Here is a 120,779-nt window from a genome sequence, read left to right as displayed (position 1 = left end):
TTCCTTTCGAGAGGCTCCATTTTCCATACTAGGCCTGAGTATGGAAAGCGGATTTAGAAAGAAATAGAATATCCCATTTAGTGAACTTCGAACCTTGTTGCTGAGAAATAAGGTTCGTTTTTCTTTTTTACACAGGTCTATTTTTGATATTCGGAATTTGAATATTGAAATCATAAAGTCGGTGTCATAAATTGGATTATCGTACTGGCAACTATGATTGAATTGATAATGAAACTTCGTTAACTGTAATTGAAATGACGTCTTGAAGGTAATACAGACGTAATGGATATTATACTCAGTAGATTAATTTTCTATTTTAAGACATCTTTTAGTAGCAAATCTTATTGCTCCATTATTTGATTTTTATGACAAGAATATTGAGAGGCCTTTTACTCTCGTCCAATTTAATCAGAAACATTAAAAACGTAATACTAGATTTTGAGTAACTGGTCTTCCTCGAATTTTAATATAAATTTTATAAATAGAAGCTTAATTCTTTGCTTTACATAAACAAAGGTTGTGACGAGCATGAGTTTTATAGAAATAAATATTCAACTTCTACTTCTTCTTTTATCAGGTTTTTTTATTATTACAATTTCAGGAGGTCTTGTTTAGACTTGTTATTATAATATTTTTTAAACATATACAAAGAGTTATATACCGTTATCTAGAACATTCCGCTCGTTAGATCTTGTACAACCATTAATTCAAATGAATTCCTGGAATCGCGAACGCTTCATTGAACGCTTACGCTTAGCCAGTTTTCTATAAAGTAATACAGAAATATATTACTTGGAGTATTGCCATGTGCCAATAATCCCGATAATAGCTTCTTATCTTCGTAAAATATTACTGACTTGTTATATTTCCTCACATTTCATGAAAAGCTGTGTCACTGCCGATGTAGACTGATCGTGTAAATGTGTTATATGCTCATAAACTTGTATTGATTTTTGTATGTCATGTTTCTTTATATGGTGCCCGTAAAATCGATTGATCTGTACTATTTTGTTAATTTATTTATTTTACTGATGAATATATGAAATGATCAAAGGTATTTTTGAATTGAACGGTGATGAAATAAAATAAATTGCTTCTACAAAGATCGCTTACAAAACCAGTCAGTCATAAAAACAAATTACCGACCAAAACAGCAAAAAAGAGTCCAATCCGTACATATAGTAAAATTGGACTAAACAGTCCCGAGTGTAACATGTTTTGCGCAAACAAAGTTACGTAGAACCCTGTGAAATAACTCGCATACATTACTGGAATGTTAAATGTAAACTCAGATTAATTATCGTGACAAATACGACGTGGAAGTTTTAGAAGTTGAGTGACGGTCAACCGGCAAGCCGTCTAGACGGTCAAATTACTACAATTCATCACAAAACACGTGCCAGCTGTACTAGACAACAATAAATCATAAATTAATATTCATGGTACAAGATGCTCATATATCACTTTTATTACAGAATAAAATATGGACCTATATTCTATCAATAATGTAATAAGTGCTTTTTTGTGTGGACCTTGTGTATCAGTTTTTAAAACCTTTTTCAATAGATTGAAAGCACTCAAAACAATTTGTTTGGAAATGTGCTCAGTGTGACTTGTTTTAGAATTAGTAAAAAAAAAACAATTGTAGTGTTATGCTTACTCAATTTATTCACAAAATATCTCCTAACTTTAGAAGCCACTTGCTTCAAAGAACATTTCTAACTCTAACTCTTAAATATCTCGAAGCTACTCCTTTAAGAGTTATTTTTACCATCTGTTTCCCTGAAGTTAATTCCCAAAGCGACGCGGAATGATGACATAGTTAGAAAAGTGCAAGTAACGGCACCTCATCAAGTATAAACGCCATTTATGTGCCCGTCTTTCGGCTTTCTTTTATCAGTAGTCAGACAATATTACGTTGGTTCGTACTCAGACAGAATATAACAAGTTCTAGGAAAAATAACGCCGAGTTTTCGTAATTGTATTCATGTAGTTTATTGTGATAGGTTCTTATATCTCAAACTCATACTTACAAATAAGGTAAGTCAGAGTAAAGAGTAATAAGAATAAAAATGTACTATTAAAAGAGAATATGATAGCAATAGCCATTGTATTAGCTCCACAGGAACTAAGTCGCGATTATAAATGACAAGTAGCGTATAGAAGCCTTCCTCGATAAAGTGCAATCTAACACTGAAATATTTTTTCATATCGGTTGAGTAGTTCCTGCGATTAGCGCGTTCAAACAAACTCTTTTGCTTTATAACATTAGTATGCATATTGCCATAATTAAAAAGGTTTTGAAACTATATCAAAACCTTGCTTTGATATAGTTAATCAAAGCATGATTTTTGTATAGTGTTTCCAGCCCTTTGAACGTATCATAAAATTTCATGGAATCGCCACTCGGATAATAAAAATATTTTGAATAATTTGAAAGCTCTCTATTTGAATAATTAATTTTTGGAAAAAAGTATTAAATGCGTCAACGATATCAAATTTTTCAAAGGGATGGAGACATCAAAGTGTATTTGAATAAAAATTTTTTAACATTTCGTCACCCTAAATAATCTGACGGGAATCGATCATGTGGGTGAGACAGGGTGGAATCATGAGAGTATGCGCACACTACAAACTTTTAGTTGACCGATAGTTGATTTGGTTTGGGTTCATAACTCAGTATGAAGATGAATGGAAGTACACACGTAACAACGAGCAGGTATTTGTCCGATAGCAAACCGACAAAACTTTGATTGAATTCATGATTTTCTAATATCATACTTTCTACTCATAATAGAAATGTGAAAGTCTGGAAAATGTATGGATGTATATTTGTTATTTTTTGGTCGAAATTCGGTATAATAGGTAGATAGGTAGATAGATGATATCCTAGAATAACTAGAATAAGCTAGTAATAACATATTATTTTCCAACGACAGGGCCAACAGTCGGCCGACTGTTTAATCTGCAGTATATGCGTATTGTGAAGGGTTAAGAATTAGTATAAGTAAGGATCCGGATTAACTACGACACAATAGAAGGAACTACTTTTATATCTAAAGAAAATGTTAATAAGAAGTATTATGTAGATGTTAGGGCCTGATCGTAACCAGGGAGTCCATCATCCCTTGGCCTCTATTGTTGGAGTTTTTATTTAGCTTTTTCATATGGCTTATGGTTGCCAGATTGAAAAAATATGGGATATAAGAGACCCCAGGGCACTTGATCGCTGTTAGTTGGAATAAGTTTTGGTTTGATAACATTAAAATCATGATTCATTATTTACAACTAGCTTTTGCCCGCGACTTCGCGTGGAATAGTGGCATCCGGCAGATTTTTGGTTTGAACAATAGATGGCGCTATATGTCCGGAATTAATTGTATTTTTTTTTGTAATAAAATCTATCCTATGTCCTTCTTCTGGCTCTAAACTACCTCCCTGCCAATTTTTAGCTAAATCGGTTCAGCCGTTCTTGAGTTATAAGTGGTATAACTAACACGACTTTCTTTTATATACATATATAGATGTAGTGTGATTTGATAATTCGAGAAATAATTGTAGTTTTTTTCTTTTTTTTTATCTTTTATTTTTAGAGTCTTAAACGCTGCTGCGTTATGCCAGCGTCGTAAGGTTTAACACAAATTAAATAAAAAATCTATAAACAAAAATTTGTAAATAAAAATCCCACTAAAAACATTAAATGTAAAAAAAAGCCAATCCTCTACGCAATTCCTCCACCGTAAAAAGTTTTGAGATCGCATAGAAGCCAAGTCCTGTTCTACTTTATTTGTAATAATAAATCAATATTTTGTGACTATATCAATAGTTTTGTTCCAACGCAATCTCAGAAAATACTGGTCGTATTTGCAAAATTATTTCAATAGACTATCTAAGCCCATTTTATTGTGAAATAGGATATTATGTGTATGTATAGATTAGATATTTTGTTGGAGTCTGCGGAGTAGTTCACAAGGAAGCTGTAGATAAATCATAATTAGCGTTGAGACCAATATATTTTTTCTGATTTATTCTGGACCTAATCTGAAATAGTTATAAGTCAATGTCGATAAAACCAAATGGATATTCCTTTTCCTATCATTCGATATTTGTCATAACAAGTTTCATGAATACTCTCAATTTAATACCAGAAGTGGATTTTGCTAAAACCTCTATTTCAAACGGATTAGTGATTGTAACACACTCTGATGGATCGACTTGTTTTCAGTTTGTCTGTTTTTAGTGCCATATTTTGATCTGAAATGTGGTTGGTTCAAATTGGTACTGAGAAAAATAAAAAGTTGATATATGTACGTTTTTATAATAGCTGTTGAAACTTGCTGTTATTTATTGTAATAGAGAATGCACAAATAGAATTAAAACAGCGTTTACAGGATTTTTTTGTAACTAAAAAATACCATAAAATACCTGTAATGTAATAAAAAATATGGTAGATTTTTTTTATCTGTATTGGAAAAATAAAACCTATAACAACGTTTTCTATAGAGCTGCATTAAAACGTAACATTACATTGCTACGGGCTACGGCGTAGCTATCGCTACAATATACCGTAGCAGTTCCGACGTAGCGTTAATTTTGTGCGTTTTGTCAGTGCCAGTTTTATTTCACACTTCCAACGAGTGGTTTTAATCAGCAATATTTCCTTCCTGAAACGTAAATGTGTTGAATAAAATCCTCCAGTCCAGTATGTTTTGTATGAAGATACGTTTTGCATGAAAACTTATGGTCGTCTATTTAATGTACTCTTAAATTAAGTTTCATATTTTGTTAATCGAAGTAGAAGAAAAAGTTTTTGTTAATCGAAAGAAAACCGTTATTTTTGTTTTGCATAGATAGTTTCTGTGGTGCATTCATACCAGAGTACAATAACGCATTCATCATACCACGTGGCGCCTATATAGACAACATACGCATAACAATAATGCGATGATAATGGTGACCGCTCCAGACCATTTTCAGCCATGGCTAACGCTTCAACTCTGCACTTATAATAATGTACCTAAGTATAGTAAAAACGTCTTTTTTGCTGACTCAGGAACTCGGCATCGACTTGGTGGCGATCTCCGACATTCCACACACTCCTGACACTGCAGAAAAACAAAACGAACGATCGCCGCTATTAAAAAAGATCGCAACACCTTGTAGAATATGACGTCATAAAGCTGAATGTTTATAATGCCTGTGCCAATAATGTTCGCCATCAATCTAATGGAAACGGATTTATAACGAGAGAGGCGTTTAATTTTAAAAATGCATTGGTACGGAGGCGTCGTTTGCGATCGCTCCTTCGACGTCGACTCACATGGGCTGGGTGCATTTGTTTGTTTTTATATTGGAAGAAATCTTTCTAAGTGTTGCCTTCGTTTGTTACAAGAGATTTTGTGAATTTAGTATCGAAGAAATAATTTGTTAAAGACTCCGAAACCACTGAACTGATTTCAAGAATTCTTTCACTGTTCTATGTCTGAGTGACTTAGACAACCGACCAACAGCTTATCTCTTATGTTTTATGATAGATAGAGTAGCCCTGTATATTGTTGTTTCAAGGTTGATAAATAAGTCAGTAATTTATGAGTATCGGCATGAAATATTTATCTTGCCTGCAAACTTGTATATGCTTTAAATAATTATTATAATGCGAGTAAGTTTTGAGAGTAATTTATGTTTTTTTCTTAAGCCTAAGATGAGAATAAAATCTATCCACATTTGTTTTTTTAATCATGAGTCATAAGATTGATGAAAGTATTGTTAATGATTTCTGAGTGCTTGATATTAAAATAAATATATTTTCTGAGGTTTTAGAGAATTTGTCTTTCATGAAAAATTATAGATAATAAATTATGTTCTAGTTGTTATGGTTAGTTAAAAAGAATAGAAAGGTATATTGGTTTGTGTGGGGTCATACTAAATGGCTTGGGTGCACGTTCGCCAATAGAAGGCGAATAAATGACCTTTCGATAAAATGAGGAAAGAATTTATAGGTGCCTAGGAAAATGCATGTTCACTAAGCTTCCTATCGAATAGAATGCTTGCATTGGATGCTTCTTAGTTTGTTAAAACTGTTTATGAACAAGGATTTCTTATAATGTTCAATGATACAGACAGCAAAATAAAACGATTAAAATGACACACTAAAACACACAATGCCACAGATGCAAAGGCTGTTTTCAGAAACATTTGTAATTCTATTTTATTGTATTCTGCCGAACCTGAGGTCTCGGGTTTGATTCCCGGTTCGATCGACATTTGTGTGATGAATGTTTGGTGGCCGTGGTCTGGGTGTTATAATATGTATTTATAAATATATATATATATGTAGTTTATCAGTTGTGTTAGCACCCATAACACAAGTTAATTAATAACTTAGCATGGGGCTAGCCGAACGTGTGTGAAAACGTGTCCCGACATTAGGTATCTATATTCAAGTTATTTTCTTCTGTAATGGTCACAGATTATTTTGGCAAAGATTAGTGTACTTCTTGGCTAAATATCGGTTATCTTAACATGTCATTCGAGACTAATCATTGAGATATAAATGACGAAAACATTAGGTTCAAAGTATAACAGCCATTTTACTGTTTGTTATTTTCCAAGTACACTTTATTAAAAAAAAAAAAAAAAAAAAAAACACGAACGACCAATCAATTTGTAGCACAAAAGAAACAATATATTGTTCCGCGAAACTACAGTTATTTTCGGTGAACCCACTACAGTTGAAAGTACACTTGATCCTAGTTTTTCCGCGTTACAGTACAAAAATAGTGTAAACATACCATGACACACATTCCATGGAATCCTTTTTAGAGAGAGCAGTAAAATGCAAAAAGATATAATGTCGTAAAAGTGATGTTTTAAGATGAAAAAGGTTGCTGGTGTTTTTGATTTGTTGATGTCCGTTTCCAATAGTGCAATGTCATCTTTATACGCAGTATTAGATGACAATAGTCTTTCTTTTTGAGGTGAGAAATCAGAGTGTCAGACTTTTACGTACCAAAACCCACCTTTGTTCTTTATGTAGCACTTTATGTACCAAGCCCGCGGTAGCTCTCTCGAACAATACTGAGCCATTACAGTCCTTACTTTCATTTGTTTCTCTTATGATATACCTACTTGGTAACGTTTTTGTGAGTACACTAAATAGTAGGTAATCAAGTTCACCAATTATTCGGTTTAAATTTTATCGAATTCGCTGTTTGTACGTTGCATAAAGTTCAATAGTTGTTTGCATTACATATCTGCATAAAATATCATATGTATGTATATTTAATATTCATGAAAACCAGTATACTTGACATTTGCAAACATATTGGTAAACATTTATTTATTTATTTACACTAAACAAGTTCTCAATCCATCTGCAATTATTTTATTAGATAAATATATTTATTGCTGAAAATTTTCTTTGAAGCATTTAGCAAATACTATGAAATAATATTGCTTCTTATAAAAATATAACACAGCTTCATTTAAACTAGAAAAGAAAACTCCTACAAACGTTATATTTTAAATATTTCACAAGTAAAAACATAGTACCAACACAAAGCTTTACCCAAGATAAGATAGGCAACTTTTCTCAATGTCCCAACTTTATACACACACAGATTAATAGAGAGATGGGCGGCATTCAATTGACAGATGGCCACATCTATCTGTCCGGGTCGTGTGACCCTTCAGTGAAATATCCCCGCTTTCCGATAGATTAACTGCCACCGACAACATTGTCGTGGTTTGGCAGACGGCTCACCTTGATAGTTCCTACATTTCACTCCGACAAAGTTTTATACCTTCACAAATGTATCGCCGTAATTGAGTAAGTTAAATTAAAATTTGATTCAGTAGCTACATATATACCTACATCGTAGTTCGTCTCATGTATTCGATGATTAAAAAATGTAAATAAATACTGAATAAATAAATCTCCATAACAATAGCGAACGAGTCCATACAAAAACTTGATTTATAGCTCTCAAACTTCGAGATAAATCTAAAAGTGTTTAGTTTACAAAATAACAAACTAAAACTAAAGATTTATTGAGTTAACACGTATTGTGTTTCGTTGTAGTCTAACTTAATTAGAAATATAAAAGGTTTTTATTTTCTTGAACACATTTATACCACGGGACCGAGATTAGTTGCACAGACGTGATTTGTTTGAGGGCGTGGTCTCACTATTTAGTTGCAATGGAGAATTGTATTGGAAAATATCTTTATTTTCTTATTTACGAGAGCAAATATTGGTGAAATATCTTTGACTTTGTGTACGTATGCTGAAAGAGATCTTACATTAAATATGTATTTAAGGAATTACACGTAATTTGATGTCAAAATAATAATTAAGTACCTATTGTTAATTAATACACATACATTGCCTTATCTTGCTGCCGTTCTATTTATATTGGGAATTCTAAATTCTAAAGCATGATATTGTTTTGATCAATTTACTAACAACTGCGACGAATACCAGCCCAAGTATGTACAATGTACATATTTCTATTTGATTGTCGATGAGAATGCATTAAATTTTCTCTATAGCCAATTGGATTAGCATCAGCTCGCTATTACAAAGGCACTTGACTGCTTCACGGTAAAATATAACCAATTTCAGGACACAGATTAAAAATGCCATTTACATATTTACCTCATTTATTTTAATCTGTTACGTGGATCGTGTTTAGATATGGTTAGATTTTCATTTTGATGTTTTCTCCGAAAAGTGAAAGAGCAAAAGTTGGTCTATGAATACTGATATTGAATTAAATAACTTTTAGACTGATAGTAGAGTAATAACTGTGAATTCAAAATAAATATTCCGAAAACATACACATAAAAACAGTGAAGTTTATCGGACTAAATGATAAACAAATTCAAAACTAAATGATTATGTATGAATGCAGTAAAAAAATAGGGTAAAAATATGTGGCCAACTGTATGTACTTCATACGTATAACTAGAAGTAAGGTAGGAAATATCTTACGTGCCTGTAATTCAAACAATGTGCAATAAATAAGAAGGTTTTATTTCCCCGGATGGTGCCATTTAGAAGGCACACTATTTCCACCATGTTTTAAAGTTGAATTAGAACAAGTAAAAAGCGCAGTTTTGTTATTTACGGTCACCTACTGTACGGTTTCAGCAGTCTTTCCGCTAGAACTATTTAGAATTACCTCATTATGTAGTACACATATAGTACGAACCTTACTGTAAATTGTTGGTAGTACCTAAGTATATCAATTGGTTATATCAATGCGTTGGGTCGTCAGCTGGATTTGGTTTTGAGTACGGGTCTTAGCGGGGAGGTGTGTGTGGCGGCGGCGGACGACGCGCTCGTGCCCGTCGACGCGCACCACCCGCCGCTCGCGGCCAGCGTGTGCCCCGCGCCCGCGCACCCCGCGCCGCTCGCCTCCTCGCCCGCCGCCGCCGGTGCCGCCGCGCGCAGTATTAGACCGCAGTGGAATTTTTATAAAGCTGATTATCAGTTGCTATATACAATGTTAATTTCTATTGACTGGAGTACATTGTATGAGACACATGACTTGGATGAGATTTTAGATGTCTTTTACGACAAACTTAGTCATACTTTAGACCTGTGTGTACCCAGGAAGGCGTCTACCCGGGGAAACTCGCGGTACGTTTATCCCGAATGGTACACAGGGGAAATAATTCGAGATATTAAAATTAAAGCATATTTACACAAAAAATTTAAAGAATCAAAACTTGATTGCGATTATAAAGAATACGCTAAGATTAGAGCACAAATTAAAAAATCAATAGAAATAGCATACAGAGATCACAAACTTAAAATTCAAAATCAATTCGCGAAAGATCCAAAAGCGTTCTGGCAATATATTAGGTCCAAAAAAAGCCGAGTTAATCGCCAAAATATAATGAAAAATGGTGAAGATTTGACAGATGACCAGTGTGCTGGAGAATTTGCCGACTTTTTTAAGTCAGTTTATAACCAGGTACCACCGACACTAGATGCACAGGCGGCGGCGGCGGAAGCCGGTGTTACCAGTGCACGGGTACATTTAAATAACTTAACCCTTAATGATGTTCAAATAGCGCTGCAGAATCTCAAGCCAAAACGCTCATCTGGTCCCGACGGTCTACCACCTTTTCTATTCAGGGACTGTGCCAGGGTTTTAGCGGGTCCCTTGCATTACATTTACAATACCTGTTTACAACAGTCAACATTCCCAGAACGATGGAAGCTCTCACGCGTCGTTCCAGTACCTAAGGGTAAGTCAGGTCCAGATGTCAGCGGTTACAGACCAGTGGCAGTGCTGTCGACACCGGCTAAAGTTTTTGAGTCCGCCATTCAAAGTTCCATACAGGGGCAGGTCCGAGCACAACTATCGGATGCACAGCATGGCTTTCGGCAGGGGCGCAGCACTGCCACCAACTTGCTTAACTTCATGGCGCAGGTTATACCGGCGGTCGACGCGGGGGTGCAGGTAGATGCGGCGTATTTTGACTTCAAAAAGGCTTTCGACACCGTGGACAATGATGTTTTATTGAGGAAGCTGGCTGATATTGGCTGTACACCACATCTGTTGCAGTTCTTTGTCAGCTACATGAAAGATCGATAATAAAAATTTGTCACGTGGCTTGCCTATGTTTTTAGAAAGAATAGCAGAATAGCCGACTGAATGGACGACAATCGGTCTGGACACCAACCATTATTAATATTTTCACCTCTTAATTTCTGACACTATAATATTATTTTATATCTGGCATAACAGTAAGTAGGTACCTATTATTGTCTAGCTATTTTTGTACAGACAATAGTAAAAATAATGAATAATTCTAAAGATTACGTACCTAATAATTATTTTAATTGGTTCTAACACTTTTATTCCCAAAATTAAATAAATGCGATTGGTAATGCTTTGTAAGTTTTTGAGTTACACAAAATAATTGTAAGCTATGTTCGCTAGGTTTATCAATATAAATAGGGTTTAAAAATGTACTTTTTGGATCGCATATGAATAAATCATAAAACTCTTAAGAACTTATCTCCTCAAGTTATTCATGGATTGTAATAAATTCAAAACTATGATTAAAATATTCAAACTAACCAGCCTTTAGAAATTGATAGAATGAGTTTTTTAATAAAACGAATTTGCGCAGATAATTCAATTATATTGTTAGTGTTACTGAAAATAATTTGTTCCAGCCAGTATTTTAATTAGATTAGTTCTAAGCGAAAGTTTTTAACTCCTGCAAAGAACACTGCAGTACTATCTGCGTATTTTGAGGTTAGCTTTGTGTTTCACTCGTTTCATGGAAACAAAAGGAACAGTGCATCTACCTGTGAATATCAAAGGCTTTAGATATATCCTTCTCATTAAATATTTGAGTAAATAATATTCAGTGAGCTCTACGAAACGTAACATGTATTTCAATGTACAGTCTTTTTGATTGTATTTATATGTCAGGTTTGACAAAGTCGCATGTAATGTATTTTTACATAATACAAAAGTAATAAAAGTCACAAAAATATCACTATAAACATCATAGTACAGATTAATTAATAAAGCGAACTGTACAAGAGCGGGTCTATTAATTCGATTAAATCTTTTGATATAATAAAAAGCCTGTACATGAAATATTCAGATTGTACACTAAGCTAAACCGATCAAATTTTACTTTGTGTAATGGATTTCAATTCAGGAATTCATAGATAAACCTAGTAGAGTACGAAGCTATAAGCGGAATGAGTTTAAGCCTTTGGGAACAACGCTGAGCGGTCAGGGAAATATTTTTAATTTAATACTTCAGTGAATTGTAAGGATCTCGTGGCTAAGTAGTAGCCACGCGGTTTGATTGATCATAAGGTTAAGCAACGGTTCGGGTGGTTGATGCATGGATTGGTGACCTTTGTCATGACGAGTTTCTCCGTGTTCGGAAGGCACGTTAAATTGATGGGTCCCGACTGTCATTTGAAAATCTTTGACAGTCATAACTGGTACCGGCTGGTCAGAAGCCAGAATGTTAGACAGTCAGTTGTCAATTTGTCAACCAAGGGTACCAAGTTGCCCGAAAAACTGGGTTGAGGAGTGAGCCTGGCTGAAAATAAGCTGTTTAAAATACTGTTACTCTGTTTCCTCCGTTTAGACTGGAAGCCGACCCCGACATACACTATGTATTGGGAAAGGCTAGGCAGATAATGACTTCAGCGAATTGTTACACAGTTTATATAAAAGAGATGACAGCTGGAATAACTTTCTCAGCTCTTTTATTACAGAGAAAAACTCTAGAATAAAGGCAAATGCAATAACTTAATGTCAATTGGTACAGTGACTGCGGTTCGTTTTTCTTTCTTTGTTCTTGGTAATTGTTGTGCTACTTTCAAGAATAAACTCACAGGAATTGTAGTATTTGGAGCTGTTTTTTTTTTTAATTTTTATGTGTACTCCGAGTAACACATTTCCGTATAATTTCTGAGCCTAACCTGCTACCCTCCCTTGTACCTAATCCTGCTACATTCTAAAATTCTTGTGAGAAATTCTTGGACTGAACTTATGAGACTTTCCACTTATGCACAGTAATGGTTTTTACTATTGTAGATTGGGGAGTAACCAGCTTCGAAAATGCAAAGCTTATCGATGATTTCTGTATAAACAAATGCGAAAGAAATCAAATGGCTAATTTCAGAATTTTAAAGTTATTTGTTGCTAACTCTGCGTTAGTAGGTACCTATGTCGGATGGAACGTAGGAGGTATCAAAATAAGGCTTCCTCAGCTAAGATTATACATTCACATCCCACACAATAATGTAAACAATATTTATGAAACAAAAAAGCCATTTACTTTCGTAATATAACATTTTCTTGTTAAAATAAGTATACATAAAAAAATCTTACAATATTAAGCGCCTTAGAAATCTTCATGTAGGAGTTACTTCTTCAAAGTGAAACGATATCAAATAAAACGCTCCTTTAAACATTTCTTATATAAATTATTCTTTTTTATGGCGTACAAATAATTTGGAAAACGGCCGCGGGAGGATTTTATTAAAGATTACTTTTCTACAGATTTATTATATGTATAGATTAGATAAAACTTAGTATAACAGTAGTTAAGTAAACTTCTAAAAATACATACATTAAAATGTGTCTAATTTCTATTTCGGCTCAAATAAGTCCGAATATTAGGTCATTTTCTTTTAATCTTGCGACCGATTCAAACTTTCGTATAATGAATGAATGTGTGTGAATAAATAAATAAATCTGAATTTTCTAGATATGAATGAAGAAAGGCGTCATTCTTCAATTCTTCATAATGTGTTACTACTAAATACAATGATGGTTTGCATTCATGACCAGAGTTTGAAGAACAATTGGCCGGTCACGTTTTCAATGTCTTCAATAAGGTCATTGTTTGAATAAACCCATTCATGAATTGGGTGATATCATTTTATTGTGGGTTTTGTCTTAATGTTAGGTAGGTCAGTGCCGAGAGTAAAATTTTACGTCATTTAAGTGGTGTTTTTTGGTATCTTTGACCAACTACGTTCTAACATATTAACATGGTATCTAAGATCAAAGTAACAGCAAAAAAATCAAAGACCCAAAAAAACGAAACAAATAGAGTACAAAATGGCGAAACCAAAACATTTCAAAGTACTTTCTTTTTTATCGTCATCATCAGTTCTGAACCTTTCGTGTAGTCTCTTGAAAACAATCAGAGGCACCTATTTACGATACCGTAAACCTCGATGCCGAAATAACATAAACAAATCGCACGATAGAATCAGAACAGTAAAACGCCTTATCTTAACATTCTCACGGAACATACGAACAAATCTGGGATATTTGTAGCATACAAATAACCTGAAAGTCCGTTTGCGTCATAAAAGTCACATCTTTGTGAATAACGAGATAAGTTACAAAAAAGTTGTTTGCCCCCAGTTTTATGCTCGGCTACACTTTACCATAATATTTTATGGTAATTTTATTTGAATCTAACTGAACATGAACGTTTGGCATAAATGCCTCAAAATGTTTGTGGTTCATTTTTTGTGATTTCAGATTTTTAGTGCTCAATTTTTCAATCAAAAAAAGATTGTCATAATTTTGTATAAACATAGTTGGCTACACAACAAAGAAATTAAGATGCCTACAATTTTCTTACTTTAAATACGTGAAAAAATACATAAAACTAAACAGAAAAAAAATGTACGTCGAGCACAATAATTATTGTACATCGGCTAGAAATAATAATTACGTACACTACAACAATTCTGAAGTCGCAACTCTTAGAAACAAAAGCTGCAAACCCACTGTAACGCAGCGACAGCAAATTGCAGCCCGTAATACTTTCGAGAAAACTCCGTGCTCTGAAACTACACACCAGTGTCGATTTGACAGCCGAGAAGGAAGCGCCCATCTGCCTTGATCCTTAGTGCAGTGGTTTTGAACTCGAGTTTCTAAATTACTGGATTTTTACGTCAACATAATGTTAAGTCCCAATATGATCTACTAAACATTTTGATGTTTGAAAAGCAACAACTGTTGTGAAAAATCTCCCAAAATAATAACAGTTTTGGTTGAAAGGTTTGCAACACTGAGAGCAGGTCAACAATGAATTTGACTTAGCAACATAGGATTGAATGTAATCAACCGCACGGATGTGAGTGTCCGGTTATTGGAGCAACATAAACATATCGACGCGATCACAATGGCTTAGATCAAGCCTACAGAGCAAACATTCAATTGTCGAATGTCGCTAGTTCGGCCGTGTGTAAACAGAGAGTAAACAATGGACCACGTAATGCGTAACAGATACGTGTCGCCCAAACAGATGGATATAAGTTAGATTTTTCACTTCAGAACCGCACTATTATATCAGTTTCCCGGAATCCCACACGTAGTGCAGTTGAAAAATAAATCTTTCGCGCCTTGTTTATTCGGACGGCTTATTTGAGTTGAGTGAAGTGTGTGAAAAAAATTCCACTAGACGTTAACGTAAATGTATTTTCGGTAAGCAAAAAAAATACTCAAAATCTAAACAAATGATACTGAAGAGTAAAATTAAACAGAAATAGAATTTACTTTTAACTTTAGTTACGTTTAATTATTACGAACCATGTACACTTGAAAACATTTTAGCTGGAAGACCGAGGAGCGCGCGCCTGTGAACAACACTGCGCGTTTTGTAAAACTCGGCGCAGTAACGAAGCTTGTTAGTGCACTTTAGTAAGAAGATTGTCTGCAGGAGCGAAGACACCTTCACAACGAGAGCACAAATGGAACTAATGAGTTCCCTGTTGTTCTGCGCGCTAGTCGCACACTTGCCGCAAGCGTTAGGTGAGCTGCCATGCGATTTATGCAAATTGCTTATCGTATTTGTAAATTGTAATTTAACTTTCTTGCAATATCATTCGATTTTTTGTCGCTCATTTAAATAATTATATGATTGAAAAAATCGATGCTGCGGCGATGTTTTTATTTTGATAGTAATTGAGTCGTGTGTTTTAATTGAGGTGTAAAATGAGTTAGATTACATAGATTTGTCTTCATCTAAAGTAATGAAACTTATTACCTACTCACAGCGATATAATATACGTATTTTTTTGTAATGGAATTATTAATGAAGTCTGGATAGTGATAGTAACTTATCTTTATAATTGGGATACTTCAGTGCGATAATTTGTCTAATTATAATGTTTATTAAAGGTATGATCCCTGACACAAGAGTTCGAAATACAGATTTGGATATAAAATTCAACAACTCAATGATGATTCATCAAAAGCCGATGCAAAAGAAGATACTACTAAACATCAACGGACCACCGCTAGTGAACATGGTGACCGACCTGCAAATAGTGTTCATGGACGTCAACTGTAGAAAATGTATCGACTGCATGGAACGAGCCATCAAAGCGTACACATCACACTATCACATCGTGAAAACCCGACCACAATACGACGAACTACACGAAGAAGTATTAAAAAAACGAATATTGCAGGCTGACCGAAAGAAAAGAGAAACACAGTCTACAACAGAAAAATATAGCACTAAAATAAAAAGGAGTAAAACCAAAAAGACGAAGGCAGTGTCAGTAACTAAATTCAACGTGGACGGAGAAGTGTATGCCCTAAAAATAAAAGAAACGAATACACAAGTAAGCCCAGATCAACAAAACGACACTCAAGTGTCTTGCCAAGTCTACATCGTTAAGAAATCTTTCCCTTGCGATGCGCCAGACGCCGAAACATTTTTGATGGTTGCAAAGAGGAAGGTAAATAAGAAAAACAAGAGAGACAAGGAAAGAAATAAGGCTGCAGCAAGTACTACAGAAAGCCCACATTTCATGGCACCGGCCTTTAGAAAAAGACAAGTGGACAATTCACAAGTGCCAGAGAATTTCATGCCCTCTATAGAGGAATTTTATTAATTTTATTGCCTTAGATTAAGGTTTTGTTACTGATATTTTTGTTTATAATTTTTGTAATTAAATGTATAAGACAATCAATGAATATTTTGTGTCACTTATGTCATATTTCGATTTTCAGCTTCTCGCATCCAGCTCCTGCCAGCCGTCTTGCGCAAGTCATCACTCGAAAATCGATCTCAGTGGCGTGCACTTGGAGAGGCCTATGTCCAGCAGTGGACTGCGATAGGCTGATGATGATGATGATGATGTCATATTTTCTTAGCTCAATAAGTATTGTTATTAAAATCTAGTCACTATAATATTTTTTCATTTTATCAGGGTTTGTTTTTTTTTTTGGATAATGGAACAAAACGAAGACACATAAAATGAAGTAGTAATTTGCACGTAATATTATTGAAAATATTTAAGAACATAATTTCAGAATAGAAAGCCTACATAACAGAATTATGTATTATTATTCCATTTTCATTTAATAAAGGTCATATTATTTATAAACATAAAATAAGCATTTTACTTTTACAATTATCTTAAAGACCCCAAAAGTTACGAAACTGCCAGTAAAGGTTCACCAAACATTTTAAACAACCGAAGAGGAAGAAATATTTTGATAACTCCTCTGTGGTTAATATTTGTGTACCTAATCTAGAATTGAAGATACTAGCCATAGGTGAACCTTTCATTTTATTTGAGGATTGGGTAGGGCAGCTATGTGTTTGTACAACAAAAATCTATTTTCTATTTGTTTTGTCGGAATTGAACCGTCCGAAGTCCGAAGTACCGTACCGACGCGAATTTTGTTTGACCAAGCTCTTTTTTGTACAAACTCCATGTTTTCGGTTTGAAAATTAAACATACAGCTGAAATAGATATTGATCAGTTTGTACATAAATATGTTCAGATACATGAACCGTATAAAATATTTTTTAACTAGCTTTAGCGTTTTCACCAGTGACCCGAGGGAAACTCTACCCATAAAAAGTAGCTCAAGGTACTACTGCCATGTGTCATTAAAATTCTATCGGTAGTTTTTTAGGAAACAAAAACACATAGAGGCAGACAAACTTTATTCTTTATTGACTTTACAAACTTTCGCTAAAATAATTGCAGAATTTCACTTGAAAAGTCCCAGGGTCAACTGTGTATGTAGCAACATAGCTTTCAGTATATGAAGTAAACGTAGGCGTAATCCTAGCATACATACCTGCACATTCCAATTACAAAGGAACTAAATTCTGACCATGATCAGAATTGGTCGAATTTCAGTTACAATTAATATGAGAGAACCCGCAGCGAAAGCTAGGTCAATTATTATTAATTTGGCAAATTGATGAAGCGCACTATTGGATTCAGTCTACCTTTCAATGCTGCAATGTATGGAGGTGTCCATTAACTCGCCAGTACTATAGACCCCATTATATTCGATGGCTTTTGATGTATCGACATGTGTAGCAATTATAATGAGTACGGATTGCAATAATGTTTAATGCTCGTATGTAATCAAGACTTTGTGTTTGAGGATTTGGAATTGCTAATTACCTCGTACATGCATAGTGATATTTGGTAATTTTCGTCTGTTTGAAACATTTTTTCTTTCATCTGTCTAGTAAGTTGGTGTTCAGTATTTTGACAACCTTTAAGAAATTAGTAACTAGCGTAAGGTTTTGCGACGAATACTCTTTAATATTTTATTCAACATTGTATCATTGTACTGAGTAAACGACACAGTAATTTACCAAATCCTCTTTACACGAAGCATCTTATTGAATAAACGCACCGCGACATTCCGCGCCAACAACACACACACATAGAACCCTACATACACTACAACACACACATACACACAGCACATCTGTCATAATATGAAGCGATTGTTATAGTGTGACACCGCAGATACCGGCTGCTCTAGTCTGTGGTTTAATTAATTATTAGTGCGTCTGGCAATCAACGAGATATAACTAATGCCACCTGCATATCTGACTTACGACCGCTGTCTGTGTGCACTTGGTGGCAAGAATGCGATCATAATGATGCCAATTATGTTGTGCATGCCTGAGGGTTATTGAGGTAGGTTAAGTTTGAGGCTGAGGAATTCTCGTTCGCAACAAATCCTACGGCTCCTGCGTACTAAGGGCTCCAAAAAATCATGAGTGAGAGACATACAGGCAGACAGTTTGAAACTTATCACGCTGCATTCACAGTGGGTCATTTGATGAAAATACCCAAAAAATGATGAATGTAAAATTAGTTTTATTTTCTAGATTTTGATCTTTGACTGCATGGGCGTTGTACTTGGTAAAAGGACATTCATACAAATTCGATCAGTCACTCACAATTATACGATAAAAGGAAGGAAGTTTTTGAAAATCTATCAGTACCTAATACATCTGGGCTTAGTATCTTTAAGGCTGTACTAGACTAAGAAAAGAAAACAAAGACCGCCAATCTTCAAGCGGGAAATGTAGACAAATCGCCAACATATATAAAAGTCTACGTATCTACTTACAAAGATACATAGATAAGTAGGTATGCATATGTAAGTGCAGGCGGGCGTGGGCACAATCTTATAGATAGTGCGGACGAATAGGTTGATTTCACGTAGTTAAGAAAGATCAGCGGAGATGCCTTAATGCAGGTAGGTCAGGCGCCTTCTTGTAGGTCAAATTTGTGCGGTAGGCATGATCAAAACGAACTACGAGTGATCTAACAAGGTTCATGTTCTTTGAGAGATCTGTCCACTATTTTTGGTATTGCAGAAAATGGTCGGATCCAAAGAAGGCGTATAAGGGCGAACACAGTAGCGTTCCTCGTCCCCCCCTCGCCCGCAATTAGGCGCACTACTTTCTTAAGCGATTTTGCACTATGGCACCTCCGCTAGTCATTTCATTCTCCATGGTAGATTTCAACCCTATTCACAGAGTATCGGTCTAGACAGACAGACAGACAGTAAATAACCAGAGCTAACACCTGCTGCCATTATTCTGTAAATGTAATAACACGTTCTATTTTATTGGTGAACATAAAATTTTGACGCTACAAGTTGATTTTAAATTGAATTATGTACTGCGAATGTTTTTTTTATTATTATTTATTTAAAAAATATATCTTGAATTTTGGTTTCTGTTTTATGGTTATTGGTATCAGGTGTATAAATTCTTCGAAATAATAAGGTTTTTTAAATTCTGTACCTTCGTAGTGTTCGAAAGTCAAATCATTTACTTCACTCAAGCCAAGGCCTTTACAAGCAATTTTAAAAGTCAAAAATATATGTAAAAATCAGTTAAGTAGTTGCCCATTCCAAAAGTAGCTATCCTATGGAACAGAACGGGCAAGAAACATAATGGTTTTAGAAATAGTATCAACAATTTGTATAGAATAAAGACGAATATTTTAGGCGAAAACCATGTAGAGGCAGATAAGAAAGTATTATTTAAACATTAAAACGCGACGTATGTACAAGCAAAAATTACGAACTTAATTCAGCAAAAAAATAAAACTACGCGAAAAAGTAAATGATATAACGAGATGTGTATTTATATTATGTTGGGGTTATACCCCCGAGCATTACGGGGTTACATCATGCAGATTAGACGTCATGAGATAACGGCTGCATACTTTTTATTACAACGTGTACTTTTGCATTTTTTAAAGGCGCAGAAGTGCGAGTTAATTTTGTATTTTGTGGGGTTTTTATTTGTGTTGGTTATTGAAATATGTTGATAAATAGGTTAATTCGTATGGTTTTGGTGTTGTTTTGTATTAGTTACATATAATTGGATAGGTAGATATAATTTTGGGAAGATGTTCTTAAGGAAATTTGTGCTAAACCAAATGAGAATCAGTTTGTCATTGGTTTCATGTTTTAGAAACTGTGTTGTTTAGGGAATATTCGTAAAATACGCAAAAACAAATTTAAAACACGAAATTACTCGCTCCTTCAATACTATAATACCCTAGTACATCCAACAAAGCTGTTAAGCCCAGGACCCACGTACCACGCAACGCCTAAAAATATGCGGGCGTACCCAAAACTAATCCAATTGGAGGCATCAAAGTCATTAGGAACCGTTAATCCAACGTCTGTAGCATCAGAAAAGCCTTTGGATAAATAAACCGTCTAACTTAACACTAACATTGGGCCAACTCAGAACTCGTTAGTGAGTCTTTATCGAAAATAAAGTTTTTCGCCCGAAGAATGTGGGCAACCAAAGCGTTGATAACGTAAAACTTCTATAGAGCGCGTATACGTAAGAGTATGAGCATACCGCAAACTTTTAGTTGGCCTCATCTCATAGTTTGTTTAGAAAAGAAAGATAAAAACTCATTCAAATTAGGCTAAAAATCAGCACTTTTTGAACTTCAAATTAACTAAAGACAGCCTTCAAAACGCCCGCTCTTTAACACTTCCTATGCGTTTTTGCTGGGAAGAAGATGTTTTTGAACAAACTCCCCAGCAACACAATTCTGGCTGTACGTATTTTCAACCCCTTACAAAAAAAAAAAAACATTTGTTGAATACTTGCTTTAAAAAAAGTGTGTCTGCAAAACTGACGTTTTTTCAAAGTCATAATTAGATTTTTTTAGACAAGTGTTCAACAGACGTTTAAAAGTTTTTATAGTCAGGCTACTAGTGTTTAGACAGTAACAGACTGACTAAAAACTTTGATTGGCATCACGGTTTAAAAAATATATAGGTACTTTTGCTTACCATTTATGGTCAACTATCGGCCGACTGTTTAGTCTACAGTATACGGGTACTCTAAAACTTGTATAGAACGCGTATACGTGATCCTTTTGAAACAAGTTTCGCATTGTGGGTGCGTGAAACGTTTTTCTATTAATTCTTTGAGGCTGTGGGTAGTCTTTGGAAAATTAAATCTGTAATGTAATGGCTTTTAGTTGCGTAAGGCCCGCCGCTGACTGCAACTTTTTGTCAACGTGACTTTTTGTCACTTAGTCAAGTGCAATGAAAACTATACTGAGTGCGCTCATTATGGTGACGTGACAAAAAGTTGCAGCGACAGGCAGCACCGGAGTGACGTGACTGTCACTCGCCCTGTACATTACTATGGGAGTCCGCTCACTGGTGACTTTTTGTCACTCAGCCTGCGCCGCGCGTTCGGAGCAGACGTATTTTTAAAGATGTCGTCTTCTTTGCAAGAGGAAGAAATTGACAATGAATTATTAATAGAGGAGATAGAGAAGAGGCCTGCATTATATACAAAAAATTTAAAACAATATTCTGATCAAATTTTAAAACGAAGATTATGGGATGAAATTGTATTACACTTATTTCCAACAAGAAGTTTATCACAGGAACAAAAAGAAAACGCAGGTAATTTTATTAGCGTTTATTATACTTATTTATAATTATTACATTAAATTAGGGCGATAGGCAATTATAGTTCTTGCATAGGTTAGGTATAGGTATCAGTAGAGCGTTGCGGAATTATTATTTACCCACATTGACATAAGACTGAAAGGAGACGTTTCAAAATGTATGGAGCCCGGCCCAAAAAAAATATTTCAAACAATTTTCAATGATCCAATTAATTTAATTTGGCTTTATTTGGCTCTAAAACACAAAAATATACACATGAGATTGCAATACACATCAAAAAACCATCATAGCTGTAAGGTTAATACCATATACTGGCGGTTCTACCGCCAATGTCCGCTCGACAATGCTGCTACACACCATCAAACTATACAGATTGTACTTAGCTGTATATAGTTCATTTCATCATGGACCCTCCAGTAAACCTTGCAAAATGACTCAAAAGCGGAAAACCGTCCTTTTAGTTTCAAGTGGCGGTTTGACGCTGCATGCGGCGATTGTATAAGGTGATATAAAAATATCTGCCATGGCTGCAATGGGAGACAGTATTGCGTGCATACATCATTAGTAAAGATTATTACTTATTGAGCATAATATGTCTCATATTTTTTTTTACCAGTAGAAATTGCGTACAAGTTTGAGATTATTTATTCGCAAGAGATCATCTCGCAGTCTAAATTTAACTATTCCGGTCTTCACTATTGTTGTCTACATACACAATACTATCTCCCGTTGAAGCCGTGGCAGATATTTTTAAAGCACCTTATATTTCTCCCGCCTGTAAACCGCAGCGGTAAACCGCGCAGTTTAGTATGCAGCAAACAACTTTTATATTAAATAGTATCTCCGGACGGCGGACGAAATGCCCGTACTATAGTATGGGCCTAAGCTACCGTCATGGTGGTTGATTAATGACATTTGACGTGTTTATTTTTCTTAATTGTCAAATCCATGGATTGTTGTCATTTTTTGGTAACAGAGTATATAAAATGGCGAGACGCCATATTGAAAGTCAATAAAACTTATTAATAAATAATAAATTATAACAAGAAAAGTATGCATTTAAGCAAATGATCTCTATTTTTCCCGAATTCCATAGATTTTTCTGGATAAGGGTTGGCCCAAAAGGCGATTCCGTGCTGCCAGATGTGGTCCAACCCTTACTGTACATGTAGTGGGTCGGATTTGAAACATCTCCTTTAAATGAATTATGCGTGTGCACTTGTGACTATTGTTATCATAAGTTACATATTTAGTTATATTTTTTCATATTGCCACGGTACGGATCCTTGTGGTGAAATAAAATAAGAAGTAAAATAATTTCTTATATTGACACAGGACATGTTTCGATGCCACTGATTTGTTGACGTATTGCTTAGCGTACATTCGTACGCGGTATCTGTGAATTGAATTCCATCTTTAACGCGTACATAGTTATGTAATATACAGCAAGCCATTACAATCTTATCACAAAATTCTACGTTAACATCGATAGGTCTGTGTAGAATTCTCCATTTATTACACAGTATTCCAAAAGTGCATTCCACCATTCGACGTGCTCGTGTATGTCTATAGTTAAAGATTCTTTTAGCAACTGTAAGTCCTCTCTTGGAAAACGGTCGTAAGATATTTTTCGACAAACCAAAGGCTTCATCACCTACAATGCAAAAAGGCATTATTTTTCCATTTTCATCATTAGGCAGACTTCGTCCAATCGGAATATTTAATAAATTCCCTTGAAGCCTTCTGCCAGTATTCGATTTTTTTAAAATCGTCGAGTCGCTTGCGCTTCCTTGTGATCCGACGTCAATGTAGATGAATTTATAATCTGCGTCTACCCATGCCATCAAAACCATAGAGAAATATTTTTTATAATTAAAATAATCAGATCCACCGTACTTTGGATTCGTTATTCTAACATGTTTACCATCGACGGCGCCGATAATATTAGGAAAGTTAGTACGCTCGTAAAACTGATCAGCAATTTTATACCAGTCTTCTTCATTTTTTTCTGCCATGTACAGAGGTTGCAATGCTTCCCATATAGATTGGCACGTTGAATTTACAATATTACGAAGTGTTGTGGCTCCAATTAGGTATTCAAAAGATAATGCATTGAAACTTGCACCACTTGCTAAATACCTGTAAATATAAGAATAATATTTTTTACAGTTAAAGTGATACAACGTCGTTGGAAAAATTTAAGAGCTTGTTTTTCGAGGGAGCTTCGTTGCCAAAAAGACGTAAAATCAGGGCAAGCTGCACCTAAACGAAAACGATACGTGTACTTTGATAAGCTACTGTTTTTGGTACCTTCTATGGAGGCAGGGAGAGAAACCTCAAGTAATGTGCCATCGCTTGACGAAGAAACAATTAGTGAGAACGATTCTTCTACACCAGGAATAACACAACCAACACGAGAAAAGAAGAAGAATAAAAGTTACGAAGAATCTTTATTAGAAATATTAAGAGACAAAACAAACCACCAAAACATCCAGACACTACCAGACCCAGATAATTATTTCGCATTATCTTTGGTTCCATTATTAAAGTCTATTCCACCAGGCCAGAAAATTGATGCACAGATTGCGATTTTAAACACCCTGAAATATTATACCCAATCTTCTAATAGCTTTACTAATTACAATTCTACAGCTGCAACATATATTCTTCCTCAACCACAACAACCTCGAATAATTTCGCAACAGCTTATATCCCCAGCCCAACCAGCACCACCTCGTATACTTCTTCAGCCAATAATATCTACAACCCAACCACAATCTCAACCACCACCACCACCACCTAGCGTACTTTCACAACAATGTTTTAATCCCTCTGCACCCTCTACATCTACTCAATCTTTTTATGATATTTCTCCTCCGCGGTCGAACGAAACTGTGCAATCATATGTGTCAAATTACTCTTTAGATGATTGTGATATTGCAAATTTGTATGCCTCCGAATAAAGATTTTTTGTTTAAATAAATAATTGATGTAGTTTTTGTTACTTACCTCAAAGTTACCGTTAACCTTTCTTCTGCTGGAATAGCTTTCCGAAATCTTGTATCTTGATGTGTAATCACAGGACCTACCAAAGCCAGCAACTCATCGAAAGAGTTTATAGACATACGAAAATAATTAAAAAACTTTGGTGGGTATTGACGCAATTCAGAATATATAGTGTAGAATTTTCCTTTGAATAATCTTTCCGTGTATAAAGGGTGCACCCAGTAGCGTTTTTTCCGTTTCATTTTTCTTCTATGTATTTCAAGAGCGCAAATCACGGCAACCTCGTTGAAGTCCATAGCAGAAATGAACGCGATTTGTCACCCAAGAACAGTTTCAGTGAGCGCATCGTGGGTGACAGCAGGTGACAGTAACAATAAGTCACGGTGACAAAAAGTTGCAGTCAGCGGCGGGCCATTAGGCGGAGTTCGTGTAGTGTTTGATTAATGTTATGTATTTGGAATGTCTTTGATTAGTGTGTGCCCTAAAAGCATTGTAGTAGTTACCCAGCTACTATAATGCTTTTCATATCTAGTTTTGGCGGCTACTTTGGTTATTCAATAATTATTTTAACTATCAAACTGATAATGATGATAATGCTAATCTTTACATAGATGATATTGCAATTGGCCAGGTGTCCTTTACAAATTGTGTCCAGCAATAGATTACTCATGCAAAATATTACCTATTTCTGTATTTGTCATGTACCTACTCGGATTGAAAGTAAAAAGTAAACAAATGTTCAATTGGATGGTTATTGAAAAACATAGTTGAATAAAATATTACGGTTATTGTGAATAATAAGGCGCTGTTACTCTGCATAAATTTAAATTAAACTAAAATATTACACAAAACCACAAAGATCCAAAGTCCGTCATCACTTTCAAATCATAGACTAAAACTAGAATCGCACAGCCAATCAGTGACCGGCCAGGCCACGTGACCATACGCTCATAAGTTTGCGTTCGGGAATATTGATACGTTCTGAGATATCACCAGCTATAATCTATTTATTTCAGGATATAATAAACTAATAAAAGTAAAACAATAAATCATATAGATTTTAAACATTCTTTCTGTAAAAAAAAAAAACAAATGCAACCACATTATTCCTGGCCAATCCCATCAAATTTTCATATTGATTCTCCCCTACCGAATCCTTTACGTAATCTTACAGAGCTAAGACAAAACTGTACCGGAATGCATTTTATCTAACCAATAACTTACAAGGCGATTCTACCTGTCGACGTTATTTTTCGTCGAACACGATTTATAGGGAAATTGAAATGCATTCGGAAGGTATAATAAATTTTATTACATGTAAAATGGGCTTTATGCAACTGTGGTATAAGCTGGACTTAAAATATATGTAGGTAGGGAACTTAAGTGGATTGGGGTAAAGCTATTTGTATTAAAATTGACTTGTAAAAATGCTTTTGTTAATTGAATATCGTGTATGAATGACATTATCTATACTAATATTATAAGTTCGGCCATTCAGAGAATGCGTTCCTGACACGTCGCGATTGAACTGACGACGTAACTACATTCATTGATTATTGATATAATAATGTTGTTTTAATGCTCCTCAATTGTTAAAACGGTAAACAACCAGCAAAAATATTTTTATCGTAACTGCAACGCCATTGCAAAGTTACGTCGTCAGTTCAATCGCGACGTGTCAGGAACGCATTCTCTGAATGGCCGAACTATATAAAGCTGAAGAGTTTGTTTGAACGCGCTAATCTCAGGAACTACTGGTCCGATTTGAACATTTCTTTCAGTGTTAGATAGCCCATTTATCGAGGAAGGCTATAGGCTACTTTTTATCCCGGTACGGGAAGTAGTTCCCACGGGATGCGGGTGAAACCGCTGGCAGAAGCTAGTTTAAGATATGGGGTAATAATTTAGTGCCTACATTTATCAGCATCAATGTTTATAGGGTTGGAATAACAACTGTGAAAGTCTTTTGACGAAGCTATGAAAGAGATATGCAAACAAAGGAATTTAATTAGTTTTCTTCTTAACTAAAATGTGTTCTTCTGGAACTACAGTTGATTTGTTTTACTTTCATAAAAAAACCAACTCAAATCAATAATATACCTACTTTTATAACATTTTAAGTTCGACAACATCACGAAAACTTTTCATTCTCAACCTAAAATCTAAAATTATCTTTGTTAAGAATTTTAAAACAACCTTTAAAAACTTCGCCCACTTAGAACTCTTTGTAATTTGTCGCAAAATGTAAGGGTCGTCACAGACTTGTTTAACGAGCGCGCGACAAACTTACGCGTAACATCAATTTGTTTGTACAACAAGACAATTAGAGGCAGTCACGTGGGATGTCGTATACACCTGCTACAAATACTACTAACAGAACGCCAGTAGTCTCATTCGCCGTTATAATATCCGTCCGTAATACGGTGGAGAGTGTGAAACTTCTTTCAGTTTTTATATGAGGTAGTTTCATTATGGATATTCACTGCAAATAAGTTGAACTTGAAATCAAATCGTGACTCCAGCAGTATATCATTGATAATTCTTAACTGATTATTACACATAGATAGGTAGAGAAAATTCATATCATTTTAGACATTCCTCTTCTTTTCTCATTTAAGTTATATGCTGTGATGAATATGTGCTAATAATATCTGCTGTATGAAGTGCTGATATGCTTGATGTTAATTTGTAACCCTTGACCTTATCTTGGCCAATCATTTATTAAGCATTAAATACAGAACACAGGTTCTTAAGACATTCACAATCTGGTTTCATACATTAATACCAAACTAGTAGTATAAATCTTAGATAGCTGGGTACCGGTGCCAAGTCGGGCACAAATCAGCTGCCTGCGTCGAACGTCTATGAAAAAGGGCTGTGACGTCACACCAGACAGTTGATAAAAATGAGGGTAATTCTACCAGCTGTAGTCTTCTTATTTTCGTAAGATGTGAGCAGCGGTGGTTATAAGTAGACTAGTATGATAAATGCACAGGGAATGTGTAAAAAAAGGATTACTATCAAATGAGTTTTTTTATATATATTTACTGACAGAATCACTAATAAAAACAATAGGAAACTTAATCAATAACACATTGATATAGACTACAGAGAATTATATGATAATTAATAAACGTTTTGGTCACAGATTAATTTGTAATTCTATTAAATATTATAACAGCTATTCAACGAACTAAAATTATCAAAATTACGTGAAAATTAATTAATTGTAATAGAATTTAAACATCAATCAATAAAACTGGCGTCTGTCGCTAAATATTCACAGCATTACCACTAACATACCTTCATAATATAAATTATGTATGCTATGTATTTATATTAACACAAAATAAATTTAAATAACTTTAACCTTTTAAATACACATAAACTGTTAAAAGACACTCTGGGCTCTTTGCCTATAAATAAAATGTTATAGTCGAGGGAACTGCAATGCACTGACAGTTGTCAAGTGCTCAAGTAATCAATGATAAGATGGCGCCCAGACAGATGGGATGAGCTGCCAAGACTACTGTGAAATATCTAGAGCTAAATTAACTACGTTAAAGCCATAGGTTCAGCATAGGTGTAATTGTATTAATAATGATTATGTAATCAAATTCTCTTTATTATTTGTGCTATACTGCAAACTATTAAAAACTTCTGTGTTAATGTTAATCCATTTATTACTTACTCGTGATTTCATCCGCGTCCCAAGAGAACTACTGCCCTGCATCCTGTTAAGAATAGTCTGCCTAGTAGTGTTGCATTGATGCAAAAGCTATATTGCAGTAAACTTGCAGTTGTTTTTGCGAGAAAGAGGAATAAACCACATATCCCTTCATCCACATATCAAAACAGTCACGTTTCTACATAATATTAGCTTGATACTTCTGTACCTACATCTTGTAATGTGGTGAACCAGTGACACTTCGGACGGACGACTTAAGTACAGTGACGTCATAACGAAGGACGTAATATGCCGTATATCATCGGCGGTTTAATATGTATTTGTGATAAGGGAATGTGGGACAGCTGGCGATGGAGAAACTATGACATACTTAATAGGTAGCTATTTCTATATGTTCGTAATAGATTGGAAATCGGTCAACTATTTCAGGTGAGTTTATATGAACGCTATTTTTAGCCACCTAAACGATGTATTAATTTCGGCGCCATTTTTCGTTCTGCAGAACAATGGCATGACAAAAAATGGCTTAGGTACATAATGCCTTCTTTAGGCGCCGTCATTTAGATGACTAAAAATAGTCTTCGTCTAAACTCTGTTTTAATACCTATATATTCTAGATAGAATTCCTCGAAACATGACCCTTATAAAATAACACCTCAACATACATGAATATTCCTGTCATCATCACATTAAACAGGCTGTAGAACTTATGTAAATGCTGCCAGCAACCAAACCAAATTCTAGACCCCACTTTGCCCTTTTCAGTACTTAAACCCAAAAAACTCGGACCCAAATCCTAAGCATTTCCCTTGCAAGAGCAAAAAAGGCGTTTTCGCCCGTTCTATACGCATTAGTCCTGTTCAGTTAGGAATTACGTACCTTGTCGCTTCGTCGAAACCTAGAGGTGAAACCTGATGGAGTATTCCGTCTGACAAATGTGTTTAGCCAAAAAAGCTTTCCATTCGAAGCCAATCGACTTACCGACTTCAAAAGGAGTCCGTTTTACATGAATAATTTATTTGAATTAAGAACGATAAAATAGCAGTCCTGACATTAATTATGCAGCAATGCTTTTTGTAGAAATAAGATGATTATGTGTTTCGTAATATCGGTTTTCATATTCTTTTAATAAAGACACCTACCATAACCGACTTTTGGGTGTTTTACTTCACTAATTTATTACAGTTTCCTCTACGTTAATAGCGTCAGAATTTTGTACGAAGTATTGAAAATAACTCTCTATTAGTCACTTTGGAGCCACGATTTGTTTTATCACAGAAATAATCTATCATCAATACATACCAACATAGTTTGATCACAATCAAAACTTAGACCTCCACAATTAACGCATAACTCAAACCGCGAACAAAGCAAGCACAGCAAGACGTTGTTCATTTCTTAAATAAAAGGACACGCAAAGATAACGCGAACAGTCTCCATTCCATACAATTTATAGCCGCACAACGTTATAGGTACATTTGTAAGAGCAATATTTACGAGCTTCTACCTGATGTCTGGTGTTATCTGCGATCAACCTGATTTCCCTTGAGGACCTTAAGTTTTCCCAGCTCGTTATACCGCGTTTAGATCTACACTCTCTTCTGTGATTGATAGTACTGCTCTGGTGGTGTATGCTACATAGTTTTTGAAATTTTTGAGCTGAGTTTTAGAATTATTTGATAATTGTGAGCAACAATGATCTTTCGATTATTTAATCGTACTTATATGCGCAACTACGACTTGGGCTCACTGACCTCAACAAAGAATATTATCAATTGATGATAATAGGTGTTGATGTACCTATGTGTGATTATGATAGCGTAATGTGCCACCTAATTGTATAGATTTAAAAAATATGCTATTATTGTAAAAGTATCTACACATTGAAAATTGCCGACCCATTAAGTATGAAACCCTTAATGATATACCCATAAATACTAGGTACTAGACATAATACCCTAGTATTTAAGCAACTTCTCGGATCCGCAACAGAAAGTAATGGCAATTACACAAAAAGGAATTACTCTGCAAAGAGCACGACACTCGACCGGCAAAAGGGAGCGTAGAAAAACGCTCGTTAGTGAACAACTCGCTAATTTGAAGAACAATTGCGTTCCGGGCTGGCTCACGACCCACGTGGATTGCGAATGTAGGTACGCCGCAAAAATCTGACTTGAACACAACCGAACAAAAATTTCTCTGCCGCTTTTCCGAACTGCAGGACTTTGTTTTGTGAAATATCCTTTTGAAAGTTTTTTTTTGTAAGTATCGGCTTTTTTTTTGAAGTTTCATCCAATTCAGGGGTTTGCTGTAGGCACAAGTTTTTTGTCATTCAGTGGAAAATCTGAACCATGTCAAGTTCGGTGTGACAATTGAAACGATATTTAGGTATTCAATTCACTTGCATAAAAATGCAAAAATCGGGAATGTGTAGGTATTTTTAATTTTTATCCGACTTTTTTTAAACAACATGAAAGATTGCACTTGTAAAATGTATGATTTTTCTATTTCTCCACGCATACATTCAACACATACTTGTCTGAAAAGCATTCAAATCACCGTAACCTTTCAATAACTCCATATCTCACAGAATGTAGGTCACCAGACTAGGACAGTACGGGTTTACTTCGACGTTCATTTGTTTTAATCTGTGCCAATTCGTTAGTTCATGGTATGATGGTCACTGACCAAAATGACATAAAGTTTACTTGATTTTAGTTAGTGTGTGGTCAGACATCAAATGAGTTAGAAAGGTAGACTAGTCGACCGTGAATGACATTAAATAAAAATATTCGGTTGTCTTCGCCCGCGCAGAGTTCGGTTATATCGCGTTTCCAAGGGAATTCTTCAAAAGTCCGGGATAAAAATTATTCTAAGTTCTTTCTCAGGGTCAACTCTATCTCTGTACCATATTAAAATGTTCAGTGGTTTAGACGTGAAAGCGTAACAGACAGATAGACGGACAGACAGACAGTGTTACTTTCGCAATTTATAATATTAGTAGGGACTAGTAGGGATTAATCGCCTACAAAAATTAAAAAAGGATTAATTTAGAACGCTTATCCATGATAACAAAAACAACAACAATACATTGTTAACCTTTGTCCCTCATTAAGTGCAAATCATGAATCACTTAATAAGATTAAAGTCTTAAGATAATTTCATATGGGGTCTAGATTCGATAACGGGATTTTATTTATATGCGCACCAGTGAAAATCTAATCTCTATTGGTATCATATTGCTATCAAGTGATTAAACGTACTCATAAACAATGCTTAAATGCCATTAATATAGCGTAAGCAATTGTTTTTTGTATGATACGATGTAAGGTTAAGTTAAATAATGATGTGTACCTCCTTTCCTTTGTGTATAAGATTATCGTTGAACTACGTATCAGGAAATCGAAAAATACTATTAAGTACTTTGAGAATAGACAGGCGTATGGTAAAATATGGAAGATAAGATAAGTAATTTAATTTTTACAATAGGTATACACAAAGTTGTACTTAGGTACATTATTCTACAGATCCCGTCTGTATAAATAAAGTAGTAGTCAGTAGTAGAAAATAACCCACCTAATCTTAGTGGATGAATTACAGTATTTTTTCCATGTGCAGCATAAAATTTACGATTTCGGCTGTCGCTGAAAATCAGCGCTGGGACTTTGTCTCGCACGGGGTCGCAGCATCATGCTGAGCGAGGGCCGTATTGCGTGGTTGTGACGCATACTACCCCCTCATGTTTGTTTTCTTTCTATTTTAGCCCTTTTTTGTTTTATTTATTATATTGATTGTTTATGTAGGTACTTATGTATGCGTCCTCAATTACGTAATTAAATGTATTTTCTTTCTTTTCTTTCTATTTCCAATATCTCGTCAGTTTTGTGGGAAAAAGTAAAAAAAAAACTGTGTAGGAATTTTCAGCGCACATAAAACGCCACTCCACTCCCTATGGACGTCGTAAATTTGTGCTCGCGTAAGAAATGCACGATGCACTGTGCATCCTTTGTGCAACTGGGTTTACGGGCTCTTTATATTTAAGTGACAAAACTGCTTGGTTATTCTTTGTGTTTGCATGTGACTGTTTTTATCATTGAAAACTAGCTTCCGCCGGCGATTTGCCTGGTGACCCCTGGAAATTACTTTGCATATTGGTAAAAAGCCCACAGCCTTCGTCGATAAATGGGCCATCAATCAATGCAATATTTTTTTAAGTCAGGCCAGGTTATGAGATTCGGTCGAGCAAATAAACTCTTTAGCTTTGTAATATTAGTGTAGTTTGTAATTTTAGGAACAATAATGAAGTTGGAAATAGTGTAGTTGGAGCTTATTTCGATTTATCTAACTTTAAGAGTATTGAGTACGTTCGTGGCGGGCGTTTCATATTCTAGAACGTACGTATCGGGAAACTATAGTCATTATCGATAATGAAAAATCATAGGATCTGAGGCGCGCTACAACGCTCGTACGTACGACTGGCGAACGAGTTTTCACGAAGATTGAACGCGGGGGCCAACAGTTTAGATTAGAAAAGTTCGCGGCGCGGCGAGCAGACCCGGGACAAATTGCTTTACTAATACAACAGATTTCCGGGCTTGTGGCGAGACCAAAATCCGACAAAAACTGTACACATACGAGTTCGGGTTAAACCGGCTGAGGGTAATTTCTGAAATAACTTGCCAGACAGTCGTCCGTTATAGCACTTTTTGTAGCTATTCAATTGGAAAGTTGCTGCTTGTTTGCACAAGTGTTTTTGTAATAGTTCTTTTTTGTATGGACGCAATTTCTACTTGATAGTTTTAACGGGCTTAGATAAAAAGGTATTTGTTATCCAGGGGTGTTTTGTTAAAGCGATTTCTAGACTAGTAGCAATATTTCTATCACAAAGTTACCTTTGCATTTAGTGCACCCAGTATGAGTTTAATTTTAGGAATAGGCAGGCTCGTCGCAATACCATTTTTCCAGAATTAATATTCCCCTATGTTGATACAAAGGGACATATAGCAAAAATTATACAAAGTAAAGAAAATCATATGCATACCTTCCTTATTCTAAAGCTTCCTTTTTGACAAGTAGGTAGGTACATCTAATATTCAATGACAAAGCTTCTTTCCCATTCCATTAATGGTTTATGTGACTTGTTGTTCGTAACTCAGATTATAATATCGTAGGTAGGGAAGTCAGGGGGATGCAGTCACGTTTCTTGTACTCCTGGGAACAGTTGTGCGTGAAGGGGCACGTACTATGAAACTTGTTCCCCTTGATAACAAACAGGCTTTTTTATGCTCCGCTTTTTACGAAAATTATGCCGCTTAATTTATGTAGGCATTTGTATTTTGGCGGAGTATTTTTGTTTTTCTTGATTATGCTAAGTTTCTTTTACCTGTAACAAAAATCCCTTTGATTTTCATTTTCAGACGTGTCCTTTCAGTAACAAAACATTTTGAGACGACCCTTGTTCTTAAGTTATAACTTTATTTGACTGGCTTATGACAAGAGAAAGCAGCGCCAAGAATATATAAGTGCTGTTAAGATTATCCTAAAATAATGCTTCGTTGATTGGCTAGTGGAAACAAAAATAAAACAAAAACTCAAATAAATCAAAGCCTGCATTAAACAGAAAAACTTCTACATAATGTGACAGTAATTTACATCACTGTCATTATATTATTCTTGCAAAAAGGGCAAACAATATCACTCATGTTGTCAAAGCCTTTGTGGAATATTAGACCCTCGTTGAGCTTGTCGGTAATCGAGTGCTGATCGTTTCCTTATTGACCCCAGCGCATTTTGGGGTCCATACCGACCCCGTTCGGTTATTAAGATGCTGGTATAATGGGTCTGATGTAAGATAATGTGTTGTATATAACCTTTGCTTTTACCGAGCTGTGGCTGAAGTGGGTTGCCTTTTGAATATATAGCATGTTGTTTATGAATCATGATGTATACGATAATGGAAAGAAAGAACAATGATTTTATGAGCACAATACAAAACAAATTAAAGTAAAAAAAAGAAAAGACACAGATATAACAAAATAGCAAATAAATTAACACAAAATGAAAATGTTGTGCCAAAGAGGTCACAGTGAGGAGTAGTACAATAGTATTGGCCACCTGATGCTGGTTTAAAAAAAAAGTATGTAACAGAGAGACTTTGTCAATCCAGCATTTGGGCCTGAGCATTACATGTTTGTAAAAAGGTCTAACCGTTTTCAAAATTGGAAGCTCTTTTTAAAGCAACACAAATAATTACTTCTGTACATAATAAAGTTTGTAAGACAAGAGATTAGAATGTGTTTCCTGTTTGCGGTGTTTAACCGTGTAAGATTGCAGCTCTGTGGTTTGCGCCGTAATTAACAACCGGTACATAAAGGGTTTCTTCCTTTGTGCATAAGATATCTAACGTTCTTGTTAGAACTTCTAAGAGAAGGTAACTAAACACTAGCTTTGTTTAGAATTAAAAAGTCTTATTTGTTGAATAGCTCTCTATTTCCTATGTGTGTATGTATTAACCATGTGTTTTCATTATTTCCTTGTGTATATGTGTGTAGGTATATGTATATGTATGTGTTACCCTAGGTATTTTTTTTCTTGTCTTATATTATCATATTTCACACACGCAATGTTTAATTATGGCTGGGCAATAGCTAAACAGTATTTCATCATTTACACTAAGCTTTTATTTGGCCTTTAAATGATTTGTAACGTTAAGAAAAATCCAATATAAAATTCATGCAACATTCGGAGTTCAAACTCTGCACTAATTCTCATTATTGCGAGACAATCAGCAGCCCTTCAATAAAACTAATAGGCCTTATTTAATGAAGCAATACCATGAACAAATTGCATGCAATTAATAAAATAGCAGTACTTTACACGCCTGCCTCGCAATAAAACGTAATGCATTTCATAACAATTTCAATTAATTTAATGTTGCGCCGCAAAGATGCTATATAATTGAACTTTCAATTGTTTTATTTATGGTTTCGCTTCAATGTTTGAGGATTGTTGATTTTAATCGAGTTGATAGAGCATTAACGTGGACGTCTTTGAGTACTGATTAAATTAGTTGATTAGTATATAAAATTAAACTTTTTATTGCGTTGTCAACAAATTATTTTTGTTGAATATAGTGTTGTTATTCGCAGTTATACCTAACTCATCATTATCATCAGCAGGCCCGCCGTAAGCGGGCGTGCAAGGCGTGCACCGCACGCGGGCGGCACGTCCTAGGGGGCGGCAAATCGAGCGACCTATCACGTAATATTAAAAAAATACAATATATTTTTACCAATTATTTGATTTCAATATTTCTGAACACAGCGCTAAGAATATTACTTACACTGCCGGTTTCAGTTACATCTGTTGATCATTTTCAAAATTAAAAATTATTAAAAACGATTTAAGATCAACCATTAGCGTAGCGTGGGGGGAGAGAGCAGGGGGGGCAAATGCCCTGGGCGGCACTATTTAGGGGGCGGCAAAATTAACCCATACGGCAAAATTAAACCATAATTACGTAATAAAAATATTTTTACTAAAAATAGATGAGTAGATTAGCAATTAAATTTCAGAAAAAGCCGCCCTCGCTTTGGTCGTCCCCTATCAATTTTGACGGGTTCATCCTTTGCATCCCCAAAAAAATTCGCGCTCGCTGCGCTCGCGCCTCCATTCATGTCAGTTATCGCAGTCGCAATTTATCTTTGTTTAATTGTTGAAGCATTCAATTCCGAAAAATCATTTTTCGCGCACATCCGTTATAGCTTTTTGTTCACTTTGGCTTTTTATGATATGTTTACTTCATGAAAACTCTAAGGAAAAAATCGCGCTCGCTTCGCTCGCGGCTTCATGTACATTTGCACTTCATTTCTGAGCATATCTTTCTTTTTGACTTTGCTTTGTTAATTTACAGTGGTTTTAATTTGTTTTGTGTCCTTAGACTAAAAAAATTTCGCGCTCGCTTCGCTCGCGCTTCCTTACATATGAAACATGTCTCATGCGTTGACTTTTTCAACGGGAAACCCACAAAAACCATTAATAACATATTTTACTGAAATTAAACATTGCTATAGATATTTAAGTTCGTTAGTTTAAGTTACCCATAATCTGTTCTAAGCACTTTGATATACATTATGTTGGTAAGTACCTACCTATTAATCACAATCTTTCAATACATAGGGGCCACTTGGGTAATGATTGCACTGCATTGATGCCCTAAGCAATTGCTTAGTCTGCTTATGGGCTAACCCAGGACTTTTCTGCAATGAGAGCGGTGCATGTACATATTTTTTTCTGTTGGACAAGTAAAATGGATATGAATGGGCAGTGGGGTCCGGACCCCCTGGACTCCCCCCCCCCCTTATATATTTAAAAAAAAAAACCCAGTATAATATGTAGTCGTAGGGCGGCATAATCGGTTTTGCACGCGGGCGAACAAACAGCTAGCGGCGGGCCTGATCATCAGCAGCCCTTTTTATCGTTCCACTACAAAGAACAGGCCTCCTCCCACACAGAGAAGGATTAATTACGTGTTAATCACTCCGCTTGCTCAATGCAGGTTGATACCTTACTTTTGCCTATTAAATACCGTAAATACATTTGTCGAGAAAGACACAACACTTTTACAAACACGAAAACTTAAAATTTGTAGCCACAGTGTAGGAGCCATGCATCGATAATGACGTAGAATCGATGGCGCGAGTCTCCCGAGCACACTTTGCATTCAACCTCCTTCTTATGCGGTCGCATATAATACTGTACCCAAACTGCACGCCTCTGTTCATGAATATTTACTACACACCCCACAGAATATGGTTTCCGCGGAAAAATCATATTCCAAATTCGTACAATATACAGAGTATTTTTGATTCGGTTTTTCGACGCCAGGTATTCTATTCTATTGTTGATTACTGAACGGGCATTTTGTATTTGTTTCTGATAGTAAATGTTGTTGGTGTTTTGGGTATTTTTATGAAATATTTTTTGATGAATATCGGGTGTCTAAATGGTTATTATGTACCTATAGGCATGTAACTATAATAGACAAAGGTTTATGTTTTTTTTTTGCAAATATAGAGTTTGATAACCATGTTTGGCAAGATGTAATTGTGAATTCTTTATAGTACGCACATTTTGGCCCCAATATTTATAGCCATTTGGAGTAAACAGAAAATGGCGGCAAGTTATGAATGACTACCTCATAAACGTTTCTATTGCAAAGACAAGAAATATTTTCTTCATACACGTAGTAACTACATTTTATGAATATATTGCTACATTTTTCAAATAAAGTTTTCTGAACACGTAGCTGCAATAATTCAAACTTAAATAATAGAGGAGTACTCTCAAGTGTTCTCATGTCACATGAACTTATGAACGATAAAACGATATGAAAGAGCTCGTCAAAATAAAAGGGCTGCTAGATTATACGTCACGAAGTCACTCATTCGGTGTTCAAAGCGAAGACTTCTAAGTATTTTCATTAAATTTTGCCAAACGTTAAATGAGTGTCTCCACACGTGAACCTGAGCATCTCCTATTATTTCTCAAATGTTATCAGAATATCAAACAGCGATTCGGGAAAGTGTAACTCTACTGTATTTATGTGTTTCGTGAGCAAAAATGGTCTTTATTACAAATGTTTTAGGGGTTGTAATTGTATGCGTGGATTTGCGTGTTCGAATCGTTTTGTAGCTGATGGCTTGCGGACTGAGGAGTTGTGAGGAGCGAGTGTTTTTCACAGTCTCATTATGTGACAATTCGTATTCGAGGCCAGAGGAGTTACCAGTGTTCGGGTAAGGTTGAAGGGTAGCACCCACTCGCCGACACGTACCACTAGTCCCTGCTTACGAACTTCGTAAATGTTATTGATTTTATCTCGGGCTCATCCGAGATGGATTTCATTTGTTTATTTGAATCACGTTGTGTCTGCCACATTAGAAAACTCGTTACGCTAGTGTGGAAATGTATTTGTTGGATAGAATTGATAGTAGTTTCCGATTTAATTACTGTGTCGCTTAGGATTGTTTCGATGACAACGCCGTTTTATTGGAAGTTATGCTGATTCCAAATTATTATTCCATGAAATATTTAGCTAATAAATAACAATAATATGACTAGTTGAATATTTGAATAGAAAGGTGATACATAAAAAAGTTTCTCACGTCTTTACCAGTCATAAAATTCACCAAAATAATAACTTCGATTCCAGATTCAGCATTATAAAATTTTAATTAAACTTAGCCTTTCAACAAAAAGATCTCCGAACTGCACTGGACATAATGAAACGTGACAGACGCTGGAAACATAATTTTAAGTTATCTCCACAAAAACTTTCATCTAAGAACTAGTGGTCACAAGTTGCTGATTAAAGAAAACTTTTTTCATTTCTTGTTTTAGTAAGTTCCTCACAATGATAGACGTGATAGAACTGAGAGCAGAAAACTGTTTACTTAGGGATAATCAACACTTTTACTCAGAGACAATCAACACCCCAGCGCTGGTGAGCTTCGGAAAGAAACTATTTTCGTTTGTTTTGCTCCAGTTTGAGTTTAAGGGTCTTTGTGACTCGTCTTGAGTTTTGTTTAGAATTCGCGTATGTTTTTAATCGACTTCCCAAAAAATAGGAGGTTAGTAATACCTATGTAATATTCCTATTGCAAACGGATTGTTCCAGAAATTCTTTCAAAATGCATTTTTATTTATTTAATTAATTAATCATGCTCTTGACGAGTGAGATTAAAATTTAAATACGTGCTATTATGATATAACACGAAATATCTTTATTTATGTGCATTATTATTTACAAATCGAGCGTGTTACAACTTATCAATTTGATAAGAATTCAGTAGAATATTCTGATACAATAAAGTTTAATGCTCTTAATCACTTATAGAGGATTAAAAAGATTAAAATCACAGTTTTTTAATCACGAATTTAATAAGTATAGAAAAGATAGTTTTGTATAGATTAATGTGGAATTAATTTCTATGATAAATATTCCGGTGTGGTGTGCAATTAAATATTTTAAAGATACCTACATATATGTTTTAAATGTTACTTATACAAATATTTAGAATATCATCATCTTTTTTGGGGTCTTAGAATATGCAGCATAGTAAAGGCGTGAATACATCAGCGGTTATAAACTCAAGATAATTCTAGACAATGTTTTTCCAAGTTTGATATAGAATCAGTAAGTAATTTGCACGTGCTGATATAAACTACAAAATATTACGGAAGTTACGAAATACTTCCAGAAGATGCGGTTTTTAAATCAGGATTAAATACGATTAGATTGATTAATCACCACATTGATGATGATAATGAACCAAATATTAGGGCAGATATATAATAGAGGTAAATAACAAGACGTGCACAAGTTGTTTTGACTACATTTGTATTTGTATTGTGGTGTTGCAACAATGAAAACGGTCTTAATTTTAGTTTGTGCCGGTAAATATTATACTTGATTGTTTATCTAATTTTCAAGTCCTAGGTCGTGTTCTTGACATGATCTTGGGCCGTGACGTACCTATAAAATACCAAGGCTTATCCTTGCCGAGGTTACTTGTACATTTTGGACGTTATTGACTTAAATCACTAATATGACTTAATTGACTTATCCTTTTTTTCATTTTTGCAGTTTTGCAGTATAAAGTATATTTTTTTAGTTCTCTAACTCCATTGCTTATTTTTTGTATTATCTACAAACTGTCACCTTTCCTATTTCTAAGTTATTTAAACTCTTTCAGTGTACATCGCATCAGCGGTGCCGCTTGGAGAACAGGAGAATGAACGTAAATACTCCAGGTACATTGAGGTACCTGATGGAGAAGGAGTCATGCACACCGTGGACCTCGAGGCTGAGCCTGACATGGAACTCCTCAACGAGATCGAGAGGAACCCGGCTAACAACTTGTATCTGCTGTATACTAGGTTAGTTCTGTTTACATATTCTCTACGACTATGAACTGATAGTATACATATTACAAGTTAGGTATCTTCTGGTAGGGCATGGACAATAATATAGATTTTTCTTCATATAGGGTTGATGTAAAAAGTCTGCGAAAACAACTAAAAAATTTACGGTTGACCAAAATAATTTTTGTGTTTGAGGACAAACTGCCACGGCAAATTAAAGTATCCGAATTAACCTGGTGCGTTGACCTACAAGAAAAAAACGCTCTGATTTAATATTTAATTTTATTTCTCCTTATATAGTCAAGAGTACAAAGGTTGACCATGAAGCGCACCGCAACCTGTGAATTTTATAAGAGTGAACTGTGTCAAACGGTTTGTGGCTCATAAATCTGAAGGTTTACTACCGTCTTTGTCTCATAAGGGATACGTTGAGGAAGACACCAGTAAGTTTTGACCGGCAAAGGAAATCTACACCCTTCTACCTACAAGTTAATTTATTGGGACAGAAAGTGCGGAAAGTTCGCTATGGGTCATAACCCAAGATCTTCGTAAAATCGCGTAAAAAATGTGAACCTTCCCCTTTTTAGTAGATGGTTAAAATCCATTCAAGTATCAACCGATAAAGTTTATTTTTGTACAGGCCAGGTAAACAAAACAATTTATCATATATAAAATTTGTTTCAGACGGAACCAAATTGTGTCCCAGACTCTTGTGATAAACGATGCAGCCTCCATTACTAGATCCAATTTCAATGCCAACCGGCCAACTGTTGTGATTGCTCACGGCTGGCTCAGTAATCAATACACTTCAACCAACTCCATCATCAGAAATGGTACGGCTGCAAATATTATTATAATAATTCTAGCTTTTGTTTTCCATAGAACTGACTTTTGTAACTAAAATAATCGCTGATTAAATATAGTTCAAAGTAGATCCACATCATCTATTTGTGTCTGATCCTCCCTTACGCTGCAACCACAGTGGGAGGAGTCATTTGATGATTACCCATGAAAAAAAAAGTATGGAACATTTCTTAAAAATTGCTTAATCTACATTTGTCTTCAGCGTATCTCCGCAAAAGCGACGTGAACGTCATTGTCCTGGACTGGAGACGTCTGGCTTCATCAGACTACGTCACAGCCGCAAGAGGTGTTCCCGCTGTTGGACGAGGCCTCGGACAGTTCCTGATCTTCTTGAACAGCGTGACTGGTGCAGCGTTCAGTGACATGCACATCGTTGGCTTCAGTTTGGGTGCTCATCTTGTTGGTAACGCTGGCAGAGAAATAGGTGGACGAGCTGCTCGTATTACTGGTAAGTTGGGATGACCCAAAGGTTCTACATGTGAACTAAATAATACATGAGCCTCCGTATATGATATTTGATGGATAGATAAAATAATATATATTTTTCTTGCAGCCTTAGACCCTGCTGGACCTCTATGGAACTACAACTCCAACCGTGTCAACCCCCGTGATGGTGTCTACGTTGAGGCTATCCACACTGACGGAGGATCCAGTGCAGGAGCTCTCGGTATCGGCTCCAACGTGGCGAACGCTGACTTCTACCCCAACGGTGGTACCTCCCAGCCTGGCTGCCTCACCAACTTCTGCAACCACAACCGTGCCGTAGAATTCTTCGCTGCGTCAGTCACATACAATCACTTCGTAGGAAGACAATGCACCAGTTCTCTCCAAGTCTCAGCTAACACGTGCCGTGGCAGCGAACTACGTATGGGTAACGATGATTTGAGGAAAACTGGGTGAGTATTCATTTTTGTCTTATGTATCTCCTTAATCAATTAGTGATAAAAATCTAACAATATTTCTATCTTGTTCACAGATCTGGTATGTTCCGCGTCAACACTGGAAGATCTTATCCTTACTAAGTATGGAGGTGATATTTCGACATAATTTTGTGAGTTTAATAAAGTTATATACACTATTTTTTTGTTTGCTTTCATCCTTTCATACAGACGTACTGTTACTATACTAAGGTAAACGCGGGTGAAGTCGTCATGCCCCAATAGTCGTCAATTAATCTAAAAACTTTTATTTATTATTTCTACTGAGCTTAAAATGGGCCGGTTTATATGTCAACATATTGTTGATAATATATTGCACAATTGAAATGACAATACGGGGTTTTAACGGTCATGGCGTCCAAGATATGTTATTCGAAACGAGTGTGCCCTAACAAAAAAGTTTTTTCGTGAAGTTCAGCTGTCAAAAGTGAAAATCAGCACTTGGTTTTGTGTTTTGATTTACATAACTCCAGTGGGGTCTGTGGTATGTTTCTTTGTTTAATTAGATAGATAAGTTTATTTGCTAACTATGTAATATGCAATTTGGAATACTTTTAACATAGAAGATATATTTTTTTAATGTGACATCTATTGGTACTTTACAACTCCCATTTGACCCAAAACCCGTCAATTTTAGAATTATTATGACGACTACTGGGACATGCTCAAAAATTGCACCTAAACTCGTCATAATGAGGATATTTTGTGTTTTACAGTACAAAATGCGAATAAATAGCTAATATCGGTACTTTTACAAAATTGTTAACTCTCTAGAACAAACATATTTAAGGTTTATACTACATTTGTTGATAAAACTGCGTTTCTTTAAGCTTTTTCTTAGGGGTACATTTTACTCTGCTGGTTCTAGATGTACGTACACAGTCATGTTATTCGATTCAATTCATATGTTTCTTAATGGCTAAATCCTCTGTTTTCTATAAGATTGCACTTTCTACGAGTGTTTTTTTTTAGGTATATATTGGCCGCTGTAGGCCTCCGCCATTCGATTAAGGACACGCGATACACATCTACCGCTTTGGGTACAACTACCACTAGCCTTTGTTTCTACTACGCTTGGATTACAATTTGTGGCAAGCAAAAATTGACTGTTCTTACACTACGCTTTTCATTCGAAATAACTGCATGTCGTCACGCGTATTGTACCGCGTCTCCCTAACGTGCCTTAATAGCGCCTGTATAAAAATTATGTCATTCAACTAGTTTGGACGCAAAAAATATTAAAATCAGTTTTAAAACTAAGACATAGCTTCCATCTCTGTCACTTCTTTGCTTGTCGTTTTGATTTCGATTCGATATTGATTAGGGTAAAGAGTAATCTTAGGTAAGATTTTTATATTTAAAATTGTATGTACCTATATAGTCATTCCATGATCGTAATTTTAATAGCAGATCATGACTGAAAGAAACTACAAGCAAGAGGGCCTTTCAAAAGTCATAGAAGCCGTAAATCAAAGGGCCACAACATCAGATGCAGCAAGAAAATTTAAAACGCCCTTTTAAGACAACTTTAATGAAATGGTGACACAAAACCGATGATTATCCCTGTATACATATACTATAGAAATAAACCGAAGGACAAGGCTATTGCGTTGAGATGTTATTGGATTAGGATATAGGAAACTATAGGAACTATGGCACCTGCCGATGACAATGTATAAAATATATGTTAAAAGGCAGGTGGAGGCTCGCCAGCTCACTTACTGGGCCCCCGGGAATCAGTCACTTAATAGCAACAAGAGGGTAATACATGAGCGGCTGAAGGGTAAGGATACCTCGGCGGACTTTGAACGCAGATCACGCGCTCCCTGCGTGTCCAGCATCACCGGCCCATTCGTCACTTACCACGAGGCACCTACCCTCCGAGCCGGGCTACTAACCCTGCTCTAGCGACTCCACTCTGGACGGCCAATGAAGGCAAGCTAGAGGCGGAAGACCTATCCCCCGTCATGCTTCACTCCGGCCAGCCGGAGTGAAGCAGGACAGGGACAGTATACTCTCCCTAGAGTACTCGGTATATATAGCCCCGCGGGGTCGCTACTCCCCGTCATCCGCCTCAGATGTCCTGCGGGGCTAATTAAGATTATTATTAGATATCTCTTCCAGACCTCGGGACTACAGAGTTCCGGATTTTTGGAATGCGAACGTGGGGCCGAAGCCAACACGCTGAAGCCCTTTATTGTGATGGGATGCTAATATAATGGACTAGGAATGGGGAAACTACGGGAACTATGGCACCTGCCGATGACAATGTATTAAAAACATGTAAAAATGGCAGGTGGAGACTCGCCACCTCACTTTCTGGGCCTCCTGGAATCAGTCGCTAAATCGCAAGAAGAGGGCAACAGGTACATGAGCGGCTGAAGGGTGAGGATACCGCGGCGGACTTTAAATGCAGATCACGCGCTCCCAGTGGGTCCAGCACCACCGGCCCACTCGTCACTTACCACGAGGCACCTAATCTCCGAGCAGGGCTGCTAACCCTATTCTAGCGACTCCACTCTGGTTGGCCAATGAAGGCAAGCCAAGAGGCGGGAGACCTATCCCCCGTCATGCTTCACTCCGGCCGGCCGGAGGTGGGGGACAGTATAAGTAAACTCTTTGTTAAATATTTTAATAGTAATAATTTTACTCGTGCTACATATGCACATGACTGCATGGTTATATGATTGATTATGAAATATATTTTATTTATAGACTGATTTTGTGATTCCAAGCGTTTGATAGATAGGAATATTAATTAAAATGCAACTATGTATCTGTTTTATTGAATACCTGCTCTTCTAACAGATTCTACCTGCTATTCTAAATAGGGATTTGGTTTTCTATCTATCTACCTAATGTTTCAAAGGCATAAGTATGCTTAACAAATTCAAGCACAAAAAAAAATGAAAATAACTTGAACCTTATGTTCAAGAGCAGAGAGTTTACATTAGCATTAAAAGTTGACGAGTACTGGGAATATTTGACGAGTATCCGTACAAATCAGACGACTATTGGTACAAATCGCCCTTTTTTTACTTTTGCCTTAATAAGTACATAAACCCATGAAAATTATTAAAAAAGCATTAGTTACTTAGAATAACGAATAAATACTCTATCACGTCATGCAAAAAATTTCATTTTCTATTGAATATTTAACACACAGTGGCGCTTCAAAGTCGGTGATTTCCGAAATCCGACGAGTATTGGTACGTTTACCTTAATAGAAAGTGCTGTTTTTTCCTTCCAGAGGGAAATTTACAGAATTACACATAAATATACAAAAAATCGTGATAATTTTAATTGGTAGGTACGAAAAAAAATCTGTTTATGCAAGTTGTGAAAGCACGTCAATTGAAATTATATCAAATCGTATAAGTAGCGGATTATTTGATAATACTTCAGCTGAATAATTGCAAAGTTATTTTGACCTCATATAAAGTCGTTAACCAGATAAGGTGTCACGTATGACAATAAGGAGATAATTAAGTAGTTAGGTACTGAAGCACTGGACTATTCGATTGATTAAGAGCAATTTTTGAAAAAGTTTACACGCTACTTTTTATAGTTCAACAATTGGGACTCGAGTGAAATCGCGGGTAACCACTGGTGTAATGTAAAAAATACGAAGCCTTGTATAATGCATCGTTTCTACTGCATCAAAAGAATTATTTCATTTAGCTCCTAACTTTATATTTTACACAGTGTTCATAGACAGCAATTTTTTACCGGATTTTGTCGTTCAGAAATTCTTAAAGGCCAATCAACTTATCGAATCCATTTATCAATTAAGCTTCTAGCCGATTCGTCGGATTTATCAATTAAATTGTATCGTATCTGGCAGAAACCGGTTTGTAGTAGTTTTCGAAACAATAAAATTACAAACAGATTTTCCTCTTTTTCATTAAAAGGGGGAATTATGTAGTTTGTATCACTCAGGGAAAATTGTGTTTATTTATATTTCAAAACATTGAATAACAGGATCTGTTAAATGTTTGCTAAAATTCCCCCCAACGTGCAAGCAAATACTTGTTGATAATAAATAAAGATAGGATCTTATAGATTATAGTATTGTCACCTGTATCCTGAATGAGTTCTGATTAAACTATCAGGTTTTATTTTATGGTCAAGGTTGATTTGTAACGCTACTGTTCAATTTAATGCAGCCACGTTTTACCCGGCCACATGGTAAACTTAAACAAAAATAATCTTTTTGGAGAGTACTTTTGATACCTACTTAAGAAGGAAAAATAAAACCTGTTGAATTAAAAAATAGATCCTTTAATGCTTTGTCATGGTATTTATTATTAGTAGGGGTATCTCCTTCCGGTGTTGGCACGGAATCGTCCAGATCTGAAAATTAAGAGAGAATAGTTAGTTTTCTTTATCATAAACTCAATTACCGGTCAAGAAAAAAAAATTGCTCAACATTCGTGTAATAAAAAAGGATATTTCTGTGAGTTATTTGATACCAACCAAAATGTTCTATAAACATCGCTTAGGATGTAAATCAATCCGTTTTTAGCTAAGTAAAAAGGTGTTCTAACTCAAATAAAAAATGTTAATACTTACCCAGATTTCCTCAAATCGTCGTTACCCATGTTCAGTCTTGCACCACTGCAGTTATTCCAAGTAATTTGCCACGAGCTCGAGCATTGGTTACCAACAATATGGTTGTAAGTAACTGTAGCAGCAAAATATCTCCAGGCGTTGTTGTGGTTGCAGACGTTGGTTAGGCAACCAGGTTGAGAGATGCCACCGTTGACGTAGAAGTCAGCGTTGGCAACATCAGCTCCGATACCAAGACCTCCGACGGTGTAACCGCCATCAGTATGGATGGCCTCAACGTAGATACCATCGTTGGGGTTGATGCGGTTGGAGTTGAGATTCCATAGAGGACCAGCAGGGTCGAGGCCTTAAACAAAAGATAGATCAGATTTTAATTCGTGATGTTAGGGTAGGTAAATAAGTAGCACCAGAAAGACAAGCCTTGGGAAGAAAAATCTAATAGGTATGGAAAAGAAAATCACCTGTGACACGAGCAACTCTTCCTCCTAATTGTCTTCCAGCGTTACCAACAAGGTGAGCGCCCAAACTAAAGCCGACCAGGTGCATGGAATTGAAAGGTGCGCCAGTCACGGAGTTCAAGAAAGCCAAGAACTGTCCAAGACCACGACCGACAGCAGGAACTCCTCTGACGGCTGTGACATAGTTGGAAATCGCAAGCCTTCTCCAGTCCAAGACAATAACGTTCGCCTCTCCCTTGTTAAGATAAGCTGCAAAGAACAATGAATGGCTAGTTTAAAATCTAGGAGAGAAAAAAAGTATACGAAGAGATGACGAACAGGCAAAAAAACATTAAAAACTTATAACGCCAACAGAAACACCAGTAAAATACTAAGTTTAAAGTGTTTAAAAATTTAATGATGCTCCAATTTGAATGTAACTGTGTAATATGACAATAACAAAATTCTTAGAACAAACGCGGCGTTGCCTGGTAATGTTTGTCGCGTATTTTCCTTATTTATTCATAACACTTCCTTTTTTGTGACAAGATCGTATTGATCTTATCAATAAGACATAATTTCAAAACATAAGTTAGCTATTAATTTATTAGGTCAGAAAATGTGATTCCTTACCGTCTCTGATGGTAGGGTTGATATTGGTCTGCTGGTTGCTGAGCCAGCCGTGAGCAATGACGACTGTTGGATGATTAGGGTTGAAGTTGGAAGAAGTGATCGAACCAACGTTGTTCATTACCAAAGACTGGGATGATCTTGGGTTACGCCTGGAATACAACATGAACAAAGTTAGGAATGTAAGAAATAAGGCGTATCTATGTTGGCCTGCTGACATTCAAACTTCTCTTTGCACTTCACAATTCTGCTATCAAAAGTAGGATTATCCGTCAAGAATCAGGATCAAGGCATTTTTTGTACAGCTATGACCCCGGTATTATATCATCCACATATAAACATAAATTAAGGATTTGTGATAAAATATAGTACATGACCATCTAGAAAGTAACCTACCTGGTGAAAAGCAGATATTGGTTGTTAGCAGGGTTTCTGTTGACTTCATCGAGGAATGATTGCTGGGCTGGAGCTTCAAGGTCTACATCATGCAACACTTCATTGCCATCAGGGAACTTAATGAACCGTGGGTACACGCGGTGCTCTGAGAAGTCTGATCGTGCTGGCCCTGCATATGCAGTGTAGGCTGGAAAGGAAACAAATTAAATATATGGTAAAATGTGGTATGATAGGTTTATTTGGCATAATACCATGACTTTAAATTATTGATTTGGATTTGTAAATACATTTTGTCAATAAAACTGTTCAACATAAGGTTATAGTCATAAAACAAACAAAGCATTGGGATCTATATCTTGGTACGACAGGAACGATAACAGTCTATAATGTAGATATATAAAAAGTTGTAAAATTAGTATTGGTTGACTTACCCGTGTACGCCACAAGGAAACATAATAGAGCGGTCTTCATTATGACGACGAGAAAAAGTAATCGTGTGAAATATTTCGAGCAAGCGCACCTTTTTATTGAAAAGGTTATCAATTAATAAAAGATTTTGATCATTTGTCTTAGATAAATGATTATACACTTTGTGGATTAATTTTGGTTGCCATATTAGTAACTTGATAAGCTTTAGCCATAGGTACAAAATACTGGCCGACCAATAGTGACTATATAAATACCATTTGCATGAAATGATTTTAAAAAATCCATTCTTAATTGATAAGAAACGTTAAGTGTTCATGTAGGACACTTGTATTTGTAGGTTTCCTTTAAAACTAAGTCAATTTGCGTAGTTCATGCGACTCTAATGAGGTTTTCAGATATTTTTTTACTTCGGTGTAGTACAACGGTGAGTATCCAAAGTAACACATACATTTTTTTTTAAGATTGAGATGGCAAGTAATTCAGATTCAGTACATACGAAAAGAGACAGATAACTTTAAATAAAAGCTTTCCTAATCTTTCCGAGTTCAACATTTTAGGTGGTCTTATAAGCATTTCGCTATAGAACCCCAAAATGCCTAGTAACACCCTAGTGCCACTTATCTTTGATATCTGATGGAAAACAATTACTACGGAGACTAATAAAGTGTATGATAAGATTAAGTGAAACACATGGCTAATGAGGATCTTGTTTCCTCAAGATTATAAAATTCCTATTATCCTATGGCAGCGATAAATATCCATGCCAGCAATTTTGGGGTTTTCTTCCAGTCTAATGTCTTGATTGGTTTTTACAACTCGGTTACAATAGCAGTACCCCCTGTGGCAAGATTGGCTGTTACTGCCAAGGATAGTTAACTAGGTCTACATCAAAATTCATGGTCCTATACGTGTTATCTGAAGAACTCCTGTCAGTTTAAACCTCACTTTTTCGGCAATTTTATTGGATAAAGAAAAAAGAAATGAACCCTGTAATATTTAATTCAAGCTTTTATTCAATCAGACAATAAATTTATGTAAAATCACGTCTTACAATAGTGTTGATTAGTACGGGTATCTTCTGCCAGTGTTGGCTCGGTATCTGCCAGATCTGTGACCAAAAAAAAAATATTATCCATTTGATATTTTTTGGTCATTATTTTTGCAACGTTTGAAATACACACAGTACTTACCCGAATTTCGTCAAGTCATCGTTGCCCAGATGCAGCTCTTGGCCACGACATGTGTTCAATGTTATTTGCAATGAGCTCGAGCATTCTTTGCCAATTATATGGTTGTATTTGACGGAAGCATCAAAAAACCTATATGATCTCATGTGACTGCAGACGTGAGTTTGACAGCCCGGCTGATCAACACCACCATTGACGTAAAAGTCAGCATCAGCCACATCAGTTCCAATACCAAGACCTCCGACCAGGTAACCACCATCAGTATGGATAGCCTCCACGTAGATAGCATCATTTGGGCTGATACGATTAGAGTTCAGATTCCAAAGGGGACCAGCGGGGTCCAAACCTGAAAATTTTAACACACAAAAGTTTTGGATAACGTACATACAAAGTCAGCGGTTTAATGCAAAACAGTTTACAATAAGTAATTATTACCTGTGACACGAGCAACTTTTCCACCGAGGTCTCTGCCTGCATTTCCAACAACGTGAGCACCCAAACTCAAGCCGATGAGATGCATTTGGTCTAAAGGTGCACCAGTTACGGAGTTTAAGTAAGCCAAAAACTGTCCAAGAGCTCTGCCAACACCTGGGACTCCCCATACAGCGGTTACGTAATCAGATCTAGCGACTTGACTCCAATCTACCACGATGACGTTTACATCACTTTTTTCAAGAAACGCTGCAAAGAAAAAAGAGAGGTTACACGTAAGTAAGCCCAAGAATAATAGGCCATACATAATTACCAAATTGATATAATAACAAACAAAACTCACTGTCTCTCAGTCTAGGGTTTGGTGGAGTGCTTTGACTGCTAAAATAGCCGTGGGCCAGAACTATGGTTGGAACGTTAGGACTGAAGTAAGAGGATTTAATGGATTCCTCATTATCAAGAAGTAATTGTGCAGATTTCGGGTTGTGTCTGAAAAAAAAGGGCATTTTAAGTGTGTGGTAAGAAAGTTATTATACTACAATTATAACAAAACTTATTAAAATATTTTATGACCTTCTTTTGGTCTCAGAGGCCAGATACTGCATAAAAGTATTGCCTACCTGGTGAACAGCAAATATTGGTTAATCTTTGGGTTTCTACTGATTTCATCCAGAATGTCCTGTTGAGGTTGTGCTTCAAGGTCCACATCGTGCAGGACACCTTCACCATCAGGGAATTTGATGAACCGTGGATACACTCGCTGCTCTGAGAACTCGGGAGTCAGGGGCACTGCAGACGCAGTGACTGCTAGAACTGTGGATTTTGCATTGGTTAAAAAAAATATCTTGAGGGTGGCACTTAGCAAATGTAACTGAAAACAAATTGATTAAAGGTGAATAGTCACGGTATGGTATAATGTTCAATCATATTTAAATAAAGTAATATTAAATAATATTTTAAAGTCACACTTACCCGCAGCAACAAGAAGCAAACTGGCCATCTTCATCATTGCTCGAATGAAGAATATTTCTGCAAAATGTTTTCGCAGAACGGACGTATTTATTGAAAGTTTATCATCAAGATTTTCCATAAAATAATTTTGATATTGATCTCGTTCATGAGATAGATAAATTTTTGGACGATTCAATTCGGATTTATTTATCTCATTATCTTATAAAAAGTATTTGAATGTTGGGGTTTTTGGACATCTATCTGTATCTATCAAAGATATTACCTCTGTCAGATAATGACATTTCGATTAATTACATTTCCTATCCTACAATTATTAATTCAGTAAAATTACTAGTATTAGTTTACCGGCTTTCATACCCCCGGTTCACGGTAGTAAGAAATTAGACAGGAACATTTTTGCTATAACACTGGCTGATTTTGAGGTACCGTATATAGCCGTATATTTTTTTCTTAGCCCGTACTGTCCCACTGCTGGGCAAAGGCCTCCCCTTTACCTCCACATCTCAGTGCTAGTACGAGCATTTTGCCTCCACACCTCTCGATCTTTTGAGACCTCCCACCAATCAGGGTTGTAGGCATCCAGGTCATCCTGCCATCTCTTTCGGGGCCTACCCCGCCTGCCATGACCATCCTGTGGTAACCACAAGGTGACGATGTTGGATGTTGACATCTGTCAGGATGCATTCGGCTGACGTGCCCAGTTCCATTTTAATTGAGCTGCATTTCGGCCCACATCGAAAATTCCGGTTTTGGAGCGTATGACGGTATTGCGTATGCGGTCTGTCCGTTTAATTGGCGACTTTAAAAATATATCATATATGTATACATATTTCTGTTATATTTATCTATTATATATATAAATATATATATATTTATTATATTTTATTTGTTATTGTTTTATGTATTAATATTATATATACATAGTGCACCAAAACTACCTGCGATATGGTTATTTCCTTTTTTACAATCCATCCAAAGGTTGTCTGTAAGAGATCGCTTTTAGCGATAAGACCGCCCATTGTGTCACCGACTTCAAAATTTTTGTTTTTTCTTGTTGTTTTTTTAATTGGTGTGCATAATAAAGAATATATCTATCTATCTCCGTGAGAGACCAAGTTTGTGCACCGTAGGTTAGGACGGGCAAGATACACATGTCGATTAATTTTCGCTTGAGTGAAAGGGGAAGGTCCCCTTGCATGTACTGCTTCATGAACTAGTAGATTTTCCAGGCGTTTTCGATGCGGCGATCGATTTCCCTCTCCTACCTGTTTTCGAAAGAGACTAACTGGCCCAAGTAGATGTACTCGTCGACATAGTGTAGAGCTTGCCCATCTACCTCGACCCTACGTTTCGTGCTGTTGGTCATTGTGTGTGTCTTGGTCATGTTCATTTGAAGTCCAACCTCTCGGCTTGCTGTGCTCAGATCTTGGAGCATCTGTTGGAGCTCTTCTGATGTGGACGCAAAAAGGATGATATCATCAGCAAATCGCAGATTGGTCAGCCTTTTGCTCCCGACGACGATGCCTTTATCTGTCCACGGCACAGTGAGCTTTTTAAAAATTTCCTCCAGCGTAAAGGTGAAGAGGTCACAGTGGATCGCCCTGTTTCACGCCTTTTTCAATGTGAAATGATGGACCTGGGAAAAAAGTTTCGCTGACGCCGTGCTGGATCTGTAGATCAACTCCAAAAGTTTAATGTAGGTCTCATTTAAATTTTGTGAGCGTAAAGATGTAAAAATCGCTGCGTGCTTGAGACTACCAAAAGCCTTGGAGTAATCCACAAAAAGCCAGGTAGAGTGGTTTGTGGTACTCGTTGTACTTTTATATTATTTGATTCAGTGTGAATAGATGATCGTTTGTAGAGAAGGAAGGGCGAAATCCAGCCTGTTCGACTGGCTGATGCTGGTCTAGTTGGCCTCTAATGCGATTGTGTATCACTTTGATGTCAACTTCGCCGCCAGTGATGGGAGAGGTGACAACAATAGTAACCCTCATTATAAGACTGGTTGTCACTGCCAAGGATAATATAATAGGTCCACATCAAAATTCATGGTTCTAGAGGTTCACCTTTTATTTGTTGAAGAACAGTTTCTGCCAGTTTAAGCCCCACTTTTCTGCAATTTTATTGAATAAAGTAAAAAGAAATTAGAGCTTAGATAGTAAGTTTCTTTTTGTGAGGCCAATGAAGGTGGCATGATCATGTCTGATCAAACCTTCTTAAAAAAAGAATGATAAAAAAAAGAAATTAACACTGTCATATTTAATTCATGTTTTTATTTTACCAGACAATATAATTATGCAAAACCACGTCTTACAATCGTCTTGTTAACTAGATCGTGTTGATTAGTACGGATATCTTCTGCCAGTGTTGGCTCGGTATCTGCCAGATCTGTGAACAAAAAAAAAAAATATTATCCATTTGATATTTTTTGGTCATTATTTTTGCAATGTTTGAAATACACACATACCCGAATTTCGTCAAGTCATCGTTGCCCAGATTCAGCTCTTGGCCACGACATGTGTTCAATGTTATTTGCAATGAGTTCGAGCATTCTTTGCCAATTATATGGTTGTATTTGACGGAAGCATCGAAGAACCTATATGATCTCATGTGACTGCAGACATGCGTTTGACAGCCCGGCTGATCGTCGCCGCCATTGACGTAGAAGTCAGCATCAGCCAAGTCAGATCCAATACCAAGGTAACCACCATCGGTAAGGATAGCCTCCACGTAGATAGCATCATTTGGGCTGATACGATTAGAGTTCAGATTCCATAGGGGACCAGCGGGGTCTAAACCTGAAAATTTTAACATACAAAAGTTTTTGATAACGTTCATACCGAGTTAGCGGTTTAATACAAAACAGTTTACAATACGTAATTATTACCTGTGACATGAGCAGCTTTTCCACCAAGCTCTGCCTGCGTTTCCAACAACGTGAGCAAACTCAAGCCGATGAGATGCATAGAGGTAAAAGGTGCACCAGTTACAGAGCTTAAGAAAGCCAAAAACTGTCCAAGAGCTCTGCCAACACCTGGGACACCCCGTACAGCAGTGACGTAATCGGATCTAGCAACATGACCCCAATCTATCACGATGACGTTTACATCACTTTTTCCAAGGAACGCAGCGAAGAAGAAAGAGAGCATTACAAGTAAGCACAAGAATACATATACGCCATATACATCATTATAACATTTATATCAAACAAAAACTCACTGTCTCTCAGTCCGGGGTTCGGTTCAGTGTTTTGATCGCTCAAATATCCGTGGGCCACGACTATGGTTGGAACGTCAGGATTGAAGTAAGAGGATGTAATGGATTCCTCATTATTCAAAAGCAATGATTGTGCAGATTTAGGGTTGCGTCTGAAAAAATGGCATTTTAAGTGTGTGCTAGGAAAATTATGATACTACAATTATTTAAACATTGTATGGCCTTCTTTTGCTCTCAGAAGCCAAATACTGCATTAAAGTATTACCTACCTGGTGAACAGCAAATATTGGTTAATCCTTGGGTTTCTACTGATTTCATCCAGAATGTCCTGTTGAGGTTGTGCTTCAAGGTCTACATCGTGCAGGATACCTTCGCCATCAGGGAACTGGATGAACCGTGGATACACTCGCTGCTCTGAGAACTCAGGAGTGAGGGGCACTGCAGACGCAGTGACTACTAACACTGTGTAGAAATGAATAAATTTTAAAATAATTATGCCACTAATTGATTTCTGACACTTACGCGAACGTTAGTCATTTAAAAAAAACTACTTTTACGGATTTTATCGCGGTTATATTAATATTCAAAGTCAAAGTCAAATCATTTATTTCATTTAGGCCTTTACAAGCACTTATGAACGTCAAAATTATAACATTAATTGAAAATAAAATTAAATAAACTTATATATATATACAACTTAAAACTAATACAGTGCATCAAAAAATTGCTCCTCATCGCTGTCACTGGGTAATGTACCCAAAAGACTGGCAGCATTGCCACGTTGGATGGCAATGCTCAACCTCTGTGCGAAATAAAAGCCAGCCTTTGGGATCAATCAAATGGGAAGTGTCAACCAGGCGCTGGGAAATATCCCTGGCAAGAAGGTGCGCCCTCGGACCCCACGGCCCTAGAGTTTCAACCCCAAACGGCTCAAACATGTAATTGCCTATAAGGTTACTATATTTGCGCCACTTGAGGTTCTCTGCTTGTGCAGCGACGGAGCCAGCACAACATGCAGTTCCGGGAAGGTGAGACGGTGAGGCGCAAGAGTGTCGACGCATGTCGCGTCCCACACTAAAGCCCTACCCACCTTCCACGGAAATAGCGACATGCCGTCTGTAAATTATAACTAAGTTTGATTCTAGTTGCCCATTCCAAAAGTAGCTTCCTATGGAGAAGAACGGGCAAGAAACTCCATGGTTACTCTTTTTAAAAATAATATGGTATTACAGTTTGTATGTATTGATACATACAGAAACAGCATGCGAAGATCATGTAGAATCGCAAAGACAAATGAGGATAAAATGACAATTAAAATGCTTCATGGTGTTCACATTTACAAATTGGTTTATATTTTGGTACAAAGTTACAAACAAATAATCAAAAGATGAATACAATTTTACTTGCTGGTGTAATTTTAATTTGTTAATTAATTAGATATTGTCAGTATGTCCTATGGAGCAGGACCAGCATATTATTTAAACCCGACGTTTCGAAGCCTTTACATCATCGATGGTTACGGGCAGACTAAGGTGTTGGTCGTCTTGATATAATAGTTACAACAGCTACCCTACATTTTGTTGATTATTGACAATCTCATTCACGAAAAACAATCCGAAACGTCGGGTTCAAATAATATTAATATAACCGCAATAAAATCCGTAGGTAAAAGTAGTTTTATTCAAATAATTATGCCACTGTTACGGTAATGATTTTACTTAAGGTAACTTGAAAACCAATTTTGGAATGGTAATTAATGATGGTATGAAACGTACCCGCAGCAACAAGAAGCAAAGTGGCCATTTTCATCATAGCACAAGTGAAGAGTATGTCTGCAAAATATTTACACAGTACGAACGTATTTATTGAAAGTTTATCATCCAGAATTTCCATAAAATAATTATTGATATTGATCTCGTTCAAGTTCAAGTCTCGTTCAAGTCGTGGTGGGCTAGTGGGCAAAGATCCAACCTCTCGAGTATGAGGGCGCGGGTTCGATTCCAGGTCAGGCAAGTACCAATGCAACTTTTCTAAGTTGTATGTACTTTCTAAGTAAATCTTAGACACCAATGACTGTGTTTCGGATGGCACGTTAAACTGTAGGTCCCGGCTGTCATTGAACATCCTTGGCAGTCGTTACGGGTAGTCAGAAGCCAGTAAGTCTGACACCAGTCTAACCAAGGGGTATCGGGTTGCCCGGGTAACTGGGTTGAGGAGGTCAGATAGGCAGTCGCTTCTTGTAAAGCACTGGTACTCAGCTGAATCCGGTTAGACTGGAAGCCGACTCCAATATAGTTGGGAAAAGGCTCGGAGGATGATGATCTCTTTCATGAAATAGATAATTTTTTGGACGATTCAATGCGGATTTATTTATCTAGTAATCTTATAAAAAGTATTTGAACATCTGTTTCTAGGAAAGATAATGATATTTCGATTAATTACATGTACTATCCTTTAATCATCAATTCCGCATTACTAGCATTAGTTTACCGGTTTTCATATGCTCGGTTCACGGTACTGAGAAATTAGTCAGGAATATTCTTGCTCCAATACTGATTTTGAGGTACCGTATAATATGACGAACTATAGCCGCCATAGTCGGCAACTATATTTTCGAACCGTTTGGGGTTGAAACTCTCGGATCGTGGGGTCCAAATGCCCACATCCTATTTAAAGATCTATCTAGGCGACTGGTTGACGTTTCTCGTGGCCAAAAGGCTGTCTTTAAAAACATAATTTTCCTAAGCTAAATGGTATAACTAAGTAAGTACCTATTTTTGAAGATATTCTCCACGCTTATCAGTTTTCAACTTTATTCTCCTGTAGGTAAATGAGGTTACTCATAATACACAGCACATTATAGGAATTAATGTAAATACCTGAGCAATACTACTAAGCTCCGCTGCACCAATACTTTTCCTAACCTCAATAAGATTTAGCTGGGGACAGGCCAGCATGTGACTACCTATCTGACTTCCTACACCCCGTTTGTCACAAGCAATAAAAAATATTATATTATCTCATAATTAGCAGGTGAATATTTATAATTACATCGTTATCTCGTCAGTTGTGTTCTTTGCGATATCTAATAATTTTAATCTGTGAGACGTGTCTACCTTTCTAGATTATATCAGATTTGTTTACGAGTATCAGAACCCCGTGACTTTGATGACAATTGGTAATGATTATTATAACATCTTTAGATTATTACCGAAGTTTTATCTATGTACCGAAGAAAGCGGTTTTTTGAAAGCACGCAAGCATGTTAGTCGGGTTTTTAACCTTAATGTTCAGCATAATTATTTGTGTATATAATCTTCACTGGAAGATTTAGATTGTCCAAGATTTAGATTCCAGTATTGTAGATTGTCGTCAAGCAAGACTGCTTGACTACATGCCAGAGATGAAGATACTTATAAAAATGCTTTATCGATTACAACTAAGATATGATTGTAGACTTCCCCTAATTAGACTTTTGTACCATAACTCGATTAAACAAAATTGATTGATTCTGATGAAAAAAAAAGAAAATCGTTAGAGTACGCACGAATTGCAGACTAAACAGTCAGTCCTACGAAAGTAGACTCGATGGTTGCCAAATGATTCCGAACAAACAGCTGATTTATGAGTCCGAACAAACTACCAGCCGACTAAAAGTTGGCGTGTAGAGTACTCCTAAGAGTACAAGGCTCTATATAAATCTGGAATACTACACTGGTATAAACTATTCCAGCACTTGCATTGAATCCAGTTTAGAGCCTCGCGGTACACCCCAAAATACTGAAGTTCAGATTTGGTGTAGTCACTGACTATGATCAATTTAGTAGAATATTTTGTTATAAACTAACTAAATAATTATGCCCCCAGATACATTATTTAAACATCATTGTGTCTCAATCAAAAGCTTTCTAGAGAACAGTAGTTAATATTTACTTTAGGCTTTGTGCGTATCTAACCGCGTGCAAAGATAATGATCGGCGGAAATGTAAAATATTTTTTTAAGTACGTCATTCACATATAACAGCTACACCTGATAGATAAATAGTAAACCATTAATTACGATATATTGGTTTTGATATTAAAATCCTAATGATAAAGCCATTGTTGTTAAATATAATACAATTTCGTAATATGCTACTGTATAGCTCTCCAACATCATTAAGCTGTGCCCTGTACTATGTTGTTTCTAGATTATAAATTATACCATTATACCACATGTATAACATGGAATGCTAATAAAGAATTTGGTATTAAGCATTTTGCAGGCATGAAGCTTAACTGCTATTGGTTAATGAAAAACATTAAAATATAGTTTTGGAGACGAATAATAGTTTTTTTATCTATCAGGTGAACACCAATAAAACAATCATTAAATGTGCAAAGGTGGGGAAATAAGTTATTTATTTGTGAGAATAAAGGAGTAAATAGTACATTTGTTGCTCAATTAGTCAGATTTGTTGGGAAATTGCTTCAACTTTATCCAGAACTAATACGGATATCTTCTGCGAGTGTTGGCGCGGTACCTTCCAGACCTATAAATAAGAAAAAAAAGTATCACAATAAATTCGGAAATTAACCATTAAACTTCCTTGATTTCAGATATTTTACACTGTTAGACTTCTTTGATGGCCTTTTTAAATACAACTTACCCGGATTTATTTAAATCATCATTGCCCATGTGCAGCTCCTGACCACGGCATCTGTCCAAAGTAATTTGCATTGAGCTCGAGCATTCCCTTCCAACAATATGGTTGTAGGTGACAGTAGCAGCGAAGTATCTGAAGGAGTTCATGTGATTGCAGACGTTAGTTAAACAGCCGGGCTGAGAGACACCACCATTGACGTAGAAGTCAGCGTCAGCCACGTCAGTTCCAATACCAAGACCTCCGACTAGGTAACCACCATCAGTATGGAGAGCTTCTACGTAGATAGCATCATCGCGGTTGATGCGGTTTGAGTTAAGGTTCCACAGAGGACCAGCGGGGTCTAGACCTGAAACATTTAAACGATTTATGGATGCGTGCTTGAAGAGGCGTACTACTACTACTACGCAAATTAAGTCATACATAAGAAACTACTTATTACCTGTGACGCGAGCAACTTTTCCACCGAGCTCTCTGCCTGCGTTCCCAACAACGTGAGCACCCAAACTCAAACCGATGAGATGCATTTGGTCGAAAGGTGCACCGGTTACGGAGTTCAAGAAAGCCAAGAACTGGCCAACCGCTCTGCCGACGCCTGGTACTCTAATCACAGCAGTCGCGTATTCAGATATAGCTACACGACTCCAGTCAACGATGATGATGTTCACATCACTCTTTGCAAGGAAGGCTGTAAAAAAACATGTAATATTAGAATCAAATCAAACTTCATGGATAACAATTTTGTTAATAGTAAGCAGATCTTACTGTCTCTGAGAGTGGGATTTGGTTCAATGTTTTGGTTGCTAAGCCATCCGTGCACAACAACGACGGTAGGAACCTCAGGATTGAAATTGGATGCCTTGATGGAATCCTCATCATCAATCAACAATGACTGTGCTGAATCTGGATTATTCCTGAAATATAAAGGAAAATCTTTCGTTGATACCGTAATTATCATCAAAATCATTTGAGACCAGTTTTCGGTGAATGTTGCTTTAGCTAATTATGTTTCTCTGAGAAATCTAGGTGTATGTTTGTTACGTATGCATTAAGCCTCACTTACCTGGTAAACAGCAAGTATCGGTTCCTGGATCCACTTCTACTGATATCTTCATCTGCTTCTAGTTGAGGCTCAGCTTCAAGATCAACGGTGTGCAAGACACCTTCGCCATCGGGAAATTGGATGAAACGAGGATACACGCGGTCTTCTGAGAACTCCGGAACCAATGGCACTGCATAAGCAGTTATTGCTAGAAATGTAAGAAATAACGTTATGAAATAATTATCTTAAGTAACGATTCTAAAGTAAAGGCATTATATCTTAAGTGTATTATTACTCAATGTTATTTTCGAGCCGTCGACTTATTTAGTGCACTATTTTTAGACTCCATAATGAACATTACTCCTATAAATTATCTGACATTCACAAATAATTGTTTTTCTATGTGTTAATCAGTATCACGTCACTCCCATTGTGCTTGATAAGGTAAATTCATTCAACTTACCCGTAGCCAAAATCAAAATGGCTGTCTTCATTATGGCTCCGATGTTGTCTGAAGCTTATTCGCGCAACAGACCTATTTATTAACAGTTTATCATCGGTAATAGGTATGTTTGATATTGATCAAATTCATCAGATAAATAATTACTAATGTCCACGATTACCTTTACTCACGCAAATTATTTATCTTGACGTTTGTGTTATTTTACGTGATTGACCAAACTATCAATCAATTGATCGAGTGTTATCGTACCTACCCTGGGAAATGGCACGTGGCTTCTTCTGCGAAAGGAAAAGGAATGTACCTACGTAGTTTTAATTATGAAGGTGTTGGGGTATATTGGGCAGCATAGAAGATGCGACATTATCTAAGGCAACACACGCACATGTATACAAGCGTATATTTTATCTTGGATACTAGCGGCCGCCCGCGACTTCGTTCGCGTACAATTTGTTTTTTATAGTAAACGGGCTAGCTACAAATTCTAAGACCATCACTTCTAAAACAGGACTTCCATGCGAACTATCAACCCCCGTTTAACCCCATAAGGAATCGATTTTGGTAAAATCCCTCCTTAATGCATGTCTTCTATCTATAAAGAACCTACCTCTCTTCAAGTTTGTATGAATTAATAATTTCTGAAAGTTCGTAATTAATCAGTGAGTAGTATTTAGCTTTTACCCGTCTTACCTGGTTTTACTCGCGTCCCGAGGGAACGACTTCCCGTACCCGGGTAAAATATAGCCGATGTTACACGGGAATAGTATACTTAGCTTCTAGCTTAGTGAGAAAATTTTCCAAATCGGTTCAGTAGGTTGTGCACATCGTACGCGCAGTACTCGATCATTATTTTTCTGTGTTGTTATTTTAAAACAGCTTTATCTCCTAAGATATACATTTGAATCGAACCATGTAAAATATAATTTTGTAGTAAATTAAATACTTGTGACGTATGTATTTATTTGGATAAGGATGCATATTTTGAGAAGAAAAATAAGCATAAAAAAGTTATAGTAAGCAAACCCTAAGAGATAGACAAAATATATGCTGTCAGGGACATTTTTTTAGAACTTCAAAAGGGAAACAATTCTGTACGCACGCAGCAGAAGCTCTCAATAGATAAAAAAATCCCCCGATTTTGAAACATTATTCATTACTGCTCTGCTCCTATTAGTCTTAGCGTGATGATATATAGCTTATAGCCTTTCTCGACAAATCGGCTATCTAACACTGTTAGAATTTTTCAAATCGGACCAGTAGTTCTTGAGATTAGCGCGTTCAAACAAACAAACAAACTTCTCAGCTTTATAATATTAGTATAGACTAGCTTCTGCCAGCGGTTTCACCCGCATCCCGTGGGAACTACTTCCCGTACTGGGATAAAAAGTAGCCTATAGCCTTCCTCGATAAATAGGCTATCTAACACTGAAAAAATTTTTCAGATCGGACCTAAACAAATAAACAAACTCCTCAGCTTTATAACATTAGTATAGATTAGTATAGGTATCAAACATTGATATTAGATACGCAATATACTATTATGAATGCCTACAACAGGTGCGATTTACGTTATCTTCATAATTGGCACAAATAAGTATGTAAAACGTAATAGAAACTTGAAATCTAGACACACGGCAGTGTGTCCGCCAAGTTCGAGCAAAAAAAAGCGACACACCGGCCGTGGGTTATATTACACGAACCATTTCGGGCCAAATTCGACCCCCCTATAACTCAAAATCTATTTTATTTACGCATATCAAATTTCTAGTATCTGTTGAGACCCCCTCACTTATCTAAAATACAAAATTTCATTAATATACCTATTGTGGATCTTGAGATATTGACGTCAGAAAATCGCAATTTTTACTATACACTCACGGACTCACTCATCAAAAACCTAGACCACTTCCAATGGTCGTATTGACTTGAAATTTGGCATGGAGGTAGGTCTTTATGTCAAGGTAAAGGGAAAAATCTGAAAATGGCCAAGTGTGAGTCAGTTTCAAAATAATGAAGGTGTACATTTATACCCGGTGTAAATTTATACCCCTAAGGAACTAAAACGAACTAAAATCTATATTTATATATTATATCTTCGAATGGTCGTACCGATCTGAAATTCGTTACAAAGGTTTGTATTTAGTCAAAGTAAAGTAAAAATCTGAAAACGGCCAAGTGTGAGTCACTTTCGAAAATAACGAATGTGTAACTTTGATCCACGAACATAATATATGATAACATGTCATGTCAGTCAGTTCGTAAATCTAGTCTATTTAGTTAATCTAGTTCATTTCTTTGTAAGAAGCATAGTGCATATTCAAAAATCTGAAAGATAGTATAAATGAGACATTTCCTTAACTAACTTAATCATAAGAAAAAAATAAAATAAACAACTTTACAAAAATAAATGAAATCCCACCCAAAACAAAAATGTGAAAGGCTGCCAAGTTCGATAATATGGAAATGCTTCGCCTATAAAAGAAGTGAGATCTGAATAAGTACCAAGTTCCATACATATGCCTCAGTTAAAAATAGTTACTTTTTAATGATGTTACTTGGCAAGTTTTAATAGAAAATTATATACTTGATTCATTGCGTTTAGTAGGTTTATAACAAGGTGTGTGAAAACTTGCCAAGTGACATCATTAAAAAGTAACTATTTTTAACTGAGGCATATGTATGGAACTTGGTACTTATTTAGATCTCACTTCTTTTATAGGCGAAGCATTTCCATATTATCGAACTTGGCAGCCTTTCACATTTTTGTTTTGGGCGGGATCAATTTCACCGAATAAGTTCGATCATTTTCAAAAGAGTGTGATGGTCTGGGTTTGTTATATTTGTGCACCAACGCTCGAGTATTCATCTATGTTTTAACTTTGAGAAAATTAGCTAGAATTTAATAACACATTACACACTTTCCTATACCTAAGCTAAGCTCGAAAGTGTCCTTTTCAATCGAAATAAAGCAGGACTGTCACGGTTACAATTGAAATTACATTTCATCCAAGAATGAATAATTCCTTATCTCCTTATAGGTAAAGTTAGCTTAACATTTAGGTATACCTAAATATTTTATTAATCCCCCTTTTGAAATTATCAACTTTGTTGGTGATAATGACAGGACTTAATTCGTCTGAGGGTGCCTGATTATCTTAATCGTGAATTTTAATCATAACTAGGTATAATTATATCGGTATAGGATGTGATTTCATCATACAGGTTACTAATATTATTAAGAACTACTTTTACAATACCAAAAAATCACTTTCAGAAGTTAATACTAAACACTTTATATTGTTGTCCCTATCATTTCTATTTCTCCACCACCTAAGCAAAGACTAGTAGAGATTGCCTAAGATATTTTAAGGCCATTGTTTTGAAAAAGTTTAAATGAATAACTTAGTTACCATTAGCAGCTGCTTAGACCTTATGATAAAAATTGGCCCACATCGTGGATTATTAGAAATGTAGAAACAGAAAGATGTGATTAGTGACAAAAATAAATACAACTCATGTTGCAGGATGATAGGTATATTTATCGGCACGGATATTGAGCTCTCGGCGGAAGAGTGGGGATCGCTTTGCGCACTGTACACATAAGGCAAAAAAACAATAAATCGCTTCTGCGCAGGTGAAGGTCAAGGCTCAATATCCGTGCCGATAACTATAGGTTGGAGACGACATTTACACAACTTTTAGTGTACCTAAAACTATACAATTTAAATAAGGCATAGAGAGAAGAGCAAGTGTTGAACGACAACGCATTGCCCAGTAGTACAAATTAGGTCTCTGGTGAACTCGAAATCAAAGCATTGGCATTTCATTTCGTCTTTATCTTAGATTTAGTTTTATGATAGTACCTTCTCACATGTAAGCGGATCTAAAGTCCACGTTGAAATAATCTAACTTATGGTGATATTTTCAATCACATAGGTACAAGCATTTTGGGTAGCCATAATTAAAATTGCTTACAACTCTTCAAGCAATAGTATTTTTGAAATGAGAGAATTGACAAGTGAATTAAAAAGATTCTCCACAATTCCACTTACATATATGTTAATGTTTCGTGGTAAGCATCATAGTATTCAGATTCACAAAAGTCTCAAAAGTTTCACTTGTTTAGTCTGCTCATGACTTCATAGGATCAAACTGACATACATATGTTTATGTATTTGGGCATCAATACACACTATTGAATAAGGGATGTATATAGGAAAATTGAACTTTTCTCTATCAGGGTTATTAGGGTCATACAATAGACCTGGGGTAGCTAATACGAAAAAAGTAAAAATCTCAAATTTTGTGCCAATAATCGTTTATTCTGAATTGCGGTCGTTTTAGAAAGGATATCTTCTTGCTGTGTCCAAGCGGTACATGCCAGCTCTGACGTGTAAATCCAAAACACTGTATCTCAAAAGTACCTTTTTCGTGTAAAGGGCTATTAAAACTTTTTTTGATTTTTGGTTTGTTTTCTTAATATATTAAAAATAAAGTATATAGTAATAGGTACCAAATTATAGGCATTTTTACGTCTAATCTAACCATCTTAATTTTACAACCATACGATCCATACAATAAGACTTAACTAAGTAAACGTGTATTGCCCCAATAAAACTAAGATTTATTTATCCGATTGTTTGAGCAGAACACTGTATATTTAGTTACAGTGTATTGGTTTTATGAGAACAGAGCCAATGGATCATACAAAAACACTGTATTTTCAAATACAGTGTATTACCTTAACAATAATAAGTATTTATGAGGATGTCCGAATGAATTTACATTGACAATTTTAAATACTTACAGTTACAAAGTGTTATAGGGGTGTTAAATTTTGTTTGGGTCCACTTATGTCAAAAATAATAAAACAGAATTTACATTAAAAATTATTTATTTGTTATAATAAAATGAATCAAATCTTACATTATAATCAAACGAAAAATTACAAATAAAATCAAACATTTCAAAAATAAAATCAAAAATACTTGAATAACAAAAGCTCAACTTAGACTTCTCCAAACATCAATTATTATTTCTTAATTCTTACTTATTTCTTAGGTAGAATAACCGTTGCAGTAAAATTAAAATTAACATAACAAAACTAAAAAAAAAAAATGCAAATTAAATACAAAAAATTCAATAATGAGATCAAGTTTTTATTAGTAATCAGTCTGTAAATTACTTAGAAGTTATATTAAATCAGTATCAATGTGTTCGTCAAGATCGGGTGATTCCGAGACAACAAGATTTTCATAAAAAAATGTTCTTGTTTGAGGTATTGACTTGCACAAGTCTAATAACTCTTTTTTTTTAATCTCGCTAATACCTCTGGGTTGACTCTCCTTAGGTATGTCTTCCAAAAGATCATTTACTCCGTTTGATATTTTTGCCCGCAATATTATTTCTATTTTCTTTTTCAAAAAAAATATCTCTTTAAATTCAGCATTGTAATCATTCTTAACAAATATTGTTACATTATTTCTTCTAAATTCGATTACTTTAAGGTTATGTATGTTATATTCTTTGGGAAATGCTACTTTGGAATCATTACTAAACATTATCATATTTTGGTGACCTAATAAGTCGACTTGCATGTTTTTTCGTGAACTTTTAATTGTACATATAAAATCATCTATATCGTAGACTTGTCCCTTAGATTTCAATTTTTTTGTGATTGCGGCGTGTACAGCATCAGCGGCCATAAAGGTGTGTCCTGGTTCAAAGTATTCCAGAGTAATTTTGTCTATATTTGTCATTTTATCATTAATAACTATTATCAAAGCAGACAATAGTATCTTATTTTTATTTTGTGCATTACAATTATCCAAGAAAAATGTTACGGACTTCAGGTCTCTGCAATATTTTCTAAGAAAATGGGTGTACGTAGAAGCAACATTGTGAGCTTTTCTACCACTTTCTCCCTCATGCCAAACGGCACAGACAGCCTGTTTGTTTTTTCCCGGAGGCACAAATGATTCATTGAAAAGTACGAGTTTTCTTGAAAAAAAGTATTCTTTTGTAGTTAACAGTGGCATACAAATAGCTTTTTGCATATCTACAGTATACAGCACGTCTCGTCCTTCTGAATTTTCACACTTTTCTTCTATTGCTTTCAAATCTCTTCTTGAATCTCTTTTGTTTTCTAAATGTTTGCCTATATCTATACAGTCAGTACAATTACACGGTAGAGGTAATGCTTTATGTTTTACCTCGTGGTTTCTACATTTTGTACAAATATCTTGAGCTGGCTCTGCTGTAGAAAGATTGAGCTGTTTGATCATCTGGTGAAAATGTGCCCAACTACAAACTTTCAGGTTTTTCTCTTGACAGTATATTTGAAATTCTTTGTATATGGATGTAAAATTCACGCCTACTGGCAGATATTTTCTGTTAGGCGCATGTTTTATATTATAGTGTGATGGCATAGGATTATACTTTAATATAAAATTCTTCATTTCGTCTTCGTACTCCGCAGAATAAGCATTATAAGGTGTGTGACGACCTCTGGGATCAGGAGCAGCACTAATTTTAGGATTTTTATTTCCACTCAAGTGATTTTGTTTTAGAACAGCCTGGACTGCTTCATCGTTACTGTATCCTAAGGTATTTAAAAAAAATGTTTTGCATACCTTGAACTCATTAAGAGTCCATGTCAAAGTGTTGTGTCGCCTTGAGGTAGGACCAGCCGTTTTGGTTGCCGTGGACATTTTATGCACCTGTCTTGATAAGTAATCCCGTCGTCTCTGTCTGTCCATACTCCAAAACTGACTGTGAATGGTCTCTCTGTTGGATTCAGAGATGTTAACAGAACAGTTTTTTTTGCAGTTTTGGCAAGAAGGTCTCATGGGATGCTTTTTTGCTTGATTTTCCAAAATAACGTTAGGGTCTCGGCATCTTTTGACTGGTGGAGAATAAGTTTCTTCTAGTGTTTCACACGGAAATACAGCACTTGACGTATCGAGACACTCTACGTTGGAAGTAGAAGAGGGCGCCGCGTCTACATTAATTACGGGTCCAGTATCAGAATGGAATGATGGACTCTCTGCGCAGGGTTGGCTACTTAAATCCTTGCATAATTCTTGATTGGTACTAGAAGCAGGTACGGGTAATAAATCAACGTAGTTGACGTCGCCACCAAGATTGTCGGCAATACACTCATTTATTTGAGATTCACTAAGGGGTATCAAGGGGCTTATATTACGTGAATCGAATGCATATGTGGAACAATCATATTCAATGCTACCACAATCGTATGATGTATTGATACCAGGACGCTCCTTATTAATGCCGGTGATATTCTCTTTTTCATTCAACACACTGTTTAATTCTGAAGCCATTGTGGTACATGATGAGTTGTTGTGATGTTGTTTATTGCTTTGTGACAATTTCACTAATAATCTATTTCGATACCCACTCATTGTTATTATTTATAAACTCGTTTAAACGCACAAACGAAAATCTATCGAAAGTAGGTACGCGCCATCGATCAAAACACGCGCGTCCGAGCAAGCAATGATTCACGACTGACTACTAACCGTTGAGCCCTCGCTCCACCCCCCGCGCGTCTTGCAAGTATTACGCGCAGAGAAGTGTCGCCGCGCGCGGCGTGTCAAGATTGTTTGGGTATCGAAAACACTGTATCTAAAGCTTTCGGCTATTCGCGCGTAAAATGTTTTGCCAACACACTGTAACTTCAATTACAGTGATATGCCAAACTAAACCATAAATGTAACTAAAATACAGTGTTTTTTAGGTGCTCCTATCTCCTTCTATGTACTTTAAAATGAAAAAGTAATATTATAGAGATATGTAACTGCCTCGAAGGAATCAAATGAGCGCTATTAAGGCAAAAGACTGTAACTCGAGTTACAGTGTTTTGGATATACACGGTAGAGCTCTGAAAAAGAAAAACAGGAATATAAATAAAAAGGAACAAAAATGAAAGGATTTTTAAGTAAAATTAAGATTGGATTGTACATATTCTAGGAAAGGCAGCAAACTAGCGACTGTTTTTGATAGCCGGGTTTTTCAGTCTTCTTGAATATAGTAGCACTGAAATTTTTGCACAATGGTCTCTGATTATAATTAAAAATGATGAGCAAACTTACCCCCATTTCCTCAAGTCATCGTTGCCCATACGGAGTTCAGCACCACGGCAATTGTTGAATGTCAGTTGAGTGTTGTTGGCGCACAGGCGGCCAACCAAGTGGTTGTAAGAAACGGTGGCGGCAAACAGTTCCCAAGCACGGTTGTGGTTGCAGATGTTGGTGAGGCAGCCAGGCTGGGAGATACCGCCGTTGGGGTAGAAGTCAGCGTTCGCCACGTTAGTGCCGATACCGAGACCGCCGACAGTGTAGCCACCATCGGTGTGGATAGCCTCAACGTAGACACCATCATTGGGGTTAACGCGGTTGGAGTTGTAGTTCCATAGGGGTCCAGCAGGGTCCAAAGCTGTAAAGGCAAACATTGTTAGACTATCGAAGTCAATGTATACTTTAAATTAAGGCGTGGTGACTAAAAATAAATGTGTTAGTTACCAGTGATACGAGCGGCTCTTCCTCCGAGTTCTCTACCAGCGTTACCGACAAGGTGAGCGCCCAAACTGAAGCCGACCAGATGCATGCTGGTGAAAGGCTGTCTAGTCACACTGTTTAGGAAAGCCAGGAACTGTCCAAGACCACGGCCGACTGCGGGTACACCTCTTGCCGCTGTGTAGTAGTCTGACAACGCCAGTCTTCTCCAGTCCAGGACAATGACGTTGGTTTCTGCCTTATTCAAGTAAGCTAGAAAAAAAGAAGGATTTAAAAATATTCTTGGATTTAGAATTTAAGTGTTGCTTAATCAAGATTTGCGTTATTTTACCATCTCTAATGGTGGGGTTGATGTCGGTGTTCTGGTTGCTGAGCCAGCCGTGAGCGATGACCACGGTTGGGTGATTGGCGTTGAAGTTGGAGCTCGTGATGGAGTTGGCGTTGTTAATCACCAAGGTTTGTGCGTTTCTGGGGTTGCGTCTGTAATATTGCATGTGTTAATTAAAATCTTTCCATTCTTTCAATAATTAATAAGGAAGCTACAAAATGTTACATAGTATTACCTCGTAAACAGCAAGTATAGGTTGTTAGCTGGGTTCCTTTCGATCTCGTCGAGGAGTTCCATGTCAGGCTCACCCTCGAGGTCCACGGTGTGCATGTTACCCTCGCCATCGGGGAATTCGATGTATCGCGGGTACACGCGATCCTCTGAGTACTCTGATGGTACTGGCACCGCAGACGCGGCGTATACTGCAATAATAATCACATATTCGTATCCAATGATCCAAAAACTAGAACATAATAGGTATAATTTCTGGATAAAATTTTATTTAAAATGTCGTATGTAAGCAAGATCCGTTACGACGTAGTCGATGTAAAGTTTCTTCCGGATAAACGCTACTATTACTGTTATTTCGATCATAGATTTATAGACTTTGGTGATTACAACACCATGGAAATCATTCATTCCATACTTTAAGGTTATATACTGACACCATTGATAACAATCACTGTTAATGAGACTGAACTCCCAGCACTTACTACTGACACAAAAAATCCTTCTTCAATAATATTATCGTTCATGCTATCTTAAAACTTACCGGTAACAATGAGCAAGCACAAGAGAGACTTCTGCATCGTGACGACTATCTGAAGCCAATCCTTCTTAGTTCGACCCCATAGCTATTTATATTGGCCGATTTTTATCAATTTCATGATTATGCCATCTTATCACTGAAATTAACGGATTTGTTAAAATAATTTCAAAAAGATTGTTTATTTTAAGTACAACTTGATAGATAGGATTTATCTTATAGTTAAGTACTAAAATTGTACTTTGATCATGTCATTTGGTAGATTGTTACTATCCTATCTTTTTCATTGATCCATCTTAATTTAATTTTCATTCATTATGTGAATGTTGAAGATAGTGCTATGTAAAGAATGGTCAAAAATCTCTGAATATGTAGAATCTAGCGGAGACATGTAGTACATGTACTACAGCCATGTGCTATAACCAGCGATGACATTTTATTATATTCAAATGAAATTGAGTTTATGGCCCATAGTGGCTTGGTGGTCCTCGTGACGGGTCTGCTTTCCATACCCTCTTCTTCCACTTCGCTATGTCCTAGACATCTTTTTCCTCTAGTTTTCAGCTCTTCATATCTTTCTTTATTTTTTGCATAAATTCGAATTAACTCATCATAGCAGCAAATATTATTTTTAAATAGCTCCTTAAATATTGAAAAAAAATGCTTTAATGTCCGTTAAGTCCCTCTTCAGTTTAAGAGACACTCGTGACACGTTTTTGGGACCTTTCACTAATTTTATCTTGCGTCCAAAAATAATTATGAACTGAGCAAAACATTTTTGACGTGGAAATTGCTTATATTTCAATTAACTATCTTGACAGCCAAGTCAGCCTTGCTTTTGAAATTCTAACCCCATAAAAGTGGGGCATATTTGATTGGCAAGCAAAAATTTATATCTGATGGACCCATCGATGCATTACTTTTGAAGGTAACTTTGGTCGTAATTGAACATGGTTATTCATTGAACTACCCAGTTACTCAAGTGGTTGCTAACAATGTTTGCTTGTCCACGGGGTCTTACGTTCAATTCTGAATTGTTTTAATTAAAAAACTTTCACAACACAACCCCGGAGTTTGGAATTTGGTGATTGATACACCCGTGCCTCGGAAAGCACGGTAAGCCTTGTCGATCCTTCGTCTAATTTTGCCGTGCCTTCTTGCTATGAGAATAAGGGCGACGAGAGTGCATCTGTGTCTGCAAGATCGCTTGTGCACTATTATATGACCTGCACAGCTGTTTGATCTTTTAGAAGCCGCAGTGGCCGAAAGTCGTCCTGGACACCATTATTACGATTATACAGGCATACACTCTCAGCCATAGGACGTCCACTGCTGAACATAGGCCTCCCCCTTTGATCTCCACAGATACCTGTTGGAAGCGACCTGCATCCAGCGTCTTCCGGCGACCTTTATAAGGTCGTCTGTCCACCTCGTTGGTGGACGTCTTACGCTGCGCTTGCTAGTCCGTGGTCTCCACTCCAGCACTTTTCGGCGCCATTGGCCATCTGCTCTGCGAGCAATATGGCCTGCTCATTACCACTTCAACTTGCTAATCCGGTGGGCTATATCGGTGACTTTGGTTCGTCTACGGATCTCCTCGTTTCGGATTCGATCACGTAGAGAAACATCGAGCATAGCCCTCTCCATAGCTCGTTGAGCGACTTTGAGCTTTGAGATGAGCCCGATAGTGAGAGACCACGTTTCGGTGCCGTAAGTCATCACTGGTAACACACATTGGTTGGAGACTTTCGTCTTGAGGCACTGAGATATGTCGGACGAAAAGACATTGCGTAGTTTCCCGAACGCTGCCCAGCCGAGTTGGATTCGGCGGTTGACCTCTTTCTCGAAGTTGGACCTACCTGATGGGACTACTTGTCCTAGGTAGATATATGAGTCAACAACTTCGAGTACCGAGCTTCCAACAGAGACTGGGGTGGGCTCAACATGAACATTTGACATAATTTTCGTCTTGTCCATGTTCATTTTCAAGCCCACCCGTTGTGAAACTCGGTCGAGGCCCTCGAGCATCATACTGAGTTCCTCCATCGACTTTGCCATGACTACGATGTCGTCGGCAAACCGAAGGAGAGTGATGTATTCGCCGTTGATGTTGATGCCAAGTCCTTGCCATTCCAGGAGCTTGAAGGCGTCTTCCATTGCGGCGGTAAACAGTTTCGGGGAGATAACGTCCCCCTGTCTTACGCCTCTTCTCTTAGGCTTTCTCTTAGGCATACATCTTCGCAATATAATCATTTATTTTCAACTAACTTCCTAATTATATGAAGGGATTTTGTAATAGAACAGTCCCTCAGAGTGTCAGACTCTTACTAACTAAAACCCATCATGTTCTCTCTTAAGCCCTATATGTGCTAGGGACGTCATAACGCTTTTGAACGATCCCGCCAGGATTTTTTTACAGAATTGCAGTGAGGCTCAGCAATCTTTTTGGATAGTCATCTGGATTATAACTATATTCCAACTCGTCAAATTATAATCCCACCCAAAACAAAAATGTGAAAGACTGCCAAGTTCGATAATATGGGAATGCTTCGCCTATAAAAGAAGTGAGATCTAAATAAGTACCAAGTTCCATACACATACCTCAGTTAAAAATAGTTACTTTTTTAATGATGTTACTTGGCAAGTTTTCATACACCTTGTTATAAACCTACTAAACGCAATGTATCAAGTATTTAATTTTCTATTAAAACTTGCCAAGTAATCATCATTAAAAAGTAACTATTTTTAACTGAGGTATGTGTATGGAACTTGGTACTTATTCAGATCTCACTTCTTTTATAGGCGAAGCATTCCCATATTATCGAACTTGGCAGTCTTTCACATTTTTGTTTTGGGTGGGATTTCATTTATTTTTGTAAGGTTGTTTATTTTATTTTTTTCTTATGATGAAGTTAGTTAAAGAAATGTCTCATTTATACTATTTTTTAGATTTTTTAATATGCACTATGTTTCTTACAAAGAAATGAACTAGATTAACTAAATGGACTAGATTTACCAACTGACTGACATGACATGTTATCATATATTATGTTCGTGGATCAAAGTTACACATTCGTTATTTTCGAAAGTGATTCACACTTGGCCGTTTTCAGATTTTTACTTTACTTTGACTAAATACAAACCTTTGTACCATTCGAAGATATATTATATAAATATAGATAAATTTAGTTCGTTTTAGTTCCTTAGGGGAAAAAATTTACACCGGGTATAAAACACCTTCATTATTTTGAAACCGACTCACACTTGGCCATTTTCAGATTTTTTCCTTTACCTTGACATAAAGACCTACCTCCATGCCAAATTTCAAGTCAATACGACCATTGGAAGTGGTCTAGGTTTTTGATGAGTGAGTCAGTGAATAAGTGAATCAGTCAGTGAGTGTATAGTAAAAATAGCGATTTTCTGACGTCAATATCTCAAGACCTACAATAGGTATATTAATGAAATTTTGTATTTTAGATAAGTGAGGGGATCTCAACAGATACTAGAAATTTGATATGCGTAAATAAAATAGATTTTGAGTTACAGGGGGGTCGAATTTGGCCCGAAATGGTTCGTGTAATATAACCCACGGCCGGTGTGTCGCTTTTTTTGCTCGAACTTGGCGGACACACTGCCGTGTGTCTAGATGTCTCAAATATTTTATTCGGTTCAAGTTATGAACGCGAATCCTGTAACGTAGAAACCTAATATAGCCAAGTAACTAAATACAAGACAGGCATTAAAACTGTTTCGAGTGAAATGAGGTTTATGCTAAGAACGTTATAAATAAAAATGTTAAATGTGATGCCAAGGTCTTTATTTATTTTGGTTTATACAAGTAAATACTTAATACTAAAATTAGTATGGGTATCTCCTGCCAGTGTCCAAACGGTACATTCCAGATCTGAAACAATAAAAGACACAATTTAGGCTATGAAGATGAGAAAAACTGCCGTTGATATCTAACGGACTTAGCAAGATATTAAAAATTATAAAAATATGGGTATAGATAAAGATAATGATATTTTCAAATTGGTTGACAAAAAATATGAATTGAACTACAACAAGTCATATTGGGTTGGTAACTCACCCAGTCTTCCTTAAGTCATCGTTGCCCATACGAAGTTGAGCACCACGGCATGTGTTCCATGTCAGTTGGGTTTGGCTGGTGCACAGGCGGCCAACCAAGTGGTTGTAAGTAACAGTGGCAGCAAACAGCTCCCAAGCACGGTTGTGGTTGCAGAGGTTGGTGAGGCAGCCAGGCTGGGAGATACCGCCGTTGGGGTAGAAGTCAGCGTTCGCCACGTTTGAGCCGATACCGAGACCACCGATGGTGTAACCTCCATCGGTGTGGATAGCCTCTACGTAAACACCGTCACGGGGGTTGACACGGTTGGAGTTGTAGTTCCATAGGGGTCCAGCAGGGTCCAAAGCTGGAAAGGCAATAATTGTTAGACTATCGATATCAGTAATCAAGTAGATGGTGCGATGACTAATATAAAATTCATTAGTTACCTGTGACTCGGGCGGCTCTTCCTCCGAGTTCTCTGCCAGCGTTACCGACAAGGTGAGCGCCCAAGCTGAAGCCAACCAGGTGCATGCTGGTGAAAGCCTGACCAGTCACGCTGTTTAGGAAAGCCAGGAACTGTCCAAGACCACGGCCAACTGCGGGTACACCTCGAGCCGCCGTGGCGTAGTCAGATAACGCCAGTCTTCTCCAGTCCAGGATAATAACATTAGTTTCAGCCTTGTTCAAGTAAGCTGAAAAAGAACATAAAAAATTGGTTTCAATATCACATGTAACTGTGAATAATCTAATAGGAAAGTGTATGTAGATGATGGTATTATTGATCAATTTCCTCAAACTTTCAATTGACTTAATATTGTAGTTACTGTGCGAGTGGATTTTGATAAAACTTGAAAAATAATATACCTAGATTAGACATCAGAACAGCATATATGCTACATTCTGTCTGGGTGCGAGAAGTAGTCTCTCAGGAAGCGCTGGTGGAAACTAGTTGTAGGGACACATGTAAGTATGTATGGCAGAGTGCAAGGTAAGCAAAAACGTGTGAGAGCATGAGGTATGCGAGGCACGGACAGTTACTGTGCACTAGTCCGTGTGAACGGTTCTATCTAGGGGTTTACACGAAATATATCCGGTATCCGAACACCGTGTTCCTCTCAACCCCCTGTACCCCACGACCAGAAGAGGCAGTGCTCAATTAGGGATTCTACCTAAGCCCGATCCCTAAATAGTCATAACATAAGTTATCTGTAGCTAATTGTAATATTCAGGATTATCATCAGTGTTACCATCTCTGATGGTGGGATTGATGTTGGTGTTCTGGTTGCTGAGCCAGCCGTGAGCGACGACCACGGTGGGATGAGCAGCATTGAAGTTAGAGTTCCTGATAGAGTTGGCGTTGTTAATCACCAAGGTTTGAGAGTTCCTGGGGTTGCGCCTGAAAATTATAAAAAGATTGATTAAAAGATGTACCAGTTTCGCTTCATCGGTATCCAAAAGTATTTTACAAGTTTTGAAGAACAATGGAATGATTTGACAACAAATATCAACAACAAAAGTGCTATCTAATGCCTACCATTTTTTTGGTACATATTTACAATGACAAGCAGTTAATTGTGTAATTAGATTTGTATGGAATTTTCATTTGATAGTATTTTATATTTTATTTCGAGAATTTTTATGTTACTTTATTCCTAGGGTAGACATACCAAGTATGTTGAAAATTACCTAGTATACAGCAGGTACAAGTTATTGGCTGGGTTCCTTTCAATTTCGTTGAGGAGTTCCATGTCAGGTTCAGCCTCGAGGTCCACGGTGTGCATTTTACCCTCGCCATCGGGGAACTCGATGTATCGCGGGTACGTGCGATCCTCAGAGTATTCCGAGGTCACTGGCACCGCAGAAGCGGTATAAACTGGAAAAACATTAATTACTTACAAATTGCTCAAGAATTCACCTTCAAATGTTTTTAGGCTTAACAGTGTCTTTGATCACTTCATGTTCTTTGTCTCCTGTCTTCAATTTTTCACAAAATAGCTAAATGTTTTATTCCCCTTTTTTATTACGTCCCTAGAGCAAAGACAAATTACAATCACTTCCAGACACTATATTTTTCGTTCTGTTATTTATGACTTCCTTCACGACGTCTTGAACTTTCATACACTACACTAGCACTATAATACGGATCATTTAAGAAAACCATTGTAGAAACGACAGGAAATCGTAATGTTCTAAGTCAGATTTCAACTTGTCTTATTACGAAATTCTTTTTTTAATCAGTTTATAGGTTGGAAAATCCAGACTAAGAGACTGATCACATCGATCAGAATTGCCTATATCTACATCTGATTGGGTAATTTCTATGCCATCGTTTTGTTATTGAGAAGGTCATTAAACTTACCCGCAATAATTAGCAAGCACAAGAGAGACTTCCGCATTGTGAAAGAACTTTGAAGCCAATCCTCGTTAGTAAGATCTCTTAGCTATTTATTAGCAAAACTTATCAGCTCATGAGACGATAGCATGATTAAAATGCCTTTATCATCAAATTCTGAGGATTTTTTGTGTTTTCAATAACTAATGCGTTGTTTACGTTATAAATTACGTAACATTTCAAATAATTTATATCTTAATCGGGAGTAGGACTGCATTATGATTATGCGGTTTTGATAGATTGACATTCCTTACATTTTTGTTCATTTCACGTTGCACTAAGTGAACATACTTTTGTTAATAAATTTAAATGTTCATATTAGTAAGGGACTATGATTGATTCTATGACGTGATGCATTTTTGATCATCTTTCTTGAAAAGTTTACGTCCCTATGAAAAATACTTAAAAATTAAAAGAGGTGTTCACCTTGCACAGTTCTTCATTGACCCCTTCTATTATGGCTGATTGTGCTACAGAAAGAAAAACTATGTGCAAAACGACTACTCTACTCAATGTGCAATCTGATAACCATACAGCCCTTAGTTGACCTTCTGTAGTATTTAAATACTTCTTTCAAAAAGTAGTTCCTAAAAACATTCCAGTTAATATTTATTGATCTAGTGGCAATAAGAGTAAACAAATCGTTTATAAAAATAAATCGGGTTAGAAATAGGATAGAGAAGAAGAAACAATTTAAAATTGTAAATCCGAGGATGAGTATTTATTTCAATATCAATATTTCCGAATTCGATTAGTAAGGATATCTTCTGCCAGTGTCCAAGCGGTACATTCCAGATCTGAAACAAGAAAACGGTTTAGTTAGACTAAAATTATTACATTCTTTGTAATTACTTGAAAGGTAAATTGTAACGAATGCTATAGTTGTCGCAAAACTCAATGACGGCACATAACTACTGATTACAGGTTAACGGGCAAATGATTTCAATTTTGCCACCTACTTATTTATATGTAATAGGAAACTCACCCAGTCTTTCTTAAGTCATCGTTGCCCATACGCAGTTGAGCACCGCGGCATGTGTTCAAGGATAGCTGTGAGTTGTTGGCGCACAGACGACCAACCAAGTGGTTGTAGGTAACAGTAGCGGCAAACAGTTCCCAAGCACGGTTGTGGTTGCAGAGGTTGGTGAGACAGCCAGGCTGGGAGATACCGCCGTTGGGGTAGAAGTCAGCGTTAGCCACGTTGGAGCCGATACCGAGACCACCAATGGTGTAACCTCCATCGGTGTGGATAGCCTCGACGTAGACACCGTCACGAGGGTTGACACGGTTGGAGTTGTAGTTCCATAGAGGTCCAGCAGGGTCCAAAGCTGAAATAAGAAGCAAATATTGAATTCATACAAGTTGCTGGAGTACTCAGAACAATAATATAGATGGGATCTAGGAAGTGATAAGGTAACATCATTGGTGGATGAGGTTCCAAGAACCATATACATTTTTACTTCCTTACATAGCCCTACATTTTACAATGATGATCGTGTGTGATATTACCTGTGACACGAGCGGCTCTTCCTCCGATTTCTCTTCCAGCGTTACCGACAAGGTGAGCGCCCAAGCTAAAGCCGACCAGGTGCATGGAGTTGTAAGGTGCTCCGGTAACTGAGTGCAAGAAAGCCAGGAACTGTCCGAGACCACGACCGACGGCTGGCACTCCTCTCGCTGCAGTAGCGTAGTCAGACAATGCTAGTCTTCTCCAGTCCAAGACAATGACGTTCACGTCACTCTTGCCCAAGTAAGCTGAAATTGGAATATTATTTTTAAGGAGGAATTGATCGAAGATTGCTACTTTGGGCTCTGTGTTTCTGATTTTTTAAATATGTAACTGGAACGAATACTTCTGTAGCAAAAGTTCTGATTTTATTGCCAAGATTTGTGATTTGTTTTTTGGACTTACTTGACGTGATAAAATAATACTTAAAATTGCAGATGGCTGCTTAGTAAATAATGATATACATAGACCAAACTTTAGATACAACATAGAAGAGATTAGACTTACCATCTCTGATGGTGGGGTTGATGTCAGTGTGCTGGTTGCTGAGCCAGCCGTGAGCGATGACCACGGTGGGTACACGAGCATTGAAATTAGAGCTGGTGATCGAGTTTGCGTTGTTGATCCTCAATGTTTGAGCGTTTCTGGGGTTGCGTCTGTAATAATAATTATGTTTATGTTAGGAAAATGTAGGTACGTAGTGATTCTTAAGTGTTCTTTTTTGTTTGTAGTCTTGGTCATTCATGATGGAGCTTTTGTGCATTAAATGGATTATTTTTGTATTCTCCTAATCAGTTAGGACCGTGCTAGGAACGATGTCAGTCATTTTGATCCTTGTCTAATCAACGGGTCACAATCAGTCCATGCAAATTAATATAACTGTTGCTACCAATCTTAATTCCGACCGGCGACGTTGATTAACTATTATGTTATTTTATCTATTTATCTTCGTAATCATTCATTCTATCATCAAGAAATAAAACCTAATGATTTGAGGAAAAGATATCAAATGGGATTTATTTGATAACTAACAGGTGCGATTAGACGATCGCTCGCTATGGGTTCCGTACTATCGCGTTATTATCATAAATGCTGGAAATTTTGTTGTATCACTTCCGTTTTCTATGACACGCACCAAAGATTATATGGCTCCGTTTTAGGTGTGACTTTTGCTAAATTTGCGTTTAAAAAGAACTAATACCAGATTCTTTTTACTTTGATTGGACATATTGATCCTATTGTGGGTTTCGGGAAATATCGCTAATTATTCAGATAGACGAAAGACATCATAACTTAATAATTTGATAAGGGGCAAATACTATAAATAGATTTTGAATGATTACCTGGTGAACAGCAAATATTGGTTGTTGGCTGGGTTCCTCTCGATCTCATCGAGGAGTTCCATGTCAGGCTCAGCCTCGAGGTCCACAGTACGCATGTTACCCTCGCCATCGGGGAATTCGATGTATCGCGGGTACACGCGATCCTCAGAGTACTCTGAGGCTACTGGCAGCTCAGACAATTCTGGTACTGGCACCGCAGACACGGCGTATACTAAAAAGGTCACATGGAGGTGTAATTATACATTCATTTCCTTATTTTTCTAAAGGCACATTGGAAGACATGGAATACATAAATACACATATTATTAAAACAAGAAAATATCAAATTATATTTATCAAGAGTTTTTCAATAGGATGAAGAAAGTGAGAACCAGATAAATGGTTTTCTTTACAGCAGAGATTATGTATTTAGGTTTAATTCAATATTTTTGGGTTGCATTTCAATAAAAAAAAACTACTTATGTGCATTATATTCTATGACAGTGGCTTACAATATAAAACGATGAATAAAGAGGACGATTGAAACCTAACACCAAATTAATTTAAATTTTCATTTAAATAGCTAGATTGCTTTTTTCATTTGTAATTAATATTCTATTAAGTCATTTTAGCATCACTTACCCGTAAAAACGAGTAAACACAATAGGGACTTCTTCATCGTGTGATTTGTGAACAGCTTTGAACTATACTAGCATTTAAACCAAGTTCTACTAGTATTTATTTATAATTTTATCACGGATGAGACACCAAATTAACCTGTTATCATATTTTGAATGATTAAAAAAAATTCTTAACGCATGATCGGTTAAAATTCATACCTAATTAAAGATAGTGAGTGACAGCCTATCATGTCACTCATCGTTGTGATGAAGATATATTACACCAATCACATTTAATTTCAATCATTTGTTGTCAATTTTGCAATTTTTTCCTTGACGAGTTTTGGACAAAAAATTATCATTGACAGTTTGCACAGCACGAACATTATAATGCACCTGTAATATCAATTTCAAAATTGAAAAAAAAAAAAATCTAGAACTATGTTAAAATGATAAAAGTGTGGCGAATGTAGTTGTTATAAATTTTAAATAAATACTGAACGTATTTGTTGCTATCTCCTAAGAATATCTGGGATGAGATAAATATTCTCGATAACAGATATACACACAATATTTCCTTTAGAGATTCTTTATCTCGTAGTAAACCAATAAGATAAATTATAAGATTGTCCATTCATCAATTTTTAGCAACTTGTATGGCTCACTGTTGGTCACTTGTTCTGAATCAATAATTGAAATCATTATGCAATGTATTGTACCTAATCTAATTAAGATACACGATACATCTAGAAAAATAAGTAGCTACATTGGTAAGTTGCAGTGGCCTAGTGATCATGGTACCTGAAATAGTTTTTTTTTAGTCATTCTTTAAACGATCTTAATTGCAGACCTTGTCAACTGCAACATGTGACCATATTTTCCTTCCTCACAATGTTCAATATAAAACTTCCTTATTTTATTGATTTCAATATGTCACAGGAACTCGGAACGAGACAAATTTCTTTTCAAAATCAAATTTCCAAGCTACGAATGGCACATGAGTTGAACTTGTGCCAATATTTTATTTAAATCACCTAAAGTTTCTGCGCTCACCAAGAAACATTGAACGGTTTTATTTAAAAATACGATTTTCTTTTTGTGGTCGTTTTCAGAAGCTTCAGGATAAAGTGGTTATGGAACACGTACGTGTGTGAAGTTTTATGTTTTGTTTTGGTTTAATCAATTCGGTACGCAAATATTGTTTAGAATAACAAATGTTTGCACGCGGGCGGGCAAACAGCGGTGTAACTGACCGACATAGTGGACGCACGGACCTACATTGAGATATATGTAGTACTCGCGATTGAATATACCTATAGAGTGTAGGATGTGTTAGACAGTAAATATGATTTTAAGTGAACTTCAAATTATGAACCGCGGCTTTGTTACACAAAGGGCTTCAGAAGGAACATGGTGGTTTGTAGCCAGTCAGAGTCTAATACTCCCAATGCTGCAGAACTAGGAATCTTTTGATGATTTACCACCAAAAGAAGGTCACACAATATTATATTGGATATTTTGTAAAATATTTTTGTTTTACAGTTTAAGTAATTAGAGGTGCAAGTCATTCCAATGGAACTTTTCAGAGATAGCTAGGTATATGGCTAAGCTGTATTATACTTATGGTTAATTTGATAATATTTTATCAATGTTTTTTTTACCTATTTGTCAGGAAAGTAGTAGGAAGTAACATTTTTTAAAAACAAAAATGAACATTATTATGGACTTATTTTTGACCTAGCCAACCCAATAACAATAGAATCGAATTTTGAATCAAAACATAGATAACAAAATTAATTTAGACATTAACAATGATACGCATTTGATCATAATGCCAATGATACCTAATCAACCGATAAATGTATTGAACTATTCTATTTTGGAGTAATTAAATGTCATAATAGAATATTAATTACATTACAAATGTATGGAGCTCTTCTAAATCACGGGAGATAGCTATGTTCATTCATCGATCTTTGAGCTATCCCACTCACTTCTTGAATTTGAAGAAACAATAATGTTGTTTTTTATATGCCATTATATGCCCGTTGACAGTTGCAACACTGTAAGAGAAATAAAAAAAAAATGGGATGGCTTGTGTGACCATCACTCAAATGATTGCATTGTATAATTTTGTAAGCTTATTATTGTTATGTAATAGACTGTTTGTACTGTGACTATATTACTTTTTAAAAAGAGTGTATATGGAGTTTCTTGCCGGCTCTTCTCCATGAGACCAACTTTTTGGAACCGTGCAACTAATGTGACGTTTCATAGGGCTTGCAAAGGCATATGTGAAATAAAAAGATTTTTTTTATGCATGTGCACGCATGCATAGCATGCAAAAATTAAGCTACCTGAATAATTAACTATTTCAGTACCTAATCGGATTCAAACTAACCGTTTTAGTTTCCAAGTGATATTTTCCTTCTATTTAATCATACGTGATGATAAATTGGGTTTTATCAAGAGTTTTCATTCAAGATTGAAGCTATAGTAATACAAGTTTCATTATAATTATCGATCTCAATAAAACATGCTATCACGATTTAAAAAAACACGGTCTCTCTTGAAAAAAATATTTAAACAATAGTGGTGAAATAAATGTGTACGTTTATTGGTTAAAGGATGAAAATAAATGTATTTAAAATTGTTTTGAGACAGGAATAATACCCAATAACTACATGTAATCCTTTTAAAGGATTGTGTAGATACTAATTTAATGCTTGTCATACGTAATACGTAAGCAGTTAATCCATTTTTATCCATATATCGAAGGATTTGAATCGAATACGTAGCTACTCTGATTTTATTCTTTTCTGGAACATTAAAAGTAGCAACAATTAATTTTGAAAGAGATTAAGACAAAAAGCTGATAAAACGGATCACTTAATGTGTTTTATCACTGGAAACATTTCAGTGATTAAGATTAATTAATTAGATAAGAATACATATTTTTCGTGATATAATGCGGGTGTCGTGAAGGGAGGCATTATTTTCTTTGTGAAAATTAGTGGGTCTGCACATTTATAAATCTTCAATGTTTTAAAGATGTCACTACAAGACGCGTATAAAAATTGAATTTCGGAGTAAAATATCAATAACCCATTTTATATACGAATATCCCACACTTCGTGGCATTCACCTTTAAGAATTCTTTATTTTGGCGAAGTTTTTAATCGTCACCTTCCAATATCTATCAAATATTGTAAAGATATCGGTTTTATCCATAGATTTTGAAAAACAACAAAAATTTTCTTTAAACTCGATTGAAATATAATTGTGACGATACAATACAAAAAAAGCAATATTATAAACGTGTTAATAATGTAAAAAAATAATGAGTGAAAGAACAATGCTATATAGCTACGATATTTTCAGGCAAAACCATTATAGTCAGTAATAAGGTTGTTTCAATATAACCTCCGGAGATATGCATTAATAATGTTGTAAAAAATAATGGCCATAAAGAAAAAAAAAACTATAAGTTATTATTTTTCACAATTATTGTTCTCTACTGGGATTATTTTTATTGCAATCTGTAGAAGGTAATTGTTAGCACTAGTCTCAACTAGGGATTTTCAAAAAAAGAACGAACTCGAACTCTATTTGACTAGCTACCTATTTATTACTTTTAAATGAATCATACCATCGATGGGGCCACGGATTAGCAAGCGCAGCGTAGGACGTCCACCAACAAGGTGGACAGATGACCTTATGAAGGTCGCCGGAAGACGCTGGATGCAGGTCGCCTCTAAGGTGGAGATCTAAGGGGGAGGCCTATGGCTGAGATGATGATGATGATGATTACTCACATATTATAAAAAAGCTACCGTTTTCGCGAGGTTTCACTCATGTCCCGTGGTAATACATACAAGGTGTTGATTTGCATTTGTGCCATAGTTCAGGAGGAGGACATACAATACGTAAATAATCGATTGGAATTACAGTACATGGGAAATAACTAATATGCACTGCTTTTTTGTCATTTTAATGTCGTGGTATTTCCGAAGTAATCCAATATTATGAATGAAATTTATGAGTGATCGTTGCGTATGCTTTGTGTTTGCGTTTGTGTGAGGGTGCAGCACGGTTTTAACGCCAGTAACATACGCGCCAAGTTTAAATAAGGCTAGATGACATTTACGGAATTCCGAAAAAAAATTAAAGAAAAAAAATTACGTACCAATTTTTTTATTGATTTGGGTCGAGAATCATTAGCATAATTACCTCCTTGAATATGGCACGGATGCAAATCAACAGCTTGTATTTATGTTACTCAAGATTCATTTTTTAAATGGTTTCAGTAGTTTCGGAGCCTTCAGGGTACAAATAAAAAAATGATTCCTATTTATTTATATTAGTAAAGATATATTTCTCTTTCAACAAACAAAGTTCCATAGCAATATGAACACAAAGAATTCTGTAACAGAGAACAAACTGAACAATTATTTAATTTGTCCTTGAACTGCACATTTCCCGAGGCATCCTCCTGCAGTGCTCGTGCAATTGCAGTCACGTACTCCACTTTAGTAAGTGGACTGTGGAACAAATGAAATTTAATTATTTCCTCTTATTACCTCTTGTTTTTTTGTAAGGACTGTCTTGGAGACGGTTTTTTTCTGTTTAAAGGTTATTATGGAAACATTTTTCGATGAAGCTTCGGAATATTGCATAAAGCAGGATCAGGAGAAAGGACGAGCATGTTTTAATTCTCCCATGACCGAGATGGTTGGCGTACCATTTGGGAGACCTACATTCAGTAGCAGATAGCAATGACTGATATGATGATGATGAAGACTGTAATAAAATTGTGTGCACGGGTATATTGCGATAAAACTCTACATAACCATTCGATAAAACTGATGTACGTACTAATTTTATGCCGCTTTATTTCTGCTTCACGATGGAATACTAGGAATACTGCTCAGAAGGAGCTAGAAAAGTAAGCTAAAGCAGTTATACATTAATATTCCTCATAGAAATAAATTCACGAGAACCAATAGGAAAACCGGATCATACTGAAGAAGTACGATATAAAGTATGCGCATATTCAAATGACAGGTAATTTAAGTAAGTTAACACAACTTTCGGAGGGAATCCATTTAATGATTTTTGGCTGCCGGAAAAGAAATATCTGGACGGACTTATTTATTGGATGACGATGAAAAAGAGTTAAAACTGCATCCAATTATTACTGTCCGTATATACGGACTGCATCAGGCGTCGGACTCATGATGCGCGATAGTTAGACAGTTGTGATTTTCACAGATTATACGGTTGCCCTAAAATAGTGAGTACTGAAAAAACAAAAATGAAATAAAAATTTAAATGGAAACATCAAATAAGATTTTTTTCGGCCTTGTTATTTTTTAGGATTATGGTACGGAACCATTGGAGCTCGACCGAGTCGCACCTGGCAGGTTTTGATAATTATTAATAAGGTAAATAATCTTAGGCCACCTGAGCGATTACCTAGTGCCTAGTGTTAGCATAATCTTGTATTGATAAACGATTAATTAATGCTATCATTGCCAAGGTGCTGATTACTTGTACTCACAAAGTACTCATAAAAGATTTGAATAAAGGAAAAAGCATAGATTGCATATACCGTCGTCATAGCAGATAAACGTCCACTGCTGGATAAAGGCCTCCAGGGGAGATTTTCCTATACTCACCGCGCTGGGCATGCGTGTTGGTGAAAGCAGTGCGGGATATTTTAAGCTTCGAAGATGCCAGAATGTATAAGACTTGCATTAATTTTGTTTTTAATTACATTAAAATCAGAAATATCATCATCATCATCTCAGTCATAGGACGTCCGCTGCTGAACATAGGCCTCCCCCTTTGATCTCCACAGATACCTGTTGAAGCGACCTGCATCCAGCGTCTTCCGGCGTTCTTTACAAGGTCGTCTTTCCACCTTGTTGGTGGACGTCCTACGCTGCGCTTGCTAGTCCGTGGTCTCCGCTCCAGCACTTTTCGACCACATCGGCTATCTGCTCTGCGAGCAATATGGCATGCCTATTGCCACCTCAACTTGCTAATCCAGTGGGCTATATCGGTATGAATCAGAAATATAATAAATGTTAATGACATATCCACTCATATCAACCTTTGATTTGTTCCTTTAACCTTTAACTATCATTACGTAAAACGTGTTGCATAATTTTGATGCTTTCAGAGTAACCTTTGTTGGGGATGATAACTCAAATTTTACAAAAAAAAATAACACAGTTTAATAAAATTAATTCTTGATAAATGCATTATTTGAAACTGCATCTATTTAAATCCATAGATATTCGTAATTCAGGTGTGTGATAAGTGTTTTAATTATTTTTTGGTAATTAGTTGCAGGTGCAGAAAAATAACTCTTCTAAAAAGTAAACGAATGATAAATATGTTATTCAAAATCTTTGAGATATCTGGATGCCTGTTTTAGCTGTGCGCGGTCTCATTACAGGACGTAACTTCAAACAACACTGCGCTTTAAATATACTTCAATCATATTCCATAAAATTAGCGGTAACTTAACAAAAAAATAATCGAGTGGCCATTTCCAAAGTTGGTGTATCCCGCAAGTAATATTTTACATCAAACAAGGTACAGGTGGGCTTAATATCAGTTAATTGCCCTTTGTTTCAACAAAATAATGATTTTAAGCCCAAGTTGGGAACAACTGTAATTATGGTGCCTTATGACTCGCTCGACGGAAAGTGTTTGGTAATATCTCAAATATTATGATACTAAACGTTGACATGAATTGCTGAATTCGTGTTTTGACCATTGTTGTCTTAGAATTCATGATAAAGTATAGATGCTAGGTATGATTATTATTTTTGTTGTAGTTGTATCTATTTATGTATTTTAACATCTAAAAACAAGACTTGTTAATAAGGCCCCTATAAGTAGAGATTCTGTGGCTTGCGAAGTTTTTTAGTGAATTTAATATAATTAACAAATTTTAGTGTGTAGATTTTACTTATGTTATTGATCTCTTGGTTTGTGTCTACACTTGGAAGAAAGAATCGAAGAGGGTATCAGATAAATAAAACGAAATAAAGGTCATGACTTTATTTTGCTACTTAAAAATAAAATCTTCATTTTGTGACGCTAATGTTTATCATTTGCAATACAATCTATTGTCGATAGCAATCTCTGTTATATTACAAACATGTTGTTTTAACATATACCTAATCTCTGCTAAACAATACAAATACGCTGTTATCAAATTCAACAAATCAGTTAGACACTTGTTTTGTTCAAAATCGTGTCAATTATCACAAGCACTGATAACTGTCATACAAGATTTAGCTAGTAATAAGTATATTGCTATCTTATAACAGTGATTATACGTACCTAGATATATACGTTATAAGCGAAATGCCTTTAAATAAGTATCTATAAGTTGTGGTAGATACGATAACAGTGTAGGTACCTATAATAAATTCATACGATGCTTCTTTGTTTAAGGTTTCTCGGAGTACTATAAAATATTGTAAACAGTTCTGGTCTTACTAAAAAAACTTAAACATCTGTCGAACACTTGTCTAGAAAAAGTCATCATCATCCTCCGAGCCTTTTTCCCAACTATGTTGGGGTCGGCTTCCTTCACTTGTCTAAAAAGTGTGGCTGCAAAATGGACCTTATTTCAAAGTCACAATCTGAATTTTTTTTTAGGCAAGTGTTAAAAGGACGTTTAAAAGTTTATGTGGTAAGGTACAGTTCATGTTTTGAAAAGAGTGTCTATGAACTTTCTTGCCGGTTCTTCTCCATAAGACCCGGTCTTTGGAAGCGTGCACCTAGCTATTGACATTTCTTAAGCACCTGCTAAATGAAACAAAAACCTTTTGACTTTGACTTTGAAAATGAGATAGCGGGTCCAACTGTGGTGCAAGGGGTCCCAAGTTCAATTCCCGCGCCTGGTCTTAAATCACTTTGTAGATTTGTATTAATTTTCATAAGGCGGCCGGAGTTTGGCAGTTGGCGTTGTTAGACCCAAGGGCACGTTGAGTTGTCGGCCCAGGCTGTTACCTTAGTGGTCGGTGTAACAATTCCATGTCAGATGGCAGACGGGTTTGAGAAATTTCTGAGACCTTATTATAACCTAATTATACCTACAGCCTACTCTATAAGATGCAATCTTACAATCGTAGGTACCTTCTTATAATTTCTTCTAAACTAATTTCAATAATTAGGTACTTAACTAACTGATTAGGTAATTGGTGTCAATCCTACATATGTTATAAAAAAATAAAAATATTTTTAGTTGTTTGCGGGTTTTGTACAATGGAATAACAGCTAGTAGTCAAATTGATTGCAAAAATCCGAGAATTCATGAAATAGGTATGCGTTAATTGAAAACTTTAATAAATGTGGTGAAATGTGTGATTGAATTATTTCCATCCTTTTTGTTCTTCTTCCGAGAAAAATTGCGTTCTACGTACATATATTATTGTGATGATTATTCGGAACTTGATACTTCTGGTGGCGTGTACACAGTTTTCAGAATAGTGAAGTATGACCACGAAGTGCTTATAATCTGAAAAAAAAAACATAAGAGTGTCACGTATTTCTTCTGAATCATAGAAGGCTTTTGGTGGTGTTCGAAAATCAAATATATTTTTCGGTTAAGCGGTTTTAAAAGGTGAACATTGATGTTTTAATTGACCACAAAATACTTACCTTTGTAAAACTTGCGTAACTGATAGATGAAAATTTATAAGCCGTTAACCGTTGAGGCTTTTTGGACCTGGAAATGAGAGCAATATTCAATAGAGATAGCTGTTTGTCTTGTATTGTTTGATAAGTAAGTATATACTGAACCATTTGTAACAACCTACCTAAAATCAAAAAGAAAGTGAAATAGTCAAGATACTTTGCCTTTAGAAAAACGGTAGGCGTTTGGTATCTACGTGCATGTGTATGCAGCAGGCATTAAAGTTAAGTACTCATTTGTTTTATTTTAATGGAAGACTGAAACATACATGGCCAGTATTTATGTGTACTTCATTTTCTTACCTGATCATTATAGTCATAATCGTCTTCTTAGATTTTTCGTCCATTTTATACCATTTGCAGAGAAAGGCGGCGTCACCAATATTTGTGCTCTGGAGAAAAAAAAATACATGTTATGCAACAAACCTGCTGGTATAATTATTTAGAACTAGCTTCTGCCCGCGACTTCGTACGCGGATCCTGTCCCTTATGCCAGCTACTACGGGGTCAGCAAAATCAAAGATCTGAATAGTCTGATATTGAATTTTAAGGGCCCGTTGACTTGAAAACAACGGAATACGCATAACCATTAGAAACGTTCCATATATTTAATTTTTGTACTTTAACGGCAAAAGCACAGCAGACTAAACAAAACGCTGAGAACTGAACCGCAATAGACGTGACCATAGGGATAAAAGTAGTGATTCTAATTAGTCCGCGTAAAAAAACATTAAATAGACGACAAAGTCGTAGTGGTTTAGTGGGTAGAGAACCAATCTCTCAAGTATGAGCGTGCGTCTTTGATTCCAGGTCTGGCAAGTGCCTGCCAATGCAACTTTTCTAAGTTCGTATGTACTTTCTAAGTATATTTTGGATACCAATGACCGTTATTTGGAGGGGATGTTAAACTGTAGGTTCCGGCTGTCATTGAACATTCTTGGCAGTCGTTATGGGTAGTCAGAAGCCAGTAAATCTTACCAAGGGGTGTTGGGTTGAGCGGGTAACCGGTTTGTGGAGGTCAGATAGGCAGTCGCTCCTTGTAAACACTGGTACTCAGTTGCATCGTGACTGGAAGTCGACCCTAACATAATTGGGACAAAGGCTCTTGAGATAGTAACGACAATAATAATGAGATATAGGCACCGCAGGACATCTGAGGCTGATGACGGGGAGTAGTGACCCCGCGGGGCTATATATACTGAGTTCTCCAGGGAGAGTATACTGTCCCCCATCTCCGGCCGGTCGGAGTGAACTATGACGGGGGTAGGTCTCACGCCTCTGGCTTGGCTTGGCCGTCCAGAGTGGAGTCGCTAGAGCAGGATTAGTTGCCCTGCTCGGAGGGTAGGTGCCTCATGGTAAGCACAGGGAGCGCGTAATCTGCGTTTAAAGTCCGCCGAGGTATCCTCACCCTTCAACCGCTCATGTCCCTGTTGCCCTCTTGTTGCTATTCAGTGACTGGTTCCCGGGGGCCCAGTAAGTGATGTGGCGAGTCTCCACCTGCCATTTTTACAAGTACCTAATACATTGTCATCCACTAATATCCCATCACAATAGCCCAAGTAGTTTTCCTCCATAGTTAGCAATAGTTTAGCACAGAACCGGGGATTGTCTTTTTTTTTAACGACGTCCAACGGGGATTGTCCTTGGGTTCATTTTTATAGTGTTTAAAGGGATAATCGTCGGTTTTGTCATTTGTGTCACCATTTCATTAAAGTTGTCTCAAAAGGGCTTCAGCGTGTTGGCTTCGGCCCCACGTTTGCCTCCCAAAAATTCGGAACTTTGTAGTCCCGAGGTCTGGAAGAGACATACAAAATAATAATGAGATATAATAATGTTGTTGTATCTTCGTTATTATTTGTTTGTGAGAGAGAGAAAAAAAATATGTGTCCATTATTTTAGGGTTATCTTAAAGACGGACTAATTACTTTTTTTAATTCACCATACCTATTTCATAACATTAATTTCTATACATTTTAAGTGTAGTATTGCTCTTGAAGTTCCACATCAGGTGTTCCAGATCTTCGATGTTTATATGTACGTCAATAGAGAGTGCTTATCAGATTGAACCATTTTTGCTAAAACGTCATATCTTCATATGCTATAGTCTAGCTGGGCTCCTGGAGTTCCACATCAGGTGTTTTAGAGAGTGCTTATCAGATTGAACAACTTTTGCTAAAACGTCATACCTCTATATGCTATAGTCTAGCTGGGCCCCTGGAGTTCCACATCAGGTGTTTTAGATCTTCAATTTATATAAGTCAATAGAAAGTGCTTATCAAATTGAACAACTTTTGCTAAAACGTCATACCTGTATATGGTACAGAGAAGCTGGGCTCTTGGGGTTCCACATCAGGTGTTCCAGATCTTAAAATTTATTATCTCAACTGAAAATGCTCATCACATTAAACAATTTTTGCCATGGCACCATTTTTGTATCTCTTATAGTTTTGTTGGTCTGTTGGTATTCTGCATCAGGTCTTCAATTTTCGAAGATAAATTATAGCCTATATGTTGACCAGGCTTAATACTGATACAACAAAGAAAAAATCATTGAAATCCGTTCAGTAGTTCGGAAGATTAGCGTGTACAAACAAACAGACATACAGACATACAGACATACAGACATACAGACAGAATTTTTTTTTTGGATTTGTGCTCCATTACTGTTTCTAAACCCCACTCAATTATTATTTTTTTAATGTATTCAATGTACAGACACAGTTTTTTTACAGATTTATTATATGTATAGATATAGATGTAGGCATTGTTACCTCTCTTATCATATTTTCTCCGAAGACACTCATCATGAGAATTTGTAGTAGAACAGAAAGGAGAAAAAGAAGACAGCCTGGAATCTTTTCCCAGCTTCCATTCTAGAAATACCACATAATATTAATAACTTATATGTAGGTATCTGCATAGTATAGTGAGGCAGAAAAATATTGAAGCAAAATATTAACACTAAAACATCTTGCTAACGTAGTGATAATGGAATTACATCTGTCTAAATAAAGGGGACAAAACAAGTTTGGGAGAAATAATATCTCTAGTTGTGACTACAATTTAGAAGATAGAAAGTAGATAATGTACTTTTAACATATTAAATTAATCATTGATATAAAATGCCGGTTGAGAATACTCAATGAATAAAATATAATATGTATACAGGTACATATGAAATTAATTAAAAAATGTTAAATAAATTGTATTTTTAGTTTTAAATTCCGTTTCGCTTTAGGCTAGAGCTGTTTGTGACGAAAGCGTTGTAATGTGACAAATATGTATTTTCCGAACATTAAACTGCTTTTACTCCCTGTTAACGTAAATGATAGTTAGTTATTTTTACCGTTAAATTAAATCCGAGAGCACATATTTCCAAAGAGCCAACCAGCACGTTAAACAGATTGGGCGCTGTGAAAATATCTTCTAAGTCTTCACCTAGCCTGAAAAACAATATCGACATAGTTATTGTTGTCCATATTAAATAAATAACCATTTCCCTTTTTAAAATACACATACGTTTTCTTGAATCAATCAAATCGAAAATCCTTACATAATATTATACATGTATAGCAAACTCTGTTTGTCTGTCGCGCTCCTTCTCAACTACTTACTGAACCGATCCAAATTAATGTTGGTACGCATACAGTCTAGGGACTGAGAAAGGATGTACTACTTTTTAAGTAGTTCCCTCACTATCACGAGGAAGAGCCAGTACATAATAATATACATACAAATATAAGAAGGTTGCAACATCTGAATACAGCAAAATTCCTTCGCGTGCAAATCATTTATCTTCCGAAATGAGAACCAGCTCAGTAGTTGACAGGGCAATTTCTGTTTTTTTCGTATTACGATTGTAATAAGCAGCGGAGAATGTAATTGGGAACTAATATTGTAACACGTAATAAAATAATACGGCCCGGAGATTTGTGTGATAGAATGCCAAGATTATCTTGTTTACTGCAAATAATATGAGAAAGGTTATATTTTCTTATAGATATTGCAGTTATTATTTGATTAGAATATAGTAATATAACAGTTATTTATGGGAGGTATATTTCTGTTATTATTTCATCTCTATTTTTTATATACAAGCTACCTGTCCTTATTTATTTGCACTAATATAATAAAGAGGTTTTCTTTTCATTCCTGAGTGACATGGACAATATTCTATGTATGTACGGGAAGAAGTTTCCCCACGATGCGGGTGAAACCACGGGGAAAAACGGTAGTAAAAATTAAAATGGTGGTGTTGTTATTTAGTCAAACATTGATTATTATCTGCTTTAGCACTTATTACCTACTCGTATATACTACATATTTCACTCACTTCAAAATATACTGATGTTCTTTAACAATATCAGGCAACCGGTCCACAGTGTTTTCATCTAGCCTCTCAATCATGTCACTGATGACACTGAAATTAGCGCATACATGTGAGGTCAGCACGAAGTACAGACCATCAACTGTTGTGAAGAATAGTACACAAACAAAACCTGAAAAGACAAAGTCATTTAAAAAAATACTCAAAAATACGAATACTGTCTTTGGCTATACTGATGCTGGTACATTATATTTAAGAATGAAATAATAATGTCTGCCATAACTCTTATGTTTGTTATGAGGTTTAATATTGACCTTTATAAAAATGATTCTACTCACCACATACAATTGAATAGATATAAACTGCAGACCAAGGTACCCAGGCATCTGTTGAAAACGGCACCAATACCGCATAAGGCAACGTAAAAATCAGCTGATTATTGACGAAATAATCGTACATTATAATCACAGGGCTCACAAAATTATACACGGAGATAAGGATTACATTTAGAACGAAATAGTATTTCATCAAAAAGTTTACTAGTACAAGATTTTTCTTCACAAGCCTTCTTTTGTTATCATCTTTCAAAATGTTCTCGTACAGTTTTCCAAGGCACTCAGATAGTTCATAGATTTTCATCCGTTTTCGAGCAATGACAACAATTTTCAAATAAGTCAGTATTCCTGTACCCAAACACGGGGCCAATTGTGTAAGTTCGAGGAAGTTTTCCGCCGATATTCTTGAGACAAAGAATGATATTTCGCAAATGATCATCACTAAGAGTTGTAAGTTACCGAGATAGTATCTGAATTTCATTTTCGGATCGCCGTAAGGAATGCCCGCTAGCCATAAGTTGATTTTTATTTGTTTTAGAACCTCTTCGTATGGAGGGATATTTTCCATGTTTGTATTGAGAAAGTACTTGTATCTCAAGCTAGTCTATTTTCTTGTGCGATGTACCTAAAGAATGAGTCCATCTGTATGTCGTCGTATAAAGAGGAATTTTATGTTGGTGACGCTTAAATATGTATTTAAATCAAATGCTTGCGTCAGGGATGCAAAACATTTTCATACTTTTCTGATATCCAGTAGAATATTATTCGAATACTTTTTAAATGTTTAAATGTGAATATTAATGAATTATGCATGTAGCATGTTGCAACCAACTGGTTGGAATAACTGTTCAGTCAAACGACTAGCCCTATGACCGAACATCGCCATTAAATCGTTTCAACTTTATTTTAAGGAGTTGACTGCGATATAACGTAACAATTAATCACTCGTTGGACTTTTCTTTTTCTTTTCTATATAAAAATATATTTGGATTTAAATAAATAACTTTATTTAAACGACAAAATGTAGACAACCCAATCTCTAACCAACCCTTTAAAATCAACTACCAACCCTCAAATATAAAATTCACTTTAAAGTGACAAAGTCACGAACGAACAAATCGACACCTATTTTCGATAATTTCCTTTATTGTAAATTCCGTTTGAAATACTTAGCTAGTATCAATCACTTCAATGAAAACGTGTGAACATTTAAAGTGAAACACATGTGGGACCGATTTGACATGTCAAACATTTTGAGGTCATTATTGTGTCCGAATAGAATAGAGGGAAAAAGAGATGTGACATTAATTTATACCTATTTGATTTTACAAAGGCAATATATATGGTATTTATTTGAGTTTCTGTAAGTTGATTTTTTATTTATTTATTTAATTTGATATTTTCAGGAATAAAATAAAGAAATAAAAATTAAAACTATCTAGGATAGCTTAAAAACATTAAACTAAAATCAATCATCAATCAATCGTCAAAAAAATCGTCTCCATCGCTGTCTACTGGGAACGTGCCCAAGAGTTTGGCAGCATTACCTCGTTGGATCGCCATGCTAATCCTTTGCCCGAGGTAATATAGCCAGCATTCTGGTCACGAGAAGCGTCAACCAGCCGCCTAGACAGATCTTTAAATAGAATGTGGAAGTTGAAGTTATTTTTTAAACGCTATATTTAAAAGTTGTTTATTTTTGTCTACAAAGTAAATTAATTACATACAAAAATGTAAAGTTCCATACCATACCATAAAAAATGAATGACGAAGATTTTGTGTGTAAAAAATACAAATTGTTCGTCTCACGAGGGAGAGAGGTGATTGATCGACTTGTTTTGTTTCAGCTGACAGAAATTTCACAAATTGTGTTTGGCGAAACCGCTTCGGGGACAAACATCAATACTGATATTAATATAATACGAAACCAGAATGTGATGAATACATGGGCTATTTAGGATAATAAGTACAGTAAACTGCACATCAGTGGTAACTGTCATGCAGCTTAACTCAATACAAATAAAATAAGTAGGTACGATTTTCCTATAAAACTATTACCACTGACCTGAAGTTGACTGTACACATAAAACCAAACAACGTTAGTTAGGTAACATATTGTAGATATAAGCTGAATCCTATATCCAGCGATAAAAAGAAAATGGCAGTTTTTTTTTCGATGGAAACTATGGAAAGTTTCAAAGTCTTTAATATAGAACCCATTCTAATACATTATAATATTACTTAATACAAGAACACCGGTAAAGTTTAACGTTCATAATATTCCTCATATGAAATATAATAATTGAGTATTTTCATTTATTTGTTCCGCCCACTCATATCGTATCGTGAGCTTGGCAGTCCAATCAGGTTTTCTTTCACATTGACAAGCGCAAATTAACTTATATTTTTCGCAATAAACATTTCCCGGAAAATGGCTGTTGTTTTTGTTTACTATTTCGGAGTTGTTGTTATAATTGCTTAATGAGATAACAATTTAAAGATGGTTGAAACTTGTAACTGACAACAAAGTATTTCGAACATGCCTAATTTATTTTCGAACTTCCTCATTAAATAACAGTTTTGATGAAGGTTTCATTTTAATTACATTATAACAATATCGTTTATAGCTGTGGCATACAATCACGAAACAAATTAACTATAAAGTAAATATGGTCCTGGTTTTGATGTTTTATTTAGTTAAAATCACTACCATTGTGCGTTACAAGGTTCATAAATCAGTTCTTTATTTTATTTATATATATAAAAAAAATCGAAAACACATCTACAATAGAACACATGTAAAAAAATCCCTCTATCGGTGTAACTACTTTTAAAATGTAATGAAAATAAAAATTGGTGGAATGCCATGAAATACTACGATGTAGGCACGTAAGTATGCAAAAGACTGCATTGCAGAAAAGATTGTCTGGAAGTGGCTCAGGTGGCGAAACCCTCAAGCCTGAGTAATGACACCTATAAAGAACGCAGTCTGGACCCAGCTATCGGTTTCCCATTGGCCTTTTTTGTAACACATCTTTCGTTCTCTATGTAAATAGAACGGAACATGTACTTACTTTCAGAAGATATTTGTATATTCTTTGAGTCAAACCTCTAAATATTTCAAGTCATGGCACAATTATCACTTGAGTTAAGGTCGCTACAAAAATAACAGCAAATGTAGGTAAAAATAATAATTATAAGGCGTTTATTTTGACAGTGATTTATTATAAAAAAATATAATTAAACACAACAATCAATACACAGTATTTTAGTTATTTAATATTGTGTTATTAGCTATATTGATGAGGACTATAAAAGAAATTATCATTGTGCCAGAAAAGGGTGTATACAACATTAATATTTGAAGGCTATTTGAATGCGCTTGTTTAGGCGTCGGAACTTCTTTTTAAGAAATCATCCTAAGGCTAAGGGCTCTACGTGATACTCCATGTTTATTAACTTGCACTTCTGTGTAACGCTCCCCACAGTCTACATTCACAGGCCAGTCACAGTACTTTAGAATGGCGTTAAAGTAAAGACCTGGCGGACAGTCCATGGGGTATGTTTGACCATTCACACATTTATAAAACTGACTGCAATTCTCGTGAGGAAGTATATTTCCATTGGTGATGCCAGAACACGGTAAATTAGAATCATATGCTTCTTCTTCATAATTTGTTTTGGTATTTACTGGTACCACCCTGGTACCACAGTTCACGTTATGCGGCCAATCACAGTATTCCTTTAAAGGGTTGTAAAAGAGATTTAATTGGCAAAATAAAGGAATCGGTTTACCTTCATAGCACTTGTAGAATTGATTACAATTTTCATGAGGTATTAACATTCCTTCAGTATTTTTACTCGCGCAAATTGAAGTTGCTTGAATAGCTTGACTAGGCTTAGGCTCACCCTGACTATGGCCTGACCCACTACCACTTTCGATAGTATTATCGTCAACTTCGGCACTATTGGTACTATCAGGCTTCGTCCTTTCACCACATTCGACGAAAGTTGGCCAATCACAATATTCTTTTTCTATACTGTACAGCAGATTACCAGGACAGGTTTTCTCAACCGCACGGCTATCCTGACATTTGTAAAACTGATTACAACGTTTATGGGCAAGCAGCATGCTATCAGAACCCTCAGCGGTACAAAGAGCCATAACTTGGCCGGGCTCACTAGGGACACCATTGAATATTCGAGGTGTACTACTATCCAAATCATTTCCATCGCTATCTAATGTCCTTTCACCACAGTATACATTCTTTATCCAATCACAGTTCTTTTTTTCTAAATTAAATAAAAGATTTCCCGGGCAAGTCAGAGTAACTGGAGACCCGTTGGTACATTTGTAGAATTGATTACACTTCTCATGGGCAATTAACGCTCCATTAGAATTTGCGACCGAACAAATTAAAGTTGCATTATTATCATCACTGACAGATATTTCATTTTCTTCACTGTTGTTGCTATTATCATCGTAACGTGTACTAACATACTTGGTATATTTCTCATCAACCGTAATTCTCTCTTTGCAGTTAACGTTCCGAGGCATGTCACAACGTTCTTTAAAGGGGTTGAACAACAAATTTGATGGACATTTTAAACCTACTGCTTTTCCACGTTTGCACTTATAGTACTTGTTACAATATTCGTGAGCAAGTAGAATACCTTTCGAACGTTTAGATGAACATATAGCCCTAGCAAGTTTGGCATAAGATTTTCTGGCTTCAATATCATCGATAGATGGAACAGGCTGTGCATTATAATGTTTTTTTCTCCTAACTGATATTTCCATAGCTGGACTGATAGTTTCTTTCTCTGGAATAATTCTTTCACCACACTCCACACTTTGCGCTTGGTCACATTTTTCATTTACAGGGTTATATAAAAGTTCTGGTGCACACTTCAATGATACTGGCTTACCATATGAACATTTGTAAAACTGATCACAGTTTTCATGAACTATCATAACGCCGTTCGAATCTTTAGTTGCGCATATTAGTACCGCGTGGTTAGGATTATTGCTATCTAGTTCCTCAAACGGATCTGAGCGAGTTTCTGATTCTTCTCTTTTCTTAAGACACTTTTTATCTTGGTACCAATCGCATCTTTCCAGATCAGCGTTAAATTGTAGCCCAGATGGACAGAACCTCGGAATCAAAGTTCCGTGATAACATTGGTAAAACTGGTCACATTTTTCATGAGGCAAGTATTTATCTATACTAGTGTCTTTTGGACATCCATTGTTGAAGAAACCATATCCATCACTGTCTAAGTCAGCCGTAGTTAAAGCAATAAAAAACCACAGCACCATTCCTAGAAAAAAATAAAAGTATTGTTCCATTACAAAATATTAACTAATGAGCATACTGTGATGTGAAAAACGCGCTCATTTAAATAATCCTATCATAAAACGAAAACGTTATTCTTTTTATTTTAAAATTAATATTCTCTTGTGTTGTGTTCCTTACCTGCTTTTGAGCTTAATTTCATCATTTTCTCTTCGATTAACAAAGATATTATCGGCACTATTATCAGCACTATTATTGACACTCAGTACATAAATTATTCACTTAAGTAGTTATTTGAACTGCATATTTTTCGAAATATAATTTGATAACACTGGTTTAGGAATTATACACCGGGAATATTAGGACCGTCAGCGCAGATGAAACTTGCGAACGATACTAAAAAGATCAGAGCACGAAGGTGACAGCTAGGTTCCAAAAACAATAAACTGATTATACTGACACCACAATAGTATTTTGGCCTATGATGCAGTTACGAGTATTATGAGTGGTGAATTCAATAGGCGCGACCTTTTGTAATGCAATATTGAGACAGTGACACATGGATTGGATGACTCAGTGTTCGTTCGAGCTTCATACTGGTCGTGAAGAAATATTTCGGTAGGTCATTTTTGTCTCTAAGACGTTGATCAGCCCCTTAGGCATTGAACGATGACTGCTCTGAAGGAACCTTCTTACGTAACGGTCGCCTGGTTAAGTGGAGTGACCAAATGCAAAACAATAAAATATAGAGAAGGTACATACAGCTGAGGATCTAAATATCTAAAAATCCATAAAAAAAATATTTTTTGGGAAATAATAAGTGTAGCCACAAAATTATTTATTGGACACATGATTAAACTTCTAATTTTATAACTAAGCAACGGGGAAATGACATAGCCTCTAGTAAACTAATTCGTCTTTTTTACAACGCCAACTAATAGAAAGTTTCAATAAAAGATCATCAATTATTGTAACTTGTCGTTCTTATTTATACATTGTCATCTTTACTAACTCGGCCTCATTTTTCCAAAAACGAGCCAAGAAAAACGAGATCAACGTTTTTCTAGAGAGTTTTCAGTAGAATTTAATTTGGATTCATTTTATTTAGCATATTGCCATTTATAACCTTCAATTAAAATACATTGTACTAAAAATTGAAGTTAGTGACGAAAACGAATCGCTGCAAAACCGACTCCACGTAGTCTTGTCTGCCCTTCCCCTAGAGTGCAATTCAAAACCGCGTAGGCGCGGAGGGGCGAGGCGGCCTGCGAGCTGAGGCGCAGGTAGTTTCAGCGCTCGCCGCCGGGGCTGAGGCTGGCCGGCGGAACCGGCCAGCAAGCCGAAGCTGCGGTGCGGTGGTGAGCGTGAAAACCATCTGCGACGATAAGCTCGCATGGGACCGCCGGAGCCCCGCAGCGCCGGAGCCGTGACAGAAGCCATGCTTGCTGCATGTTGCATACTTACTTCCATGCTGGGTCAATTAATATGGGATGTGTTATATTTAAAACAAAAAACTCAGTGGGTACGAGTTAAAAAATTAGAAGGTAAATAAATAATTTTATGATGTCATTTAATAGTATTTAAGAAGTTTACTGTTAGAATGCATGCTACAAATTTAGATGCAAAAAAATAATCATCATGCTGAGTTGTATTTAGAGTGGAAAATAACTCGTGGCTAAAATAGTATTATTTAGATGCTCGACGCTTTATTAATTGTGGCTGACTTAGTAATTTAGAAGGCAACATACATTTTTGGGGACGAATAATGATATTAAAAAGAAGCCAGTTTAATTAGCACCCATGATTTTTTGGATGTAAAAATGCTTGAACGGCTAAAACTTGTTATTAATTTAGTTTGAACCTCAGCATAAAATAAAAGGATAAGACGTATAAGATTTATCTTCTTATATCTCTCTTAATTATATCTTATATCGACATTTTAATGTCGGAACTCTTTTCCTGCGGCTTTACTTGCTTCTGTAAGAAAACACTTCATACCCTCCAATACCATTGTTTTCTTCTGGACACTTTTTCTACTAAGTTATAAATATAAATTCCATTCTCAAGATTGACTTTCATCATCAGCCTATCGCAGTCCACTGCTGGACATAGGCTTCTCCAAGTGCACGCCACTGACATCGATTTTCGGCTTCTCTTCTGAGATTGACTTTAGTTATTCTTTATTTGTAGCGTTTACAGTAAACTGAACTAAGTAGCATGCGCAAGGGGACTCTTTAGCTATGTAGTTTACCTACTATGTAAATTGACATGATGCCGGTATGTTACATGTATTAAGGTGTTTTGGTAGCTTTACGAGCGCTCTGCCGTGTGGACAAGCGTCTCATATTAAGTATAAGACTGCTGGTTTCGGTACCTATATTGTAAATTAATAGAGGTTAGCGTTTAGTTCAGAGTGGAATAGTGCAATAAATAAAATAATTAAATTTTAGATGTAAATGATATTAATATTTTTCATTAGAACTTGGCAATAAATTGTAACTTGCAAAATCTGTACCTTATAGGCTACAGATTTTTCAAGAAGTCTGCGAATTCTGTAATGTTAGTACACTTATGTATTTTTAAGCATGCAACGAAAGAGTTATATGATTTTAAAGAATATTTAACAGCTATATATTTTACTCTTTAAATATAAAATTGTGTCATAAGTACTCATCCGATACTCAAGTGAAAATGCAATGAAAAAGTTACAACTTACTTGAGTAGAATAGAACATTCTTTTAAAAATGGAAAATGTAATTTTCTGTCCCTCTTCAGTAGGAAAGATTCCAATTTTAAAACTGGAACAGAAGCAATATAAATACTGCGATGACGTTTCACTTAAGCGTAAACATATTCTATTATACAAAGTATTTTGCTGTACAATTTTCTACTTTATGTTGAAATAACGAGTGTATAAAGAAACTTTTCAAATTTCCACTCGACGTAACTTTAGCGTCGCGGCATAGCCGTTGAAGAATTACATCTCATATATTGTAACGTTGGTAACAAAAGGCGAGGATCCGCATTCATATGTTTGTTCAGTCGATTAAATTCGCGCCATTACTCCGTTTAAAGTTTGCATCCAGCGTTTTATTAGAATATCGTATCTATGCGTTCAACTTATGGCATTTATTGCGATGGTTTTTATTGGTTGTTGTGATATATTTGGACTGGTTGTTGTAGTTTATTTTTAGAATGTCAGTACTTTAAACGAAATAGTGTTTTGTTTGGTTTAAATTACACATTTTTGGACACGTATGTATTATTTAGCCACATCACAACTTTTTGCCTTTTTTTCACGAAATTTGGTGCAAATATTAGTTTAAATATTTTTTCTATTCTGCATCACAATTTGTACTGATATTGGAAAGCAGTCATGGCCTCGATCGTAGTTTCAAAATAGACTAGTATTACCTAGAGCAAATATGTACTTTTCTCTGTATTTACTAACAACTTATAATGTAACATAATGATAGAACTTCTAGTATAATAGAAATTAAATATGTAGAGAAAACAAAGTAGGTATTTACCTATTTTAATTAATCTTATTTATAACATTATTGTCAGGGCCAATATTATAATATTCTTTCTTTATAAACAGAAATATAACTTTATATTTGTTTTACCTAGCTTGATTTTGTCTGTTGTAGTGATATTAAAAAAAGAGTAGTTAGATAAATACAGTAAATTAATATTTTTCTAAATTCTATTGATATAGGTATTAAATTAAAAAAAAGACAAAGAAAAAGAGACGAATAATTAAAATAATATATATAGGTTATCAAAAAATACCGACAACCTAGATTTGCCATAGCCGATGTTTTTGGATACCAGACCTGACCTAAATCTGTAAACAATGGGCGAATATTTTTCACTAACATGGATTTCAATCACTTCATAAAACAAACAATCAACATTATTTTCGTCTATTCAGTTTTTATTTATAAATTTTAGTAGATATTCGAATAAACATGACTCATGCTTGTTTGAAATTAAATAAGAAGATTAATGAAGGTTTGATGTTTTCGGAATTATCAGACTGTTGTTTACTTGTGAATAAATAAAGCATGGAAAATAAAAATAAAAGTTTTCCTGTAAACCTGCTTAAAATTTACTTATTACCTATCGCAACAAATTATTTTGTTCACAAAAACTCTAATACCATGCGAAAATCTCCACCACCGAAACAAATAAACGCTGTTTCATAATCAGAGCCATTCCCATTAGAATAGAATTCCTAAAACCCATTTCATAATAAACTCCGACTGTCCTGCAACACTGCATAACAAAACCAATTTAATTCCGGGCTGAAACTGTCCCATAATAATATCCACTATAAGAGATTATTTCGCCGGCCTTACTGGAATCTCATTGAGTGTCGCAAAGACGGCCGGCTTATGCGACGATAATCTGCGCCGCAATATCAAAAGCGTTTGCAAACCATGTTTGGTATTATGTAAATTTCCACCGATAAGGGAGCCGTGGCTATGTATAAAATTAAAATATATAACACTGTGATGCGTTTACCTGGCCTGACATCTATGTATGCAGGTGTTGTGGAAACGATGCAGTAAGGAAATTGTTGTCGGGATATGATAATGGTTGGATGTTACCTACATGCGGCGCTTATTACGTTCGGTGCTCGAGTGTGTATGAATTGAGGTTACAATTAAGTTCTATAATATTATTTGCTCTGTTTTGAGTTCCGGACTCTACGAACTCAATTCGTGACGAGTTCATCAAGCCTTTTTTAGGGCTTAGTAGGTAAATACATAGGTAAAAGTTTAAAAAACACTGGAAGGCATTCAGGTCTGCGATCCCTATTAAAAAATAAAAGTAAGCAATCAAAAAATGCCCGTTTATGTCGCATTTTCCATACGGTACTGTTTTGCACGTGATTTCAACTTGCACTTGACTTTTATTTCTAACGTTTGAACTTTATAAAATTGGAGCAGAAGATATTAAACCTTGCCCGTTTCTTTTTATCACGAGTATACGAAAAATCCCACTGTAGCGCTAATTTTAAGTTAGAATTCTAAAGAAAGATTCCTCAGAGGTGAAGGATAAGTAGCTATACAATCTCATGAATGGTCTTGCCCTTACGTTTCCTCTGAGGGAAAAAGTTGCTTAAAATTAAGGAAAGTGGCGGATTCTTTATAACCTTAATTTTACCCTCATTTAAAATGAATATATGAATAGACCAGACACTTGTAATTATACTTGACTGTTCTCACACTGTGATAAATAAAACGTCCACGACCTTTGATAAAACTAATGACAGTTGATTGGACATGTCATCGATGGATATCGTAAAACATAATCTCGAACAAATGTCGAATAGATTGATTCTATCGTAAAATTATGGATTGAATATATCGACGACCTCTGTGGCGCAAAGGTCACCAAGCCGGACTGCCGAATCTGAGGTCCCGGGTTCGATTCCCGGTTCGATCGACATTTGTGTGATGAGCATGCTTGTTGGTCGTGGTCTGGGTGTTACAATATGTATTTATAAATATGTATATATGTAGCTATATGTAGTTTATCAGTTGTGTTAGCACCCATAACACAAGTTAATTAATAACTTAGCGTGGGGCTAACCGACCGTGTGTGAAAAGGTGTCCCGACATTATTATTATTATTTGTATGTCTCTAACCGACCACGGGACTACAGAGTCCCGGCTTTTTGGAAGGCGAACGTGGGGCCGAAGCCAACACGCTGAAGCCCTTTTGAGACAACTTTAATGAAATGGTAACACAAAACCGACGATTATCCCTGTATACACTATAGAAATGTACCCAAGGACAATCCCCGGTTCTGTGCTAAACTATTGCTAACTATGGATGAAAACTACTTAGGCTATTGTGATGGGATGCTAATGGACTAGGAATGGGGAAACTACGGGAACTATGGCACCTGCCGATGACAATGTATTAAATACATGTTAAAATGGCAGGTGGAGACTCGCCAACTCACTTACTGGGCCCCCGGGAATCAGTCACTGAAAAGCAACAAGAGGGCAACAGGGACATGAGCGGCTGAGAAGGGTGAGGATACCTCGGCGGACTTTAAACGCAGATCACGCGCTCCCTGTGGGTCCAGCATCACCGGCCCACTCGCCACTTACCACGAGGCACCTACCCTCCGAGCAGGACTAACCTTGCTCTAGCGACTCCACTCTGACCGGCCGATGAAGGCAAGCCAAGAGGCGGGAGACCTATTCCCCGTCATGCTTCACTCCGGCAGGCCGGAGATGGGGGACAGTATACTCTCCCTGGAGCACTCGGATATATAGCCCCGCGGGGTCGCTACTCCCCGTCATCCGCCTCAGATGCCCTGCGGGGCTTATTATTATTATTATTATATTATTAATATTTTCTAGGTTAAAGCACTTTACGGCTGCTACGGTGAGAGTGCGTTCCCATTGCGTCACGACGATAAGCTATCCATTACTACGATTTTGTGGGGCTTAGTATATCTACATAAAAATCTTGTATTATACTTTTTTCTAATAAAATAAAAAATCATTGATTATTGTTCTACAACGAGACGATATTATTTTCTCGTTAAAGGATTTTTTCTCTTTGCGACAATTATTGTTTTGAAGAACTTAACTACCATATGTTACTAAACATGTTAACAACAATACAATGTTTTGTTGTTAACATGTCGTGAGACAATGGGAACTTGTCCCGATGCTATCTGCAAGGAAATCAGATATTTAATATCAGACAGACGGTAACATGTAAGTGCAGTACAGACTAGATAATTCAATACCGAGCACTTACAAGAATGATATTGGCATCTTACTACTGTATGTATTGTGAGGGAAATATGGTGAATGTAGGGAATTTGATACATTTGTCATGATGTGGTTAGTGTATGTAGGTCGGCGATATTTAAATTTACATCTTCGTTTCAATTGATTAGGTTTAAAATTGTGACTTGTGAGTTTTTGGTCTGTTTTTGATACATACTTATTTTTCCTGCCGAGCCGCTCCAGAATTGCACCTTTATATCGTCACTAGCCGTTTTCCCGCGGTTTCACTCGCGTCCCGTGGGAGCTACTACCCGCACCGGGATAAAATATAGCCTATGTTATTCGCAGATATTATAGCTTTCTAATGGTGAAAGAATATTTAAAATCGGTCCAGTAGTTTTGAGTTTATCTATTACAACCAAACAAACAAACAAACAAAGTTTTCCTCTTTATAATATTAGTATAGATAAAAACCTTCCTCTTGAATCACTTTTTATTGCTGGGAACTGCATTAAAATCCCCTGCGTAATTTTCGAGATTTAACTGTTCAAACAGCGGGAGCGACATTGTTTTATATCATGAGGAAATTATCTTTCACGTTCTTGAAATTGACTTATAGGCTCCTTTAATCAGGTAAAAAAAAAACAATAAGCAAACACTCTAATTCCACAAAAAAACATCTCTAATAAGCTCCCTCAAAAAAGTTATCACTACAAAATACACACATCAAAAGTGTCTAGGGATCAAGCATTTTTATGCGGATTTCTTGAGATTGAGATGTGGCTTTGTAATAAATTTATGATTTTATAAATTTATATGGATCCTTTTTGGTGCATTTCATAATTTGAATCAGGAACTGTGAATCAAATTCGAGTAAAAGATGAAAATCAGCTGTCAATATTTTCCCTATAAACACATACAACGCATTGAAGACATTATTAGTGCTACTGTTTCCCTACTACTGATTAAAACCAACGTTATTATGGAGCGGCGACGTCATTTAAGCAGGGAAGAAATGCTCAGAGCCGTGGGAATGATAGAAGCTGGTTCCCGGCAACGTACTGTGGCTTTAGCTCTGAATACAAGTCAGAGTGTTATCAGTCGACTTTGGACACGTTACCGAAGCACTGGTACCGTAGCTGAGCGCCATGGAGGACGGTATCGCTGCACCACACGGAGACAAGACCGATACATTCAAATCTTAACTCGAAGAGCTCCAACAATAACCGCCATGATGTTAGCCGTGAGGCTTCATCACTCTTCAGGGAACTTAATTAGCGACCAAACAGTCAGAAACCGCTTGCATGAAGTGAACCTTCATTCCCGAAGACCGCTACGGGTACCACCTATAGCAATGCACAATCGTAGGATTCGATATCAATGGGCTCTTGAACACAGAAATTGGGCAGAAGAACAATGGCGTTTCGTGTGCTTTTCTGATGAGTCTCGTTTTGGTATGAGACCGGATACAAGACGTATACGACACTGGAGAACCCCTGGACGCCAACAGCGATTAAAATCCTGCCAGGAAGTCCATCCTTATAGTGGTGGAACCATCATGGTATGGGCGGGTATTTGGATCGGCGGAAGAACTGAGTTGATTTGGATCAGAAGCAACCTCAACGCTCAAATTTATGCTGAGACGATTGTATCAGACGTCATCGTTCCTCTACAAGTGCAAATCGGTCCCTTATTTCAGTTAATGCATGATAATGCACGACCGCACACCGCAAGAGTTGTAAGACAGACTCTCGCGGCAGCTAACATCAATGTCCTGCCCTGGCCTGCTCAGTCGCCAGACTTGAACCCGATTGAGCATGCATGGGATATGCTACAGAGAAGAGCTCTGCCGAATATGGAGGGTATCCAGTCGCAAGAAGACCTTTTTTTGTTGTTGCAACGAACATGGGCGGCCATTCCACATCGTGATTTGGATGAACTCATTTTGAGTATGCCAAACCGATGTTCTTGTGTTGTTAGTGTTCGCGGTAGAAACACGGATTATTAATTGTTTAAGTTACCCAATAAACTTTTAAAGAAAACTGTTATTTCAGTCTTTTTTTTCGAACTTTTGTGTTAGTGTTTCAAATGTCAAAAATCCCTTTATTAGGAAAATGGCAAATTTCTTTATTAGTGCAAAGGTGACTTGGTTTATCGTTACTGTGACAAACGAAAACACTTTATTTGATGAATCCTTAAAGAAAATTTTAATTAATATCAATCAGGAGAAAAGTTATTGCAAAAATATATGTTGATCCCTAGACACTTTTGATGTGTGTATTTCGTCGAACAAAACAGAAGGCTTTTCAAGGCCGCATTTAAATGACTCGGGGTATAGTATAGTTGCACCGGCTGTTGTAAATGGGACTAGTATAGTCCGGTTTCCCGCCGGACTGCCGTATTGTGGCCGGTATTGCCTTTGTCGGGAAGCCGCGTACGGTTTCAGGATTTTGAAGGCACCTGGTTAGGATTGGTTAATGGTTAATGCTGTCTAATTGTTTGCCTCTGTTTTGGGGATCGTTAAAATTTAATTGGAGTCTTGTGTTTTGGTTTTAATTGGAGATTAAATGCGGATTTCAATAATCTATCTATCTAACACATTTTATCAAAACGCCGTAAACTTTATCTGAACTACATAAAACGATTTCCATAACTTGGAACGCAATTATATTTGCATATCGGAGCACGAACGCATTACACAATTAAAGCCTCCGTGTCCCAATTTGATAGTCTGCAGCTACAATTTGTGATCTCAAGGATAACAAGAGCTTCCTTTATTCTTTGATGTACTTAATCGTGACCCAGAAGTATTTCCTGCATTGATATAGTCTGATCCCACAAAATTAATGACATGATGCTTACAATCTAGGACCTACCACTGTTGCGACAATATCCCTACAATTTCCTTGTTCTATCCTAGATGCCCTACATATTGTAGCCCATTAGTGTTTAAAGCAACTTCAGACGTGTGGAACTACCCATATCTAATCTAACTTGTTCAAATTCCGACAGTATCGAGCTAACTTGTATCAATTTTGCGTTTGTATTTCAGCAAGTAACTAACTTGTATCAATTTTGAGTATGCTTTCAATATTTGGAATATTGTTAATAGTTTGATTGGGTTATGCTCGGTTTTAATGATATGAAGGTATTAGTGTTTGTTTGTGTAAATATGTGGAATTATATACCTGGTGCAGGTATGGTAAATATTTTGTATATGAATGCTGAAATAAACTTATGTTTTATACGTGTTTAGTTGTACATTTCTAAAATATTTGGAAGATTTATTTTAATAATAAAATTCAATTTTGAATTATTTATGTAGTTTTCTACATTCAATGCAAAGAACTTGATATGAGCCAAAAATATGGATGTTTATAATTAAGTTTACTCAACAAATATTAATTTATTATATGACAAATTGCTTACTTTATAGTCTAACTTAAAGCATTAAGCTTTTGATATATATTATCTAAACTATTTGAAGTTTTGCGAAACAAATAAAACTCGAGTTATAGCCATTTATAATGTCTTATCTGGTCAGCCATTTTGTTCGACAATTTGTTTTATATTAAACCAAAGGACAGAGTTATTGATTTTAATACCACAAAAAATCTGAATCGAGATTACCAACTTTTGAGATATTTTTCATAATACAGAAATAAATAAAGTTCTTTAAAAATTGTCATTTGCATACATTTTCAAGACATGCCCCATTTTTCATCATCAGCCTATCGCAGTCCACTGCTGGACATAGGCCTCTCCAAGTGCACGCCACTGAGATCTATTTTCGGCTTCTCGCATCCAGCTCCTGCCAGCCGTCTTGCGCAAGTCATCACTCCACCGTGCCTGAGCACGTCCTACACTACGTTTGCCGAGGCGTGGTCTCCACTCTAGAACTCGTTTACCCCAACGGTTATCGGTTCTTCGGCTAATATGGCCAGCCCACTGCCACTTCAGCTTGCTGATTCGGTAGGCTATGTCGATGACCTTGGTTCTCTGACGGATTACCTCATTTCTGATGCGATCGCTCAGAGAAACGCCGAGCATAGCTCTTTCCATAGCCCGCTGAGCGACTTTAAACTTGTGGACCAGCCGTACCGTCAGTGTCCACGTTTCGGCTCCGTAAGTCATGACAGGTAGGACGCACTGATTGAAGACTTTTGTCTTTAGGCACTGTGGAATCGACGATGTTAGGACTCGACGTAGCTTCCCAAATGCAGCCCAACCCAACTGAATTCTCCTATTCACCTCGTCCTCAAAGTTATTTCTACCTAACTGCAATGTCTGCCCGAGGTATACATATTTCCGAACAACTTCGAGAACGGCGCCGTGTATCGCAATCGGTTCCGGTAGAACATGTTCATTGAACATGACCTCGGTTTTGTCCAAGTTCATCCGTAGGCCGATGCGTCGAGAAGATTCAGCCAGGTCGTTCAGCATCTGTTGTAGGTCCTGCAGCGTTTCCGCCATGATGACAATATCGTCAGCAAATCTCAAGTGAGAGATGTGTTCGCCATTGATGTTGATGCCGCGTCCTTTCCAGTTCAGCGTCTTGAACATATCCTCCATTGCATTAGTGAACAGTTTCGGGGACATATCATCCCCTTGTCTCACTCCTCGATGCAACGGTATGGGCCTTGTTTGCTGATTCTGTACTTGGACGGACATTGTAGCGGCTTCGTAGAGACTCCTGCTTTTAAAAGCTCCGTTGTAATGCCATCCTCGCCAGGGGCTTTTCCATTTTTGAGCTGTCTCAGAGCGATCTCGATTTCGCCACTGCTAACTTCTGGCAGGGCTTCGGTGAAATGGCGTGTTAATGTGGCTCTAGAATCCTCATTTCCGGTATCAGGTCGAGATGTATGCGATGCGTATAACCGGCCATAGAAATTTTCCACTTCCGAAAGGACTGCCGGCACAGAAGAAACGACTTCTCCACTTGTTGTGGTCAGCTTCGTCAAGTGACTTCTTCCAAGAGATTGTACGAACACCTTTGACCCCCGATTCAGCTCAATTGCTCTTTCAATGTCAAGAGTATTGGAGCACCGGAGGTTGCGTCGTACGTGCTTGTTGATCTCTTGGTTTAGAGCCCGCTGAGCTGACGAAGTGACAGGCGGGTTTTCACGCCGTTTCTTCATAAGCCCTAATGTCTCTTCCGAAAGCTTTGATTTCTTGCCCTTACGCTGCATGTTACAGAATCTCGAACCTTCCTCCCTGAGGATCCGAACCACATATTCATGGTTCTGGTTAACGTCTGTTGTGGTTCCCACGGCGGCAAATCGGTTCTCCAAATTTGACTGGAACTTTTCAGATCCTGTCATGGTTTGGAGCAGTGTTGGTCGGAGCCTGACCTTCATCAGACGGGAACGTTCAGCCTTGAAGTTGATATTCAGAGAGCCTTGGACAAGTCGGTGATCGCTACCGGTATTAAACCTATTGATCACGGAGACGTCTCTGACTATGTGCTTCTTGTTCGTCATGATGAAGTCAATCTCATTTTTAGTCATAATGTCGGGGCTTTGCCACGTCCACTTCCTTTGGGGCTGCTTTCTGAAAAAGGAGTTCATATAAAAGAGCCCCTCGCGTTCGAGGAAGTTGACGAGCATTTGCCCCCTATGATTCCTGCTTCCAAATCCATGGGATCCTACTGCCGATTCGCTGCAAATCTGTACTCCCACTTTAGCGTTAAAGTCCCCCATGACAACGGTGTAATGGGTCTTTGTAGTGAAGTGGAGGGCCCTTGATATATCATCAAACATATCCTCCACTTTATCGTCTGAATGTGTCGAGGTCGGTGCGTACACTTTCACTACCTTTTTTTTCAGACGTAAAAAATCATCAAATGACCCCTCCCGCTGTGGGTTAGCAGCGGTGAGGGAGTGTCAGACTCTTACTGACTAAAAACCGTCGTGTTCCGTCATAGGCCTTTTATGTACCAGGGTCACGGTATCTCTTTCGAACAACCCGCAGCCCCGGCAGGCCTTCAGGTCTTGGCCCTGCTGGGCCCCGCTGGGGTTGCTGACATCTCTTTGAGGAGCGCGTGGAACAACGCGCGCCGTCGACACGGGACACTTGCACTACCTTGAGGCTATACCTGTCGGTGAGCTTTATGATAAGGTACGCTACCCTGTTCGACACACTAGACACCTCCACAACGTTATCAGCTAGGGACTTATTAACCAGCATGCCCCATTTTTATCCATATGTATCCATCAATAAGTAATTCTAAAGAAACGTACTACCTATTCCTAAAAGTCAGGTAAATGATACAGTCTTCAAGATGTTTAATTTCCGTAGCTCTCAGGAGCAGCACAGTAATATTCGCACATTCTTACATTTACACCGAGATTTTAACATGTATGAATATTTTTACACAGTCGCTTGGCATGACTAAAATTGCACGCAGCTTTGTTTTAAACATTTAATTATAATATTATTTAGAAAATAAAAAGTCTGTACTTAATCATAAGGATAGGCGTTGATAGCCACGGTTGTTATTGTGTTATTAAAAATTGATTTTCTCTCGATACATTTATTGAAAACCTTTCCGTACTTCCATATTCTTAAAAAACGCATATTGGATATCAGTTAAATAATCACGTACTCCCAAGTATTTCGATAAATAGTAACCGAGACGCCAACTCCGTTGCTTTAACGTACGGTAATTAAATTAATACATTTCCTCAGATAATGGATCCCAGTAGTATCAAAGTGTTGGAATTAACGCCCTTCATTTTCATTTCATTATACACCTACATCCAATCCCTTGGGTGTCGTGAGAGGAAACAAATAAATTCAATTGTCGTGTTATAATAACAACATGATTCAATCAGGAATTGGCTTACTGAACGTGGTAATTATGAGTATATTTGCCTGCTTTCAGTACCTACTGTTGTGTGAAGTGAGATCGTGTATTATCTGCGAAGACACTATTTTTACAGAAGAACCAGGTATGGGGGAAGAAAAAGTAGAAATCTACGAGGCTCTCGCAAGCGTCGTAAAATAGTGAATCCTAATATCGGGTGTGTCGTTCACAATCACATTAAATGAAATGCGTTAATATACTGGTTTATATATGTCGATTAACACAAAGAAAAGAGAAAAATGCGTAAGAATAAAAAAATGAATTTTTCTAACAAAGTAAATTGAATAAAAATGTGCGAAAATTAGAACACCATATAAATGTCAGTCATTACAAACAACTGAAATTCTCCCTTGAAAACTGACAGCTGTCAACTGATCAAAACATTCGATACTCCTAACTTTATCTCTGCTTTACACATGATGTTGTAAATTATAAAAACGAAAAATGACTCCTGTGGTCAAACCACTGAATGGATTAGGTTATTTTTTTTACAATCGCCATAGAATATCATAAAGTATATGCGATAGGATTTAATGTGATTGTGAACGACACACCCGATATATGACGCATCATATCTATCTTATATTCATTTTTGCCATCTAAGTGTTAACTCTTCTTTCACAGCTGAGTACCCATCTTTTACGAGCTAAACTTTCAGCACTAAATAATTGCAATCACACCAAAAAAGCTGACGTCTACATAAATTCCACTCAAAACGAAGAGCCACAATATAAAATTAAAGTACCAATAAAATCTAAAATTTAACAACCACCTAATCGTCGCTTAATAGATTTTTAAAGAGTTCATCATGAAAAACGAAGATCAAAAGTTTATTAAATGGAGTGGTAAAATTGAGTGGTTCTCAAGAGGAATATTGTAGGTAGCTTGGTAAGCATTTCAAGGGAATACTAAACCTAAGCTATTACGTTCTAAGAACAGTGGCGTTGGATCAAGACCACTTTGGACAATAATAGTCCTACAGAGCTACTTTAATCAGTTGTACTTTGAACACAGGTAGTAAACATTTTCAGAGGTATCAAACTTTGAGTCGTAATATTAAGCCCGTGCTTACGAATTTCAAAGAGCTCGAGTTTTATTCAAAAAAATATTTATTTAAATTACTATCATAGAGATAAGAACTTTTTTAAAGCTCAACTCTTTTTAGTCACGTTTATTTCTTTTTTATTACTCTATGAATAGTTTTATTTTTAATTTAAACTTTTAAATGAACTACTTAATTTGCTCAGCTTAGTCATTCAAATAAACTTTGATCTTTTCGTTTTATCGCAATGTCATAAAATTTTCAGTGTTTTTATTTTTTATTTTATGTGGATGAATATTGAATATTCGTCGTCGAGACTATACGATTTGGAAAGTTCTGGAAACTCGCGTAGTATTACTTTGCTAGATATACGAGTGTATTATAAGCAAAGTTAAGTGTAAAGTGTAAGTTTTCTGTCTAATTAGCGTTTGTTGCACTGAGCATTTCTATAGCTTGTTTTGCTAAATTGTTAAATTGCAGGTATTGTATTCCAAGAGACAGTTTAGACTATTTGTTTGAAAATAAGAGGCCCTCTTCAGGTTTAAAAAAGTAAAGAATTGTTGTGTATTCACAGTCTATCACAAAGGCGAAATTATTTTAATTTGAGTGATGATGAAAAATTTCAGTAATGTGTTTATACATCGGACTAACACACAGCCTACTTTTTAACCGGTTACAGAGATTGGAAGCTACCTAAAAATAATGGTTAGATACTAGTAAACAATATAGTTTAAGATTATGTATGTCTCCTTCGGTAAGGTAATAGGGAAATATCTCCAAACTAAAATTAAAAATTCAAACCCCAAGAACCGATCGGCCCGAAACGACAAACCCAACTTAGACACCCTTTAAATAATGCTTCGGTCTTCATGCATAACGTATGTAGGTATCCATCCACGGAGAACAAAATGACTAGCGAAGATGTCATAACACAAAATCTCCTAAGCAAGTAGCGCAAAAAAATGCAGGTGTTCGGGTGACGACGAATGTCTATAACTAGCTTCTATAGGACACGCCTATTTTTTTCGAAATAAAATAACCAATCAATGTTGGATGATCTTTGAAGAAATCCGAACGCCTAGTTAGTTCTAGTAACTGATCACGACTACCGTTCATTACTTTGGCTTACGAGAAGGCGCCTGACCTACCTTCCTTACGGCAACTCCGCTGGTTTTCCTTCCTCCGTGGCACTACTACTTCGTACGTAACTATAACGTTATTATGATGTATGCTGTACCCAGGTGTTGTGCCGATACTCAGCGAGTTATTGACAACATAAAGTGGAATTCTGTTCGTGCCATCCCTACTCATTGTTACAACACTTCGGTTTATTGATTTACTAAGAATCTTGTTAGTGTTACTAACATTGTTTACGCTATGAAGTGATAAGCAAGAGCGAATACGATTTTATTGCAATTTTTAAAGTTGATACGTATTATTTTGTGGTCGGTTTTTTATAGAAGCAAAAGTAGGCAAGCCCTTGCTTTTTTATGTTATAAGACAGTAGGTATAGTCTATCCTGGATGTAAGAAGCAATTGTTGCTTAGCTAAAGATCTTATATATAACAGTTGGAATTTACTGTTATAGTCTAGAGTACATATAACCTAAATTCTATTGTTTATTTCCTAAAACAATAACAATCTTTTTTGGTATTGTTGTACCTATTATAAGCCTCTTCATTTTATTTTCGGCATCCACGCGTGAGAATATAAGTACGTATTTTTATATTTTATTTATAGAACAAAATCCTATAAACAGTAAGTATCTATTTTTCGTATACATAACATCAAAGAACATCTCAGATTTTATACCTCGTTTACAAAGAAATTATTTAAATAAAAATCGGTTTATTCTGAACATACGAGTTTCCATAAATAACCTTTCACTGTTTCTATAAATAATCTTTGTACAAGACAAACGCGATGTCATCCAAAGTGGGTAGGCGTGGGACGGACCGCCAGGTAAGCGACATACTCAAGTGTACGATTTATTAACGTGTAACAAGAAGTAGGTATTTATATTTAAGTAGGTACGGTTCAAGCTTTAAGTCAAGCAAATAATTTTGTAGGAAAATACATCATCATCATTACCATCTGTCTAACCTTTTCCCAATTATGTTGAGGCCGGTTTCCTGATGGCTTGTCGGATGATGTTGAGTGCTGGCAGCTAAATGTGTATGGCAGCAGGGACCCACGTCCTTTCTGAAACAAAGTAAAAAGTGCAGTTAAAAATTTTTAGTTTGAGTTTGAGTGAAACTAGTCAGTCAGTTGTCATCCATCCAAGAACCAACTGCGCCAAGCCTTACTTTTAACTCTAGACACACAAGACGTTCTCAATTATCAGTAAATAGCATCAGTACTCGCTGAAAACATGGCCATTCAAATCATCAACAAAAGAAAGCATTATGTCGCAAACAAAAAAGAAACGGCCACAATATTGATATAATAAATTGAATAAGCCAACTTATCGCAAAAAACATTGTCACACTAGAGCTAGAAAATATTGAATTATTCCTTATTTTTTGGTTCACTGATTCCAACGAAGGGAGTCACCAAACATTCTTGACAGACCGATATGAAGTCATGACTTGAGATCTTTCCCTAATAAGGATTGAACGTAAAAATATATTACCCATCAGGCGAAAATTTTCTTAAGTTTACGACTCATTTTCATGAGAGTCGACGTTTGGCGTGGATCCAATTACGGAATTTGCGGCGCGGAGTGATTTTTTTTATTTGGGTCTGCCACGTGTTTTAATTCTAAAAGGACAATAAAGATGAAATACTGGATGCTTGTACACGAAACAACGGGAATTCTTAACTACAGTGAACTGGAAATGCTGGATGTGCCATTTTATTTCAAAATTGGTTTGATTTATTTTTTCAGTTTGTCATAGCTATAAGTTTTGCTGATATTCTAAGCACTAGTGATCGAACGATCTCACTATCGAAGTTTATTTTTGTTAGAGTCATACCATTGAATACCGTTGCATACCATTGAATTTCAATGAACAACGTTAACTTAAAATCGAATGATCAATATAAAACAGTAGCATATACATAGGTAGGCATATAAGGAAATAAGGACGATAAGTAGTCGTTATGTAATTGATCATATATATTTTTTATAAACCTCACTTCAAAACACATCCAGCGCAACAAACACCATGGTAACTACAAAAGGCAATCGAAATCATCTACCAGCAGCCATTTTATCTTAAGTTGGAACGAAAATAGCTTGAAAGGCGACAGTTTGTTTAATAGCACAGCTTATGTAACGGCTTGTGGCGAGAGAGGAAACACTCGCTAACGTTTGTACCGCAGATTGCAAATCGACTTACTTAATACCCGCTTGAATAAAAGATGGAAGCGGTGTGCCATTTATTTAAGTTATTTTTTTTGTGGCTTGGTGGATGCCAATAAAATGTTCTTTGGGTACTACTTCTACTAGAGGACTGTCGTCAGCTAAGCAAAAATTGTCTTTAGCAAATAAAATGTACAAATGCCGATAAACCGTAATCACCGATGAACTTTTGTGCTGTTAGAGCCACACTCCTTTCACAGGAAGATGCAATGCGTTGTGGGTAAAGATAGGCTTTGATTTTTGACGAACTATCACAACGCGTATTTATACCAATAAACAGTAATTAGCATTTACCAGGAAAAAACTTGGTTTTGTGACGACATTCAAGATGAGCTAGGTATAATTACCAAACTCAATTATCAATTATGAGATTCTGAAAACTGAAACTTCTTTGGTAATAATATCGTAGTCTCGAAGTATTCTTAACTCAGTGTCGCTGAACTTACTGGCTAAAATTCTTGGGAAAACTTCAATTATGTTATTCCCAGTTTGCCAACTGCTTATCATATAAATCGTATTGTCAATCATTTTACATAGTGTTAAATAGTCAGTTTTATATTTAAGAAATGTTTATGAATAAGACTTCATTTAAAATTTCTGTATGTAAAGAAAGAGGAAAAATATAGGAAAAGGGAAAGTAATTAAGTCAGTTTTACAAACCCAAAAGGACCGTGTTTCATATTAATTTATTTTGAGCTGAAAATTCTGAATATTTCATAATCTTATTTTCCTATTTAAATTAGGCTTGTAGGAAGTGTTAATGGAGCGGTACGACTTTCTTGTTTTGCCTCGATTTTTTGGAATTCACATGGAAGATTCAATTTTTCAGGTCATATTTTTGGAAATAAATGTACTTCAATATTGGTACTTCATTTTTAGGAAACAGGAGAACAAAGGAACTTTCTAGACTAAATTCTACGAGACCAGGTAACCAAGTAATAATGCACTTACGGACATTGAACATCTGAATCTTCTGCTTCCCAATGGCAAAGTTTACTATCTGATCGCAGTTAAACTTATTCCTGGATGTTTTACACGCTGAACATGCGAATGCACGAATACTTTCCGCCATATTGGAAGTTCAACTCGAATCCCGAAAGCAAATACCGAGTGCCTACAAAAACTTGGGCTAACGTACTCTGAATATAGAGAGCTGTGGAGTCGTTATTGCTACTACAAACTTTTGTTGTGTCCTTTGTAACATAGTGCAGATATAAAAATAGCCAGTAATTAAAAAAATACATTTCACTACAAATAGTTTTTTCACATAACAATTAAAGAATAAACTTCAAATAGTCAATTGCTATTAAATTGCTGAGATCTTCAGTGTGCCAGAGTGTCAGAGTAACTTATACCTAACTTACTAGTAATAGTGTGAGATACATTATTATTCAGTGTTACTCAGATCTTAAGTGGCCTGGATCTGGTTTAACGTTTCACCTTTGGTGTTTGATATCTGTAATAGCTGTAATGGAAATTGGATAACCATTATTTGCCAATTAATTGCCATCTTCCACTTTTGACGCCTATAGGCAGGCGTTTTATCATAGCAAGTATTTACTATTCTTTACTTTAAAGAAAGATCAATAAGTGTGGTTCGTCGGTAATCGTGATCTCATAGTAAATTGCAATATGGAAACAATATTAATAAAAAAATGTTTTAAAAACTAAGAATTTATCCATTCAATATAAGCCATACAAATCGAATGATATAATCAATAACAACACTCCACTGCATGCCCTGTTCCAAACAAGGGATTATTTTCCCGCCTAAAGGGAAAAAGAGTGCGAAAACTTTAATTAAACAAGTTTGGTGAGAATTGAGCTTGGGACTTTTGTAAACGGATAATCGAAGCTGTTGAATACACCTGAGAGTAGACTTGGACCAACAGAGTTGACATTTCCACAATACTATAACACGAGGTGTGATCTTGACATCGAGAATCGGTTGCCTCCAATGCGGATCGTTGATAGAATTTTTATGAAATTTTAGAAATCGCGAGATGTCATCGAACATTTTTGAGGTTCTATCAGAAGTTTGGTATGTAGGACGGGACGTTTTATATGGCTTGGCGAACTTTTGAAACCGTTTTCGTATTGGTACTACGCAATATCGTTTAAAGTTCTTATAGCTACGATAAGAGGATAAACTTATACGACTAACTTTATAACGGCATAGATTATAATTCTACAGTCAAGAGAAAAAAGAATATAAACAATCATTACCCTATTGTTTGTATCTCACGGTTTACAGATAACATCGGTCAACTTGTTTCGTATCTATCAATAGCTCAAAGTCTGACTTTAATTCTATTTAGCAGCTATTGCAACAGCGCAATAGCATCCAAATAAAGCAAAACAAAGTATTGATTCCAAACAAATTTAAAGAAACGAAACTAATTACGTACGCAGCGTACGTTCCATCCTTTATTGTTAACAGAAAATACTTTACTGAACATAAAAGTGTTAGCTAAAAAGCATTTTAAAGCTGTGAAATGGCTAGTGCACTTAAATATAAAAGAAGCGAGTGTTTATAAAAGTGTTGCGACAAGTGAAACTTCTCATATGTTGTACTCTAAACATTGTGGTGTTGAATGAGCTCTAACAATTTGAAAAGGTGTGGACGGACGGCGAATGCTTGCGGAATTTATGACATCCGAAAACTTAAGGGCTTTCTGACGTTTTTAAACTTTAGGCTATCTGTCATTTGGGGTTTGTTTAGGATTTTGGGGTTTTAAGTTTATATCTTTGGCCTTTTTTATTTATTGTAGTTTTTATTTTACTCCCTGTTTTATTTCTGAGCGTTACGAAACTTTTTGTTTTGAGTTTTATTAATTTAATGTTTGTGAAACTCTTAATCTTCTACTTACTTACTTCTACTTTTTAATATTGGTAGTAAATGAGAAACGCCAAAGCACATAATATAGGCCAAGTATAACATCGAATTTATTTCTTTCACATACCCAAACTTAATCTAGACATTTCATTACAAAAGATACTGCCACAGGCAAAGCTTAGTAAAAAAGGGTTTTCACATATACATAGATATACATTATTCAGGCAATTTGGGATTGTAGTGTGGTGGTTGAATCACAGTCGTGCGTGCTCAGAATTCGAAGTCGGCTAAATTATTTGCTTGTCACAACTGTGACCGTAAACCGATTCTCTCAATTATTCTTGAAGCTGACGATGACGGGTTTCTGATTATTGTGGATTAATATCGTACGTTTTGGGTCTATTGCTTGTACTTGGGTGGGTACGTGGTAATACTATTTGTGGATTGGTGTTTTGTTACAACTGAGAGAACACGTGAAGGATGTGCTGCAAAGCTTAAGAAAATAAGCAATTTGTATTATTTTTTCGACATTTATTTATTTAATAATGCACCTACAATTGTTAAGCTTTGGTTTCCTAGGAAAGCGGTGCCGTCATATAGCGGCCGTAATTCAGCGGTGAAAGACGTCACCAGAACGTTGTCTATGTAAACAAAATGGGGCGGTTTCCTAGAGAGCGGTAACTGACACCGTAACATCAAAAAGCGGTGCCGCCATTTGCATGACGGCCGTCTTGACGGTGTCAGATAGTTTGGTGAACGTTTTAGTGAAAGCGGTGAAGCTTTTTTAATATGTATTTGTGTTTTTTTTTTCGGAACAACGTCAAAAATTAGTTACAACTCTTAGAGCAGCGAGGACGACGAAATTTTAATAGATTTCGTTCGTAACCACGAAGCAATATATAATATAAAAAATAAAGATTATAGAAAAAGTCAACTGAAACAGAATTGGTGTCGTGAAATTTGAGAAATATTAAATAAAACAGGTTAGTAAGTATGATACAACTAACAAAAAGTTTATGACGGTGTGTTAAAACAGCCGTGGAACTTTCCGCATGTCATCACCGTAAAGACGACCGTCTATTTGCGTCCGTAATATGACGGCCG

General features: G+C 36.3%; 13 protein-coding genes and 1 long non-coding RNA gene across 15 annotated transcripts; 4 read left to right on the top strand and 10 right to left on the bottom strand.

The window, feature by feature from the left end:
• Positions 1-14,862: 14,862 nt before the first annotated feature.
• On the top strand, positions 14,863-16,849 carry LOC124636988. Its single transcript, XM_047173288.1, has 3 exons — positions 14,863-15,002; positions 15,132-15,329; positions 15,699-16,849. Exons 2-3 carry the CDS (start codon positions 15,269-15,271, stop codon positions 16,418-16,420), a joined length of 783 nt encoding a protein of 260 aa, XP_047029244.1. The 5' UTR covers positions 14,863-15,002; positions 15,132-15,268; the 3' UTR covers positions 16,421-16,849.
• Positions 16,850-21,344: 4,495 nt separating this feature from the next.
• On the top strand, positions 21,345-24,744 carry LOC124637032. Its single transcript, XM_047173349.1, has 2 exons — positions 21,345-21,752; positions 23,928-24,744. Exons 1-2 carry the CDS (start codon positions 21,560-21,562, stop codon positions 24,719-24,721), a joined length of 987 nt encoding a protein of 328 aa, XP_047029305.1. The 5' UTR covers positions 21,345-21,559; the 3' UTR covers positions 24,722-24,744.
• Positions 21,754-25,166, bottom strand: LOC124637031 (protein ALP1-like). Its single transcript, XM_047173348.1, has 2 exons — positions 24,768-25,166; positions 21,754-23,897 (listed from the first exon to the last, which is right to left on the bottom strand). Exons 1-2 carry the CDS (start codon positions 25,058-25,060, stop codon positions 23,012-23,014), a joined length of 1,179 nt encoding a protein of 392 aa, XP_047029304.1. The 5' UTR covers positions 25,061-25,166; the 3' UTR covers positions 21,754-23,011.
• A 14,626-nt stretch (positions 25,167-39,792) lies between these two features.
• On the top strand, positions 39,793-42,316 carry LOC124636904 (pancreatic lipase-related protein 2-like). The gene is made up of 6 exons (XM_047173174.1): positions 39,793-39,906; positions 40,206-40,389; positions 41,059-41,207; positions 41,441-41,686; positions 41,792-42,134; positions 42,215-42,316. The coding sequence occupies exons 1-6, from the start codon at positions 39,876-39,878 to the stop codon at positions 42,258-42,260; spliced, it is 999 nt and encodes a 332-aa protein (XP_047029130.1). The 5' UTR covers positions 39,793-39,875; the 3' UTR covers positions 42,261-42,316.
• A 4,125-nt stretch (positions 42,317-46,441) lies between these two features.
• On the bottom strand, positions 46,442-48,784 carry LOC124637007 (pancreatic triacylglycerol lipase-like). Of its 2 annotated transcripts, none has more exons than XR_006985171.1 (6): positions 48,640-48,784; positions 48,209-48,395; positions 47,816-47,964; positions 47,207-47,452; positions 46,646-47,091; positions 46,442-46,588 (listed from the first exon to the last, which is right to left on the bottom strand). XR_006985171.1 is itself a non-coding variant. In XM_047173314.1 (6 exons), the coding sequence occupies exons 1-6, from the start codon at positions 48,677-48,679 to the stop codon at positions 46,484-46,486; spliced, it is 1,011 nt and encodes a 336-aa protein (XP_047029270.1). In that variant the 5' UTR covers positions 48,680-48,783; the 3' UTR covers positions 46,442-46,483. The 2 variants fall into 2 exon arrangements, 1 of the variants encoding a protein (XP_047029270.1); XM_047173314.1 differs by having other exon boundaries at positions 46,442-46,529; positions 46,749-47,091; positions 48,640-48,783.
• An 843-nt stretch (positions 48,785-49,627) lies between these two features.
• LOC124637008 (pancreatic triacylglycerol lipase-like) lies at positions 49,628-51,332 on the bottom strand. Its single transcript, XM_047173315.1, has 6 exons — positions 51,229-51,332; positions 50,877-51,069; positions 50,600-50,745; positions 50,260-50,505; positions 49,828-50,170; positions 49,628-49,745 (listed from the first exon to the last, which is right to left on the bottom strand). The coding sequence occupies exons 1-6, from the start codon at positions 51,263-51,265 to the stop codon at positions 49,700-49,702; spliced, it is 1,011 nt and encodes a 336-aa protein (XP_047029271.1). The 5' UTR covers positions 51,266-51,332; the 3' UTR covers positions 49,628-49,699.
• Positions 51,333-53,484: 2,152 nt separating this feature from the next.
• On the bottom strand, positions 53,485-56,503 carry LOC124636966 (phospholipase A1 member A-like). The gene is made up of 6 exons (XM_047173265.1): positions 56,220-56,503; positions 54,714-54,906; positions 54,448-54,596; positions 54,116-54,355; positions 53,696-54,026; positions 53,485-53,616 (listed from the first exon to the last, which is right to left on the bottom strand). Exons 1-6 carry the CDS (start codon positions 56,335-56,337, stop codon positions 53,571-53,573), a joined length of 1,077 nt encoding a protein of 358 aa, XP_047029221.1. The 5' UTR covers positions 56,338-56,503; the 3' UTR covers positions 53,485-53,570.
• Positions 56,504-58,813: 2,310 nt separating this feature from the next.
• On the bottom strand, positions 58,814-60,729 carry LOC124637058 (pancreatic lipase-related protein 2-like). The gene is made up of 6 exons (XM_047173376.1): positions 60,593-60,729; positions 60,151-60,337; positions 59,853-60,001; positions 59,530-59,775; positions 59,094-59,436; positions 58,814-58,976 (listed from the first exon to the last, which is right to left on the bottom strand). The coding sequence occupies exons 1-6, from the start codon at positions 60,621-60,623 to the stop codon at positions 58,931-58,933; spliced, it is 1,002 nt and encodes a 333-aa protein (XP_047029332.1). The 5' UTR covers positions 60,624-60,729; the 3' UTR covers positions 58,814-58,930.
• Positions 60,730-64,895: 4,166 nt separating this feature from the next.
• On the bottom strand, positions 64,896-70,294 carry LOC124636886 (pancreatic triacylglycerol lipase-like). The gene is made up of 6 exons (XM_047173137.1): positions 70,224-70,294; positions 69,687-69,873; positions 69,455-69,603; positions 69,130-69,375; positions 68,701-69,043; positions 64,896-64,975 (listed from the first exon to the last, which is right to left on the bottom strand). The coding sequence occupies exons 1-6, from the start codon at positions 70,258-70,260 to the stop codon at positions 64,930-64,932; spliced, it is 1,008 nt and encodes a 335-aa protein (XP_047029093.1). The 5' UTR covers positions 70,261-70,294; the 3' UTR covers positions 64,896-64,929.
• Positions 70,295-74,020: 3,726 nt separating this feature from the next.
• Positions 74,021-76,752, bottom strand: LOC124636885 (pancreatic triacylglycerol lipase-like). Its single transcript, XM_047173136.1, has 6 exons — positions 76,649-76,752; positions 75,976-76,162; positions 75,537-75,685; positions 74,736-74,981; positions 74,311-74,653; positions 74,021-74,124 (listed from the first exon to the last, which is right to left on the bottom strand). Exons 1-6 carry the CDS (start codon positions 76,683-76,685, stop codon positions 74,079-74,081), a joined length of 1,008 nt encoding a protein of 335 aa, XP_047029092.1. The 5' UTR covers positions 76,686-76,752; the 3' UTR covers positions 74,021-74,078.
• Positions 76,753-77,373: 621 nt separating this feature from the next.
• On the bottom strand, positions 77,374-80,364 carry LOC124636884 (pancreatic triacylglycerol lipase-like). Its single transcript, XM_047173135.1, has 6 exons — positions 80,153-80,364; positions 79,532-79,742; positions 78,696-78,844; positions 78,191-78,436; positions 77,667-78,009; positions 77,374-77,478 (listed from the first exon to the last, which is right to left on the bottom strand). Exons 1-6 carry the CDS (start codon positions 80,187-80,189, stop codon positions 77,433-77,435), a joined length of 1,032 nt encoding a protein of 343 aa, XP_047029091.1. The 5' UTR covers positions 80,190-80,364; the 3' UTR covers positions 77,374-77,432.
• Positions 80,365-85,740: 5,376 nt separating this feature from the next.
• LOC124637141 lies at positions 85,741-86,238 on the top strand. The gene is made up of 2 exons (XR_006985181.1): positions 85,741-85,872; positions 85,991-86,238. It is a non-coding gene; the product is annotated as an uncharacterized LOC124637141 (long non-coding RNA).
• A 2,081-nt stretch (positions 86,239-88,319) lies between these two features.
• LOC124636942 (odorant receptor 67c-like) lies at positions 88,320-94,113 on the bottom strand. Its single transcript, XM_047173233.1, has 7 exons — positions 93,514-94,113; positions 93,182-93,347; positions 92,195-92,291; positions 91,620-91,721; positions 89,152-89,240; positions 88,816-88,882; positions 88,320-88,672 (listed from the first exon to the last, which is right to left on the bottom strand). Exons 1-7 carry the CDS (start codon positions 94,076-94,078, stop codon positions 88,595-88,597), a joined length of 1,164 nt encoding a protein of 387 aa, XP_047029189.1. The 5' UTR covers positions 94,079-94,113; the 3' UTR covers positions 88,320-88,594.
• Positions 94,114-96,848: 2,735 nt separating this feature from the next.
• Positions 96,849-99,012, bottom strand: LOC124637029. The gene is made up of 2 exons (XM_047173345.1): positions 98,988-99,012; positions 96,849-98,832 (listed from the first exon to the last, which is right to left on the bottom strand). The coding sequence occupies exons 1-2, from the start codon at positions 99,010-99,012 to the stop codon at positions 96,917-96,919; spliced, it is 1,941 nt and encodes a 646-aa protein (XP_047029301.1). The 3' UTR covers positions 96,849-96,916.
• Between the last annotated feature and the right edge of the window lie 21,767 nt (positions 99,013-120,779).

The sequence above is a fragment of the Helicoverpa zea genome, chromosome 15 (genome assembly GCF_022581195.2).
Source record: "Helicoverpa zea isolate HzStark_Cry1AcR chromosome 15, ilHelZeax1.1, whole genome shotgun sequence".
Taxonomy (NCBI): Eukaryota; Metazoa; Arthropoda; class Insecta; order Lepidoptera; family Noctuidae; genus Helicoverpa; species Helicoverpa zea.
The sequence above is the reverse complement of the archived record's forward strand: the minus strand, read 5'-3'. Positions and strand labels throughout refer to the sequence as shown.

Coding starts and splice junctions, on each gene's coding strand:
- LOC124637007 (XM_047173314.1), bottom strand. CDS start 48,679: ATGAAGACCGCTCTATTATGTTTCCTTGTGGCGTACACGG. Junction 48,396..48,639: donor TTTCCTTGTGGCGTACACGG/GTAAGTCAACCA, acceptor TTTCCTTTCCAG/CCTACACTGCATATGCAGGG. Junction 46,530..46,748: donor GACGATTTGAGGAAATCTGG/GTAAGTATTAAC, acceptor CTTAATTTTCAG/ATCTGGACGATTCCGTGCCA.
- LOC124636884 (XM_047173135.1), bottom strand. CDS start 80,189: ATGAAGAAGTCCCTATTGTGTTTACTCGTTTTTACGG. Junction 78,845..79,531: donor CAATATTTGCTGTTCACCAG/GTAATCATTCAA, acceptor TTATTATTACAG/ACGCAACCCCAGAAACGCTC. Junction 78,437..78,695: donor CAACCCCACCATCAGAGATG/GTAAGTCTAATC, acceptor TTCCAATTTCAG/CTTACTTGGGCAAGAGTGAC.
- LOC124637032 (XM_047173349.1), top strand. CDS start 21,560: ATGTCGTCTTCTTTGCAAGAGGAAGAAATTGACAATGAATTATTAATA. Junction 21,753..23,927: donor GGAACAAAAAGAAAACGCAG/GTAATTTTATTA, acceptor TATTTTTTACAG/TTAAAGTGATACAACGTCGT.
- LOC124636885 (XM_047173136.1), bottom strand. CDS start 76,685: ATGCGGAAGTCTCTCTTGTGCTTGCTAATTATTGCGG. Junction 74,982..75,536: donor CAATCCCACCATCAGAGATG/GTAACACTGATG, acceptor GTTCTTTTTCAG/CTTACTTGAACAAGGCTGAA. Junction 74,654..74,735: donor AAGAGCCGCCCGAGTCACAG/GTAACTAATGAA, acceptor TTGCCTTTCCAG/CTTTGGACCCTGCTGGACCC.
- LOC124636886 (XM_047173137.1), bottom strand. CDS start 70,260: ATGCAGAAGTCTCTCTTGTGCTTGCTCATTGTTACCG. Junction 69,044..69,129: donor AAGAGCCGCTCGTATCACTG/GTAACTAACACA, acceptor TTGCCTTTACAG/CTTTGGACCCTGCTGGACCC. Junction 64,976..68,700: donor GATGACTTGAGGAAATGGGG/GTAAGTTTGCTC, acceptor TTTACACGTCAG/AGCTGGCATGTACCGCTTGG.
- LOC124636942 (XM_047173233.1), bottom strand. CDS start 94,078: ATGGAAAATATCCCTCCATACGAAGAGGTTCTAAAACAAATAAAAATC. Junction 91,722..92,194: donor CTCTCGGATTTAATTTAACG/GTAAAAATAACT, acceptor TGGTATTTCTAG/AATGGAAGCTGGGAAAAGAT. Junction 88,883..89,151: donor ATTATGACTATAATGATCAG/GTAAGAAAATGA, acceptor TCTCATTTCCAG/GTCCAAAAAGCCTCAACGGT.
- LOC124636904 (XM_047173174.1), top strand. CDS start 39,876: ATGAAAACGGTCTTAATTTTAGTTTGTGCCG. Junction 40,390..41,058: donor TTGTATCTGCTGTATACTAG/GTTAGTTCTGTT, acceptor AATTTGTTTCAG/ACGGAACCAAATTGTGTCCC. Junction 42,135..42,214: donor GATGATTTGAGGAAAACTGG/GTGAGTATTCAT, acceptor TCTTGTTCACAG/ATCTGGTATGTTCCGCGTCA.
- LOC124637058 (XM_047173376.1), bottom strand. CDS start 60,623: ATGAAGACAGCCATTTTGATTTTGGCTACGG. Junction 59,437..59,529: donor AAAAGTTGCTCGCGTCACAG/GTAATAAGTAGT, acceptor TAAATGTTTCAG/GTCTAGACCCCGCTGGTCCT. Junction 58,977..59,093: donor GATGATTTAAATAAATCCGG/GTAAGTTGTATT, acceptor TCTTATTTATAG/GTCTGGAAGGTACCGCGCCA.
- LOC124637008 (XM_047173315.1), bottom strand. CDS start 51,265: ATGATGAAGATGGCCAGTTTGCTTCTTGTTGCTGCGG. Junction 51,070..51,228: donor TTTGCTTCTTGTTGCTGCGG/GTAAGTGTGACT, acceptor CAAAATCCACAG/TTCTAGCAGTCACTGCGTCT. Junction 49,746..49,827: donor GATGACTTGACGAAATTCGG/GTAAGTACTGTG, acceptor TTTTGGTCACAG/ATCTGGCAGATACCGAGCCA.
- LOC124637031 (XM_047173348.1), bottom strand. CDS start 25,060: ATGGACTTCAACGAGGTTGCCGTGATTTGCGCTCTTGAAATACATAGA. Junction 23,898..24,767: donor AGGTTAACGGTAACTTTGAG/GTAAGTAACAAA, acceptor TTATATTTACAG/GTATTTAGCAAGTGGTGCAA.
- LOC124636988 (XM_047173288.1), top strand. CDS start 15,269: ATGGAACTAATGAGTTCCCTGTTGTTCTGCGCGCTAGTCGCACACTTG. Junction 15,330..15,698: donor ACACTTGCCGCAAGCGTTAG/GTGAGCTGCCAT, acceptor TGTTTATTAAAG/GTATGATCCCTGACACAAGA.
- LOC124636966 (XM_047173265.1), bottom strand. CDS start 56,337: ATGGAAATTCTGGATGATAAACTTTCAATAAATACGTTCGTACTGTGT. Junction 54,907..56,219: donor TTTGCTTCTTGTTGCTGCGG/GTACGTTTCATA, acceptor ATTTCTACACAG/TGTTAGTAGTCACTGCGTCT. Junction 53,617..53,695: donor GATGACTTGACGAAATTCGG/GTATGTGTGTAT, acceptor TTTTGTTCACAG/ATCTGGCAGATACCGAGCCA.
- LOC124637029 (XM_047173345.1), bottom strand. CDS start 99,012: ATGATGAAATTAAGCTCAAAAGCAG. Junction 98,833..98,987: donor GAAATTAAGCTCAAAAGCAG/GTAAGGAACACA, acceptor ATTTTTTTCTAG/GAATGGTGCTGTGGTTTTTT.